The 131,485-nt window shown below is 36.7% G+C and overlaps 2 protein-coding genes and 1 long non-coding RNA gene across 3 annotated transcripts; 2 read left to right on the top strand and 1 right to left on the bottom strand.

The window, feature by feature from the left end:
- Positions 1 to 46,184: 46,184 nt before the first annotated feature.
- On the bottom strand, positions 46,185 to 77,812 carry ndfip2 (Nedd4 family interacting protein 2). The gene is made up of 8 exons (XM_022686651.2): positions 77,554 to 77,812; positions 66,008 to 66,191; positions 64,424 to 64,554; positions 55,452 to 55,539; positions 52,392 to 52,516; positions 52,082 to 52,148; positions 49,215 to 49,320; positions 46,185 to 48,029 (listed from the first exon to the last, which is right to left on the bottom strand). The coding sequence occupies exons 1-7, from the start codon at positions 77,581 to 77,583 to the stop codon at positions 49,217 to 49,219; spliced, it is 729 nt and encodes a 242-aa protein (XP_022542372.1). The 5' UTR covers positions 77,584 to 77,812; the 3' UTR covers positions 46,185 to 48,029; positions 49,215 to 49,216.
- A 1,428-nt stretch (positions 77,813 to 79,240) lies between these two features.
- Positions 79,241 to 88,964, top strand: LOC125785838 (uncharacterized). The gene is made up of 3 exons (XR_007428182.1): positions 79,241 to 79,321; positions 84,760 to 84,951; positions 85,512 to 88,964. It is a non-coding gene; the product is annotated as an uncharacterized LOC125785838 (long non-coding RNA).
- Positions 88,965 to 111,155: 22,191 nt separating this feature from the next.
- Positions 111,156 to 123,244, top strand: LOC125785836 (NACHT, LRR and PYD domains-containing protein 3-like). The gene is made up of 10 exons (XM_049470015.1): positions 111,156 to 111,253; positions 112,328 to 112,929; positions 113,908 to 115,854; positions 117,430 to 117,600; positions 117,829 to 118,002; positions 118,230 to 118,403; positions 118,587 to 118,757; positions 119,068 to 119,232; positions 121,175 to 121,221; positions 121,982 to 123,244. Exons 2-10 carry the CDS (start codon positions 112,403 to 112,405, stop codon positions 122,512 to 122,514), a joined length of 3,909 nt encoding a protein of 1,302 aa, XP_049325972.1. The 5' UTR covers positions 111,156 to 111,253; positions 112,328 to 112,402; the 3' UTR covers positions 122,515 to 123,244.
- The last annotated feature ends 8,241 nt before the right edge of the window (positions 123,245 to 131,485 follow it).

Raw genomic sequence — 131,485 nt, 5'->3', positions numbered from 1 at the left:
GTCATCGTTAGAGGTGAAGAAAAAAGACGTACCTGATAGAGTAGGTGTAGCATTAACTTATAGTGAACTACAGATACAGAGCTTTATTTATACCCATGTTTATGAGTTTGGTATCCCTCAAGGGTGTCCATTAGGGCTGTTTTCATTGTATCGTAACTAGGCCTGTCGCAATAACAATATTTTGTGGACGATCTATCGTTCCAGAAATGATTGCGATAAATTATATTATTGTCATTTTAAGATTATTAAATGCCACTGATGTTATAGTAGTAGAATAGCATAACAAATCTATTGGTACCACTTTTTAAAATAAGGCTCCTTAATAAAGGGGTTATAAATAGTTTATAAAAGCATTTATTAATGGTTATAAATTAAGTTATAAACATTTTGAAAACATTAATAAGCACTTACAACATGTAAATAGAAAGAACAACAGTGACAATAACTTTTTTAACATATCTAATAAAATAATAGAGAAAGTCAGTTCAGTCATTTAATACAGTATGTTATTATAGTTAAATAAATAAAGTTATTAACAGAAATATTAATGGTGACTGATTGAAAAGACAAAGTGAGATAAGCATCTAGTAGTAAGTTTTGAGGTTTAACAGTATAAGCGAATGTGGAATCACTATTTGGTACATGGCAGGCCACTGTTGCCTTTTCTATGTATGTGTTGTAACTGCTTATTAATGGTTTATAAACAAATTAATAATTATTTATATACACCTTTTACTATTTATAAACCCTTTGTAAAGGAGCCTTATTTTACAGTGTTACCAATCAATTATATACTTTTAAAGATAACAGATTTAATTCATCATAATTTGGGAAGTATATGCTTTTTTCTTCACCTACTACAGCATCATATATGTGAACACACATACAAATAAACACAATAGACGATATCACGTTGATCAAATATTATTGATTATTGGTCATGTCAGTTTATTGTACAATAAGTCAATAATGTAATTATTATGACCGGCCTAATCATAGCTCTTCTGCAGCTGAAATATTGAAGCTATTTTTAAGATTATTTTATAGCAGCAGGGATGAACTGTGAATTAATAAAATTAATTGTTCACTGTAAATGAATAGTGAAGTGATCCAGACTAGAAAGGAACACATAAGGAATCATGTAGTAACTTAAAAGTGAAAAAACTTAAACAAACTAAAATTGCGGTTCATTAAGGGAAGCTCTTTCTTCCCTAGGGCGATCCTAATGAGTGCCAGTTTCATCATTACAACATTTTTTATGGTCTTTGCGGTGACTGCACTTGAGGATACTTTGAGGATATTTTTTTCTTTACTTTTTTGAGTAGTTCTTGCTTCTCATAATCTGGATTCGAACATTACTCAAATATTCACTATTCGCTGTATACCTGTAACTCTACCTCTTCACTACTTTACTTTAGCTGATGCTCTCAAACTTTACATTAAGAGACAAGAAATTCAAGTAATTAACTCTTGATGAGTTCAGCACAGCTATATATATATATATACAGCTCTGGAAAAATTTAGAGAGTACGTCAGTTTCTAAATCAGTTTCTCTGATTTTGTTATTTATAGGTTTAAATGTAAAATGAACGTTGTTGTTTTATTCTATAAACATTTCTCCCAAATTCCAAAAAAAAATTGTCATTTAGAGCATCTATCTGCAGAAAAAGAGAAATGGCTGAAATAACAAAAAAAAAAAAGATGCAGAGCTTTTAGACCTCAAATAATGCAAATAAAACAACAAGTTCATATTCATAAAGTTTTAGAAGTTCAGAAATCAATATTTGGTGCAGTAATCCTGGTCACAGTTTTTTCATGCATCTTCTTGGCATCATGTTCTCCTCCACCAGTCTTACACACTGCTTTTGGATAACTTTATGCTGTTTACTCCTGGTGCAAAAATTAATTCAAGCAGTTTAGTTTGGTTTGATGGTTTGTGATCATGCATCTTCCTCTTGATTATATTCCAGAGGTTTCAAAGAAACTTATTATTTATTTTTTTTCAGAGCAGTATATGTATATATATTTAAATATACTGTATATATATAAAACTGCAGGTAGGCTAAAAGCACTGATGCTCAAAGGAACATTCAGAAAACTACTACTACTAACCAAAAATTGTCAGCTGGGGTCTCTAAAGTAATTTGTTGTACAATCTTAAGACACTTGTTGAAGCTCTATGGTATTCTGCTCTATGTGTAGCATCTCTGCAGCAGCTCCTGGTTCTGGGTGAAGTCTTTATTCTGAGCAGAGGGTTTAGACGAGTTCCATCCCGCCTGCCCGTGTGAAGCAGCAGAGCCAGCGGCGTATTTCTGATGTTTTTTTCTCAGGCCTCCCATACCGGCAGGAGATCCTGGCCACCTCCGCTTCCGCAGGAACATCTGGTGCTGGTTTAGCCGCCGGAGCGTGAGGAGCTCTATCTGCAGCTCTGTTGCTGTTGGCAGGCCGCTGTGTGTCGAGCTCGTCTTCCTCCGTGCCGTGGAAAGAGCCCTGAGGGAAACAAAAACCAGATACACTCTGGACACTGCATGACTGATAGGATGCTGCTAATAAGCAGATGTGTTGAACTTAAAGGAGAAATCCGGCGTGAAATGAACTTGGGTTGTAGAGAAACATGAAAACGAGTACGAACTTTTGTCAAATAACTCCAGTATTCCCAAATACAGCGATTTTAGCCTATGCTCCAAAGTGTCTTACAATGCTAGTGATTGGGGCATAGAGTTACATTAATTACATATCATCGCTGTCCAATGAAAAACACTAATCTTCATTTTCTGTCCCTTACACTGTGCCAAAATTTCTTGATGAATGGACCAATAGAAACTCTTCAAAATAACCTGAAATAAACTCTTTTTACATTGACTTAAATTGAAAGTTTACAAGGTTTTTTCTCTCTCCTGTAAAGTTGCTGTTTTGGAGATCAGTGCTTTTCATTGGAGAGTGACGATATGCAAAAAAATGCCTTTTTCTACACGATTAGCAAGCTTAAACTAGCTTCACACTTCATTTCACTTCATTGAATAAATATGATTCATACAATATTATTGTATTAGCAGCAATCGCAACAATATTCTAATAAAAATAATTTATTTTAATCAAATTTTAATCATTAGTAGTGGAGAGAAGAATATGTTTTGTTAAGTTTGTTAAGTTATCCAGCTACTTTCTGATCTCGACAGTAGCAACAACGTTTAATAAACTAACTTTTCTTAAATAAAACCGCAAGCAAATACATCCGTAAACATGTGCATGTGATTAATTAGCATTAGATGTTTACATTAGCATGTTAACACTGACACCGCTATTGCTAACGCTGTGAGAGCAGTTAGTCTGAGTAAAGGTTTGTTTGGAGAACTGAGTCACGGGGCTGTGGGTGATTTATTGGGTCTCTCAGGGCACGGAGTTCCACAGGAAAGAGAAGCTGCTGCCTCTCGCATGTCGGAGCGTGTTCTCTCGCACCGTGACGGGCGGCTAGCTCCAGGGCTTTCAGCAGCAGCAGAAACCCAATCACCGGATCGTGCAGCTCCTTGCTTCGCCCCCGTCATTGTTTTAAGCCGTGAATAGGAGGGTAGGGTGACGGGCGGTGGGTGGTTTCTAGTTGGCCTCGGAAAAAAAGCCTTGTAGAGGGTTAAAGACGTTGGTTTGAACAGTTTACTCTGCATTCAGTTTCGGCCGTGTTTATTCTTCAGGACTCTACAGGACGGCCTCCTTTGGCTCGGATGCCTCCCAGACTACCTGCTTGGCACTCTCATGGGAAGAGTTGGCAGGACGTTGTATGTCCAACTCGTCTACCGTGATGTGGACAGTTCAGTTCCCTAAAAGAATACCAAACAATGGACGCTGGACAATGGACAACGAATGGGACACCACTTATAAGTTTTTCAAATTGTTATCCCATTTTCTCCCCAATTTACACAGCCAATTACCCAACCCACTCATCACGACTGATGCCCCAACATCAGGAGAGTGAAGAAGACTAGCACACGCCTCCTCCGACACATGTGACACGCTTCTTTTTGAACTGCTAACACTCAAAGGAAAGGAAACACGGTTCTGATACATCAGCTAACAGATGCAGCCTTGTGCTGATCCACATCACCCTAGGTGTGATGAGTGGAAAGAGCACCATCTACTGTACCCACCCAGAGAGAGCATGGACAATTGTGCTCTCTCAGGGCTCCGGCAGCTGATGGCTAGCTGCATGACCGGGATTCAAGCCAGCTGGACCACTCGGTCGGTGCCCACAGTTAGCCATGTCTAAGCTTTACTCACATCATGTCATAATACTCAATATTGCCAAAGTACTGTATTTTTTGCACTATATGTTGCACACGATTGTAAGGCGCATTATCGATAACAAATTTTCTTGTCTATTTTCATACATAAGGCACATCAGATTATAAGGCGCACTTTAAGCGACACTAGTAAGGAACAGGGGTGTCGCCATGTTTAACTTCTAATTCAGTAGGTCTTGCCATTGGGTGGCTATACCTGGAAAACTAGGCTATGCTAAGGTAAACTAAGCTAAGCTTAGTAAACAAAACTGTTATTTCAGACAATTCAAACAAGCACTTGATGTTAATCTACACAGATTTCTCTCCTGAAAACTTGTGTTTATTTGTGTGAGTAAAGCGCTTCTGATTATTTAGAGTAAGCTTAGATTTCCAAATTTTACACTAAAGCTAGAGCATTAGCATTGGTGGCTTACTGCTAGTGGGTAATGCCAATGCTGCTCCAGCAGTGCTAGCCGGGGTTAACAGCAGGCTACAGGCCAATAATACTTACCTCTGCACAGCGAAAGAGCTAGTGCTTATCGCACTCCAGCATTATTAGCTAATGCTAATAATGCTGGAGAATTATGGTTTCATATGATGTAAGCCCGCCTTCTACAACTATAAAAGCTTTTTTCAACTTTTCTAGAAAAGGTTTAGGAGTGTGTTTATGAGAATGTTTGGAAATTCCATTACTCATAAAGAACTTCCAGACTACCTGCTCGGCGTTCCCATGCGTAGGGTTTTCCCTGTGTACGCGAGTGCGTGAGCGATGGCACGCACATGCATGTTCACCAGCTGGCGTGCGAGAGCGCCGGAGCACAAAGGAGGAGTAGATTAGCAGTGCAGGGAGTGAAGTGACACCTGGCTGAAAGAGCTTCACCCAAACAAAGAACCGGCTCCAGAGCAATGCAGGAAATATTGATTTCTGCAGCGAGCGACGTGGAACTGGGTCAGCGAGAGGCTGGGAGAGCCAACCTCCATAAACAGAAGGCCTCCTACGCACACACACTCTATCACACACACACACTTTAACACACACTCTCAAACACACACACACACACTCAAGACGCTGGCAATCCGTCATCCGAAGTTATCGCTGACCCGGGTCAAAAGGAAGTTACTCAATTTGGGCCTGCTGTGTTTGGGGCTGTTCCGCTGAAGGATATTTGGGTTTAGGGAGGGTGGGGGGGTGGGATTGATGGGGGAGGGGCCGGCAGGAGTTTGGCAAATGGAGAGGGGGATACTTTTTTTTCAGAAAGAAGACAGATTTAAGACAGAGTTAAACGAGTGAAAATGACCAAATAAATGAGAAAAATATGGAAAATACAGGAGTAAAAGACATTTGAAAAGATGTAGTTGTGTTATTATGCTATTATATTAGCAAGCAAAACATCAAGTGGCTTAAAATAGTAGTAAAAGTACCATATTTTTCACACTATAAGGTGCACTTTAATTTTCTTTAATTTTAAAAAGTCCTGGCAGTAAAGAAACTCCACTGAAGTACAGAGTTATACATGAGTTTCAGTTTAGTTTAGTTCCCCAGCACCAAGTCTGGAGCAGTATTAGCATTAGCTGCTAACGGCGATAAACGCTAGCTTTTTTGGCTGTCCAGAGGTTAGTATTATGAGTCTGTACCCTGCAGCTAACCCTGGCTAGAACTGCTGGAGCAGTATTCGCATTAGCCACTAACCGCAATGCTAAGTTCTAACTCTTTCGCCATTCAGAGGTGAGTATATGAGACTGTAGTCTGCACATTTACCATGTTAAACAAGCATACGTGGGACAAACCGCTAGCTCAGGGTTCCTCAGTGTAGCACTTTCGGGTGGCATTAGCCGCTAAAGCTAATGCTAATGCTTCAGCTATACTCACCCAAATAAACAATTTTCAGGAGAGAAAACTGTGTAGATTAACATCCATTGCTCGTTTGACTTTTCCAACTTGTCTGATTTTTTTTTTTTTTTTAGAATTACAGTTTTGTTTACTTAACTTAGCTTAGCTGTAGCTGCTAAATTTAGAAGGTAAACCTGACGACACCCCTGTTGCTACTACAAGTTCCTAGTATCACATAAAATGCGCATTATAATCTGATGTGCCTTATAAAGTGAAAAATACGGTATGGAAAGTTTATAGGTTATAAATGCTTTACTGAAGCAGAGGAAAATAAGCAAGACAATCCATGCTATACAAACACAGGTGATGAAGAATCAAACAGCTGAAAGAATTATGCATGCAGGAGTAGGAAAAAAAATCTTGATGTTAAATTATTTTCACTACTCCACTTTAAGCCTTTTTTTTAGCTTTTTTTAAGAGACCACTTCAGTTTCTGAATCAGTTTCTCTGATTTTGCTATTTATAGGTTTATGTTTGAGTGAAATGAACATTGTTGTTTCATTCTATAAACTACAGACAAATTTTCCTCCAAATTCCAAATTAAAATGTTGTCATTTAGATCATTTATTTGCAGAAAATGGGAAATGTCTGAAATAACACAAAAAAAGATGCAGAGCTTTCAGACCTCAAATAATCAAGTCTCAAAGTAAACAAGTTTATAATTATAAAGTTTTATGAGTTTGGAAATCAATATTTGGTGGAATTACCCTGGTTTTTAATCACAGCTTTCATGCATCTTGGCATCATGTTCTCCTCCACCAGTCTTACACACTGCTTTTGGCTAAATTCAAGCAGTGGCTTGTGATCATTCATCTTTCTCTTGATTTTATTCCAGAGGTTTTTAATTTGGTAAAATCAAAGAAATTCATCATTTTAAGTGGTCTCTTTATTTTTTTACAGAGCTGTATGTATGCTGTATGCTGTTCATACGAAGCTCAAATATGTTAAATTAGACCTTAGATTAATTTTTTTCATGGAGACTCTAGAGAGAGAGAGAGAGTGTGTTTTAGAAGCCAGCAGTGCTGAATAGAAAGTGTGTGTGTGTGTTATCTGTTAGTGTAGAGTGAGTGAGGGGTTGGGGGGGTTGCTGAGGGGTGGCGGGGGGGTTGTTTGGCTGCGGTGCAGTTGGAAAAGCCCCCAGAGCGTCTCTCTCTTTGTTGGTTTTAGCCGGGCGGTGATGCGGCAGAGCTCCGGGCTCTTTCTCCGTGCTCAGCAGGGCAGAATAGCGGCAGGAAGGAAGGAAGCGGCCCATTCTGTGCCCTCCTATTGTCTGACCACCAGAACCGGGCAATCAAACACCAGCGCCGGGGGGAGGGGAGGGGCCCGCGGGGGGCCAGGGTCCATCCCAGAGTTTTTATCTGCAGTCAGAGGGCCTACACTCTGATTACAGTGATAACCCGAGATTAACAAACCCAAAACCGGAGAACAGTGTGTCTTTGCTATCATAACGTCGGGAAAAGTACACCTTGCGCATCTCAAAACATGCAAAAGACATAATACTACTAATTCTCTTAATTAATCATGGGTGTGGTTATTTACTTTTGAGCATAACATGAAATAAAACAATCTGAGTGTCTCTTGCTCATCATTCTCTTTAAGAGTCAGGTGAGCTCTGTTTTTGGTGGATTGCTATTTTAACGGTGCAGCTACCTGGATGTGTCCAACAAATGCTTCTCTTAAAGCAGAGTAAACTGAGCTGCTGGTTCACGCTGAGAACAGCAATGTTATTTCATTTGGTTTTCTGTTTATTGTTGATGTAAAAGTTGGGTTGTGTTGCCAAGATAGCGATGAACGTCTGACTGTTGCCTGTGTCAGGGTTTAAATCAGTCAGTGGAGCTCCTGTGTTTTCTGTTACCAAGGTAAAAAAGCAAAACTCCAGAAATGTACCTGAACACACCTCATTTCATAACCAGAACACCACGCCCATCAGTGTAGATATATTCAGAAGCACTGCTGCTATTTTAAACGACGCAGGCACAAGGCATGAAAAAATTGACTGTTGGCAGGGTGTAAGGTAGCAATGAGCATTGCAACGTGCCTTGTGCAAAGTGTAAGGGAGTAACGTTGCACTTTTAACATTTCCATAATGTTAGTATTCGATTATCTGGGAACATTGTGTGAGAAAGATTGTAATAATGTATAATAATGTAATGGACCCTTTTTAAAACTTTGCTAAATGTACATATACTGTAACTTTATCTGTTAGCTGGGGGATCTTGTGGCCACGTTGTAGCTTTTCATGTCAAGACTTCCAACTTCCACTGCAAAGATTTCCCACCACTTGTTGCATCTCAGAAAATCTCCATGCACTTATGGAGTTTCTTAAATGGAAGATCTTGGTTCTTTTCAATGGTTTGTCCTCATCTCTTTGAAAATGTCTCGTTTTGAATGCCAGATTCACATTATACAACTTTTTAAGTGGTCAGTTATTGTGCTGTTCACACTACACACCTGGTTGTGCTGTAATCGTGAGTCCTTCAGTTTGACTCACACTACATGACTGATCAGCAACACGGGGTCACAAATTACACGATTTCTCACTGTGGGAAATTACGACTCACCTGGCTGCTCTCCAGAAACACGTTTATCAAAATAACACACCAGAACTAAACACACACGAGAACTAGCGATTTCATATCAGAGAATCTCTATAGAGGAGAATACGCACTTAAAGTGAGTCCAACATGAACGGGTTCATATGAAGCAACTCTTTGGAGGTGGTCTGTGGATTGCCCTTGACTGTTCTCACCATTCTTCTTCTCTGCCTTTCTGATATTTTTCTTGGCCTGCCACTTCTGAACTTAACAAGAACTGTCTCTGTGGTCTTCCATTTCCTTACTATGTTCCTCACAGTGGAAAGTGACAGCTTAAATCTCTGAGACAACTTTTTGTATCCTTCCCCTGAACAACTATGTTGAACAATCTTTGTTTTTAGATCATTTGAGAGTTGTTTTGATGAGCCCATGATGCCACTCTTCAGAGGAGATTCAAATAGGAGAACAACTTGCAATTGGCCACCTTTTCTCATGATTGGATACACCTGGCTATGAAGTTCAAAGCTCAATGAGGTTACCAAACCAATTTTGTGCTTCAGTAAGTATTCAAATCAATAAAATGATAAGGGTGCCCATACTTTTGCACCGGTCAAATTTTGGTTTAATGCATATTTTCTGTTAGTACAATAAACCTCATTTCAATCCTGAAATATTACTGTGTCCATCAGTTATTAGATATATCAAACTGAAATGGCTGTTGCAAACACCCAAATAGTTACAACTAAAATGATTAAGATTAATAGGGGTGCCCAAACTTTCATATGACTGTATTTCCAGGATCAGCTCACCAACCAAGTAGCAGTAATGCTAGTGCTTCACAGTGTAAAAGCTGTTTTCTGTAGATAAACTGGAAAAATATACAGAAATGAAATTTTTAGTAAAATACATTATTCTACTTTCTAAAACTAAAGACATAGTCAGAGCGAGTAGTTCATTATTATTTTTGATTTAAAGTTTTTAGCTTTTAGCTCCATTTACCCCATTCATAGAGGACTCACTCGTAAGCTCCATCTAGAGTTTAACATTTTGTCAGTCATTTACTGATCTAACAAGGGGGACAGAAAGTGGTCAGACTCTCCATAAACAAACAGGCCTGATGTGTTTTGGACCCGTGGATCTTTTTGTCTTTCTCTGTATTTCCAATGGCAGTATGTAGCCACAGTTCCTGACTCCCAGTCACCAACTGGGTCAGATATCTAGCATGCCAAATATTTGATTTAGTGTGACCCTGACATTAGTTTTGGGCTCCTGTAAACAAATACAGTGTAAGTAAATGAGCTTTTTTGAATCTACAGCTGAGATTTCAGCAGAACTGTTGTTTTTATACAGTAAGTCAGTGAGTTATTGTGTGGTTGGAGCCTGAACTTCTAGAGAACTTTAAACTCGGTTCTTAGCGTGTTCTCGACTGCAGGTGTGTGCAGACCTTACTGGAAAAAGAAGCTACAGAATCAAAGAGATACCAGGAACTAACACACATACTGTACACACAGACACACACACACTCATACACACTTTAACACACTACCTCTCACACAGGATCCGGCCATGATCCTTTGTTAGCACCTTAAAAGCTCTTCACACACACACACACACACACACACATACATACACACACACACACACATTAAAAGCTCTTCACACACATACACACACAGGTTTCTGAGAAGCTGGAGTTGTATGTGTTGTTTCCTGTGGAAACTAACCGCAGACACATGCTCACACACACACACACAGACACAGCAGCTCTGAAGTGTAAGAGCTCAGCACTCACACACTCACCAAGTGTCCTGTCAGTTCAGGAGAATGAGCACCTGTTCAGATCACATGATCACATGGCCTTTTATCTGTTTTCACACATAATCCACTTCTACCCATTCACATACTTGCTAGGTGGTTGCTATGGTGTTGTTAGGTGTTGCTTTGGTATATCCAATTAAGTGGTAGTTGCCATTAAGCTGCTACTTGGTTGCTAGGTGTTTATTACGGTATCTAAGTTCAGAAATAATCATCATAGATGATATGGTGTTGTTATGGGGTTTCAATGTGGTTGTTATGGTTTTGCTAAGTGGTAGCTATGAGTTTGTTATGGTATTTACAGTGATTGTTACAATTTCTTGTTACTAAATTGAATGTGAATGCTATGATTGTGTTAAGTGTTGCTATGGTGTTGCTAGTTGGATGCTATGGTGTTGTTAAGTGGTTGCTACTTGTTTGCTATGGTATTGCAGAAGGTTGATATTAAGTTGCTAAGTGGTTACTAGGTGTTTATGACGGTATCTAAGTTGGTTGAAACAGTATTCCTAAGTTGTTGCTGTGGTATCCCAAGTGGGTGCAAGGCAATCGCCATGTTGTTCCTATGGTGTTTATAAGTCATTGCTAGGCAGTAGCTATGGTGTTGCAAGGTCATTGTAGGTTGGTTGCTATAGTGTCATTAAGTGGTTGCTACTTGTTTCCATCGTATGCCAGGTGGTTCTATTATGTTGCTAAGTGGTAGCTAGGAGTATTCTTCTATGGTGTTCCGAGGTGGTTGCTATGGTGTCCCAGAGGTTATTATGGTGTTGCTAAGTTGTTGCTACTTGTTTATTTTGTACCCTAGTTGGTTAAAACAGCATTCATGGGTAGTTGCTATGGTATTCCAAGGGATACTAAGGTATTGCTATGTGGATTCAATGGTATTGCAGTTGGTTCCTTATGGTGTTTATAAGTCATTGCTAGGTGGTAGCTATGGTGTTGCAAGGTGGTTGCTATGGTTCCCATGGTGTTGGTCTTAGATCAGGGGATTAATGTGGAGGACTACATAATTCCATGTGTCCCTTAAAAGTTTTTATATATTTTATATTAAGCTCCAATGTAGAAAACAAATGAAAGAAATAAATAAAGAAAAATATATATAATCTGTTATTTATATCTTATTAATACTGAATGTGACTGTGGGACTCCGTGGAGGAAGAGAAGAAGGACGGCGGGAGTTTCCAGAGGTCAGGACTTTTTAGAAACAGGAAGTGGGTGGAGAATGAAGAGCTAAGTTTGGGGCGGGGTCAGAGGGGTCATGGGGTGGAGGGGGGGGGTTGTGGTGGAGTAATTAAGGAGGAAGTGGAGCAGGTGGGGAGGGGGGTTATGGGATGAAGTGAGGGGTGAGAAAATGTCTAGAAAACTTGTATTAAGGTTATATTAAATTAATTTAGAGTATACGTTGTAGTAAATAAATTAATTTGTTTAATTAAATTTGAATTTTACCATTTTTTTGTGTTTTGAGGTGAAATTTGCTGTTAAAGAATACATTCAAAATAATGACTAATGTTTTTAAGATTTATGTTTATATATATTTTTAACTGTACTTTTAATTCGGAATTTAATCATTTATTAAATTAATTGGAATTTAATTATTTAAATATAATTTTAGAACTTCAGACCCATTAAGTTTCAGATTTAAAATTTTAGCTCTTTTAAGTTTCAGATTAAAAACTTTTAAAGCCATACATTTTCAATTTTTAAATATCTATAAAGATCTATAATTTGCTCAGATTAAAAAAAAGTTCAGGATCAAACATTTTTAGATTTACAAAAGTTCAGATCTATAATTTGTTCAGGTTTTTAAAATTCTTAAATTTTCAGATTTCAGATCCTTAAATTTTAAGATTTAAAATTTCAGATCCTTAAAGTTTTAGATTTTAAAAACTTTCAAATGTAAAATTTTAGATTCATAAAATTTCTGATTTAAAATTATTTTAAGATTTTACATTGTTAGCTCTATAGTTTGTTCAGGTTTGGGCCACAAAGTTGTACAAAATCAGATATCACCTTAAAAATCAGATCCATAAAGTTTTTAGATTAAAAAAATTACCAGTCATAGTTGTAAATTGCTCCTATTGCAGCTGTTTTTATTAGAAAGACTTTTACAGCTTTTACATTTTTTTTAAATGTGTAAATATTTTTTTAATGAAAAAGAAAATGTCTCAATTTTAACATCTGATATGTGATCTATGAGATTTGCAAATTATTTCATTCTGTTTTTATTTAAATAAAAAGGTCATATTATTACTGCAGGTGTGTTACAGCCCATAACATAATGCATTCTATAATTACTGTAATATTATATCAGATAAATATAAGATTATAATTTGACCCTCCTGTTTTTATTTTCAGTTAGCTCTATCAGGAACTATTAATAATTAATATTTGTTTCCTTATTTGCTGGTTGAGTTTTTCTGAGTGAGCAGAAACAAAGCTTCATTCACTCATAACTCCTGAACCTCCGAAAAAGAGCCGCTCACGGAAACTTCCTTAAAACTTTGCAAATGTCTTGCAAATGAACTGGTTCCACAAGTTAACGTTTAATATAGCTCATCAATACATTATACAAACACGATTACACTAGAATAGGAGATATCTGTCCATAAACACCTTAATAAACTAATAAACACAATAAAAACATGTTCTACTCTAGTGTTTATACAGTAAATGCATATTAAGGGTGTTTATGATCTACTATTGCTTATTCTAGTGTATATGAGTGTTTATTAAGTGCATTTATAAACTAATATTTCCTATTTTAGTTAATACTTAGCTATGAATTTTTGGTTAGTAGAATGTTTTTTGAACATCATCATTAACTTTCTTAGAACATTCAATTTGTTCAATTCAAGTTTACTGGATGTCTGAGTAAAGTTTTAAACGTTTAAACGTTCTGATAACGTCTCAGTAAAATTGTCAGGGTTTTAATTTTTAGTTTTGGAAATGTTACTTTTAATGTTTCCATAATGTTAGTAAATAAATAACTTTGTGATGAAAACCATTATTATATTGCACGTTTTTAAAATGATATGGCTTGCAAAAAGTATTTATACCCCTTGAACGTTTTACATTTTGTCATCTTGCAACTACGAATTAAAGTTATTTTATTGAGATTTTAAGTGATAGATCAACACAAATAAGCAGCCAAGAGACCCATGATCACTCTGGATGAGCTGCAGAGATCCACAGCTGTGAATCTGTCCACAGGACAACTATTTTTTTTATTTTTAAGTAAAAGTAAAGAAAATATTTATTAATATTGTGATTTTGAATGTAAACAAACTGATCTGTACAGTTTTTTGAGGTATATTTCATCGCTGTCCAATGAAAAAAAATACTTATCTCCAAAACAGCAACTTTACAGGAATGAGATGAAAACTTGTAAACTTTCAAACTTTCAATGGAAGTCAATGTAAAAAGAGTTTATTTCAGGTCATTTTGAAGAGTTTCTATTGGTCAATTCATCAATAAATGTTGGCACAGTGTAAGGCAGTGGTTCCCAACCTTTTTCTTCAGGGACCCATATTTTTACCATTGTAAGCTTTGGTGACCCAACATAACCCCCCCCACCCCCCCCCCCCCCCCCCCCCAAATGTAAAAGATGTAAGTGTATAATTGGGTTGGGGGGGTTAGAAATGACAAATAAAAACTGACATTTACTATAGATGAATAAAATAAACACGTAAAAAAGGAAAAATTGATACATAAAACATAAGGAATTTTTATCTTATGAAGAAAAAAATAATTAGATCAATAAAATAATACAACTATTTAAAATGAATAAAAAATAATTTATATAAAATAAAAACAAACAAACAAAAAAAAAAGAATAATATCAGTTTCAGTTTCAGTTTCAAATCAGTAAAACAGCTCACCAAAACCTCAACCTGTCCAAATATTGGACAATAATTGATTAACTTTACAGGCCCTCACTCATTTTCATTTATTTAACTAAACTGAGTTTTATATTCTTATATTATTATATTATTATATTCAGCCTCGCGCTGAATTCAGCTCCGCGCTGCCGGAGAGAGCGCCCGCGTGCGCGCCAGAGAGAGAGAGAGAGAGAGAGACAGAGAGAGCGCAGCGCAGCGCGGCGAATTTTGCTTACCCTAGACTATATATAGTATTAAAATTAAACCCCTTAAAATCAAGAGGGCTTCGCGACCCATCGTGGATCTTTGGCGACCCATAGGTTGGGAACCACTGGTGTAAGGGACAGTTTGTCTGTTCAAATTATGTAGTAAACTAAAAATCAACCACCTTCATATGCAAAAACGATCAAGGTCCTACAACCTATGGCCATCTTAACCCCATATTTTGCATTTTTAACCCCATATTTAGCATTTTGTTGTGGTGTCCCACAGGGTTCAGTCTTAAGGCCTGTTAATGTTTCATATTAATTATGGCAGTAATTAATTTATAATGGGGAATTTCTGAATTGTGCGTTCAATGCTAGTCAATGTACAGTGGAGACCCCCAATTTAAAATGTTGGCATTAGCGGCTAATCACAATAGACGCTTTGTCTGATGCAGTGTTGCACCTGCACTGGTTTTTGCAGCTGGTACCTCTGGCAGTAGGAGGTCCGGGCGCAGTGCAGAGCGAGAGGAATCCCAGGCATCTTTCTGTTCACTATGTTTCACACCATTCACGAATTTCTGTCTTCAGGGGGCTGCAGGAGAGCGACGCCCACCGCTGACATCTCCGGCACACATACCTGAGTACGGCTCTGCTAACAGAACACTCGTAGCCTCAGGGGGAACAGGACTATAGCGGCGTTTGTTGGAGGAGCCCTGCCCGCCTCGGGACGTCCCGGTGCAGGGGGGAGGCGGGGGTCACACCTGCGTCCCGTAACCCGAGCCTAGCGCCCCTTCATAGTTGTGTGACAGGCGTCGGAGATCGATTTCCTGGGTGCTGTTCTGACACGGCCTGGGATATGGCAACCCGGCTGCTGGAGGTGCAGTTTAACAAAATATCTAATGTACAGTACAGGCCAAAAGTTTGGACACAGCTTCTTTACATTGTAGATTCTCACTGAAGCATCAAAACTATGAATGAACACATGTGGAGTTTTATGTACTTAACAAAAAATGAGCTGTCCTCCACAGTCACCCGACCTGAACCCAATCCAGATAGTTTGGGGGGAGCTGGAGCACAGATTGAAGAAGGCAAAGGGGCAACAAGTGCTAATAAACACCTCTGGGAACTCCTTCCTTCAAGACTGTTGAAAAACTTTTCATTTCAGGTGGCCACCTCTTGAAGCTCATTGAGAGAACGATGCCAAGAGTGTGCAAAGCAGTAATCAGAGCAAAGGGTGACTATTTTGAAGAAACTAGAATATAAAACCATTTTTTTTTTTGTTATTTCACCTTTTTTGTTAAGTACATAAAACTTCACATGTGTTCATTCATAGTTTTGATGCCTTCAGTGAGAATCTACAATATAAATAGTCATGAAGATAAAGAAAATGCATTGAAAAAGAGAAGGTGTGTCCAAACTTTTGGCCTTTACTGTATATACCAGATTTTTCAATCTATATAATTATATATTATAAGGCGCAGTATCAATCAATGAACATCTATTTTCTGGTCTATTTTCAATCATAAGGTGCACCAGATTAAAAGGCGCATTATGCGACACTAGTAAGAAACAGGGGTGTCGCCATGTTTTCTAAAATATTTCTAAAACAAAGCTGTAATTCTTAAGTTAAACTGAATTCTTAAGAACATTGTAAAAACAGTCAAATATTTTATGAGACAATGTCCCTAGAATATTAAATTCATCACTGTAAGTGAGGTTGAGGTTACGTTCCAGAAACATTATTATAATCCTGTAAAAGATTGGAAATGGACAAATTCACCTTGCATGAGCAGTGATATGAATACAGCTCTGGAAAAAAATGATTAGTTTCTTTGATTTTACCAAATAAAAAAAACTCTGGAATATAATCAGAATTTTTGCACCAGAAGTAAAGACCTAAAGTTATCCAAAAGCAGTGTGTAAGACTGGTGGAGGAGAACATGATGCCAAGGTGCATGAATAAAACTATTGATATTGATTATTTCTGAGCTCCTAATGAACTTGTTTTCTTTGCATTATTTGAGGTGCTCTAAATGACAATATTTTTATTTGGAATTTGGGAGAAATGTTGTTTGTAGTTTATAGAATAAAACAACAAAGTTCATTTTACTCAAACATAAACCTATAAATAGCAAAATCAGAGAAACTGATTCAGAAACTGAAGTGCTCTCTTCATTTTTTCCATTTTGTTAGTGGGCCTAGAAAAACTGTAGCGAACACACACATACACATATAAATAAATATATATACACAGTCATATTTGAGTGATATCCTGTGATGTTATTATATCAAACTAGCAATTTCCTACAGGATTTGGAAGTGCCTTGCAGGGTCTGCAAGTAACTGGGAGGTCCGACCCAGTGATGCCAAAAAACGTCTCTCAAACACACACACGCACACACACACACACACACACACACAAACACATTCCTCTCTGATTTATTTCTAGGCCTAATCACACCCAGATTTCCACACTGAGCGGCTAGTACACAAATCCAGGAACTGTTTCACCCAATCCCCCTGTTTAAAACCCCGCCCCCCCCCACTCAAAACTCCCTGCTAAACACCCAATCATTCCAACCCTTACCCCCCGAATCAGCTAGGCACCAACAACCAATTATATCTCTTTTTAGACGCATTAGAATAGGTCTATGTTCTATACACAAAATCACACAAAGTTCTTTAAACAATCTCACCAGCTCTATTCTTACCAGTTTCAGTCTATTTCAGAATGAGCTGTTTAAGGGCTCTGACACTTTTATGCAAATAAGCTGTTGCTGGCCACACCCCATGTTTACGCTCAGTGTTTGCGTCAAAAATTGTGCATTATTTATACAGTTTAATTACTCAGGAACGCGTCAACACACCAACATGATTCATACAGCTCTGGCTGTATGTTTAGGGTCATCGTCTTGCTGGAAGGTCTTAAGTCTTTTACAGACTCCAACAGGTTTTTTTTCCAGGATTGTACTGTATTTATTTATCTCCATTCATCTTTTCATCATTTCTGACTAGCTTCCAAACTCTGTCTCTGTTGGAGAAAAGCATCCTCACAGCATGATGCTGCCACCACCATGTTTCACAGTGGTGATTCATACATTGTGAGAAACAGGAAACTCTATTGTTTCTAAAAACAGCACTGACCTCACGCTGAACTTAAGTGTTTTTGAGAAATCTACACCTAAAGAATAGGCTTACCTTCATATTTCCATATTGCTTTATTCTTTAATTTTAACACCATTTATTGTCTCAAAACACCATAATCTGAATGTGTACTTTCACACTTTCACTTGCTGGCGCCTATAATATTTACTTCTAGTGCTTCCAAAAAACAAACTAACAAAATATATATATATATATATATATATATATATATATATATATATATATATATATATATATATATATGAGGTATGAAATCAAATAACATAAACCCAGTAAACCCAGTAGTGTCCAATGAAACACCTTAGAAACTGCCAGCCCTTAAACTTAGAACCTAGAGGTGGGAAGAATATCACAGTAATAAACGATGTATTAAAATATCATAAAAAATCTTATACTTTCAACTAACATACACTCTAATCTAACTATTACTGAAAAAAACTCTTGTGTGAATTGATTTGAAGTCTGTACTTTCAAAAATAAAAAACAGGCACTAGGTAAAATTTAGATCAAAACATGATCAATTCCATGAAGATTTACAAATTCTGGAAGCATTTACATCTCAAACCAAGACAGTTTTAAACAGCTCAATGTCTTCTAGTATAAAGAAATATAATAGTATGTGGCTGTTTACTAATATAACTGTGTTATAATAACAGGTAATAGGGAAACTGAGAAAAACAGAGAAAAAACATACCAAAATAGGCTGGGGTTCAAAGGGTTAATAGCAATTGTCATGGACAGTAGGTACAGATCCCTCCCTCAGAAGAAGTCTGCTGAAGATCTAATGGGTGGGGCTCTGGTATAGTAATAGACTCAGTGTATAATGTTTTGATGTAAAAGTATAACCACCACAGGATTAGCATCAGGTAAAAGTACTATTACTAATTGCTGAACATGAAGCAAATGTCTTCAGTCCCTTGAAAATTAAACACTAAAAGGGTTATGGTGTCACTCAGGCGAATCAGAAAGTTCTATAAAATAAGATATTAGTTGAAAAACATCCTCAATAAACACTTTATAACTGACACTGTATAACTCAATGTTTGATCTGTAAATATGAACCAAACTACAGTATATAGCAAAACATCAATAGCAGCCACCAGCTAACCGCCGCTATAGATAACAGTCTGTCGTATAGTGTTAAAAACCACGTTTGAGTTTATTCTGCTGAACTTTCGCTTTAAGGGAGTGACGCAGTGGAAAGTTCTGGGGTTTCAACTTCATGTATCATTGGTGTATACTCAATAATTGGTGTATACTCAATATGAGTGTGTACTCAATAAACACTCATATGCACTAGAATAGAAAATATTAGTCTTTAAACACCTCAATAAACACTCCTATGCACTGGAATAGGAGATATTAGTCTATAAACATACTCAATAAACACAATAAATCATTCTTCTTTATAAAACAGCTGAAGATCCGTCGGGTTGGATGGAGAGCGTGTGTGAACAGCAGTTTTCATGTCTCTCCACAGAAGATCAGTGGGATTTAGGACTGAATCATTCTAACACATGAATATTCTCTGATCTAAATCATTATACCTCCACTGTAGCTCAGGCTAATCAGAAAGTTCTATAAAATAAGATATTAGTTGAAAAACATCCTCAATAAACACTTTATAACTGACACTGTATAACTCAATGTTTGATCTGTAAATATGAACCAAACTACAGTATATAGCAAAACATCAATAGCAGCCACCAGCTAACCGCCGCTATAGATAACAGTCTGTCGTATAGTGTTAAAAACCACGTTTGAGTTTATTCTGCTGAACTTTCGCTTTAAGGGAGTGACGCAGTGGAAAGTTCTGGGGGTTTCAACTTCATGTATCATTGGGGTTTTGGTTCAGCAGAATTTTTTTGATGTTCAGTACAGTTTAAAAAACGCTAATTCATGCTAGTGAACTATCTAATAATGCAGGTTTTTTTTTCCAAAATTAGTTTAGATTTCCAAACATGGATTGGTGTTTTTTACATTTAAAGCAGTATGCACTTCGCCAGCTAGTTTTTGTACCATTACCACACAAGACCAAGCGAAAAAACAGCGTTTACTACATGCTAACTACAGTATATGCTTGGAATAGCGTAGAACAGGCTAACCTGAAATCACTTTAGGTCAAAAAATTTGGTTTTGGTTTTCATTAGTTTTCTTTATTCAACTTCTAGGTTATATAATGTGTGGTGTTTTGTTTTGAGATGTGTGTTTGTGTGTATGTTACGTGAGTTCATATAAACAGCAAAGCCGCCCACTTAAGCAGTCTGTGGCAGTAGATCAGGCGTGGGCAGTGAGTTCCTGTCACTGTGGTAAAAGGTTCAGTGGCTGAGGAGAACTGCAGTGTTAGGTGTCTAGTTTATGGCATGTCTTCATTAGAAAAGTAAAAGCTGGCTTCTATAAACACCCCTATACACTAGAATAGGAGATATTAGTCTTTAAACATACTCAATAAACACTCCTATACACTAACATAGAAGATATTAGTCTGTAAACATGCTTAATAAACACTTCTATACACTAGAATAGGAGATATTAGTATATAAACACCATCAATAAACACTCCTATACACTAGAATAGGAGATATTAGTCTCTAAACACACTTAATAAACACTCCTATACACTAGAATAGGAGATATTAGTCTATAAATACCCTTAATAAACACTCCTTTACACTAGAATAGGAGATATTAGTATATAAACATGCTTAATAAACACTCCTATACACTAAAATAGAAGATATTAGTCTATAAACATACTCAATAAACACTCATATGCACTAGAATAGAAAATATTAGTCTTTAAACACCTCAATAAACACTCTTATGCACTGGAATAGGAGATATTAGTCTATAAACATACTCAATAAACACTCCTATACACTAAAATAGAAGATATTAGTCTATAAACATACTCAATAAACACTCATATGCACTAGAATAGAACATATTAGTCTTTAAACACCTCAATAAACACTCCTATGCACTAGAATATGAGATATTAGTCTGTAAACACCCTCAATAACACTGCTATACACTAGAATAGGAGTTATTAGTCTATAAACACCCTTAATAAACACTCCCAGAATTCGGAACTAACTGTGGTATAATACTTCATAAAAACCCTCAATAAAGACTCTTATACACTAGAATAGGAGATATTAGTCTATAAACATGCTTAATAATCACTCCTATGCACTAGAATAGAAGATATTAGTATATAAACATGCTTAATAAACACTCCTATACACTAGAATAGGAGATATTAGTCTATAAACACCCTTAATAAACACTGCTATACAATAGAATATGATATTATTGAGATTTGAAGTGATTGCATAAGTGTGAAGTGGAAATAAAGTGATACACGGTTTTCAAAATGTGTAACAAATAAAAATCTGAAAAGTGTGACGTGCAAAAGTATTCACTACCCCATATCAATACTTAGTAGAGCCACCATTCGCGGCAATTACAACTGTAAGTGCTTTGGAGTTTGTCTATACCAGCTTTAATCATCTGGAGACTGATATTTTTAAATCATTCTTCTTTATAAAACAGCTGAAGATCCGTCGGGTTGGATGGAGAGCGTCTGTGAACAGCAGTTTTCATGTCTCTCCACAGAAGATCAGTGGGATTTAGGACTGAATCATTCTAACACATGAATATTCTCTGATCTAAATCATTATAGCTCCACTGTAGCTCTGGCTAAATGTTTAGGGTCATCATCTTGCTGGAAGGTCTCTAGTCTTTTACAGCCTCCAACAGGTTCTCTTTATTTACCTCCATCCATCTTCCATCTATCAACTCTGACCAGCTTCCTAAATCTTTCCCTGCTGAAGAAAAGCATCTCTACAGCATGATGCTGCCACCACCGTGTTTCACAGTGGGGATGGTGTGTTCAGGGTGATGAGCAGTGTTACTTTTCCTCCCCATATAGCACTGTGGATCTCTGCAGCTCCTCCAGAGTGACCATGGGCCTCTTGGCTGCTTCTTTGATCAGTGCTCTCATTGCTGGATCTGTCAGTTTGGCTGGATGGTTGGTTCATGTCTTGGTAGGTTTGTAGAAACAGTTGTAGAATATTTTCATTCATTTTTGGATGATGGATTGTGGAACAGAGCTGCTTGGGATGATTAAAGCTTGGAAGATGTTTTTTTTTATAACCTAACCCTGCTTTAAACTTCTTCTCCACAACTTTATCACTGACCTGTCTGGTGAGTTCCTTGGTCTTCATGATGCTGTTTGTTCACTAGTGTTCTCTAACAAACCACTAAGGCCTTCACAGAACAGCTTTTAAGACAGGTTTAAAGGAAGAATGGGATAAAATTAGTTATTTATCAGTTAGTCGTCTTTTACTATTAGCTTTGAGGAGCTTTTCTAGTGGAACTTCAGTCTTCAGTATTCAGTGTTCTCCACACACACACTCAGCCAACTGCGGCTGAGAAAAGGAAGTTCCTGCGGTGAGACGGCTGGGAAACCTCTCGACAACATCCTGTGGTCACCTGGTCGCCGCGGGCCAGAATAAAGGAACTCTTAGAGAGCAGGTCTCGCTCCGAGGGCCGGAGGGGAGCAGTTTAGAGAGCTGAACGGAAACAAGGCTAATAAAGTCCCAGAAGTTATTAAACCTTCAGAGATACTTTCCAACTGGAACGACTGGCAAAACTGCGAGGAGACAAGAACTTCTAGTAGGTCTACACTGCAAAAATCCATTTACAAAATCTATCAATGCGTTATGTAGCAGCACAAATTTTATTTTTAAGTATGTGTTAGGTGACATCGCAGGATTAAACAAGTAAATAAAAAAGTACCTAAATATATAGAAATGTAGCAGCATAAATATTAAAAATAAGTATATGATATAGATTCATAAATGTACATATGCATATATATATATACAGTATGGTGCAAATATTTTAGGCACCTGTGGGAATTTCAGTAAAGAAAAGCTTCTTATCTGGGCAGTAAGTGTTTAATATCTCAGTAAAACACATTACAGCATTACAATAAATACATATACATATATTATATACATATATGAATATATATATATATATATATATTAACAAAAAGCAGAGCTTTTACTGCACTGTTCTCCCTAAAACATCTCCTAATTTGGTGCCTTTGGTGCTTAAAACCTTTGCATAGTACTGTATATACTTCTAAGCTAGCATCATAAATACATATGTAATACATATATACATATATATATAAAGTGACTTGAGGAATTAGAAATTGTTTCATGTAAATATTGTAAGGGTACATAACTAGTGCACAGATGGCAAATGGCTCAGAGTTTCCTTGTGTTAGGAATTCAACCGGGTGGTCCTGAGGAGTAGAAAGTTCAGATTTTTGTGTGAAAATTGTAAAATAATACTGCAGTAAAGTATAGATAACTCATATAATGTGTGTTATGTGTACAAAATATTATGTGACTGAAACCAATGGAGTAAATTTTGTGCCAAAAGTTTTTTGATCTGCAATCAAAATTTTAAAAAGGAAAAATTGTATTTTGCAAATTAAAAAAATATATTTTTTTAAATATACTTGGTTACTCTATTATCCTTTGCAGTTATTTGAAAAATTATTTCAGTTTGGATTTTGTCAGTCTTTGTATTTATTTGCTTGTTTTTGTGAATTTTCTGTGGATTTTATTTTCTTTCTGCTAAAGACTGGCAGGGTGGGCAATGGGGTTCAGGGGACCAGCGCTCAGTCCAAAACCAGCTGACCAATGAAGATTCAAGAGGAACACCTTCTTCTAAGCACCCGTGAAAAGTGTGCCAAACATTAGAAGCAAACCAAAGATTCCAGAAGCAAATTTTTTTAACAGAACCCCAAAAAAAAAACCCACAGAAAATCTAAACTGAAATAATTTTCAAATAACTGCAAAGAATAATAAATTAACTGAGTATATTTAAAAATATATATATTTGCTATATATATTTACAATTTTGAATTTGCAACATACAATTTTTCCTTTTGATTTTTTTTACATTTTAATTGCAGATTTTTTTTTATGTAAAACTTGGCACAAAATTCACTCCATAGAAACCCCAGGATACCGTGTCTGGCTTCTATCAACCTGTCAGCCAAATATAATAATAATAATAATACAGAACCGTTTGGACCACAAATACAGATCTAAACCAACAACCCATTAAAATTCACTTCTATAATCTAAAAATAGCTCCTCCAGCAGGACTTCCAGACTACAACGGTCTGGGCTTAGCCTTCAGGGATCCGCCCCTTCCTTCCTACCGCTGCTGCTGGGTTCAGACCGGACAGACTGGGGCATTCATATATAAACTGTACTCAGCTCTGAGCTCTGAGCTCTTCACCGAGCTAAAGCCCCTCCGACCTTGAGCTGGTATGTGTTGACCCCCTGCAGTTTAAAACGTCCACTTCCTGTTGGGCCCAATGGCTCCATTCAGTGCGGCGAGGACGGGAGTGGCGGCTCAGCTCCAGGTGGAGCCCTGTGTGAAGGAGTGGGTAGGAAAGTGTGGTGGGCTGGTGGTGGAGGTGCAGGGCTGGTGGAGGTGCTAATCATATCAGAGTTCTCGCTGTGGTTAGAAATTTTTATGAATGGAAACAAAACTCCAGGCTAATCGCTAAGTGTTCTGTTATGAGTCAATGCAAATTGATTTTTCACTTTTTAGCAATTGTGGGTCTAAAAATGTGAAAACTGCTAAAAATAAACCCTTGTTGGCTGGAAACAGTTAGTGTTATGCAGAAAGCAGTGCTAATTGGCGTAGCGCTTAAACAGAAGAGTCCTACTCATTAGTTTTCATTCATTGCTATAGCCGCTTTATCTGTTGCCACCATCAGTAATAACGAAAACAATCCTACACTAACGCCGACTAGCCGTGGGTTTGATAACGAGCCACCAGCATATGCAAATTTTGGAATCTACTGCATTTTTCACACTATAAGGTGCACTTAAAATCCTATAATTTTCCCAAAAATCATTGGTGCGCCTTACATATGAATTTTACCAGTCAGGTATTAAGGAGCAGTAAAACCATTTTGCTGAAGTACACAGTTATGAGGGAGTTTAGTGAAGTTGGCCTGTAGCCTGCTGCGAACCCCGGCTAGCACTGCTGGAGCGGCATTAGCATATAGCCTGCACATTTACAGGCAAACCGCTAACTAATATCCCTAATAGCCCCGGCTTACCGGAACACTCAGGGTTCCTCAGTGTAGCACTGCCGGGCAGCATTTACTAGCTCCAACTGCAGTTAGCCGCTAATGCTAATGCTGCTGCACGCAGCCTTAATGGAAATCCTGTTATGGCTCAGAAGTAATAGAGGTCAGTGGTGTAGCAGTTTAGAATGTGTTAAGGGTCAGTGGTGTAACAGTATGGCGTCTGCAATGGGTAACTGCTATAAATGTATTGAACCGCAGTGGCAGTATGGATAGGACCGGGCCATGGTTTCCTCGGGCTGTAGGCTGAGGAGGCCAGGCGGGGGAGGACATGCTGAGGAGGAGGACGGGCTAAGGAGGACAGGCTAAGGAGGACGGGCTGAGGAGGACAGGCTGAGGAGGCCGGGCTGGGGAGGACGGGCTAAGCAGGAGGACGGGCTGAGGAGGACAGGCTGAGGAGGACGGGCTGAGGGGGACAGGCTGAGGAGGCCAGGCTGGGGAGGATGTGCTTAGGAGGAGGACGGGCTGAGGAGGACAGGCTGAGGAGGACGGGCTGAGGAGGAGGAGGACGGGCTGAGGGGGACTGGCTAAGGAGAAGGACAGGCTGAGGAGGACGGGGCCAGGAGGAGGACAGATTGAGGTGAACGGGCTGAGGAGGACAGGCTGAGGAGGCCGGGCTGGGGAGGACGGGCTAAGCAGGAGGACGGGCTGAGGAGGACAGGCTGAGGAGGCCGGGCTGGGGAGGACGGGCTAAGCAGGAGGACGGGCTGAGGAGGACAGGCTGAGGAGGACGGGCTGAGGAGGACAGGCTGATGAGGCCGGGCTGGGGAGGAGGACAGATTGAGGTGAACGGGCTGAGGAGGACAGGCTGATGAGGCCGGGCTGGGGAGGACATGCTGAGGAGGAGGACAGGCTGAGGAGGACAGGATAAGGAGGACAGGCTGAGGAGGCCGGACTGAGGAGGACAGGCTGAGGAGCACAGGCTGAGGAGGACAGGCTGAGGAGGAGGACAGGCTGAGGAGCACAGGCTGAGGAGGATGGGCTGAGGAGGACAGGCTGAGAAGGAGGACAGGCTTAAGGGGACCGGCTAAGGAGGAGGACAGAATGAGGGGGACAGGCTGAGGAGGAGGACGGGTTGAGGAGGACAGGCTGAGGAGGACAGGCTGAGGAGGACAGGCTGAGGGGGACAGAATGAGGGGGACAGGCTGAGGGGGACAGAATGAGGAGGACAGGCTGAGGGGGACAGAATGAGGAGGACAGGCTGAGGGGGACAGGCTGAGGGGGACATGCTCTGAATGTTAGAGAGTGCTATTCACACTGCTGGGTGTAGAGAATACTCAGCACACTGGAGGCTGATGGTATTCAGGCTCTGGATTGGTGGGTTTGGGGTGTAAATGATGGAAAGTGTTTCCAGAAACTCTTTTTTCTCTTTTTTTTCCCCCTTTTTTTCAACACCAGCGCTGACAAAGCAGGCTCTGTTTCTCTCTCTCTCCCTTGCTCTCTCTCTCTCTCACTCTCTCTCTCTCTTTCTCTCTCACTCTCACAGTATTTGATGGTTGTTTTTCTCTTTTTTCAGGCTGCTGGGATGGATGTGATGCTGAGAGAGAGGATAGAGCCAGGTCTGTCTGCCGAGAGAGAGAGAGAGAGAGAGAGAGAGAGAGAGAGAGAGAGAGAGAGAGAGAGAGAGAGAGAGAGAGAGAAAGAGTGTGTAAGAAAGAGAGAGAAAGTGAGAGGGGAAGAGAAAGAAGCAGAGAGAGAAAGAGGCTAAAAGAGAGAGAGGCAGAGAGAGAGAGATAAGTAGAGAAAGAGAGAGGTAGAGAAATGGAAGAGATGTGGAGCGAGAGAGAGAGACTGGTAGAGAAAAGGAGAGTAAGAGAGAAAGAGAAGTGGAGAAATGGAGAGTAAGAGAGAAAGAGAGGTGGAGAAATGGAAAAGGGTTGGTTGAGAGATAGAGAGAGAGAGGGGTGTAGATAAAGGGAGAGAGGTAGAGAATGAGTGAGAAAAAAAGAGACTGAAAGAGAAAGGAAGAGAAAGAGGGAGAGAGAGAGAACGTTGGAGATAAAGGGAGAGAAAGACACGTAAAGAAAGAGAGAGAGAGAGCAGTAGAGAAAAGGGGAGAGAGAGAAAGAGAGAGACACACACTATACAGATTATACATGTTACTCGTTACTTTCACTTATTGATTAATATTATGTATTTTTTGCATTGTTTTAAAAAGTAGAATCTGTTCTATTCTGTTCCATTTCTACACTCTAGAAATTAAACACAATGTCATGCCACTACTTGGCATGTCAATAATTCAATTCAAATTCAATTAAAACAGTTTATTGTTAAGTGCACAGTAAGAAACAAGTTTCTTCGTACAATGAAATTCTTTCTTTGCTCCTGCATAAACATAAAAGTAAAAATATACAATAAAGCAAGAAATAAACTAACTATAAATATTAAATTGGTGTTAAATTTACATCCAGGATGGAGATATGAACATGATAACAGTAATGTGTTTTTGATATTATTAACAAGTAAGTACATGATTATTTACAGCAGTGAAATATGAAAAAAGTGCAAAAAGTTCAGTAGTGCAATTACACAATTTGCCTCTGAGAAATGCCCTTGACATGAAAAAGTGTCAAGAACATTTCTTAGACGCACATGTTCACTTTACTGCAAAATGTTATAATTTCACTACTGAACTTTTTGTAATAAAGTACCTTGAATTGAATTGGATTGAATTAAAAGAGAGAGAGAGAGAAAGAAAGAGAGAGAGAGAGAGAGAGAGAGGGGAGATAACAGTGAGGGTAAGGAGTTGTAATAAATGAAGCTCTGCAGACGTACAGAATGGCACATTGTTAAAGATCACACAAACACACACACACACACACACGCACACACACACACACAAACACACATACACACACACACACACAGTGCCAAACAATCACAGCTTTGTATCCAGCTCTGACAGCAGCTAACTCTCGCTCTCTATCTGTCCCTCAATTCAATTCAATAAGCTTTAATCTTATGATCATATTTATATTTTACAGTTTAGCCCAACCATCCTCATAATACATATTCACTGTAGAACATTAATATAACATACAATTTTATTTTAATTAATATAAAAATCCAAATTGAATAACAAAACAAAGGATATTGTTGCACAGCTGGTACAGTTTCTGCTGTTTATTCGGGCAGAAATGTGACAGAAGGTCAGTGGTGTAACAGTATGGAGTGTATTATGGGTCAGTGGTATTAGAGGTCAGTGGTGTAACAGTATGGAGTGTATTATGGGTCAGTGGTACTAGAGGTCAGTGGTGTAACAGTATGGAGTGTATTATGGGTCAGTGGTATTAGAGGTCAGTGGTGTAACAGTATGGAGCTTGTAATGGGTCAATGGTACTAGAGGTCAGTGGTGTAACAGTATGGAGTGTATTATGGGTCAGTGGTATTAAAGGTCAGTGGTGTAACAGTATAGAGTGTATTATGGGTCAGTGGTACTAGAGGTCAGTGGTGTAACAGTATGGAGTGTATTATGGGTCAGTGGTATTAGAGGTCAGTGGTGTAACAGTATGGAGTGTATTATGGGTCAGTGGTATTAGAGGTCAGTGGTGTAACAGTATGGAGCTTGTAATGGGTCAGTGGTACTAGAGGTCAGTGGTGTAACAGTATGGAGTGTATTATGGGTCAGTGGTATTAGAGGTCAGTGATGTAACAGTATGGAGTGTATTAGGGGTCAGTGGTAATAGAGGTCAGTGGTGTAACAATATGGACCTTGTAATGGGTCAATGGTAATAGAGGTCAGTGGTGTAACAGTATGGAGTGTATTATAGGTCAGTGATACTAGAGGTCAGTGGTGTAACAGTACAGAGTGTATTATGGGTCAGTGGTATTAGAGGTCAGTGGTGTAACAGTATGGAGTGTATTATGGGTCAGTGTTATTAGTGGTCAGTGGTGTAACAGTATGAAGTGTATTATGGGTCAGTGGTACTAGAGGTCAGTGGTGTAACAGTATGGAGTGTATTATGGGTCAGTAGTATTAGAGGTCAGTGGTGTAACACTATGGAGTGTTTTATGGGTCAGTGGTGTAAATGTATGGAGTGTTTTATGGGTCAGTGGTATTAGAGGTCAGTGGTGTAACAGTATGGGGTGTGTTATGGGTCAGTGGTATCAGAGGTCAGTGGTGTAACAGTATGGAGTGTTTTATGGGTCAGTGGTATTAGAGGTCAGTGGTGTAACAGTATGGGGTGTGTTATGGGTCAGTGGTATCAGAGGTCAGTGGTGTAACAGTATGGAGTGTATTATGGGTCAGTGGTACTAGAGGTCAGTGGTGTAACAGTATGGGGTGTATTATGGGTCAGTGGTATTAGAGGTCAGTGGTGTAACAGTATGGAGTGTATTAGGGGTCAATGGTAGTAGAGGTCAGTGGTGTAGCAGTATGGAGTGTATTATGGGTCAGTGGTATAAGAGATCAGTGGTGTAACAGTATGGAGCTTGTAATGGGTCAATGGTATTAGAGGTCAGTGGTGTAACAGTATGGAGTGTATTATGGGTCAATGGTATTAGAGGTCAGTGGTGTAACAGTATGGAGTGTATTATGGGTCAGTGGTATTAGAGGTCAGTGGTGTAACAGTATGGAGTGTATTATGGGTCAGTGGTACTAGAGGTCAGTGGTGTAACAGTATGGACCTTGTAATGGGTCAATGGTAATAGAGGTCAGTGGTGTAACAGTATGGAGTGTATTATGGGTCAGTGGTACTAGAGGTCAGTGGTGTAACAGTACGGAGTGTATTATGGGTCAGTGGTATTAGAGGTCAGTGGTGTAACAGTATGGAGTGTATTATGGGTCAGTGGTACTAGAGGTCAGTGGTGTAACAGTATGGAGTGTATTATGGGTCAGTGGTATTAGAGGTCAGTGGTGTAACAGTATGAAGTGTATTATGGGTCAGTGGTACTAGAGGTCAGTGGTGTAACAGTATGGAGTGTATTATGGGTCAGTGGTATTAGAGGTCAGTGGTGTAACAGTATGGAGTGTATTATGGGTCAGTGGTACTAGAGGTCAGTGGTGTAACAGTACGGAGTGTATTATGGGTCAGTGGTACTAGAGGTCAGTGGTGTAACAGTATGGGGTGTATTATGGGTCAGTGGTATTAGAGGTCAGTGGTGTAACAGTATGGAGTGTATTAGGGGTCAATGGTAGTAGAGGTCAGTGGTGTAGCAGTATGGAGTGTATTATGGGTCAGTGGTATAAGAGATCAGTGGTGTAACAGTATGGAGCTTGTAATGGGTCAATGGTATTAGAGGTCAGTGGTGTAACAGTATGGAGTGTATTATGGGTCAATGGTATTAGAGGTCAGTGGTGTAACAGTATGGAGTGTATTATGGGTCAGTGGTATTAGAGGTCAGTGGTGTAACAGTATGGAGTGTATTATGGGTCAGTGGTACTAGAAGTCAGTGGTGTAACAGTATGGACCTTGTAATGGGTCAATGGTAATAGAGGTCAGTGGTGTAACAGTATGGAGTGTATTATGGGTCAGTGGTACTAGAGGTCAGTGGTGTAACAGTACGGAGTGTATAATGGGTCAGTGGTATTAGAGGTCAGTGGTGTAACAGTATGGAGTGTATTATGGGTCAGTGGTACTAGAGGTCAGTGGTGTAACAGTATGGAGTGTATTATGGGTCAGTGGTATTAGAGGTCAGTGGTGTAACAGTATGAAGTGTATTATGGGTCAGTGGTACTAGAGGTCAGTGGTGTAACAGTATGGAGTGTATTATGGGTCAGTGGTATTAGAGGTCAGTGGTGTAACAGTATGGAGTGTATTATGGGTCAGTGGTACTAGAGGTCAGTGGTGTAACAGTACGGAGTGTATTATGGGTCAGTGGTATTAGAGGTCAGTGGTGTAACAGTATGGAGTGTATTATGGGTCAGTGGTACTAGAGGTCAGTGGTGTAACAGTATGGGGTGTGTTATGGGTCAGTGGTATCAGAGGTTAGTGGTGTAACAGTATGGAGTGTATTAGGGGTCAATGGTACTAGAGGTCAGTGGTGTAACAGTATGGGGTGTATTATGGGTCAGTGGTATGAGAGGTCAGTGGTGTAACAGTATGGGGTGTGTTATGGGTCAGTGGTATCAGAGGTTAGTGGTGTAACAGTATGGAGTGTATTAGGGGTCAATGGTACTAGAGGTCAGTGGTGTAACAGTATGGGGTGTATTATGGGTCAGTGGTATGAGAGGTCAGTGGTGTAACAGTATGGGGTGTGTTATGGGTCAGTGGTACTAGAGGTCAGTGGTGTAACAGTATGGAGTGTATTATGGGTCAGTGGTACTAGAGGTCAGTGGTGTAACAGTATGGGGTGTATTATGGGTCAGTGGTATGAGAGGTCAGTGGTGTAACAGTATGGGGTGTGTTATGGGTCAGTGGTATTAGAGGTCAGTGGTGTAACAGTATGGAGTGTTTTATGGGTCAGTGGTACTAGAGGTCAGTGGTGTAACAGTATGGGGTGTTTTATGGGTCAGTGGTACTAGAGGTCAGTGGTGTAACAGTATGGGGTGTGTTATGGGTCAGTGGTATCAGAGGTTAGTGGTGTAACAGTATGGAGTGTATTAGGGGTCAGTGGTATTAGAGGTCAGTGGTGTAGCAGTGAATTATGGGACAGCCCCTTTCTCTTCATCTTTCTCACTGCTTTTCTCACTGCTGAACTGATGTCCCAAAAGTAAACTATATTTAAATCCTCATTGTTTTACTGTTATCTAAATCTATTCACCCAAAATAAATATAAAGGTAATAAATCTAGTGAAACTCCACACTGTATAAATCTCGCACTGGTTGGTCACGCAACACACTTCATGTATTTCTGTTTCATAATGAAGTCCATTGTAATAACCAGCCTCTTATCAGTCAGATGCAAACCCTGCGCTAGCTGCTAACATTATACGTTATATGCAAAGCGTGAGCTACACGTCGCAGCATGAAACTTTGCATGTTTTCAGTTAAAAAAGGAAGAAAGCTGCCTTTCACGCAGCCCCTCATTTGCATTATGGAAATCAGTGAGACGGAATCAGGCTCGGCAAACGAACGCCGCGCTAGCCTGTAGCATTTGCATGTGTTTGTGTGCGCTAGCCGCCGCTCTGTATAACCACACTGTGTCCTTCACCACCAAAACACGCCACCGTGTTTAACCTCCAGGTATCATCTGGCCTCACCGCAGGCTGGACTGGTTACCTGAGACCAGGTATCTTTAGGACGTTTGTGCTGATTTTTATCTACCTGCTGTAAAATCCAGCTCAAAACCATTTTTTTTTGCTGGTACCTTTTTTTTCGAATAAATGATAATATTCATTTCACTTAATATTTCAGAATCATACTGTCTCTATACTAATTTAAAGAGGTAAAGCCATCATGTCGCTGTAATTAAAATAATTTAATACAAATAAATTTTGTCCACTGTGTCATTGTCCACCCTGTTGCATTGCTTACTATAACAGGGTAAAAAAATATTCTATATGTAGTCTTAAGACCATTTGTTTTTTGTTGGTATTTTTTTTTGGATGGACTAAAGTGGTCTTTGATGGTTAAGGCTGTTGAAAAGCTGAGAATCCAGGCAAAAACATAGCTTATTCACCGGTTGCAGAGTATAATATGGGAATCAGCCTTAGCCAAATGTACCAACACCCCAGTTGCCAAGTATAATATGGGAATTGGCCTGAGTCGCATGTGTCAACACCCGGTTACCTGAGCCTGTTCTGTGTAAGGAGACTTAAGGACGTATCTTCAGGTATCTAGCGCTAAAGAACAAGTGTGTTTCCATTTTTTATCTACCTGCTAAAAAATTCAGCTCAAGATCTTTTTTTTTGGTAGCTTATTTTTGGACGGTCTAAAGTGTTATATGATGGTTAGGGCTGTTGAACAGCTGGACATCCAGGCAAAACACATAGCTTATACTTGTAAACTGATAAATAGCTAGCAATATAAACATGTCCAAGACCTTTTGGGTCATCAGTATCATCACAACTTTCACACTGTTTTATTTTAAAAGGGACTGAAAACACTTAAAGAACTGCATGTTCAGGAATTAATGATATTAATACGTCAGAATCAAGCTTAAGCTGTCCATCCTGTCGCAGTAATCAAAATAATTTAGTAAAATCAACATGTATCCCTGAAACATAACAAGAATAGTCACTATAAATAATTCTACATGTCTGCAATTCAATTTTCACTAATATTGTGCATCCTATCATTGTTCACCCTGTTGCATGGCTTGCTATAACAGGGTGGATGCATGCATCACAGGAAAAAAAAAACTATTAAGCTTAAAAATATAATTTCTATTTAGTCTCAAGTCTTGTTAATATGACAAATGGCCCAAAGAATTAAGAAATCCCACAATCTGAAGCGCTAGTAAAGCTGCTTTGCTTATACACTGCATGTTAACTGCACATCTGGCTAACACATTGGTTCTCACGGTGCACAGATGAGGCCTTCTGTGGAGTGTGTTCCTAAACATGCGTCCAATCCTAGCTCACGACTTGCGTGCTGAGCATGCATTCAATAAACCACACTTCCCACACTCACAAGAGTTTTACAGCTGTGAATTCTCACAGGATAAAACGGAAAATGCTGAAAGTGACGCCTAAAAACTATACAAACAAAACAAACCATGTTTTCCTAAAAGCAAGACAATTTAACAGACACTCAAGAAAAACGTTTGCATGAACACAAAATTAACCATTAATAAGTACTGGTTGTTTAGTTTGGTTAAAATCACTGAGGCTATTTTAGAGAAGAATACCATGGCATATGTCTGTCTCCAGTTTGAATCTAGGCATGATTCTTGCTCATGTGCTTGACTCCGGCACTCCGGTTACAGAGTATAATACAGCGATCGGCCATAGCCGTACTTGCCAACTTGCAATAAAGCCATTCCACTGAAGTATAGAGTTATACAGGAGTTTCAGTTTAGTTCAGTTTAGTTCTCCAGCACCGGGGCTGGAGTAGCATTTGCATTAGCTGCTAACAGCTATTTCCCTGTCCAGAGGTGAGAATTATTAGCCTGTAATCTGCTGCTAACCCTGGCTAGCGCTGCTGGAGCAGCATTAGTATTGCCCACTAACCGCACTAAGAGCTCTTTAGCCATTCAAAGGTGAGTATAATTGGACTGTAGCCTGCTGCTAACCCTGGCTAGCACTGCTGGAGCAGCATTAGAATTAAGGGCTGAATGCACTAAGCGCTAGCTCTTTAGCCACTCAGAGGCGAGTATATTGGACTGTAGCCTTTACTTTAAAAGAAGGTCTTTTTTATATATCTTTTTATAAAATGTGCCTTATGTATGAAAATAGACCAGAAAATAGACATTAACTGATTGTGATAATCCGTAGTGCCTTATAGTGCAAAAAAAAAAAAAGGTAATATGGGAATTGGCTCGAGCCACTTGTGCCAAAACCCCATTTGCAGGGTATAATATAGGCTTTGGCCCAAGGCACTTGTGTCAACTTTCCGGTTGCTGAGTATAATATGAGAATTGTCTCATATGAGCCTCTTGTGCCAACACCCTGGTTGGCGATTATAACCTGGGAATCACTGACATCCATATTTAGGGCCAAAAACAAATTTAAAGATAACATTTACTGGTTCCTAGTTGGGCTCTTTATATATGTTCCTCATGGGCATGCTATCAGGGTGGTAACCATTCAAAATTAACACCATTACTTACCATTTATTATAAATTCACTTCCTATCAAAATCTAGTGTAATTTCACCAAACCAAGTTTATTTATTGCTCTGGTCCAGTGAGAGCTCTTTATCTGGTTTATGAGTGAGACTATTGGTCGTACTGGATGTTGGGTGAGTGCTGAAGGTGCAGTATTTCTCAAACACACGTGAAATCCAGTCCCCTCGCCTGTTGACTCCGCCGATTCCACATCTGAGGCCGCGAGTTTCTACAGGCCAGCAGAACAGAGACCTGAGCAGAACCCGATAATGGACCTGAAGTGTCAACAGGTAAGATCTCAAGTGTGTGTGGGCAGGTACTCGCCAAACTGACCCCAAATATGCAGGCCAGTGTTTATATACAGCGCAACTCGAACTCGAAATAAAAGAAATCTGGGGTTTTCAGGGTTTTTAATTATTTTATATAATTTTATTTAAAATTTTCTCCCATTTTTGTCCCAGTTTAGCTAGGCTGGTTGTCCCACCTATTCAGCTGCTACTCAGCTGTATATCCCCCATTACTAATGACCACCTAGCCACCGGCGCAGCATCACAGTGCACTCGGAAAGAAGCGCAGCGACTTGGTTCTGATACATCAGCTCACAGACACAGCCTGTTGCTGATCCACATCACCCTAGGAGTGATGAGGGGAAAGAGAGAGCGCCATCTACTGTACCCACCCAGAAAGAGCAAGGCCAACTGTGCTCTCTCAGGGCTCCGGCAGCTGATGGCAAGCTGCATGACCAGGATTCAAACAAGCGATCTCAATCATAGTGGCAGAGCTTTAGATTGCTGGACCACTCGGCACCCTCTTTAGGATTTTGTTTAATTAAAAAATTCTGTGAACAAATTTAAATAACTTTTATTAAATGAATGGTGATATCCTCTAGTATTACAATGTGTTTGTCTTAACTTAGAATGTGTTCTGGTTTCAATCCTGACTACTCCAAACTTGACTATGTTATAACTCAAATTTGACTTTTGGTATTAATTCAAACATGACTTTTACAAAAGTCTTGTTAAATTTGACAACTAAAAAATCTTCATCTTAACTCAAACTTGACTACTACAAAGTCTTAACCTTATCTACTAAAAAGTCTTAGTCTCATCTCAAACATAACTACTAAAAAGTCTTGTTGTTATTTGAAACCTCTTTACTCCATAGTCGTGGTCTTAACTCAAACTTTACTTCATCTACAAAGTCTTGGTCACAACTCAAACTTCATTATAACATTTTTGGGGGTTTTCTTCTCACACTTGACTACTACAAAGTCTTAGTCTTGAATAATATAAAGCATTAATAGTTTCTACTACAATGTCTTAAAGTCTTAGTATTAACTCAACTATTACAAACCCACTAAACATTAGACGTCTTATGGACGTGCAGATCATGTCTATATTGCGTCGGTCGGTCCAAGACCAATTCTGTACGTCTACACGACGTACAAACTAGGTCCACTATTTGGACGTCTAACTATGACCCCACTTGGACGTCAATATGCAGTTAAACATTTGAACGTCGGACTAGGTCACTTTTTGGACGTCATGGGGACGTCTAATACAGGTGCAGGAAATTAAGGTTATTTAAGAATATATTTATTTTTAAATATATGTCAACATTGTTGTTATCAATATTGTTAATCACTATGAATATAGATTATTTATGATTAAGCATCATTTATTTCTAATTATTTATTTGAGTATTATATTTTTTATCTATTTAATTAATTAACGAATGTAGGTATTTATTTACGTATGTTTTTATTTTTATTTGGAAATGCAATTTATGTGGAAAATTGTTAAGTTGATTTCAACCAGTCAATGCCACTCTGATTTGCTGAGACCGCACGTCATCATAAACTCCACTCTGATATGCCGAGGCAAAACACGCTCAACATTTTTTGGCTGCTGCAGTAGCTCAGCTCAGCTCAGCTCATTCAGTTCAGCTCGCTCAGCTCAGCTCCGCTCCGGACCGGACTCAGCTGCCACTAAGCTATAAGGTAAGACGATATGTATAAGTTAATGTATTTGTAGTGTTAGTTGTTTTAGCTCTGTGGTCTTAAATCATCTGAACCTGCTGGCGTTGCCTCTCTTCCCAGGCAGTTAGCTAACTAGCTAGCTAGCTAACGAAAGCTAAACAGTGGCCAGTTAAAATGGAATTGGAATTACTTTTGAGAACGACCGTATTGCCAATAATATTTACTGTAACCGAAGCTTTAACGTAGAAGCATTGTCCGGTCATTAAGTCAATGCACTAACCAGAGCTAGGCTGATAAGCCAATCTAAGCTAAATCAAAGAACCGTCTTTGGCTAAATTCGCTAAGCTAGCCTTAAGTTATATAAGTTTGTGGCGCCCACAATTAACCTAGGCAACTGGGGGCAATATCAAGTGCATTTTGAATAGCATGAAGAAGTAAGTTTATGTTAATATTACATAAATAAGGCAATTTAAAATAGTTTGTTGTGGGAAAACATTTATTAAAATAGCTTAATATCATGTGTGAGAATTAAAACGGCACGATAATTCTCGTCAGGTGTTAAATGTGTATTCCCGCCTTTAGCTTATCGTTAGCTTAGCGTTAGCTAAGCCATAGCATGAAGAAGTAAGTTTATGTGAATATTACATAAATAAGGCAATTTAAAATAGTTTGTTGTGGGACAAAAATAAATTAAATAGCTTAATATGATGTGTGAGAATTAAAACAGCACGATAATGCTCGTCAGGTGTTAAATGTGTATTCCCGCCGTTAGCTTAGCGTTAGCTAAGCCATAGTGTGAAGAAGTAAGTTTATGTGAATATTACATAAATAAGGCAATTTAAAATATAGTTTGTTGTGGGAAAAAATATTAAAATAGCTTAATATGATGTGTGAGAATTAAAACGGCAGGATAATTCTCGTCAGGTGTTAAATGTGTATTCCCGCCGTTAGCTTAGCGTTAGCTAAGCCATAGTGTGAAGAAGTAAGTTTATGTGAATATTACATAAATAAGGCAATTTAAAATATAGTTTGTTGTGGGACAAAAATAAATTAAAATAGCTTAATATGATGTGTGAGAATTAAAACGGCACGATAATTCTCGTCAGGTGTTAAATGTGTATTCCCGCCGTTAGCTTAGCGTTAGCTAGCTTAGCTGAGATTTCTAATTTGTCTTTTTCTACTTGTGCAGATGGAGTCATGAAATGTGAAGGGACAGCCACCGGACTTCATACGGATGTGTACTTCGGAGCATCTCAAACATGCACCACAAAGACGTGGAGGACACACCGCTGTCTCTCAGGACCTAGAATCTTAATGAAAGTATAATGATGTTAAGGGAAGGTGTAATGGTGTTAAGGGAAGGTGTTGAGGGAAGGTGTAATAGTGTTGAGGGAAGGTGTAATAGTGTTGAGGGAAGGGGTAATGTTAAAGGTGTAATAGTGTTAAGGGAAGGTATAATATTGTTAAGGGAAGGTGTAATGTAAAGGTGTAATAGTGTTAAGGGAAGGTATAATATTGTTAAGGGAAGGTGTAATCTTAAAGGTGTAATAGGTTTGAGGGAAGGTGTATTGTTAAAGGTGTAATAGTGTTGAGGGAAGGTGTAATGTAAAGGTGTAATAGTGTTGAGGGAAGGTATAATATTGTTAAGGGAAGGTGTAATGTTAAAGGTGTAATAGTGTTGATGGAAGGTATAATGTTAAAGGTGTAATAGTTTAAAGGGAAGGTATAATATTGTTAAGGGAAGGTGTAATGGTGTAATAGTTTTGAGGGAAGGTGTAATAGTGTTGAGGGAAGGTGTAATGTTAAAGGTGTAATAGTTTTAAGGGAAGGTATAATATTGTTAAGGGAAGGTGTAATGTAAAGCTGTAATAGTTTTAAGGGAAGGTAAATGTTTAGTGAAATTGTTATGGTGTGAATCTAAGGTGTATGTTATGTTGATGTAAAATAAAGGCATTAACCCCAAATGAGATTTACTCATTATGTTTATTATTATATTAATGTTTCCCCAAACAGAAAGGGTCAATTTAAAATCAACAGTGGTAAGATGGGGTAATTAATTTATTCCTTGCTTTTACTGGTTCTTTGCAGGTTGACATGTTTTGGAAAAAATGAGAGGGTTGAAATGCAATTTATTTGTAAAGCATATTGTGTATAACTAACGTGCATAACTAGTTCCAGAAGGTTGTGAACCTAATTGTTTGGCTTAGCTTTGTATGCGTTTCCAGTTAACTGCTGAAGCTGGAACAATGGAACAGTTGCCACCGTCTGAAATGGCACTACAGTTATGCAGGGAGCCTCAAAGTAGTTGGTCTATAAAAACGTATACATGTAAATTTCACGTAGAAAAGACGTCCACAACGACTTAATTTAAACTAGAATTAGCCCTTATCCGGAGGTCTGGGGGACGTCAATACTGGACGTGCAGAAGACGTCAGAAAAAAGACGTCGTCTGGCGTCACAGTCTGCACCTTCAGGAGACCAAAATTGGACGTGCAAAAATGACCTAGAAAAGACGTCGTTTCAACGTCTCTTTGTTTAGTGGGAAGCCTTAGTCCTGACTCAGACTTGACTACTAACTAGTAAGTTCCTAATACAAAGTTGTGGTCTTAACTCAAACCTTACTACTACAAAGTCACTAAATTTACTAACTTTACTACTACAGAGTATTGATCTAAACTCAAATGTCAATACCATAAAGTCTTAGTCCTAACTCAAACCTGACTACTAAATGTTTCAACCTACAAAGATTTACAAAGTCTCAGTATTAACTAAACTATTTAAAAGTCTTGGTTTAATTCACACTTTACTACAAATACTGAATCTCAACTCAAATTTGGCTACTACAAAGCATTGATCTAAACTCAAACTTTACTACCTAACTCAAACTTGTTCTAGTCTTTATTTGAGCTTGACTACTAAAAATTATCAACCTTTTCTACTACAATATCTTACAAAGTCTTAGTATTAACTCAACAATTACAAAATCTTGGTTTAACTCAAATTTCACAACACATTTTAGTGTCAACTTAAATTTGACTACTACAGGGTATTGATCTAAATTTACAGACTTGACTACTAACTAGTATTATACTACTGCAAAGTCACTAATTTATTGAAAAGTTAGTCTTAACTTAAACAAAGTGTTTTTAAATCAAGCCCAACCACACACAGTCTGCCTTAGTCTTAACTCAATCTCAAACTCAGATCCATTTTTTAATAAACAACTATTTTTTTAATAAATAGTTTTGGTAACACTGTTGTAACACAGTGTAGATGATACTGTTACTTCAGAAGGGTCCAGGTTTCATTTTCACTTCCTGTTTATTTTTGCGTTGTTATGACAGCAGTATGTGTATGTAGGATATGGGCTGGTGCCAGGCAACCAACAGCAACCTGAAGCTTCAAGGCTGCTCACAACCAAACAAAGAATTCCTGCACCGGAGACGAGACGACCTCTGGGGTCAGAGAGTAAATCCGGCTGTGCTCCAAACCACAAACACCGTAACCTTTCCCTGACCACCACTACTGACTTCTCGCTATCCCAGGATCCGACACTAGAGGGCGCTACACTCAGTAAAAATCACTGGGCTCTTATGGTGCTGCTGTGCATGAACTGTACTTAACACAGAATGCACTTAGAAGCAGTAAATATTATTAATTAGCACTCAGTACTGTAATTGTACTTAATCAGCACTCAGTTTTGTAATTGTAGTTAATCATTACTCAGTAATGTGATGCTACTTAATCAGCACTTAGTACTGTAATACTACTTAATCAGTACTTAGTACTGTAATGCTATTTAAATCAGCACTCAGTACTGTAAAACTAGTTAATCAGTACTAAGTACTGTAATACTAGTTAATTAGTACTCAGTACAGTAATGCTAGTTAATCAGTATTCAGTACTGTAATTGTAGTTAATCAGCACTCAGTACTGTAATGCTAGCTAACCAGCACTCAGTACTGTAATGCTAGCTAATCAGCACTCAGTACAGTAATTGTAGTTAATCAGCACTCAGTACAGTAATTGTAGTTAATCAGTTCTTAGTACTGTAATTGTACTTAATCAGCACTTAGTACTGTAATGTTATCTAATCAGCACTCACTACAGTAATGCTACTTAATCAGCACTTAGTACTGTAATTGTATTTAATCAGCGCTCAGTACTGTAATTGTATTTAATTAGTACTCAGTACTGAAATGCTAACTAACCAGCACTCAGTACTGTAATGCTACTGAACAGCACTTATTACTGTTATTGTAGTTAATTAGCACTCAATACTGTGATGTAGTTAATCTGCACTCAGTACAGTAATTATAATTAATCAGCACTCAGTACAGTAATTATAATTAATCAGCACTCAGTATATTAACACTAGTGAATCAGCACTCAGTACTGTTATGTAGATAATCAGCACTCAGTACTGTAATTATAGTTAATCAGCACTCAGTACTGTAATGTAGTTAATCAGCACTCAGTACAGTAATGCTATTTAATCAGCACTCAGTACTGTAATACTAGTTAATTAGTACTCAGTAGAGTAATGCTATTTAAACAGCACTCAGTACTGTAACTGTAATTAATCAGCACTTAGTACTGTAATTATAGTTAATCAGCACTCAGTATATTAACACTAGTGAATTAGCACTCACTACTGTACTTATAGGTTATCAGCACTCAGTACTGTAATTGTAATTAATCAGCACTCAGTACTGTAATTGTAATTAATCAGCACTCAGTACTGTAATTGTAGTTAATCAGCACTTAGTACTGTAATTATAGTTAATCAGCACTCAGTATATTAACACTAGTGAATTAGCACTCACTACTGTACTTATAGGTTATCAGCACTCAGTACTGTAATTGTAATTAATCAGCACTCAGTACTGTAATTGTAGTTAATCAGCACTTAGTACTGTAATTATAGTTAATCAGCACTCAGTATATTAACACTAGTGAATTAGCACTCACTACTGTACTTATAGGTTATCAGCACTCAGTACTGTAATTGTAGTTAATCAGCACTCAGTACTGTAATTGTAGTTAATCAGCACTTAGTACTGCAAATGTAGTTAATTAGCACTCAATACTGTAATTGTAGTTAAACAGCACTCAATACTGTAATTGTAGATAATCATCACTCAGTACTGTAAAGCTGGTTAATCAGCACTCACTACTGTAATTGTAGTTAATCAGCACTCAGTACTGTAATTGTAGTTAATCAGCACTCAGTACTGTAATTGTAGTTAATCGGCACTCAGTACTGTAATTGTAGTTAATCAGCACTCAGTACTGTAATTGTAGTTAATCGGCACTCAGTACTGTAATTGTAGTTAATCAGCACTCAGTACTGTAATTGTAGTTAATCAGCACTCAGTACTGTAATTGTAGTTAATCAGCACTCAGTACTGTAATTGTAGTTAATCAGCACTCAGTACTGTAACTGTAGTTAATCAGCACTCAGTACTGTAATGCTATTAATCAGCACTTATTACTGTAATTGCAGTTTATTTAGCACTAATCAGTAGCAAAAATACCAATAATTGAAAACAAACGAAAAATCAGCACTCAGTAATAACAACCAGACAATCAAAACACCAGTAATACTTTACAAAAGAAAAGGACATTTTATGAATCAGTTAAAAAAAAAAGTGTGTTGTGTCCATTCACTCCCATTCATTCACTCTCAGTTACAGAATACTGTTTCTGGCGCCCTCTGGTGTTTAACACTGATATTACTGATAGAATAACCAGTACTTCAGATTCTTTTCTAAAGTATCACATTTATTTTTGAGATTTTGTGGGGAAACACTGCACTGACTTTGGATTTAATATAACACAGCGGACTAACACCAGCAGATTTCATTTTCCAGCAGGACTTGGCACATTGCCCACACTGCTAAAAGTATCAATTGGTCTTAGATAATATTCTAATTTTCTGAGACACTGATTTTTGGGTTTTCATTGGCTGTAAGCCAAAATCATAAACATTAAAATAAATAAACACTTAAAATAGATACACACTGTGTGTAATACATCTATATAATAAATGAGCTTCACATTTTGAACCGAATTACTTAAATAAAGTCACTTTTCAATTATATACATTTTTTTTGAGTACTGTATATTTTGTTGCTAGATTACCTGCTGCTAAATTGCACCATTTATACAAGAGACATAGGCCTAATGTTCTGATGTAAATTATCATTTACAGATGTCTTGTTTTTTCTTTTTTGGTTGATTTTAGGATTGCTGAAGGTTCATATTTTGCCGGCTGCAGGAACAATGAACCTGGCTGTCTGGCCACTGTCAGTAACTAGTAGGAGCGCCCTCTTAAGGGGAATTCTGATAACAGTGTTGTACTTTTCTGGATTGACCATCACAGAATTTTAAGGGGCGCTCACACAGTTTGTAGTTGCACTCAGTTCATAAGTTCATATTCAGTCGCTGTCTGGGGGCCCAACGCAGCTTTCTTTTTCCAGCAGGACTTGGCACACTGCCCACACTGTCCGCATGGGGCCCAAAGAAATGTATTGGTTTGCTTGCCTTGTTGTAACGGGCTTGCACACACGCGCACACACACGCGCACACACACACACACACACACACATAGTTATAATAAACATTTAATGAGCGCCCCATTTACATAACCTCTTTCCGGTCAGCATATGCTCCCCCCAACCTGCCCCCTGGGCCCCTTATACCCATTCACATCAACACTCTCTCTCTCACTCTCTCTCTCTTTTGAGTACTGAACTGAACTGCAAAGCCAACACTGTGACACACACCTACACCAGTGTGTGTGTGTGTGTGTGTGTGTGTGTGTGTGTGAGCGAGCATTAGAGAGCCAAGAGCTCTGCTGACAATCGCTATCGTCAGGACTTTTCATACCACCCCCCCAAACCCTGCTCTCGCCTTTGGCTGCCACCCTACTTGGCACAGAGAGTGAACAGTAGGCCCCAAACCCTCCAGCACACTCCGATATATATACACGTGTGTGTGTGTGTGTGTGCAGGTAGTGTGTGGAATGCCATGGAATGCCGTGTTTATGTGTGTGTATATATATATATATATATATATATATATATATATATATATAGAGAGAGAGAGAGAGAGAGAGAGATAGATATGTTAGTGCTGGACGGTATGACCAAAAATGTAAATCACAGTATTTTTCAGGATTCTGATGGTTTTATATCACAGTATTTTAATTATTATTATTTTTATTATTATTTTATTTTTTTTTTTTTTATTATATATTTATTTCATTTTATTTTTATTTTTGTATGACTGGGCTTTTATATAGGTGTGTGACTTACTGTATGGTACTGTTAGGAGTACATATAAAATAACAGCTCATTTATTTAATATAAAGGCTTTAAATTAAGGCTTTGATTAGTATTGGGTTTACTTTGTCCAACAAAATTACACAATATATAAAAAAATCAGACTTCATTACAGAAAAACAGCTGAAGAATATAAATAACAGACCCTAAAATGACACACGTCCACAACTTTAACACGACTTCCTTTACAACACATGTGTCAAACACAAGGCCCGCGGGCCAAATGTGGCCCGCCACGTCTTTTTATGTGGCCCGCGAGAGCTTGTAAAATCTTAGTGTCTATAATAAATAGGTCAAATCTTAGTGTCTATAATAAATAGGTCAGAAGTTCTTTGACCAAAAAATACATTTCCCACAATGCTTGTCGATTGTATTACCCGCAAAGTTACGGCTTACTGCCACTACACGGCAGTGTAGTCATTGATGTGGAAACCCTGCCGGAGGGAAGGTGTAACTTCGCGGGTGGAATTGAGACATGTTTATCCCATAATATCCAGAAAAAGAAAAGTTGATGCAGACGGACGGCTGTGCTTCAAGGCGAAAGACCGGTATGCATTTTGTGTTACTGACCAAAATAAACGCTTTTTAGAAGAGATATAAATTATGTGTAAATATTTATAAGACAATAGCTGATAAAATCTGTTTTAATGAGGTTAATAAACATCACTGTGACATCGCTAGTCGCAGTTTCACCTCAGCAAAGGACGAGGACATGAATCACTTATCTAACCAGCCTTTACTAATTTCTGCCCCCAATAACCCTTTCAATAACCTCCAATAGCCTTTAATAGTCTTCAGTAGCCTTCAACAGTCTAACCTTGCAGCCGTGGTGTGTCCACTAAACTCCGTAGTTATAAACATCCTGAGGTTAGCAGCGCGCTAACTGACCTGTTTATAATGTAATCCGAGCAGTGACTCCGGGATGGCTGCTCTAAACTGCTGCTGTTAGCTGCTTGGGCTGAAATATGAACTGTAGAGAGCTGTATTATCCGGTTAGTGGGGTTATTTTATTTCATACACAGAAGAACTTAAAATTTTAAAAACGCTCCAGACAGGCTCAGCTGAGCCCTGTAGCCCGTGGCCGGGCTGTAGCTCTGACTCAGTAAAGACTGTGGGCTTGTGCTGCTGCAGCTCCCACTAGTGGTTGGATGAGGAAATGCTAAATCTGTCACAGCTCACAATTTTTGATTTTATATTTATTAAGCCTCTTTTCAGTATCAAACGTTTTGATCAAAGTTAGTATAACTTGTATTTTATGTCATTTCTATTCACTTGTATAGTTTCGTTCTTGATTGATGGAGTTTTTGGATTTCATAACAGGATTTATGTTAATAGAGCAACAAGCAAACATTTTTTCCATGCAACTGTAATATTTGATTGAATAAATAATATATTGAGAGTTATTTAACATTAAGGAGTAATTACATTCATTTACATATATTACATTTGGTTACATTTTCTTATATTTATAAGTTACATCTGGCCCTCGGAGGACAGCCAATATGCCAATGTGGCCCTCGGCCAAAATGAGTTTGACACCCCTGCTTTACAAAACTAAATATTTTAAATAGTTCCACACTATAAATGGTCCTAAAATACTCAATGTTTAAGTATTTAAAAGAAATATTTCTCGAAAGCTCTATTGCACAAGTTAGACACAAAATAAATATCAAGATTACAATGTGTCATTGCTGAAGCTGTTAGAGGCAATAAGGTATTTAAGTAGCTGTTTATCAGATTATCATAATTCCCTTCTTTCTATAGTTTATATAGTTTCTGCTCTTGGAGTTGTTTTTACCTTGTATGCAGAGTCTTATAGAGTTTTATCTCTTGTGCTGAATAAATTATTCTGTACTCAGGAGCGATTCTTGGCTCGTCTGGGAGACGAGAAGAACTTTTCTCTAAGCTGTGGATTAATTGCAAAGTTACATGTGTCTCTTTTCTGAGTGAACAATTGCTGTTTGCTGTTGTTTCTATTTTACTCGGATAAAAACACTCATACAGTGAGAAACATACACACCAATCAACCTTATCATTATGACCACATCCTTGTTTCTACAACCAATATCTTCTTATTAATATTTCAGCACAACTTGTTTATATAGTTCACTCTGTAGTTCTGTATCTGTTTTTTTATATTTTATTATTACCCTCTTTTTTTTCACCCTGTTATTCAATACTCGGAACCCACCGGGTAGAAAACCACCACAGAGCAGCTATCATTATTATTATTAAATGTGAATAAATTAATTCAACAGAATTCATTTGGAATTGTATTTATTTATTGGCATTTCGCAAGACAAGATAATTAAACACATCGCACGACATTCCTCTCTGAGGAAAACCAGAGAATACCCAAAAAATCACCATCTCTCACAAAAAATAGGTTTATCTTTTTTTAAATTTCATTTAACTCACGCTTATTGATTAATCATTGCCTTTTTTTATCTTCTCAGGATTCATTTCTGTAATTATTCGTTAAAAGTTCTTCGCAGCCAAAAGTTAACCATGCACTTTTAATAATTAATTACGTTATTTAAACACTGATATTGCTGACGATCGCAGTCGAGTGATCCGATGAAAAAGCGGGTGGCAGTTCAGGCAGATAAGAGCTAAACTAACCTAAATCCCAGTTCACAGCTTGAGCCAAATTCACACCATTTCATCGACGATGAAGAGTATATCTAGAAAAAAATTAAACGAACAAACGATCGACAAAAAAATAGAAACGAAAGAAGGTGCAAAAGGGAAAAAACTAAATCGGAAAAAAAATACTTGCAAATTACTTCTAGTCTAACAGCATAATAGTAACCACTAGGGATGCATTATGACACTATAAATTGGAATTAAATCGGTAGTGGCCAATATTTCAAACCAATATTTGCATTTATTTTATGCCGAAAGAAATGACCAATCAAATGTTAAAGGTGCTACATTAAAATACTTTAGTTTTATCTCTTTTTTTTATTATTTTTTTTTTTATTTATGGGTTTTTTTTTTTTCATTTCAAACCAATTTATTTTATGCTGGAAAAGGACCAATCAATGCTGGACGTGCTGCATTAAAATCCTTTACTTTTAGCTAATTTTTTTTTTTTTTTTTTTTTTAGTTTAAATAGATCTCTATTCTTTTATGTAACCCATTAAATAAAAAGAGGATTTAAAGCTAAAAGAACCAGTTAGCTAAATAAATGTGAATGTTAAATGTTTAATTTTTTTGTTTGCATTTTCAGCTGGTTAAGCATAAAATGTAAGGCATATAAATGTTACATATATTTATTTTAAATTCTCTAGTTATAAATGTGTAATATTGGATATTGGCAGATACTGTATGTACATGTGTAATCGGTGCATCCCAAGTAGCCACCTAATCATGAGACGAAAAATCTAAAAACAACGTAAAGAAGGAACTACGATAAATTTCTATTCTAATGTGCAAAAAAGAGAGATCTATCTAGCGCTTGTAAAATTTTTGATCAGTCATTTTCATGTCAAATCATAAAAAGTCAAAAGCATAAAAACGACGTATCGTAGAAACGACGTATCGTAATACTGCGATGCAATACAAATCACTAAGATCCTGAATTCCGAGCTTTTAACAGCATTAATTTCGGAGACAAAACAAAAAAACAACACAACTGCATACGACGTTTTGGCTGCATACATGATTTTTTTTTTTTGCTCTTATTTCCTTGTTTTTTTATTTTAAGACAAAGTATTTAAGACTAACTGGGATCTTTTGATCAGGACATTAAAACAGGTCCGTCTGATTTTTTCCCGAATCTTTATTTTTCCCAAACTATTTTAAACGTTAAATACGAGAATGCAGCGCAAAGGCGGACGAAATGTTGCGGAAATCAGTAAGTAAGCTACACAGATGAACGGACGTGGAGAGACACTTCTTTTCATTTCTTTTGATCACAAGAGGAGCATTATTCTTTTTTTGGCAGATCAGATTCTCTCTGTTTCTTTCTTTTTGTCCTTTTTTTCCTCCACAGGTCTCCTCCTCTCTTTTTACCCGGGGTGCGATCCAGTCCAGCTCATCTGACGGGATGCAAATCATCAGGGAATTTCACATGACAGAGGAATGTTTGGGAAACGCGATCCTGAGAGAGAAACAGAGAGAGAGAGAATAAAAATTATTGACTATATATTAAAATGATTTGTCTTTGCTTTTTTAAAACAATACATACAGATCTGGAAAAAATAAGAGAGCACTTAAAAATGATGAGCTTCTTTAATTTTACCAAATTAAAAACCTCTGGAATATAATCAAGAGAAAGATAGATCACAAGCCATCAAACCACCAAACTGAACTGCTTGAAATAATTTTGCACCAGGAGTAAAGCAGCATAAAGTTATCCAAAAGCAGTGTGTAAGACTGCTGGAGGAGAAAGAACAGGATGCCAAGATGCATGAAAACTGTGATTAAAAACCACCAGGGTGTTTCCACCAAATATTGATTTCTGAACTCTTAAAACTTTATGAATATGAACTTGTTGTTTTCTTTGTATTATTTGAGGTCTGAAAGTTCTGCATCTTGTTTGTTATTTCAGCCATTTCTCATTTTCTGCAAATAAATGCTTTAAATGACAATATTTTTATTTGGAATTTGGGAGAAATGTTGTCTGTAGTTTATAGAATAAAACAACAATGTTCATTTTACTCAAACATAAACCTATAAATATCAAAGTCAGAGAAACTGATTCAGAAACTGAAGTGCTCTCTTCATTTTTTCCACAGCTGTATAAAAATAATTTTCCACTGCCATAAATGTAAATAAAGGGTCCTATAACAGCAATCTATTCGGTCTATATAAGGGCGTCCCAGTGTGTCTTTGCTCTCGTAATGACGGGAAAAGTACACCTTGCGCGACTTTAACTGTGCAAAAGGCATGTACTAATTCTCTTAATGAATCATGCGTGTGATTAGTTTTGGCCGTAACGTGAAATAAACCAATCAGAGTGTTCACTTGCCTTTAAGAGTCAGGTGAGCTCTGACTTTGGTGGATTGCTATTGTAACAGTGCAGCTACCTGTATGTGTCCAACAAACGCTTCTCTTAAAGCAGAGGAAACTGAGCTGCTGGTTGACGCTGTGAAGGAGCTCGAGCAGATCATTTATTACGGGAACAGCAATGTTATTTTATTTACTATTCTGTTTATTTATTGTTGATGTAAAAGTTGGGTTTGTGCTGCTGTGTGTTCATGTGTGTGTAATAAGTGGGGTGTACTCTCGGCACGCCTGTGTTACCAAGATAGCAATGACCGTCTGTGTGTGTGTGTGTGTTCACCTCTAATAGAGGAAGAAGAAGCGTGTTCTCTGAGAAGCTGCCATGCTCTCGGACATGTTCCGCACCTTCAGGTAATTCACAAAACCTCTGAAGAACAGGAGCAGACCTGTGGAATAGGAACACACACACATCGAGTTGGACAAAATAATAAAAAATGTAATCAATAAAAAAAAAAAAACTGAAACAAATTACCAAAATAAAGGAAACACTTAGGTAGGCATGTCAATAACTTTTTCTATCTGGACAAAAACAAAAAAACTAACAAAAAAACAATAAACTGCTATTCTGTCTCAAAAGTAACTATGTTATTGTAACATTAATCTTAAGACGATTTTAGGCCATCATAATATAAAAGCATAATAATGCATTTAAACTCCTTTAAAGAACAACAGCCTTACAGCAATTAAAAAATAAATAAATACAGTAAAATATAATTAAATAAAACCACTTTAAATGAGGCCTATTTCAATATTAGTATATTTAATACAAACATTAAAAATATAACTGAAATTTGTGATTTTGAAAAATAATTAGTGATATTAAAATACAACTTAAAATAGTTAAACGAAGTCATGTACATAGATTGAGCAGTAAGTTGATCATGTAATTAATGTGGTATAATATAAACAGCACTGATTCTGATACAGTGACTGTGGGTCGGGCTGTAATAAGGAGCAGCAGCAGTAGGGGGCAGCAGAGCACTGCAGAGAGAAAGAGCACAGGGCTGAGGGATTAGTTAATCAGTCAGCATTTTCTTTTCTTTTATGTATTTATAATTAATAGCGTATCAAAAACAAAACTAATTAGCATTTTAAATTGTCCAATATTTAGTTATTCCCTTGAAAGTTCAGCTGGTCAGCCTGTCATTATAATAACATTATCAACTTATTGTACGAAATATAAAAAATAAAAAGATTTATGTTTTATTTATTAGGCTAATTAAATATATGTAAACATATATTCCAACAATGTCTAAATAGTCATAATAATTAGAAGCTTTTTAAACGGGGACAATTTAGTTATTATGCTTTTATATTATAATTATGTGAGTGGTATAAAATGATCTTAAATTGACAAATGATAAAAAAATATATATATAATTTATTGCAATGCATTTTTCTTTATTAATTGTGACATGCATACCAGTAAGTATCTACCAAATTTTCCTAAAATAGAATATTATAGAAAATAAAAAAACAAATTCAAAAACAGCGTAGACATGTGCAGAATTAGCTTTAGCTAAACACAGCCGGCTCTACACACCCTTACCAAGAACTGAATTTGCATTTATAGTATTAGCATTACAAACTTTACCAGGAAAAAGCTATTGTACATCATTACGCCTGTGCTTACCAGGAACTGAGTTAGCGCTAGCACTTAGCACACAGAGAAAAGGTTAACCTTGGGGGAATTCATTCTAATTACAGATGAATACCAAAAACAGAGCAGCTCTGCTTCTCTTATAAAAAGAAGAATGTTCCCTTTTCTGTTTCCCAGTGAGACATACAAGTGAGCAGAATTAGCGCTTAGCGTACTAGCTTTAAATACGCTTACAAATCATTTGTTTAATATCATTCTTACTTCTGTACAACTTTAGTAGCATGTTCCTTACAATCACCAAAAACAACAGTTTCCAGATAATGCTTACCAGTGTAAGAGTTGGGAGTTGGGATTTAGAACAATAAGACCTAATTAAGACTAATTATATAACCAGACCATAGTTTATATTTAGCATATTATTAAACTATGTTTGTCTATGCAGTAGATACAGTAGTACTGAAAATGTCTTTAGCATTTAGCAAACTAGCAATACAAAGATACGTTCTCAGATTTCACCTGGTTGCATTAGCTTTAGCTAAAGAAATACTCAGAATACACTAATATTAGCCAGATATTTACTGCAGCTATGAGCTAATTCTGTCTCTTCTAATGCTCCAAGCTATTCCAACCTATCCCAAACAAGAAATGTGAAATCAAACTAAATCCACCCAACCCAAACTCAACCTAGCCAATCCCATAACATCCTGTACCAAAGAAAAACAACTTGTGTCAAGCACAACCATGCAAACCAAACTAAACCCATTCCAAACAAATTCAAGTCAAGCCAACTTAAAATACCTAGCTCAGTCTAGCCTCAACTCAACTTAACTCACACCAAGCTAACTCAACCCAACCCAAACCAAAGCCAACTCAACCCAAGCCAAGCCAACTCTACTCAACCCACCTCAAGTCAAGTCAAGTCAACTCAACCCAACCCATGCCAAACCAAACTTGACCCATTCCAAATAAATTCAAGCCAAGCCACACCATACCAAGCCAACGCAACTCACCCCATCCCAATTTAACCCAAAGCCAAACTAAAGCCAACTCAACCCAGCACGATTCAAAGCCTAGCTAAATCCAACCTATGCCAAACCAAACTTGACCCATCCCAAATACATTTAAGACAAGCCACACGATACCAAGCCAACTCAACTCAACCCAACCCAATCCAACTCATACCAAACCAAACTTGACCCATCCCAAATAAAATCAAGCCAGGCCACACCATACCAAGTCAACTCAACTGAACCCAACACAACTTAATCAAAAACCAAGCTGAAGTTAACTCAACCCAACTTAGACTCAAAGCCAAACCAATCCAAACTTAACCCAAACTTAACCCATCCTAAACTAAATCAAATCAAACCAAGCCAAGCCAACTCAACTCATCTTAAACCCAAGCCGACTCTAACTAAATCTAACCCACGCCAGCCCTCCCAACGAAACCAGGTAACCGTTTTGTACCAGAACAATCTACAGTTATGAAAATGGCCTTAAAATAAACACTCAAACCACAGTAACGTTCTAGTGTTACACACACTTACCAAGAACAAGGAATATCCACCAGAGCCAGTACTGCCCATTAAAGTATCCAGTAAAGTACTCTGAGAACTGAAACAAACAAAACAGACAGAACATCAGTCTTTTACAATAACAACAAAATGTTTAGATTAGCATTAATGTGCATCACTTAATTAATAAAATCATTAATCAGAATATAAAACCACAGGTTTGCTTTTGTTTACAATTATAGCTGTCACTTTCTACTATTAAATAGTATTTAGTTTACTTCATGTTAATACATTAATTGTTAGCTACATTAGATTACTATAAGCACCATTAGCATGTACTCACCCTCACGATGAGGATCCACTTGATGAGGGAGAGTCCGAAGCCGCAGATAGCGCCGTATCGCCCAGCGATGGTATTGGTCAAACAGAACGACAGACAGAACCCGATCCAGTTAAACAGGAAGGCCACTGAGGTCAAACAGAAAAAATATATTTCATTATATACTCAAGCCTTAAGCCTATTAGCACCAATGCTAAATGTTGGTGTACAAGCTTTTATCACTTGTTAACTACAACAGCCTTTTAGCTCCAGAGCTAATTAGTGGGATACGAGATTTAATAATACATTTTAAGCTCTATAATTTCAAAACTAATAGGTGTTTTATTAGATTGATTACTTGTTAGCCACATAAGCTATATCACTGTTAGCTTCATTGACCTTAAGCTTTAGAGCTAGTCTGTGGGTATACATTTCCATTGCTTTTTAGATACAAGGCTAATTATTGGGATATAAGCTTCCATATCTTGTTACCTTCACTTGCTAATTGATAAGGTATAGGTTTTCATCAATTGTAAGTTCGATCTTTTCTCCAAAGCTAATTGAGGAGGTATAGGTTTTCATCGATTATTAGCTAGATTAGCTTTAAAGCTCCAGAGGTATTGATTAGGTACAGTTTCCATAACTATAAATTAGCCTAGTTGCTCCAGAGCTAATCGTTTTCTGTTATTTGTTAGCTACATTTTCTTAATAGATTTAAAGCAGATGATAGGATACCAGATTCCACTGCTTGTCAAATATATGTCTCGCAGCTCTAGAGCTAATTAGTGAGGTATAGGTTTACATATCTTGTTAGCATCAGAGCTAATTGATAAAGTACAGGTTTCCATTACTTAATTGCTTAATTAGCTTCATAGCTCCAGGGCTAATTGATGAGGTATAGGTTTCCATCACTTGTTAGCTGAATTAGCCTTAAAGCTCCAGAGCTAAATAATGAAATATAGGTTTCCAACACTTGTTAGCTTCATTAGCCTTAAAGCACCATAGCTAATTGAGGAGGTATAGGTTTCATCGATTATTAGCTAGATTAGCCTTAAAGCTTCAGTGCTAATTAATGAGAATTAATGGTTTCCAACACTTGTTAGCTATATTAGCTTAGTAGCTCCAGAGCTAATTGATGAGGTACAGTTTTTCATCAATTATTAGCTAGATAAGCTTTAAAGCTCCAAAGCAAATTAATGAAATATAGGTTCCCCTCACTTTGTAAGCTAAATAAGCCTTAAAGCTCCTGGGGTAATTGATAAGGAATATGTTTCCATCACTTGTTAGCTAAATTAGCCATAAAACTCCAGAGCTAATTGATGAAGTATCAGTTTCCATCACTTGTTAGCTATGTTAGACTTAAAGCTCCAAAGCTAATTAATGAGGTATAGGTTTCCATCACTTGTTAGGTACATTAGCTTAGTAACTCCAGAGCTAATTGATGAGGTAACTTATAGGTTCACATTACTTATTAGCTACATTAGCCTTGTAGCTCCAGAGCTAATTGATGAGGTATAGGTTTACATTACTTATTAATTACATTAGCCTTGTAGCTCCAGAGCTAATTGATGAGGTATAGGTTTACATTACGTATTAGCTACATTAGCCTTGTAGCTTGAGAGCTAATTGATGAGTTATAGGTTCACATTACTTATTAGCTACATTAGCCCTGTCAGCCCTTTCACTCTTTTAGCTACATTAGTGTTGGAGCTCAATAGATAATTGATGGGGTAAATGCTTCCATTACTTTTTAGCTGCATTAGCATCGCTAGCTCCAGCGCTTATTGGTGGGATGTGTAAGCTTTCATTACTTGTTAGCCACATCAGCTCTTTCACTCATTTAGCTACATGAGCTTTGTAGGTTTAGAGCTAACATATGGGATATAAGCGAATATTGATTATTAGCTACATTAGCCTTACAGCTCTGGAGCTAATTGGTGGGAAATAACCTTCCATTGCTTGTTAGATACATTAGCCTTAGAGCTAATGTAGGATACTAGCTCCACAGCTAGACATAAGCGTCTATTGATTATTAGCTACATTAGCTTCAAAGCTTAAGAACTAATTGGTGTAGAATATGATTTTATTACTTGTTAGCTACATTAGCAGTGGAGCTCTGTAACTATTTGGTTGGGCACAGTGTCATAGTACATTTTAGATACATTAGCCTCTAAATAGTTCTAAACTTCAAAGTTATATTATGATTTCCATTACTTGTTAGCAACATTATCTTTTTAGATTTAAAGCTAATGATGGGATATTAGATTTCATTGCTTGTTAAATACATTAGCCTCATAGCTATAGAGCTAACTAGTGAGGTATAGGTTTACATTACTTGTTAGCTCCAGAGCTAATTGGTGGGATATAAGCTTAAGTTACTTGTTAATTGTAAATAAAGTTTTTATTACACATTTCCTAAAACACTTTACAACAAACATAAAAAAAAAATACATTCAGGATTTAAGGGCATAAGCATATTTGTCAGCATATCCATATCCTAATCATATGTGACAAGGTACAAAATCATAAAATAATAAGTGAATATAAAAGTAAATCAAAATAAGTCAAGAGAGGATTGGGCGGCCGAAGGGCTGTGCTATGCTTGTTTTACACCTGTAGTTTTATTTGCTGCCATAGATTTTGCCATGCCGTATTTCTAGTTATGCCTTGCCCCGACATTCCAGCTAACTTATTTTCATTAGAAGCAGTTTCTGTCATTAAATCCAACCATTTCTTTAACTCTGATATCTTAGTTGATTTCCAATGTTTTAAAAATATTCTTTATGCGGTAATTAAACCTGTAATCAAGATTTCCAATTCAACCTTACTTACGTCTCTTACCTAATCTCTATTGCCTAGTAAGCATAACTGTGGGCAGACTGGTAGGATTTAAGTTACTTGTAAGCTACATTAGCCTTGTAGCTCTACAGAACTAAGAGTTAATAATACAGTAATATGCAGGAACACTGTTCCACCACCAGAGGGAGCAGACTGACGTCATTTACCCACTAAAGCAGGTCAGATAGACACACACACACACACACACACACACAGAGAGAGAGAGAGAGAGAGAGATAAACTCACTGAAGAAGGCCAGCATGAAGATACCATCGTTTCCCACTCTCAGCTGATCAGCATCGCTGAAGTCGTCCCGCGGAGGAAAATCCTCCTCCTGATTACAGAGAGAGAGAGAGAGAGAGAGAGAGAGAGAGAGAGACCAATTACTACTTATGAATACTATTATTATTACTTTTATAATTTTGATGTTACATCCTATATATCTTTCACTTCTATTAATTTAATGTTAATGTTCTTTTGTAACTATTTTTACTTACTTCCTTTATTGTTCACTCAATCTTTTAATCTTACTATTATTTTTTCCCTCTAATATGTGTTTATTTATTTATTTATATTAAATATATAATTTTTTCTAATCTCTGCTTTTATTATTAATTGCTTTGACAATAGTGTATATGATTACATTCACGCCGATAAAGCATCACTGAACTGAACTGAACTGAAATGAAAGACAGAGAGAGAGACGGACAAAGAGAGAGATAGAGACACTGAGAGGAGAGAGAGCAAGAGAAAGACAGACAGAGAATAAGAAAGAGAGACAGAGAGAGAGAGAAGGGCGCAGACAGACAGAGAGAGAACAAGAGAGAGCGAGAGAGAGAGAAAAAGAGAGAGAGAAGAACATGGAATAAGGGAGAGAGAGAGAAAGAGAGAGAGAAGTGGGGAGAAGGAGAGAGAGACAGAGAAAGATGGAAAAAAGAGAGAGAGAGACAGACAGAAAGAGAAAATATTTGGGGTAAGTGTGTCACAAAAAGAGAGCAGAGATAAGAAGAGATAAGATGGAAGATCAAAGAGTCTTAACTCGTCCTTCTTCAGTTATATAAGGTGGAAATAAGTTGATTTAGCGACAGCTGAGCGCATCTTCACCAAGTGTGTATCCTATATACAAATATCCTATATCCTATATAAAACAAAAGTGCACCCAGACAGAAATGTTGGATTGAGCTTTGTTTGATTCTCTATAAAAATGCTTTTAGATGCTAGTTCTGGGTAGTATTCCTCTTGGTGAGAGATTGGTGTCTGCTTAGAATGCCTCAATGATGCTTATTGACAGATTCCTCCAGTTGACGGTCCAATAATGCATAATGCCTCTGAGAGAATCTGAGAGAAATAGGATGGATATTTTGACCACCAACTAGGCCTTCTGTGAGCCAGCCACCGTCACTTTTGTTTGCAGTGGTGTCTTGAATGAGAAACAGACTGCTACAGGCTGGAGATGCATCACCTTTAGCAACAAATCCAGGTTCTCGCTGGGTTCCAATATAGAGATGATCTGAGGAGCATCGCATACGACAGTCGGTCACCCCTAGTAGTGATAGGAGGTACATAAGGGAACATGGTAGGTTCCCTCATGGTAGGGCTTCCAACCAGAAGCATTTTTCAGCAGGATAATGCTCAACCACACTTAGCAGTGTGTAAGAGCTACAGGATCTACAGGCCCAGCTGTAGCAACATCTGTGGGTAAATGTGCTGCAGGATCCATATGGAACCTGTAGAACCTCTATATCCAACCATCTCAATCTCATTTTATATCCAGAGTAGGGGTGTGCCATATCCATATCCATATGGATCACTGACTTCTGTTACAAATCTGATAAAATTCTTGAATTTTTTAATATCTAAGTTCTAAGTTTAATATCTAAGGGGTGTGCAATATCATATCAAATGCAATAAATATACATATTCATTTTGTTGCAGTAGTGTATTCTTGGAAAAAAAAAAGTCTAATTCAGTGTTTTGTCATATCACCAAGAGTATCATTATCGCGAAAATACCATGAAATATCGTGATATATCGTATTTTATGGCCATATAGCCCACCCCTAATCCAGGGTATCTAGAGGCTCTAACATGGTTTAAACTAGAGCCTCCTTTCAAATTTCTAAAATATGTTTTTTCCATTCAGATAATGTACTGTATTCTACGCTCCACGCTGGATGTTAAATATCTTCACAGTAAGAACCGGCGTAACCTCTGGAGAAATCCCCGCAGTGCTGCTGCTGCTGCGTGACCTTCACGGTTTCAGACTCTCACACAAACAAATCCATCCAGCAGCCCTCAGAAGAGGCATATGACGGGTCTTTTCCTCGCCCAGCGCCTACTGCGGTTTATACCCGTGAGGATGTGGTGCCTGTCTGACTTCAAAGCCTGGAACTTGTTCTAAAATCAGGGGTGAAATTTTCTGTTACTGATGTAAATCTCCTGAAAACGCTGAGGGTATAGCATCAGCAGAGTACAGAACAGACATAGTGCTTTGCTGTTACGTCTACAGTATTTAAAAGCCGTATTCTAGGAATACCCTAGCATCCACCTGGCATCCTATAACATACCTGACAATACCCGTGCAACCACCTAACACCACCGAACCACCATATGAAACACTACCTAATAGTATCTTAGAAATCAACTACTGTACCTTGCAACAATCTACCTACAGTAAAACACCAAAACAACTCGTTAGCAAACTATGAAAGATTTAGCTACAATCTGAAACACCATAGCAACTACACATGAACACTCTAGCAACCACCATATAGAACACCACCTATTAGACACCAATCCTAGAAACATCACAGCAAAACTTAATGTACTAACTAAACTCCATTTCTGGAACAACATCAATTTTTAAGTTATTTTAAGTATTTAAAGTGCAGTAAAATGTTCTCAATTTTATTTATTTTTCTATTATTTGATTTTTCAGAGAATAGTAAAAACAATACTGCTGACATTCCAGCACACCTGATCTTTATCTGCAGACCAAACCACGCCCCCTGAAAAAAAATAACTCTACGTAACACCACTGAACAATAAACAAACAATTGCCCAGAAATGCCCAATCAGCCATCTGAAATACCACAGCAAACTAGAAACGACTTAGCGACACCTTAGCAACTTCCAAATACACCATAGTTCTAAAACCAAAAACAATCATTGGTTCAGGAATACCCTAGCAACCATTTGGAATACCACGTCTAGTTGTGTCCTGGAAACTGGCTAGCAATACCCTAGCATCTATCTGAAATACCAAAGCACCTAAACAGCCACACCCTAGAAACCACCTATAAGTATTAGGGCTGGACCCGAATATTCGGGTATTCGGATATTCGTTTGTTGAGTAGGTATTCGGTTTTTAATTTTGGTATTCGGATATTCGTTTTTTTTCTCCTTTCCAGAGTTCCACCTCACTCTAACCACTTCTGTTCTCGCGGGTCCCGTCAGAATATCTTGCGCGCGGGACAGAAGTGAACTGTTATTGGCTGGAGCGGGAGTTTAATCCAGACGGTGCGGGAGCAAATTAATAAATAGTTAAGAAAACTGTAATAATTGTAAAAAAAAACCTAAAGAAAACTCTCAACGCGCAGGATGGACCGACACACACACGCACACACCGATGGTGTTTGGACTGGGGTAAGGAACGGGACCGCACTATTCAGCGCTGCTGTTTTAATAAATATATAAGTAAATTTGAAGCATTAAATGTAGTTTATTTAATTTATATTAGGAACGTGGGGCGGGAGCGGCAGAAATGTGTATGTGGCGGGCGGGCGCGGGATTAAAAGAAGCAATTTTTTTGCGGCGCGGTAACGAGACAGAAACGCGGGAGCGTGGAAGAGTGGGTTTAAAAATCAGTCTCGCGCAGACCTCTATTATACATGATAAAAAAAATGCAGGCTCTTCGAAACTGATTTATATAATAAAACGTAAGGGGTAATGTGGCAACAGTAGGGGCTAAATCGGTTACAAAAGCCTGGCCTACAAAAATGATGTCTGAACGAATTTCCTCTTATCTAATATAATTTAAAATGGTTTAAAAATATAAAATAATTTCTAAGCAAACGAAATATTTAATATTGAGCTTATAGCCCAAGTGCAAAAATACAAAATCAGTAATACGGCTATGCCCTGCACAATGCTTAAACCGAAATAGACCAAGTACAATAACGTCATTAACAATGACTTTCCTCTACTCTAATATAATTTAACATGGTTTAAAAATATAAAATAATTTCTAAACAAACTAAATATTTAATATTGAGCTTATAGCCCAAGTGCAAAAATACAAAATCAGTAATATGCCCTGCACAGTCCTTTAACCGAAATAGACCAAGTACAGTTTACAATGACTGTCCTCTAATATAATTAACAATGTTTAAGAATATAAAATACTTCCTGAACAAACATTTTTTTTGTTTTTGTTTTTAAGCAAATAACCTAAGTGTGAAAACACAAACAGCAATTTACTGGGCTGGCTTGCGCAGCGGAGAAACCGTGCAGCAGCAGCCTCCTAGCCTGCTTACGCAGCGGATAAGCCGCGGTGTAGGGCAGCAGAAATTCCGGGATGAAAACACAAAGAAATCTGGGCTAAAAACACAGAAAAAATATGGGGTGAAAACACAAAAATCCGGGATAAAAACACCAAAAATCCGGGGTGAATATGTCTCGTCGGTCAGAGCAAATTGAACATTTTTCAGTGGATTAAAGGGGCCGTGATTTGCTTTTTTTTTTTTTTTTTTTTTACCTCTTTTTTAAAAAACGAATATTCGAATATTCCCTTCGAATCAGTGCCGAATATCCGGAGCTCAAAAAACGCTATTCGGGCCAGCCCTAATAAGTATCATAGCAACCACCTGAAAACAGCCTAGCAAGATCTTAACAGCTAGCAAACAACTGGTAAGCAGTGTCTCAACTGCAATAAAAATGACAATAGCAGCCAACCATCTTAAAAAAAAAAAACTATGGCAACCACCCTTCTGTATCCCAGAAACCACCCAACAACCACCTAGCAACTGTAAAGCAACACCCTAGCAACAAGTCCAACACCCCAGTGACCACCTGTTAGCATCCTAGTAATAAAGTAGCAACTGCCTTGGATTTACTGTAGTAAATAGATAGTTGCAACTGCAAAGCAAGACCTAAAACACCACAACGACCACCAGTTTGTCTCCTAGCAACAATCGAGCAACCACCATGTACATTATAGTTCAGGAACAGAAACCAAACTACGTAAAATACCTCAACAACTGCAGATGAACACCCTATCAACAGTCATATAAAACACTAGAGCTAATAATATCCTAGAAACCAACTAGCTTGCAACCAAATACCTAAAACACCAGCTCAACCACTTATCTGTCTCCTAGCAACAACCTTGCAGTCACCTAAAAAGTGTCTAGCAACACCCTAGCATCTATCATATACACCATAGTTATGGAACTAGGTTACAACTAAACAACTATCTGAATACCATAGCAACTGCACATTAACATCCTAGCAACCACCATATAGAACACCCCCTATTAGACACCCAACCTAGAAACAGCACAGCAAATCTAAATAGACTCTATTTCTGAAATCAAATTCAAGTTTAAAGTTATTTTAAGTAGTTAAAGGAAGTGGAAAGGAATGTTCCTTTTTTGATCTGGTTCTTCAGAGAACTGTGAAAATAGCACTGCTGATTTCTCAGCACTTCTGATCTGTATCTGCAGACCAAACCACGCCCCCTTAAAAACCTCCACTCATTCAGGAAACAGGAGATGACTGGTACTGTGTTATCAGTTAAACCAGACATCCTCTACAGACGTAACACTTATTCTAATTATTATGATCATATTTTCTATGGTCACCATTTAATCACCCAAGTCAGTATCAATATAACATGTATTTTGTGTGGCAGCATAGTTAAGAAGTTTATATTTTATAGAATCACTGTGTAACAATACATTTTTAACATTTACTCTAAATTAACCCATTTTTATTACACATATAGAGGAACCAAACTGAACTGCTTGAATCTTTGCACCAGGAGTAAAGCAGCATAAAGTTATCCAAAAGCAGTGTGTAAGGCTGGTGTTTAACAGGTTAACTCTTAAAACGTTATGAATATCAACTTGTTTTCTTTGCATTATTTGAGGTCTGAAAGCTCTGCATCTTTTTTGTTATTTCAGCCATTTTTCAATTTCTGTAAATAAATGCTCTAAATGACAATATTTTTATTAGGAATTTGGGAGAAATGTTGTTCGTAGTTTATAGAATAAAACAACAATGTTCATTTTACTCAAACATAAACCTATAAATAGCAAAATCAGAGAAACTGATTCAGAAACTGAAGTGCTCTCTTATTTTTTTTCAGGGCTTTATTATACCTGTTTTCACACAAGTTAAAATATTCTTTACACAAATCCTCACCAGCTCTATTCTTACCAGTTTTAGTCCCTTTAAGAATGAGCCAATAAAAGGGCTCTATTACTTTTATTCAAATAAGCTGTTGCTGGCCACACTACCTGTATATGCTGAGCGTTTATCATGTGTTTATTAGCTTGTGCTAAATGATGAACCACAAAGCTAGTTAAAAGCTAGTTTAAACTTTACTGTAATAGACGCACAAAACTCACCACAGACAGTAGGTACAGATGCCTCCCTCAGACAAAGTCTGCTGGCTAATCCTGCTGTGTACTGTCTGAGGTTCTCAACCAGTAGACCGAAATGTAAAAAAAAAAGTTTCTTCAACTGATGTACTGGGCGGGGCGTGGGTGGTTGACGGATGATGGGTGGAGCCAGAGTGGTTCTATGCAGAATTCCTTAGTGTGATGTCACAACAGAGGAGGAGCCAAACAGCTCTTAGAAGCATGTATACCGGATACCAAACTCTTTCAACTGATTTACAGAAAATGGATGGATTTTTTTTTGTGTTTGGAGTGTTTATAGGGGCAGTCGAGACCCAAGTGGAAATAATAAAAGCAGGCAAAAAGTGAGTTTTGCATAATATGTCCTATCTAAAAGTACTTTTTATATATTTTATACAGTTTACTGATTACTTTACTAGGTAATTTAAAGAAAACTTTAACGAAATTCGCTACATTTTTACACACATTTTTAAAGCACGTTTTCTTACATTTTTAAATATCTTCTTTCCATCATTCCTTTAGCTATTTTAATGAATATATTAGGCTATAAACTCGTGTCTGAGATGACTGATGACTGTCTACCCAGTCATCTTGGGATAACCCCACCCATTTATAAAAGTTCATAACGTTCACTCTGTTTTATTTTTTAAATGGACTGAGGACTGCTAAATAAATAATATTAATTTCACATAATATTTCACAATCATATTGTCTCCATGCAGAGTTAAAGAGGTAAATCTGAATTTGCCGACAGTGTGTGTGTGCAGTGTGTTGGTATCAGAATGTGTTAAATTAATTTTAGAGCAGCTCTAAAGCTCTGAGCGTCAGGCCCACGGCCTGGTTTTCACAGCGGAAACAGCACAGCGTACACAGCCCTGTCTTTATTCCTCACACTGCTCACGCTGCTCACACTGACAGATCTGCACTTCAGCAGCAGGTCAGCAGAGTAACAGCAGTGATGATCACAGTCATGTGTTCTCATAAACACCAGCAGCATTCAGAAACAGCCTGCTGACTGTAACAGCTTTATTAATGAACATAAAGCCCATTTAATACAATATTAATACCCTGATTATAGCCATTATAATTACTGCCACAAAACCATCTTACTACAATCTATAATTTATGCAATGCAATGTTTCCACAAAGCAACAGTATATGTGCAATATTTACCATGCTAAGAAATTTCACCACAATATTAAATGACCAAAATATGATGTTACCATGCCGCAACACTATCCTAATACAACATCTCCCTGGCATAGCGTCACCATAATACCATTACACAACATTACCCTGACACAACACGACCATTACATTTACAAAGATAAATTACAACCATTTAATATTACCATGATAATGGTACATTATCATGACAACATTACCATGTCGCAACATTACCATGTCGCAACATTACCATGTGGCAACATTACCATGTGGCAACATTACCATGTGGCAACATTACCATGCCGCAACATTACCAAGACGCAACATTACCAAAGGTGCAACAATACCAAAGGTGCAACAATACCAAAGGTGCAACAATACCATGTTGCAACATTACCAAGGTGCAACATTACCATGTCACAACATTACCATGTCACAACATTACCATGTCACAACATTACCAAGGTGCAACATTGCCATGTCGCAACATTACCAAGGTGCTACATTACCAAAGGTGCAACAATACCAAAGGTGCAACATTACCATGTCGCAACATTACCATGTCGCAACATTACCATGTCGCAACATTACCATGTCGCAACACTACCCTGGCGCAACACTACCCTGGCGCAACACTACCCTGGCGCAACACTACCCTGGCGCAACACTACCCTGGCGCAACACTACCCTGGCGCAACACTACCCTGGCGCAACACTACCCTGGCGCAACACTACCCTGGCGCAACATTAACCTGATACAACACTACCACATACTTACTATGTTAAATTACTACAGTATAATACCATGATAATGCACTGAAGCATGCTGTTGCAACATTATCCTGATGCAACATTACCACTATACTTACTATGATAAATTACTACAATATATTATTAGCATGATAATGTACTACCTTGATGCAATATTACCCTGGCACAATATTACCAAGACACAACATTAACACGACACATTATCATGACAACATTATCATAATACAACATTACAACATTATCTTGACACATTGTCACAACACAAAATTACCATCATACATTATCATGACAAAATTATCATCATTATCAACATTAACATTATCATCACACAACATTACCATGATACCATATTTAAATAACATAACATTATCATGAGAGTATATTGCCCTGACACAGCATTTCCATGATACTGTATTCACATGACTCTGACACAAAAATTACCAGAATTAAACATTACTATTTTTTTATAGACTGCATCACTGCTTAAAGCTGAACTAACACTCCACAGATAGAAACAGAGCTGCGGCTGCTGCTGCTGCTGCTGAAGAAGCTGTCTGTATCTGGGTCTGACTGCAGGCCTTGGTGTGGCCTGTGGGTTTCTATACATATCCCCTGTGTGTGTATTGTGTGTGTGTGTTACCCGTGGTATGACGTCCACAGCGGAGGCTGCTAGCTCTGCAGCTTTGGCTTTCTCTGCCTCATCGTAGGTGGGTAGCGACGTGGCCACGCTGTAGGGGGGCGGGACGGGGAAGTCCCCAGGAAAGGCGCGCTCTGTTTGGGGACACGAACACCAAAACGTTACCAGACATACAGAAAACCCAGAAAGAGGCTCCATTAAACTATACAAAAACAACCTATAGATTGTACTTAATAAATTTAAGGGTAACAAATTGCGCTCATTTTTGTTGGGATGTAGCTCGATATGATATGACTCATTGATTAAACCTTTGAATAAACAGATTCAGGTAGAGTTTCCATAACAAATTTTATAAAATCGTCATCGTGATGTGCGCATGCGCAATAGTCACATCGCAGGACGTATGTCACTTAAGGCAATAAAATCAAACATGTCTTGTTGCAATGTTTTGATTCTTGACACAAGAAGTAGATACACAGTGCTGTCTCTGTGTCTGTGTGAGTGACAGGCTGCTGCTGCCTGAGAAGCGCATGGCCTCGATCCACATGGTTGGGCACGTGCTTGTAAACGTGATCACGTGTGGAAAGCTGTGCACCTCAGCCCAGCACAGTTTGCAGTGCAGATATTTCCAGCTGAATTCACACTTTTAATCCCAGAAAAACAAACGCTCTTCTTATATACCTTTTAAAAGCCATTTAAATGCCTGACTAAGGACAGATTACTGTTGTTTTGCTGTTTTCCTTTTTTTTTCCTTTTTGAGAGCTTGGCTCTTGAACGGTCCGGACGAGAGATAGCGCGCGGGTGGGGCTGTTGATGTCATGCTTCCTGCATTGATTAATTTTGCGATATATATATCGTATATATCGTTTATACATCTTTGAAAAAAGAACATTTGCAATGTAATTTTTTTCCAGTATCGTGCAGCCCTATTTTTTAAAGATCTGATAAATTCACATTAATCAATCTGATCCCTTTAAATGTATCTATCAGTCTATCAGTCATTAGGATTTCTATTTAAACCTCCACCTTCTCAGTCTGTGCAGAGCCAAACCTGTACGTGATGTAGGTCAGAGTGTTCCTCAGAGAAATGCTGACCTTCTATTAAAAAAAGACCTGAATCTGATATAAATGACTGGCTGATAAAAGAAACTGGCTGCCTAATCTCATCCTAAGAGCTGTCTGAGGATGGAGCTTATTAAAATGTCTGGTACACAGATATGATGATGTACCCTTAGATGCAAAAGCTCTAGAAATTAAGAAATAAAACATATTAACTTTTAAGGGAAGTCAGTGTTCATTTGTGATTGAGCCACCACTGCCCTAAATCTAGAAAAATCAGTGGTTATGGTTCTGGACCATCGTTGAGAAGGTTGTGGGTTTGATACCCAGGTTTGGTGGACAGCCAATGAATAGATCTCCCCAGATCTCAGATTACATTACATTTGGCAGACGCTTTTTTCCAAAGCGACTTATAATAGACAATAATGTGAAGTGAGAATCACGAATACATCAAAGACCAACTCTCGAACCCCAAAAGCATGGAAGATGAAACACCATATGAATATTACTGTTGAAAGCTGTACAAACCTGGGGCGGCTGTGGCTCCTAATGCCACACTGGCGTAAGGAGGGGGTGGAGCCTCTGCATCTGTTGGCACGGAGACCGGACTGCTGGTGGCGCCCGCAGCAGCAGCGGTGGTGGCGTCGGCCTGGGCGGAGGTGGACGGCTCGCTGGTGGGGGATGATTCTGAGGGGTCGTCCTCATTGTGCAACTGAAAAACAAGAACCATGAGTCAGATAAAAGGAGTTCCTCAGGGACGGGTCCTAGGACCAGTTTTAATGTCTCACTTTACACCTAAATCAACAATGGAAATCAAACAATAACTAACAGATCAGTGGAAATGGGATTGATCAATGGGCTGTGACCAAAATACACTCTATTTAGGTTTTAGGGCACTATTAATTATGTTGGCCATTTTTGCGTAAAACATATAAATGGAATTGGAACTTAAAACTCACACAATGCATCATCATTTATCTTAAACATTGTAGAATTCTAGATTCTAGAGTCAAATGTGTCCCAAACTGCATTGGGAGTCTACTACGCAACCGACAGTGCAACAAACTGGAGGCGATGGCGAACCACCAGGGTTGCCAGATTGCTTCATTGGCATCCAGGTAAAACGTGTCTAAAAATCTACAAAAATGCAACAAAAGAAAACAGCTCAAAAACAATTCATTCTAAACTGACCTTAAAATAAACTGCTGAACTTTTAAATATGTACATATATTTTAATGAAATTACATAATCCTATGCAATCAGAACAATAATAAAAAGTAAAAATAAACTAGCAATAAATTAAAAGAAATGAAAGAGATAGCTACATATAGCTCTGAAAAAAAAATCCAGATTCAGTTTCTGAATCAGTTTCTCTGATTTTGCTATTTATAGGTTTATGTTTGAGTAAAATGAACATTGTTGTTTTATTCTATAAACTACAAACAACATTTCTTCCAAATTCCAAATAAAAATATTCTAATTTAGAGCATTTATTTGCAGAAAATGGAAAAATGGCTGAAATAACAAAAAAGATACAGAGCTTTTAGACCTCAAATAACACAAAGAAAACAAGTTCATATTCATAAAGTTTTAAGAGTTCAGAAATCAGTATTTGGTGGAATAAACCTGTTTTTTAACCACAGTTTTTTTCATGCATCTTGGCATCATGTTCTCCTCCACCAGTCTTACACACTGCTTTTGGATAACTTTATGCTGCTTTACTCCTGATGCAAAAATTCAAGCAGTTCAGTTTGGTTTGATGGCTTGTGATCATCCATCTTCCTTTTGATTATATTCCAGAGGTTTATAATTTGGTAAAATCAAAGAAACACATAATTTTTTAATGTTTTTCCAGAGCTGTATATCCAGATTTCCACTAAGGCTGGGTGCAGCAGCATTAGCATTAGCAGCTAACCTCTAGCTGCAGTTAGAACTAGTAAATGCTGTCTGACAGCGCTACACTGAGGAACCTGAAGCAGGCCAATAATACTCACCTCTGAACGGCGAATGTGCAAGCGCTTAGTGTGGTTAGCGGCTAATGCTAATACTGCTCCAGTCTCAGTGCTAGAGAAACTTCTCTGAAACTCCTGTATAACTCTGTACTTCAGTGGAGTGGCTTTACTGCTCCTTAATACCTGACTGGTAGAATTCATACATAAGGATGATTTTTTTGAAAATTAAAGAATTTTAAGTGCACCTTATAGTGTGAAAAATATTGATATTAATAGTAAAAACACTGAGGAATCCAAACTTCGTGATCCACAGCTCCCACCAGCACTGTGGATCTTCTGTGCTGAGCTCTGACATTTCGTCTCAGCGATGGCGCTACAGGTCACTGCCAGAGTCTCTGCCAACAAAGTCTGTAAACATCATAGTTCACACAGTAACTAGAGAGGCAGCGTAACGCGAGACATAAGACCGGGACATGTGCTCATCCCTCCCTCTGCACCTGTCGGACCTTCAGACAGCAGGACCACGTTGGGCTGAAGCATCCGCAGGATATACAACCTTAAACTCGCAGAGAGTGCCATGCTGTAGTAACTTTAAATGACAAAAATAAATTATTTAACCTTGTTTATTACCTTTTTACTTCATTATTTTAATTCATTGCTCATATATATGGCTCGTCTTGGGTTGGGTAATATAATAAAACATTGTATCACAATATTTTAAAGACAATTTCATGATACACCACCGTATCATACATTAACACTTTAATTTTGATTGATTAATCACATAAAAAATAACAGCTATAATGCAGGCCAATGCCATGCTGGTGTACTGACCTTCATAACTAACGACCACAGTAATGTACGATTACACCGCAATCCCTGCTACTGGGTAGGGGTGGGCGATAAAAAAATGGCCCTAAAAAAAATATTGCAATGACAAATTTCTGAATAAAATAAAAAATTAGAAAAAAAGAATACACTACTGCAACAAAATGAAAATTATAGGGGTGTGACAAGATCTCGTGGCACGTTAACTAAGAGCTCCATTAAAGCTCTTAGTTAAACTCAGTAACTTCACAAATGAGTAACTCATTAAAATAGCAATACGCCAAAGTCAGAGCTCACCTGACTCATAAAGGGAATGATAAAGTGACATGCTGATTAGTTTATTTCATGTTATGCCCAAAATTAACCACACCCACAATTAATTAAGAGAATTAGTGCATGACATTTGCATGTTTCAAGCCATGCAAGCCTGTCGTTATGATAGCAAAGACACACTGACATGCCTAAAATCAATACTGCCCCCCCTACCACTACTTTCACTGATAAGACTTTAAGATGCTACAAATGAACAGTATTTATCAAGAATATTTAGACATTTAGAGAGAAAATGTCCTAAATATATAAGACCTAAACAGATCATTGTTACAGGCGTATATTGAAAGTATATTTAAAATGGTTCTTGTCTAAGCCTTTGTTTTATTTTCTCCAACAGCTAAACAGAGGTAAACTCTTCTGTAGAAATACTAGAACACACAGGAAACAAAAGAAAAAAAAAGAGAAAAGAGGAAAAAAAAAGAGAAAAAATTAACCTCCCTCCCCCTCTAACTCCACATTTACCACCACCAGCCCTAAGCCTCAACCCGCCACCACACAGCAAATACCGAAGTCCAGTGGTGAAACCTGTAAATGCTATTGTTCACACAGCGAGAGTCTCAGAGGACAACGAAGACAACAGCAGGAAGATACGCCTCCCATTAAAGGGACGAGTAAAGAGAGAGGGACAGAGTAAAGGCCCGTTATATAAACATACAACAACTGATCACGTCTAAACCACCAGCCACGCAAGGCTTACGATTCCGGGGGAAGTGAGATTTAGCACAAACTCCTAATCCTCTGCCTGAGCTGAATCGCCTCTTTAACACTGCAGATCCGAACGGAGGGAAAGCATTATGACTGCTTATCCACATGGACACAATTTTAATATACAACAACAGTTAAGACTTACTTGTTAGATTAAAATAAAATTTGATGAAAAGAGATATTTTTATTTGCCACATTGCTTACCCTTCATTTTGGCACACCTACCTCGTTTGGTCGGGACTTTTAGACTTTTCAGTTTGGTCCAAACTTTTGTAATAATTACGCTATTGACTTATTGTTATGTTAGTGTGATAAAATTATCTGGAATGTGGATCTACTGAACCATGGCCTGGTTCCTCTGCAGTGTGAAAACTCTTTGTTTCGGGTGGTTCAGACTTGATTCAGACCAATTACAGGAGGTTGAGTCAGGCTGTCATCACTTAAAGAAGAAAAAGAAGAGGTGTTGTGCTGAAATCCGACTCCCCTTGGTTGTCAGGCACGTCACGCAGCAGTATGAGTACAACTATTATGGTGCTGGTGATTAGGGATGTCCCTGATCCAATCATGTGATTGGAAATGGGGCCAATCAATGCAAAGTGGAAAGATCCGGATCACAGATTTATCAAAAATGTAAATGTTATGTTGTTACTTCACAAGTTCAATATAGACTAAAATATTCACATTTTAATAGCAACAAATCTACCCTAAGATATTTTAATGCAGTAAAAAGCTTAGTCTAAATCTAGTCTGTCAGGTCAAATGAACCACATTTAAAAAAGGTAAATACCAGCATTAAGAAAATGAATGATCGTAAATAAGCAATAATACACTTGAGGTGCGTGCTATAACGTGCAATATTACACGTTATAGCCCGAACCTCGAGTGTATTATTGTGATTATACCAGTTCCATTATCACTGTTTATTGAAAGATTTTGAGTTAAAGAGGTGGAGAAAATACGATCTGACTCCGCCAGTTAAAATAGTTTCATTGCTGCTCTGTTTGTAGCTGCGCTGTTTGGTTTGTAAGCGCTGCATCGTTGCTAGGTTACCTGTATGTGGTGGAGTAATACATGGAGAGCTTTGGTTGCAGTGCATTACCGGCTGATAACGGCACTCATAGAACACTTCTTAGCCAATCACATTGCAGGGTGGGAACTAATTGTGATATAATTATATTTAATCATTCATTTATTTAAGAACATATGCATATTAAAATGGAAATAATTTATACAGATATTTGGTACTATATTTTGTGATAAAAATTAAAAATTAATTTATAAATAAAAACTTGTCTCGATATCAGCAGGTACTCACAATCAAATGACTCGGAGGCAAAAATTGGGACATCCCTAAATCTAACTGTAGATTAACCCTTATTTATTTATCTACAAAACAATAGGTGAGGTGTAACGTATAAACAGACTCCGCCCATTTATATGATGATGGTGGCTAAAGTGGCTAAATCAGTAAAACTGCATTGTGTGCTTTTAATATTTATAGTATTTGGTCTGTTATGTGAATTATTGTTTATAGGAGGAATTATTGTTTATTATCATTATAATTATTGATAATTTTGCAGTTAATATTGTTGTTGATTATTATAAATTGGTGGGTGTATATGTATGTAATCGTGAGTGTGATTGCTGAAAAAACTGCCTATATTGTAATCCCTGACCGTATTAAGGTGTGGGTGCTTGATAAGTCTGACATTTAGGAAAAATCCACCTGCATGGGTTTTATCAGTTTTCTCAGAAACAGCTGCTGACTAATAAACTCCAGAGTTTGTCATGCAAACACTGACTGAGCATCTCGACAGCGAGACAACAGGAACTCAAACCTGGATTTTGTTTCCGCTGGAAGTTCAGGGAACAGTTAATAAAATGTATTAGCCACGTACAGTCACACCTACCGAGGATTACAAAGTCCAGCACTGGAAACTGGATCCAAAGTCCAGAATTGAAGACCTTTGCTCTAGAAGCTTGTGGGCTGATTGCACATTAGCTCAAAACGGTGAGGCTGAGGAAAAGCCTAATAAAAACAGTATTACCAGCTATAATAAATCCTGTATGAGTCAGAAACCACATTAGCAAGTCTGATAAAGATTACTGAACACCTCCATGAGGTTTGAGAAAAGTTATAATTATATTTAGACTAGGTCTGAAAGTGTTGTTCACATCACCTTTTACACCTGCTATTTTGGCTATTTTAATCAGGACTAAACTAAAAGGCCTAAAATCCTGGACCAAACAATATGGGTATAAAAGCATCCCAGTATACCACCTTCTATACAGCTGTCTTTAACATGTTCAGATTTGGGCCATTTTTATATTTGGTACTGAAATCTGATACATATCCAATACAAGGCAATGCAACTTAGTCTGAACAGCTAAATAGGAATTTGTGTAACTTTTATATTTAGGAAAAGGAAAAAAAATGGATAACAGCAGTGAGGAAGGGGTTCGGTAGTGGGATAGTGAGGTAACAGTCCACATAAATATTATACTGAAGTGTCTCTTCAAACTAAATTAGAAAGATTGTACTCAAAGGTACAAATACAATTTTTTTTTTTATAAAACACCCTTAAAAGGTTAAATATTAGTCTTTCCTAACAGCAGAAAGTACAGATCTGTACTGTTTAACCTGCAACTAAAAGTACAATTGGTATTCTGTATTACTGTAGTAATAAACTATATATATATATATATATATATTAGGGGTGTCACGATCTCGATATTTTATCGAAATCGAATCGAAATGAGGTCACGATCTCGAGTATCGAAGTCAAAAAGAGGATCGACGATCCCTCCCGCGCGCGCTACGCAAATAGCGCAGCGCGCTACGCAAATGGCGCGGCACCAACACAGCGCATCCTATTCATTTAAATAGAGATAGCCACTGCATGAGCGCAGTCGGCGGGAGTGTGATCACTGTTTTTATCTGTCCAACGGGGGAGGGGGGGCGGGGGTTGGGCGCGCAGGTTTTGTATCTGTATCTAACGGAGGGGTGGGTGCGCGCAGGTGAGAGCGTGTGAACTCGCTGAAATGCGTGTGTCAGTGTGACTTGAGAACACTGACTATAGATCACAGTGAGGTGGATTAAAAATCTTAAACTTATAATTGACTACACCTGTTGCTTTCCATTGAATTAAAAAAACATCTTTCTCTCAGATAAAGTAAACACAAGCGTGTTTCTGACTAAAATAAAAGCTTTTCAGGAGAGATATAAGTTATGTGTAAATATTTATAAGACAATACCCACATCACTTATCTAACCAGCCTGTACTGATTTCTGCCCCCCAATAATGCTTTCAATAACCTCTTGTAACCCCTGGGAGCCAGGGGTTACACTCTAATAGCCTTTAATAGTCTTCAGTAGCCTTTAAAAGACTTACCTGGCGTCCGTGGTGTGTCCACTAAACTCCGTAGTTATAAACATCCTGAGGTTAGCAGCGCGCTAACTGACCTGTTTATAATGTAATCCGAGCAGTGCCTCCGTGTCGGCTGTTCTAACCTGCTGCTGTTAGCTGCTTGGGCTGAAAGATGAACTGTAGTGAGCTGTATTATCCGGTCAGTGGGGTTAAAACCTTTATTTGTTTACAGAAACAGTAAAAACGGACTGGCTGAGCTCTGTAGCCCGTGGCTGGGCTGTACTGAAGTAGTGACTGAGTGAAGAGAGCGGGGCTTGTGCTGCTGCTGCTAGTGGTTGGATGAAGAACTGCAGCTTCATGTAATGAGCAGTTTCACCAGCCATCCACACACAGCTCTGATAAACTGCTTGTTTTAATAGTGCACACTGTTGCTACCAAAAAAAGTCACTAGATGGCATTACCATATATATCTTAATAAATAATAATAATAATATTTATAATAATAATAATAAATATATTATTTAAATTTTATGAGGCATAAAATAATAACAAGTAAAAAAAACAAGAAAATCGAGAATCGAATCGAATCGTGACCCTCAAATCGAAAATGAAATCGAATCGAGGATTTAGAGAATCGTGACACCCCTAATATATATATATATATATATATATATATATATATATATATATATATATATATATATATATATATATATATATATATAAATGAAAGCCAGATCATCAAGTTCTTGCCACATATTCAGTTAATGATAATGTTTATAATCTTTATCATCTTTACTGGTTCAAAAAAAGTTTTTTGTACCTCAATATAAGGTACAGCAGCAGCGACAAGCTTTCTTCTAATTTAAAGTTTGAGGTAAAATTTAATTATAAACAATTTTAGTGTAAAACTTAACTGTAGCAAATAAATTCTTTCAATTTAACTTTTTTTTATTTCTGCATCTTGTATTAGATTGATTGATAGAAGATTTTGTCCTGAAATTCTAATCTGGAAAGGCAGAAATGAAACATGAAAAATGTTTTATTACTGGATGAAGTTCTTTTTATTTTTCAAAGTACTAAGTGGAAAACCTAAATAATGAATGATAAACCTAAATAATGAATTTAAAAAATGGCAGAACAATAAAAATAAAAAGCTTACCAATTGAAGTTTAAACAACATTTAGCTTTACATTTGAAACTGCTACAGGTAGACGTCTGGCTGACCCACACGGAAACAGCAGCTTTAGCCTTTAGCTCAGATTAACATGATTAAGGACAGACTCAGTTTCAGCAGAGAAGAGAAGAATTAGAAACGACAGGAGAAGAACTGCAGTAATAAAGTTATTGAAAACTAAATTGGAATACTAAACATGAGGGGGTACTCAAACGTTTGACTGGTAAAATATATTTATTAAATTTGTCAATTTTAGAAACTTAGATTAGTTATTTTTGTATTAATCTCTATATATATGAAGTTAATTGTTAAGTATATAAAGTTATTTTACTGAAGAACTCTGGGCTACAGAATATATTGGGTTAAAATATCGGATTTTAACCCTTTAAAGGAAACAAACAATTAAAAGCTAAGCTAAAATTCACACTCAGTTGACCGTTATTGATCTGAGAACAGTAAAGCATTCACACATCAACTTCCACCGGTAAAAATAGCTCAGTAATTACTTAACACAGCCCTTTAATTTTCAACACGCTAAAGACAAGAGTCCTAATGAGAGCAGGGCCAGGGTCAGTGGAGTCGAACGCAGCTCTGGTGTTTGAGGTCTGCTTATCCAGCCAGAAGGATACGAGTGTGCTGTTTCAGATCAAACAAAATATTATCATTATACTTAAAATATATATATATATTGTGATAATAGTGGTAAACTGTTTTATTTATAAATTCTATTTTTATAACAAAAACAAAGTAATGCAACAACAAGAATCTACCATTATATAACTATATAATTCAGTTTTGGGTGGATTGTTTTGTTAAATTATTATGTTAAACATTATGAGGTAGACACCTCATTTAAAGCACGACTTAAGCCGAATCCGGATGGGATTCATTTTTCAGGTGTATATCATACATTGCACATCACCATTTCTCTAAAACAAATTGAAATTATGAGATTTTTAAAACATATCGCCCAGTTCTACTGCAGGCACCGAAAAAGCGAAGCAAGACAATTCAGCATGATTCATAACTTCATAACAACAAGCAGACAGAAGAACAGCCTACAGGCAGGATCCTATGAAGCAGCAATGCAGTTATGAAATACTAAGAAATGCAAAAACCACAGCCGTCTAAAATGGAAAGCCCTTTTCTGAGATGACACATACAGAGAGGCTTTTTTTTGCCGGCGTTGCGTGGCAACCGTCTACCACGCAGCAGAAAATATGAAAAGGATAAGTGACTAAGAGCTCATCAACTTCGAGGAAAAAAGGGAAAAAGTCTTAAAACCGACTCTGACGACTGCCTCAACAGGCCTCTTCAGTTCAGTCCTCATATTCTGGAATTAAAAGCTGAAATAAAGCGAACGGGAGCGTGTTGTGTCTGTTGAGGATTGTTGTGTCTCGTTTGGGACGAATGCGGCAGCTGGCCTGATTAGACTCGGTCTCAAGACAGCCTGTGTGACTAGCAGAGGAATCCAGGGTCAAACTAAATGCAGCTCGCATCTTTTATCCTGAGATGCTACATTAAACATTCTCCCCAAAAACGATAAAAACAGTTCAACTTCAGCAGGGAAAGCTGCTTTTAAGCCTGGCAGCAGAACAGAGTACAAATCAGTGGTCTGGGTTCACTTAAAGGGCACAAGTGTGGATGCTATCCGCTCCCTGTGCTGCGTGTGGGGTCGTGTAATTGGTTCATTCTGTAACATTTTTATTCCACTTATCACATTACTTCCCTTTCGATCAGAATATAATAAAGCACATTGTGATAGAACTGGAGCGAGGGTACTGTAAAAATAAAGTGCACTGTGATCTAACTAGCTAACTAGCCCCAGCTATCTCAAGCTATCCCTTTAGAAAGTTTGTCCAATGTTGTCATAACATCTGACCCCTCCTATTTACACACACACACACACACACACACACAACATAGACAGATTACCCAAACACAACACAACATAACCTATAGAGGCCTATACTTGCCTATATTGGATATACAAACACCTTTACACAACTTATACTGTTGCTACTCTATTACAGTACTATACTATACAACTATTCGAACGCGGGCTCACATCAATCACTATATAGTGTATTACTGTTATTAATAACATGTGTTATGTTATATAACATCAAAGAAAACTTATATCTATAACACTGTATAGCACAAGTCTGTGTTGTCAAAAATGTGGCTATACGATACGTATCAGGATACAAGAGTTACATTTCAAAGCAAATTTTCATATAAAATTTTATAAAAACCTAAATAAAAGAAAGTTTATATTGGATATAGTATTGTGAAACAAAATATAGTGATTTGATACAATATCAATATTTTCTTACACCCCTTCACACACCATTTTATATATAATAATTTTGACTAGCATTATTCCCTTACACTCGCTATACTACACCATACAGGCCATAATATCTCTACACATACCAAAGATACTGTATATGAATATATAGATACATTATATAATCACAGCCCAACAACTAGCTACCTACTCATATAACCATAACACACATAATTTATATCAGAGCTGTAATCAGAATGTATCTTTACAGTATGTGCTTAGACAACAGTCATAGTTTTATATGTATAAAACTTTAAAAACCTGAAATCACAACAGTAAAATCTTACAACCGGGTACAACGCTACTATCTAGTGGATGGAGCTAAAAAACAACAACAAATGAACCACTTCTGACACCAATCCAATCATTAAAATAGTATACTGTGTGTTTGATAATTGATACAACACACTATCACTATATATAAAAAATAATATTATTGCATTATATAATGACATTAATATTCACTGACTCTAATACAGGGCCTGATATTGCCCCACATACCAAACCTAATATATATGAGTATATATACCAATTAATATATACTAATTTATAGTATGTGACTAAATTTAGACATTATAAAATAGTGTTAACTGCCCAAACACACCCATACACACCCATACACACCAACAACATACTACCTAACTACCTCTGCCTATAACCTAAACACACACAATTCATATTAGAGCTGATCAAAAAGTATTCACTGTGTCTGCTTAGAAACAATATCATAGTATCATATTTATCCAATCAGAATAGTGGGATCATACAACAGGGTGAAATACTGTCGCCTAGAGGCCGACAACATTAAATGAACCACTTCTGACACCAATCTTTACATCTGAACTGATCACAGAAAATCTACAATGTTGTGAAACTTAATATAACATATAAAAAAAACAAAAATATTTTGTAACACCCCTTCACATTAGTGTTATATATATATATATATATATATATATATATTAATTATACTAACTAGCATTTTTTATTTACACACACCAGTTCTCAACATAAATATGATGTACTATACAATACAGGCCTTAATATCTCCCTACATACAACACCTACTGTATATAAATATATATATTCACAGCTATATACACTATATATGACTATATTTAGACATTATATAGTAGTGTTAACTGCCCATACACACACACACACACACACACACACACACACACGGCCCAACAACATACTCGCTAACCCTGTAACATAACACACATAATTCATATCAGAGCTGTAATCAAAATGTATTCACTGTGTGCCCTCATATTTAACACACATAAATAAACCGCTTTTAAATCCGTATTAATGCGGATTAATGTGAAATATCTGTAATATTATGAACGGAATCTCACCACTTGGTATCGGCTGGCCGCCTGCTCCATGTCCCTCCAGCAGAATCCGGAGATAAATAAATAAGTAAATAAATAAATAAACACGGAGGAGATCAAAGAAAAGATCAAAGAGCAGCGTGTTTACAGCGCGAGCCTCTGTACTGTGTTCACACCGGTTACAGAGAACGGTTTTAGGAAACGGATCCCGCACGGATCCCCCATTTACACCCAATCCACATCCAGATGTACAGTTCTGAGTGTGTGTGTGTGTGTGTGTGTGTGTGTGTGTGTTTTCAGAGTGAATGCAGCAACGGTCGCAACAGCACCGGAAATACATTTTCAAAATAAAAGTCCTTAAAATGGAGCGTCTCATTCGAACAGTGACTAATACGAACAAAAATGTACCAGTCAAAAGTGGACACACCTTTAATTCAGTGTTTTGTTTTGTTTTTCATTATTTTAAAATGTTCTGTTTTGTAGATTAATACTAAACTCATCCATACTATGAAGAAAAACATATAGAATTATTTAGTAAACAAAAAAGTGTTAAACACACCAGAATTTGTTTTATATTTTAGATTCTTCAAAGTAGCACCTCTTGCTTAGATGATCAGTTTTCAACATCTCTGCTGGATTTTCTCAGTCAGCTTTATGAGGTAGAGTCGCCTGGAACTCAGGCTTTCAGTTAACAGCTGTGCTGAACTCATCAAGAGTTAATTACTTGAATTTCTTGTCTCTTAATAAAGTGTTTGAGAGCATCAGTTGTAGAGTAGTGAAGAAGTAGAGTTACAGGTATACAGTGAATAGTGAATATTTGTTCTAATCCAGGTTATGGAGAAGCAAAAACTACTCAACTAAATAAAGAAAAGAAAAACTAGCCCTGTATGTACTCCTCAGTTGGTCTCTATTATTTACTAATTTTAACCCAGTATAAATATCTTGGGTTAAATATAAAATTACAACTGCATATCTAGCGGCATCTTGTCTAATTTTACTGTAGCTTTGCTGTGTCCCTACACAGCAAAGATATATAAATGTCAATAACATAAACGTTTATTTTGAGTGTATTTTTCTTTGTGATATATGTGGAAAGTACTAGGCCGTGTAAATAAAGGTTACTGTTCTTCTCATTGTTGGAAATGGTAAAAATATATAAAAACGATGCCTGTAAATCTCTGATCTGTTGATTTTATGCTCTAGTCAGTAACTAGATGCTGGAGCCCCCTTGAGGGGAATTCAGATAACCACAACCACAAATTGAACCATTTGAACCCCAGCATGTTTTGGTGTGTTTTTTCTCCGTTTTTGTCAGTTCCCCTCTTCACTTATTATCAGGGCTGAACTGGTAATCTGGCGTACCGGGCATTTTCCCGGTGGGCGGATAGTCCTCAGGCAGGGGCGGATCTAGCCATTTTGGGGCCCTCATTCTTGAAACACACACATAAACCAAATAACTAGAGATGGAACGATCGATCGGCAGTGTATCTGTATCGGCTGATTTTCAGCCAAAATACGGTATCAGTGATCAGCAGATATTCTTCTGATTTTAGCCGATCTGATTCAGGAGTTTAGGGTTAAGCAGTTTATCAGAGCTGTGTGTGGATGAAACTGGTGAAACCGGTGAAACTACTCGCTCACAGGAAGCTGCAGTTCCTCATCCAACCACTAGTCGGAGCTGCAGCAGCACAAGCTCCGCTGTCTTTACTCAGTCACAGAGCAACAGCCCAGCCACGGACCTTGTACTCTTAGCTGAACCTTGCAAAGGCAACGGTGGAGCAACATCTGGACCGTAAATATTATAATTGTCTGCAGATATATACTGATGGATCAAAGGATCCTATTGTGGGTACCACGGCAGCAGCAGTTTTTATACCAGAGTTTCAAGTTTTCATTAAAAAACGATTGTCTGATAATCTGTCTGTATTCTCCTCCGAGCTTGTTGCCATTCTGCTGGCACTAAAGTGGGTTGAAGATGTCTGTCCAATGAGGCTGGTGGTTTGTTCGGATTCTTTGTCTACCCTACAGAGCATTCAGTTTGGACAGTCTGCTTGTAGACAAGATCTAATTTTAGAGATTTTCAGGCATTGTTTAGGCTACATATGCAGAGGATCACAGTTTGCTTCCTTTGGGTTCCAGCACACGTAGGAGTAGAAGGAAATGAAACGGTGGATGTGGCTGCTAGACAGTGTCTGAAACGATCAAGGGTTGACATTGTCATCCCGCTTAGTAAATCGGAGATGCGGGTGATTATCAGACAATATGTGAGACAGTTATGGCAGACTGAGTGGGAGCAAGATCATAAGGGGAGGCATCTTTTTGCTATACAGGCAAGGGTTGGTTCGAGTGGCAGTGGAGGGTACGGTCGGAGACAGGAAACTGTTCTCACCAGGCTCAGAGTGGGACATAATTTGTTAAATTCCTCTCTGCACATGATACTAAAGCACACCACGGGGCTTTGTCGTAATTGTCACCAGAGGGAAACTGTTGAACATGTATTACTTTCTTGTGGAACATATACTGCACACAGGGACATAATGTTTAGCGCACTAAAGAACAAGGGTCACACTGATTTTTCTATGAAAGGGTTACTTTCTTATGGGTCAGGAATGGGGGTTGTACACAAGCAAGTTTTTCTTTTTTTGAAAACTATTGGAATGTTTGATATCATATAATTTATTTTTATTTATTTATTTTGCTTAGTTATTTTGATGATTATTATTAGTTATAACATTTTTCTTTCACTATTGTTGCATAATTAACTTGCCCGAAATCACACTTCACACTCCAGCTCAGTAGGTGGCGGTAATGCACCTTTAGTTGGTCTGCCATCCGCCATTAGCCTGAAAGAAGAAGAAGAAGAAGCCCAGCCACGGGCTACAGGGCTCAGCTTTTCTTAAATTCATCTGTGTATAAAATAAAGGTTTTAACCCCACTAACTGGATAATACAGCTCTCTACACTTCATCTTTCAGCCCAAGCAGCTAACAGCAGCAGTTTAGAGCAGCGTCACGGAGGCACTGCTCGGATTACATTAAAAACAGGTCAGTTAGCGCGCTGCTAACCTCATGATGTTTATAACTACGGAGTTTAGTGGACACACCACGGCTGCAAGGTTAGACTGTTGAAGGCTACTGAAGACTATTAAAGGCTATTGGAGGTTAGTGAAAGGGTTATTGGGGGCAGAAATCAGTACAGGCTGGTTATTTAAGTGATTCATGTCTTCGTCCTTGGCTGCAGTGAAACTGCGACTACTGCTGTCGCAGTGATGTTAATTAACGTCATTAAAACAGATTTTGTCAGGTATTGTCTTATACATATTTACACATAACTTATATCTCTCCTAAAAAGTGTTTCTTTTGGTCAGTAACACTCGTGTTTATTTACTAGCAGCGTAAATTACCAGTGTTTGCTTAGTGGCGAAAGCTTTTTAACTGTACCTCGGAGTTCACTGACAGTAGCTTCGCCCAAAAAATCGTTTTTTTTTTTTAAATGAGAATCGATTCAGAATCGTTCAATGTTAGATTCGTGATTCGAGCTCGAATCGATTTTTTCCTGCACCCCTAATGTGTGTAGAATTAAAGATTAAAATAATGATAAACTACATTAGAGCGAGTGTGTCTTTCTTCATGAATATTTACGTGAATCATATAGTCATACAGTTCTGAGTGATTTTATTGGCTGCCACAAGCGTGTGACTGACAGTGGCCCCGCCCACCAGTCGTTTCCACCAATGACTGTGGACAGGCAATTACAGGCAGTGTCTCCACAGTTCATTCCTCTGGGAAAGAGTGAGGGAGGGGTGAGTATAGAGAGATTTTGGTGATGTAGTTTAAGAAAAAGTAAAATTAAGGTGTATCAGGTGATCAGGAGAGAAGATCTACAGAGGTTCGGATTATCTCGGTAAATTCAGAATTAAGGAGAATGTAGAAGATGGACCTGCAGATTAAAGTAAGATGTTGTGAGTGTTCCTCAGACACAGAACTGTTCTTTCAGCTCAGCTCAGGGTCGGATTACACCTGAAGAACCTGGATCAGATATGGAGAGGGTCAGGTGGAGAAGAGTGTATTTGTGTAAACAGAGTGTAAATATACTGTAATGTGACAAATTACAGCTCAAATAGGAATATATATATATACGTATATATATATATATACGTAGTGCTGGACGATATGGCCAAAATTTATATCACGATATATTCCTTAAATTTCGGTCGATACGATATAGTTTCGATATCGATAAATACTTTGAAGGCCTCAGAAAAAGAATCCCTGCAATCTCTGCAGCTTGCACTGCAAATTTAAATTATTATTTAACTGTGTATTTGCACTTTTTGTATCAATCTATCTAATGGAAATCTGTACCTACTACTGTATGAAAATGTTTTTTAAGTCTTTGAAACCTCCTTTCACAAAAACTTTAATACTTTAGAAATAAAAGTAGTCAAAATAAATCAATGCTCAATTTTATTTGCATATAGCAAAATAATAACATGACATCCCTGTCAAACATAAGCCTATATAACTATTACCAATAAAAATAACTTTAAATGACAACAGAGGCAGAGCTTCTTATTCATTGTAAACAAATTTAACAGATTAAAACAAAAGTGTTTTAACTAGGATATATAATACAAGAAGCCTTTATATACATAAAAGCAACAAGATTTTCCCGTCAAATAAACAAACCTATAGGATTTTTCAACTATAAATAACTTCGTGACAACATAATCTATTAAAGTGCTTCAGCCAGAATACAAGAGGTATTCAACATGATATCCACGTCAAATAAACAAACCTAAAGGATTCATAAACTTTAAATAACTTTTCAACATAATCTATTAAAGTGCTTCAGTCAGTATAAGGAAAATATTGTATGTAGTGAAGATGCTTGAGGTGGTGGAACAGATTAGATGTATTAACGTTACGCTGCTTGTCGGCTCCACTCACCGGCACAATTTGCAGCAAAGCGGCAAGCGAGCGGACCCGCGGCTGGGCGAGCGGAGGCGCGGCTGAGCGAGCGGACCCGCGGATGAGCGAGCGGAGGCGCGGCTGGGCCAGCGGAGCCGCGGACGAGCGAGCGGACGCGCGAATGGGCGAGCGAAACAGCGGCTGACCGAACCGAGTCTACCCTAGCCTTGGATCCGCTCGTCCCGGCTCCGTTTCGAGACATTTTAGATGCGTAGCGGAGCGGACCTGAACCTAACCTAGCCTAGCCTAGCCTAGCCATTTTAACCTAGCCTAGCCTAGCCTATCTGGCTACGTGCCTGTGTGATTGCGTCATCACGCACTGAGGTAGCACAGCTATGGGGGCTGAATGTGTTTGGCTCTGCGGCGAGCTGACGCCAGTAAAAAACGCCTGTCCGTGACAGATTCTGTACATAATACATATCGATATACCACAAAAGTGATATCACCGTTATTGAAACATTTCTTATCGCGATAAATACCGATATCGAATTATTGTCCAGGCCTATATATACCTATATATATATATATATACGTATATATATATATATATATATATATATACGTATATATATATATATATATATATACGTATATATATATATATATATATATATATATACGTATATATATACAAATATATGCAGGGGTGATAGCGTTCCGGCATAGTGTTGCTCTGTGGAAAAAAATAAAAGTAAATAAATAAGCGCCGCACGACAGTAGGTGAACTCCGTGGTACAGTTAAAAAGCTCCGCGCGAGAGTAGGTGAACTACTATAAATTATTGTTATTTTGGTTTAATGAGTGTGCAGGGCATAGCATTTTTTTGTGTTTTTGGACAGGCTATTTGCTAAATATTAAAATGTTTGTTTGTTAAAATATTTTATATTCTGAAACCATGTTAAATTATATTACATTAGAGGAAGTTCATTCAGACATAATTTTTGTGGATCATATTTCACATTGTTGGTGTTTTAATCTTTTGGAAATCTGTTCTTAATAAAATCTTCTTCAACATCATTCTGAACAGATTTTGCTAATTTAAACACCCCCCCCCCCCCCCCCCCCAAAAAAAAAAAAAAATTCTACTTTAACACTCTACTTAATAAAAAAAAATCAGTTTTAATTGGGTCGTCGGGCTCGGGCAGAACATGCATATTCATTCCTCATGTTAACAAAAAAAAACACTGCATTTTAAAATTATTTTTATGGTGTTCCAGTTCTTGTATTCTTCCTCTTAGTGCTTCCTTCTCATTTGCATTTCTAACTGCATACGCTGGTATTTGTTTTTTACAGTCGAACATGGCCAGTTTCCAAACCAAGATGGAAATGATCTGTGTTTTCGTGAATAATACTATAGACATACGGCAAAAAATAAATAAAAATAAAAAAATTATTTGAAATATGACAATAAGGTCATACACAGACTATTTAATGTTTAAATAATGTGTCAACATTTATGCCTACGTGTAGTATGTTGTGCCCCCATGTTGAGTTCTCCTTCACCATCTGAAGAGTCTTTGTGAGATCATGTGCTGCAGAAAGCAATATAATATATGTAATTTAATTATTGATCATGTTTCAGATCAGCTTTATTTTCACATCACATGAGTACAGGTTAACAGGTGAGTAAAAGAGTATATCGTTGCTGTCCAATGAAAAACACTTATCTCCAAAACAGCAACTTTACAGGAGAGAGAAAAAACCTTGTCAACTTTCAATTGAAGTCAATGTAAAAAAGAGCTTATCTCAGGTCATTTTGAAGAGTTTCTATTGGTCCGTTCATCAAGAAATTTTGGCACAGTGTAAGGGAAAGTTTGTATGTTCAAATTATGTAGTAAACTAAAAATCGACAAAAATGGAGATAAGTGTTTTTCATAGGACAGCGACGATATACACAGTTGCAAGAAAATTATGTGAACCCTTTGGGATTACTTGTATTTCTGCATACATCGGCATTTAAATGTGTTCTGATCTTCAGCTAAGTCACAACAATAGACAAACACAGTCTGCTTAAACTAATACCACACAAAAATGTACATGTTTGCATGGTTTTATTGAAGACATGTTATTTAAAAAAAGGAGATAAACTTTGTGATTTGCTAATCACTGTCAAACCAGATGTGCGACCATGCTGAATTTATTGCCATTGATAAATAAATGTTGTAACGTAATATTTATCTGCTTGAGACTGCTTTATTTATGATGACTCTGCAGTTTTCTTATCTGTTTATAAAGCATGTTTTTATTTGATCTCATTTACAGACTGCAGAAACCCACAGCCGAACCTCCAGAACCCAGCTGTGCGTCTATGAAGAGTAACAACTCAATGATTCAACCTTTCACCTTCAGTAATAAAGGAGAACCTCCAGAACCCAGCTATGTGTCTATGAAGAGTAACAACTCAATTATTCAACCGCTTCCCTTCAGTAATAAAGGAGAACCTCCAGCATCCAGGTTTGTGTTTAGGAAGAGTGGCAACTCGTGTTTGACACGTCTTGTGGTAATTTATACCTAGTTTATTATGACAACCTACACATATCATGCTTCCAATTAATCGATCAACCATGAAAACTCATAACATGATAACAATAAAAATAAGATTATTAATTAAAATTAAAATAAAAAATTTAATAATTATATTTCAATCAAAAAACATAAAAGAAAAAAGGACATGGGAGTTAATTCAATTCAAATTGACAGTATAATAGGGAGTTACAAAACCTTAAAAGTTAATGGCCTAAGTCCTACTTTTTCTTTACTACTTTAACTTTAATTTTTTACTTTACGTGCATTTTTTACACCAATAGAAATATTTAGGAGTTTAAGAGAAAAGCAGGGAAATGTTTGATCCAGTAACAGATGAGAATAATACATTTTATTGATGTATTCTATGAATTTAAAATATAAATTAATTCATTTGTAAACTTTATAGAGTGTGACACTGGAACATTAACACGCTCTGAAAAACTTTTCTTCATATATTTGATATTTAGACATTTCATCTTTCTTAACAGGGGTAGGAGTGGTCTGGTCCAGGATCAGTCCAGGTGTGGAGTGTGTGAGCAGCTTCTGACAGATCCAGTCTCGATCACCTGTGGACACTGTGTTTCTGCAGACGGTGTATCAGCAGCTTCTGGAACAGAACTGCTCTGTCAGGAGACTTTATCTGTCCCTGTTTCAGAAAGAGATTTAGAACACGTCCTTCTCTACATCAACACATAGAGGAGTCTATAAATCAGGAACTAGTGGATGATGTTCTGCAGAGAGTCTAACAGAAACACAAAACCAGCATGAAGAACAGATACGAGAACTTATATGAAGTAATCAAAACACCAGAGAATAGAACCCTCCTGAACAGGATTTACACTCAGCTCTACATCATAGGGAGAGAGTGAAGGAGTGAATGAAGAACATGAGGTTCTACTACCGAACTGTTCTTTTAATAATTTTATTTTCTAATTTTTCCCATTTTCTCCCCAATTTACACGGCCAATTACCCAACCCATTCATTAGGACTCCCCCTATTACTAGTGATACCTCAACACACCAGGAGGGTGAAGACTAACACATGCTTCCTCCGATACATGTGAAGTCAGCCACCGCTTCTTTTCGAGCTGCTGCCGATGCAGCATTGCCGAGCAGCCAGCGCGCTTGGAGGAAAGCACAGCGGCTCGACTCTGGTACATCAGCTCACAGACGCCCTGTGCTGCAGACATCCCCATAGGAGTGATGTGGGGAAAGAGCGCCATCTACCCACCCAGAGGGAGCAGGGCCAATTTTGCTCCCTCTAACGCCGGCAGCTTGATGGCAAAGCTGCATGAGCGGGGGTTCGAACCGGCGACCTCCTGCTCATAGTGGCATAGACCACTGGACCACTCGGCGCCCGATCCGAACTGTTCTGACTAAAGGAATTGCTGGAATTGGGAAAACTGTCTCTGTGCAGAAGTTCATTCTGGACTGGGCTGAAGGAAAATCCAATCAGGATGTAGATTTTATGTTTGTGTTCCCACTCCGAGAGCTGAACCTGATTAAAGAAGATCAGTACAGTCTTCATACACTTCTGTGTGCCTTTCACCCTGATCTCAAAGATCTGGAGTCTAAGATCTATGATACATGCAGAGTTGTGTTCATCTTTGATGGACTGGATGAAAGCAGAATTCCACTGAACTTTGAGGAGTGTGAGAAAGTGTCTGACATAACCATGACATCATCAGTTGATGTGTTGATTACAAACCTTCTTAAAGGAGAGCTGCTGCCTTCTGCTCACATCTGGATACCTCCCAACCAGCAGCAGCCAATCGTATTCCTTCTTGGTACATCAGCCGTGTGACAGAAATTCAGGGGTTTAATGATCCACAGAAGGAGGAGTACTTCAGGAAGAAGATTAGTGACCAAGACCAAGCCCAGAAAATCATCTCCCACATTAAGACAGCGAGGAGCCTCCACATCATGTGCCACATTACCATCTTCTGCTGGATCTCAGCCACTATGCTTCAGCAAATCCTGACACAGAGTGATACAGAAATCCCTAAAACTCTGACTGAAATGTACTGCCACTTCCTAAACACAGACCAGCATAAGAATGAGAAGTATGGAGAAATCTGTGATAGGGATCCAGAGGAACTGCTGGAATCCAACAGAACTGTGCTTCTGAAACTGGCTAAACTGGCTTTTAATCAGTTGATGAAGGGGAATGTGATGTTCAAGGAAGAGGACCTGAGAGAGAGCGGTATTGATCTCACAGACGCCTCAGTGTATTCTGGGATCTGCTCTGAGATCTGTATGTGTTTACTATTTATGTATCCCTTTCTAATGAATTCTACATTCATGGACTTCCAAGTTGCAACCATTGCTGCTGCTGATGTGCAAATGTACACATAGTGTATGTAGTCTCAGTAGAGAAGCGCTGGCAATAGATTAGGACTCTTAAGAAACAGATATGCTGGAACCTACTGGCACCATGTCTAATGCCAAGCCTGGGATAGAGTAATATAACACTGGGATGACTAAAATGTCAGGAGCTTGTGAAAATCACCCTATTAGAGTAATTAGTTATTATTATGTATTTTACCTAAATATGCATAACTATTAACGTTAAACTGCAAACCGAATTCTAAAAAAGTTGTCACTGTGCAGATGTAAATAATATAACTACATTAGAATGCAGAGATTTGCAAATCTCATATCAGATGTTAAACAAAAACATTTTTTAATGAAAAAAATTATTCATTTAGATCCTGAAACAGTTTTGATAAATGATGTGGAAAAGCAAAATTCTGAGTTTATTTTAGTTATTTAGTTTATTATTTCAGATGTTTAGGCTTAAGGATGCTCACAATTCCTTTGGCTGTAGCAACAGCACGAGAACAAGAGAAAGCACATTTACATAAAATCTTAAATTAAAGCTTCATCAATCCCAGTGACAGTGCAGAGAATCTACTGCTCTGGCTTTACTGATAATGCCGTAATTATGAGAAAGTATCTTTTTATTATGTCGTTCAAACGACATACTATGTCTTAATTATAAAAACATCTCGTAATTATGAGAAGTTCTTTGTGTCTACCACCGCACTACAGCATTTCTCAGACTTAATGCCGCACTTAATTGAATTAATAAAATTCTATTTTACACTTGGCTTAATTCACAAGGAAATCTAAGTGTCACTGAGCGGCATTGATGGCATTTTCATAAGCATTTAAACACTGCAAATGATTCTGAATCTCAGCGTTTAAACAGCCTTAAAAAATAAACCAGACCTCTCTGTAAAAATCCTAAAGTCAGGCAGACTCATACGCCGCTGATTCATAAGCTCACACTGCACTGACACGCTGCGATATAGGAGTTCACACTGCAGGACAAACACAGCCCGTAGCCAGAGCTCTTTCTGTGTATATGCGCTCGGTTCAGCAGAAACAGGGCAGTTTTCTTAAGTCCTGAAACAAAATGACAGATTATGAACTGTAACATTAAAGCATGAGTAAGCAGCAGTAGAGCTTAGATCCAGCCCAAAAAATCCAGCCAGACCTGGCCCGACTGGACGAGCTCCATAAACTGTTTTTGTGAGCCCCAGCCCAGTTTGAACAATTTTTTTTTTTTAGTGTGGAACATTAAACCTGAGCTTTTTAAAAACATTTTGTTTGAATGAGCGAAATCTGTTCAGAAGATGTTAATTAACATTGCAACACTAGAACCTGCTATAGACCTGTTGTTTAATAAAAATTAGTGGTGTCAGTCAATTAAAAAATGTAATCTGATTTATCACAACAAAATTCTGTGATTAACTGCATTTGTTTTCCTTCAGACATAAATTATTATAGTGGATATTTAAATGTAAATAAATGAATGAATGTAAGAAATGTATATTAGTGTTGTCAATTAAAATAATGGTATACACTTGTATGTTTGAGAGGAGATAAAATCAACATAAGGTGCTGGAATAAAGAATGCATGATAAATTGGACTGTAAAATTGATTTATGAATTCGAACTTAATTTAAATATTTAAAAAATATCAGAGATGAGGAGCAGTGCAGTGCGGGCGTGTGTGTGTGTGTGTGTGTGTGTGTGTGTGTGTGTGTGCTCACTGCAGTTCCAGAGCTGTGTGATTACAACATTCTAACTTGTGCAACCTTTTTTGAAAAACATTTTGATTTGTTACTGCTGTATTGTGTATATCACGCCATAGCTTTATATAAAATAAAAAATAACAATAAAAAACAGAGCCCGACCGACCCGCCTGAGGAAAGTGCTGGGAAATCTCGGGCGACCGGGTGTTCTGCTGAAATCCGTCCCCCGCAGCCGGCCCAAGTTTGGGTTATAAATAGCTAACTGATTGTAATCACAGCAGCCTGTTATTCAGAGCGTTTTACAGCATTGTGCTTTAAATGTGGCTTTTCACTAATAAAAGCCACCTTTACCTGCAGTATGCATTGAAGATGGAAAGGAAATTTGAATAAGACGCTTTAAGTTTGCCTCCTGCTCCGTTATTTTATTTTCCCATTTTTGTTTGGAGCATCAAATTAAAAACACAAAATACAAAGCCTTATTTGTTTTTTGAAATTATATTCAAAATACATTTTTTTTAATGTAATATCAAATGAATATATATAATTTAATATATGTTTGCCTTCGTTTCTCATCACCATGGTCACATATATTAAAATATAAAATATATGAAATAACGTAATAAATATCGTCGGATTGAGTGTAGTTTAAACACCAAAGCAATGGTATTAAAATATACTATTATCACTGTTTTTACTAAAATGTTTTATTGTTTGGGCAAAATGCGCTGCACCTTGTCTCTCGCAGCTCGGAACTGAGTTAAAAAAATCTATTCTTAAATATATTCTTAAACATTTTTATTATATTAGAGAGTAATCAGTCATTGTAAATTATGTAATTGTTCTTGGTCTATTTCGGTTTAATAAGTGTACAGTACAAAGCCTGATGTGTAGTTTTTTTTTTGTGTTTTGCTATAGGCTATATATTTAAAAAAAATAGTTTGTATATTATATTTTTAGACATTGTTAATTATATTAGAGTAGATGGGAAGGTCAGTTCTTAATAAACATTTTTATTAAATAACAGGTCTATAGCAGGTTCTTTAGTGTTGCAAATGTTAATTAACATCCTTCTGAACGGATAGCGCTCATTCAAACAGTCTGCCTGGCTTTAGGATTTATACAGAGAGGTCTGGTTTATTTTTTACGGCTGTTTAAACGCCAAGACTCAAAATCCTTCGCACTGTTTAAATGCTTATTAAAATGCCATCAATGCCGCTCAGTGACACTAAGATTTCCTTGTGAATTAAGCCAAGTGTAAAATAGAATTTTATTAATTCAATTAACTGTGACATTAAGTCGGAGAAATGCTGTAGTGCTGTGATAGACACACATAAAACTTCTCATAATTACGAGATATTTATTTCATAGTTACGGCATAATGTGTCGTTTTAACGGTTGATAAAAATTAGTAGATTTTATTACATATTTTTATGTTTTTATCAGGGACAAAATTTTGCAAAGCCCAGTTTAGCCAGAAATAAAGGAACTTAGCACATCTAACAACAAAGCAAACATTTGGAGCACTTGGGGCTTTTATTTTAACTGGAGAGCAAGTTCCCTGACAGAGTCAGAGGGCTGAACTGCTTGGAGAAGGAGGGGATACGTAAATTCTGTCCGTTTTGCATATGAATGGCCTGAGGAATTACGTTAGCACCTAGCGCTGCCACACACTATACAACGTTTTTGGTCGGCGTTTTTTCAGCATTACGAATGCTTTATGCGCTGTCAGACCCAGGCGAATTCTGACCTATTTGGCTTGCCATATACACACACATGCGCACACAGACACCCTGCGTTCGTGACGAGTCGCTTGTGTCTCCCCGATTTTGTCCCTTGTGGGCGTGACAAGCTCAACGTTCACGTGTATCATGATCCAGCCTCCGACAAGACAAAAGGCACAAAACAGGAACGAAAAAAAGGTTTAATAAATGTTTCTAGTAAATATGTATTTGTTAACTAAATTAAGATTACTAAAATGATTAATAATAAATATAATTATAAAAATAATATAAGAAGACTTTTGATATATTTTATATATATAAGCTATACCATCCAGTAAATTTGATTCCCGCTTGAGAAATATACATGTATACATGAAACATATGGTATAAACATGAGGAATCCCTTGGCCACTTTAATTTTACAGCTATAACTCTACATAACTCTATAACGCTTGACTCTTGGTTGTTTCTGTGATTTACCTGCCATTCCCGCAGATCGATGTCCACCCCATTCAACAGAATGCACAGCAAAAGGAACCAAAAGTTCAGAGAGCAGAAGCCTGAGGACCTCGGACCGCCTTGTATGTGATTGGTCCAAAGATTGGGTTAGAATGTCGCTTCACTGCGTCATAAATCATTTGCATAAAGTTGAGATAATTTCAACTTCTTGTTGCTTTGCCGCTTTGTCGCTTGTCGGCTCTCACTTGTCACCTCTCACATGTCGCAGCGACAAATCGCACCCTGCCATAGGAAATGAATGGTGGCCTGTCGCGTTGTCGCTTTCCAGTGTGAATGAAGGGGCACACGCACGCAGAAACATACAGGACGTATAAGGAGTGGGACATCCCGTCAGACAACAGCAGAATAAAGAGGTGTTTAATATAGTGTGTGTGGGCGTGCACGTGTGTGTGCTCAGCGGAGACAACGTAGATTATCTTTGGTGGTTTCTGAGCCCCTAAGAAGGACTGATGACGTCCCTGGTAATGAGTAACGAAGTAGGACGTTAAAATGTATCGGAGTAAAAGTATTAAACTCAGGGAAAATATGTAGTGAATTAAAAGTGGAAGTTTCATCGGCTCTTAAATAAATATTTGGTGTATTTTATATATATATATATTTTAGTCTTTGTCAGTTTATGGTGGAAAGACTTTAATGTGCTTATTTTATACCTAGTAATTTATAGACTGGTATATCTAAAATTGTCAATTGTAGAGATAGCATGAACAGATTTATTTAGTCTCTTTTTAGTGGTGTGTTAGTGAATTAACCATATTACCAATGAAAGAAACACTAGGTTAATATATATTTTTTTGTTTTTAAAAACATTTATCATGGAGTTGCTGAAAACATTAAATCCATTAAAGGCAGTGGAAATTATCCAGTATCTGTTGATTTACTAAGTAACATTTGTAATGTTAAGCCTGCAGAACGCAAAAATATGAACAAGTAATGTAATTTGTCCATAAATCTTATTAGATCATTAATGTGGAGTTTTCCTCCATTGTTTTAACTGTACTATGTTTACTCTTTCTTTGCAGACTAGCTGACTGTAATCTCACAGTGAAACACTGTGAAACTCTCTGGTCTGCTCTGAAATCAGAAAACTCCTCCCTGATAGAGCTGGACCTCAGTAACAATGACCTGCAGGATTCAGGAGTGGAGCTGCTCTCTGCTGGACTGAAGAGTTTACACTGTAAACTGCAGAATCCCAGGTGAGCTTCCAATTGGGGGTGTGCCATATAATATCATGCACAATACCATGCTACAAACCTAAATATTTTGTTACTTGCTGTGATTTTTTAGTACCGTTGTGGTACCGTGGCTCAATCTTTATTGAGTTATTGAATTTAAAGCATTATTTGAAATAAATGAAAATTCGCATAAAATCAACCATACAGTGAAAGAACCGTTGTGGTACCGTGGCCCAATCTTGAGTTATTGAATTTAAAGCATTATTTGCAATGGATAAAAATTCATATAAAATCAACCATACAGTGAAAGTTGCCTAAAGTCGCACATGTGATTCCAATCTTGAGTAATTTAATTTTAAGCATTATTTAATATACATAAAAATTCGTAAAAAATCAACGATAACGTGTATGTTGCCGAAAGTCGCACACATGATAGCTTAAGACAGTCTCTTTCAAACGATGGCAGAACCGTTGTGGTAGTATGTGCCAATCTTGAGTTATTGAATTTTAAGCATTATTTAATATAAATAAAAATTCGTAAAAAATCAACGATGACGTGTATGTTGCCGAAAGTCGCACACATGATAGCTTAAGACAGTCTCTTTCAAAGGATGGCAGAATGGTTGTGGTAGTATGTGCCAATCTTGAGTTATTGAATTTTAAGCATTATTTAATATAAATAAAAATTCGTAAAAAATCAACGATAGCGTGTACGTTCCCGAAAGTCACTCACATGATAGCTTAAGACAGTCTCTTTCAAACGATGGCAGAACCGTTGTGGTCATATGTGCCAATCTTGAGTTATTGAATTTTAAGCATTATTTAATATAAATAAAAAATCATAAAAAATCAACGATAACGTGTACGTTGCCGAAAGTCGCACACATGATAGCTTAAGACAGTCTCTTTCAAACGATGGCAGAACCGTCGTGGTAATATGTGCCAATCTTGAGTTATTGAATTTTAAAAATTCGTAAAAAATCAACGATAACGTGTACGTAGCCGAAATACGCACACATGATAGGATAAGACAGTCTCTTTCAAACGATGGCAGAACCGGTGTGGTAGTATGTGCCAATCTTGAGTTATTGAATTTTAAGCATTATTTAATATAAATAAAAATTCGTACAAAAATCAACGATAACGTGTACGTAGCCGAAAGACGCACACATGATAGGATAAGACAGTCTCTTTCAAACGATGGCAAAACCGTTGTGGTAGTATGTGCCAATCTTGAGTTATTGAATTTTAAGCATTATTTAATATAAAAAAAATCATAAAAAATCAACGATAGCATGTACGTTCCCGAAAGTCACTCACATGATAGCTTAAGACAGTCTCTTTCAAACGATGGCAGAACCGTTGTGGTATAATGTGCCAATCTTGAGTTATTGAATTTTAAGCATTATTTAATATAAATAAAAATTCATAAAAAATCAACGATAACGTGTACGTTGCCGAAAGTCGCACACATGATAGCTTAAGACAGTCTCTTTCAAACGATGGCAGAACCGTTGTGGTATTATTTGCCAATCTTGAGTTATTGAATTTTAAGCATTATTTAATATAAATAAAAATTCATAAAAAATCAACGATAATGTGTACGTTGCCGAAAGTCGCACACATGATAGGTTAAGAAAGTCTCTTTCAAACGATGGCAGAAGCGTTGTGGTAGTATGTGCCAATCTTGAGTTATTGAATTTTAAGCATTATTTAATATAAATAAAAATTCGTAAAAAATCAACGCTAATGTGTACGTTGCCGAAAGTCGCACACATGATAGCTTAAGACAGTCTCTTTCAAACGATGGCAGAACCGTTGTGGTATTATTTGCCAATCTTGCGTTATTGAATTTTAAGCATTATTTAATATAAATAAAAATTCATAAAAAATCAACGCTAATGTGTACGTTGCCGAAAGTCGCACACATGATAGGTTAAGACCGTCTCTTTCAAACGATGGCAGAACCGTTGTGGTAGTATGTGCCAATCTTGAGTTATTGAATTTTAAGCATTATTTAATATAAATAAAAATTCGTAAAAAATCAATGATAACGTGTACGTTGCCGAAAGTCGCACACATGATAGCTTAAGACAGTCTCTTTCAAACGATGGCAGAACTGTTGTGGTAATATGTCCCAATCTTGAGTTATTGAATTTTAAGCATTGTTTAATATAAATAAAAATTCATAAAAAATCAACGATAATGTGTATGTTGCCGAAAGTCGCACACATGATAGGTTAAGAAAGTCTCTTTCAAACGATGGCAGAACCGTTGTGGTAGTATGTGCCTATCTTGAGTTATTGAATTTTAAGCATTATTTAATATAAATAAAAATTCATAAAAAAATCAACGTTAATGTGTACGTTGCCGAAAGTCGCACACATGATAGCTTAAGACAGTCTCTTTCAAACGATGGCAGAACCGTTGTGGTAGTATTTGCCAATCTTGAGTTATTGAATTTTAAGCATTATTTAATATAAATAAAAATTCATAAAAAATCTACGATAATGTGTACGTTGCTGAAAGTCGCACACATGATAGGTTAAGACAGTCTCTTTCAAACGATGGCAGAACTGTTGTGGTAGTATGTGCCAAACTTGAGTTATTGAATTTTAAGCATTATTTAATATAAATAAAAATTCATAAAAAATCAACGATAACGTGTACGTTGCCGAAAGTCGCACACATGATAGCTTAAGACAGTCTCTTTCAAACGATGGCAGAACCGTTGTGGTATTATTTGCCAATCTTGAGTTATTGAATTTTAAGCATTATTTAATATAAATAAAAATTCGTAAAAGATCAACGATAACGTGTACGTTGCCGAAAGTCGCACACATGATAGCTTAAGACAGTCTCTTTCAAACGATGGCAGAACCGTTGTGGTATTATTTGCCAATCTTGAGTTATTGAATTTTAAGCATTATTTAATATAAATAAAAATTCGTAAAAAATCAACGATAACGTGTACGTTGCCAAAAGTCGCACACATGATAGCTTAAGACAGACTCTTTCAAACGATGGCAGAAACGTTGTGGTAGTATGTGCCAAACTTGAGTTATTGAATTTTAAGCATTATTTAATATAAATAAAAATTCATAAAAAATCAACGATAACGTGTACGTTGCTGAAAGTCGCACACATGATAGGTTAAGACCGTCTCTTTCAAACGATGGCAGAACCGTTGTGGTAGTATGTGCCAATCTTGAGTTATTGAATTTTAAGCATTATTTAATATAAATAAAAATTCGTAAAAAATCAACGATAACGTGTACGTTGCCGAAAGTCGCACACATGATAGCTTAAGACAGTCTCTTTCAAACGATGGCAGAACCGTTGTGGTATTATTTGCCAATCTTGAGTTATTGAATTTTAAGCATTATTTAATATAAATAAAAATTCGTAAAAAATCAACGATAACGTGTACGTTGCCGAAAGTCGCACACATGATAGCTTAAGACAGTCTCTTTCAAACGCTGGCAGAACCGTTGTGGTAGTATGTGCCAATCTTGAGTTATTGAATTTTAAGCATTATTTAATATAAATAAAAATTCGTAAAAAATCAACGATAACGTGTACGTTGCCGAAAGTCGCACACATGATAGGTTAAGACCGTCGATGGCAGAACCGTTGTGGTATTATTTGCCAATCTTGAGTTATTGAATTTTAAGCATTATTTAATATAAATAAAAATTCGTAAAAAATCAACGATAACGTGTACGTTGCCGAAAGTCGCACACATGATAGCTTAAGACAGTCTCTTTCAAACGATGGCAGAACCGTTGTGGTATTATTTGCCAATCTTGAGTTATTGAATTTTAAGCATTATTTAATATAAATAAAAATTCGTAAAAAATCAACGATAACGTGTACGTTGCCGAAAGTCGCACACATGATAGCTTAAGACAGACTCTTTCAAACGATGGCAGAAACGTTGTGGTAGTATGTGCCAAACTTGAGTTATTGAATTTTAAGCATTATTTAATATAAATAAAAATTCATAAAAAATCAACGATAACGTGTACGTTGCCGAAAGTCGCACACATGATAGCTTAAGACAGTCTCTTTCAAACGATGGCAGAACCGTTGTGGTATTATTTGCCAATCTTGAGTTATTGAATTTTAAGCATTATTTAATATAAATAAAAATTCGTAAAAAATCAACGATAACGTGTACGTTGCCGAAAGTCGCACACATGATAGCTTAAGACAGTCTCTTTCAAACGCTGGCAGAACCGTTGTGGTAGTATGTGCCAATCTTGAGTTATTGAATTTTAAGCATTATTTAATATAAATAAAAATTCGTAAAAAATCAACGATAACGTGTACGTTGCCGAAAGTCGCACACATGATAGGTTAAGACCGTCGATGGCAGAACCGTTGTGGTAGTATGTGCCAATCTTGAGTTATTGAATTTTAAGCATTATTTAATATAAATAAAAATTCATAAAAAATCAACGATAATGTGTACGTTGCTGAAAGTCGCACACATGATAGGTTAAGACAGTCTCTTTCAAACGATGGCAGAACTGTTGTGGTAATATGTCCCAATCTTGAGTTATTGAATTTTAAGCATTATTTAATATAAATAAAAATTCATAAAAAATCAAAGATAACGTGTACGTTGCCGAAAGTCGCACACATGATAGGTTAAGACCGTCTCTTTCAAACGATGGCAGAACCGTTGTGGTAGTATGTGCCAATCTTGAGTTATTGAATTTTAAGCATTATTTAATATAAATAAAAATTCATAAAAAATCAATGATAACGTGTACGTTGCCGAAAGTCGCACACATGATAGCTTAAGACAGTCTCTTTCAAAGGATGGCAGAACCGTTGTGGTAGTATGTACCAATCTTGAGTTATTGAATTTTAAGCATTATTTAATATAAATAAAAATTCGTAAAAAATCAACGATAATGTGTACGTTGCCGAAAGTCGCACACATGATAGCTTAAGACAGTCTCTTTCAAACGATGGCAGAACCGTTGTGGTAGTATGTGCCAATCTTGAGTTATTGAATTTTAAGCATTATTTAATATAAATAAAAATTCATAAAAAATCAACGATAACGTGTACGTTGCTGAAAGTCGCACACATGATAGGTTACGACAGTCTCTTTCAAACGATGGCAGAACTGTTGTGGTAGTATGTCCCAATCTTGAGTTATTGAATTTTATGCATTATTTAATATAAATAAAAATTCATAAAACATCAACGCTAATGTGTACGTTGCCGAAAGTCGCACACATGATAGGTTAAGACCGTCTCTTTCAAACGATGGCAGAACCGTTGTGGTATTATTTGCCAATCTTGAGTTATTGAATTTTAAGCATTATTTAATATAAATAAAAATTCATAAAAAATCAACGATAATGTGTACGTTGCCGAAAGTCGCACACATGATAGGTTAAGAAAGTCTCTTTCAAACGATGGCAGAAGCGTTGTGGTAGTATGTGCCAATCTTGAGTTATTGAATTTTAAGCATTATTTAATATAAATAAAAATTCGTAAAAAATCAACGCTAATGTGTACGTTGCCGAAAGTCGCACACATGATAGCTTAAGACAGTCTCTTTCAAACGATGGCAGAACCGTTGTGGTATTATTTGCCAATCTTGCGTTATTGAATTTTAAGCATTATTTAATATAAATAAAAATTCATAAAAAATCAACGCTAATGTGTACGTTGCCGAAAGTCGCACACATGATAGGTTAAGACCGTCTCTTTCAAACGATGGCAGAACCGTTGTGGTAGTATGTGCCAATCTTGAGTTATTGAATTTTAAGCATTATTTAATATAAATAAAAATTCGTAAAAAATCAACGATAACGTGTACGTTGCCGAAAGTCGCACACATGATAGCTTAAGACAGTCTCTTTCAAACGATGGCAGAACTGTTGTGGTAATATGTCCCAATCTTGAGTTATTGAATTTTAAGCATTATTTAATATAAATAAAAATTCATAAAAAATCAACGATAATGTGTACGTTGCCGAAAGTCGCACACATGATAGGTTAAGAAAGTCTCTTTCAAACGATGGCAGAACCGTTGTGGTAGTATGTGCCTATCTTGAGTTATTGAATTTTAAGCATTATTTAATATAAATAAAAATTCGTAAAAAATCAACGATAACGTGTACGTTGCCGAAAGTCGCACACATGATAGATTAACACAGTCTCTTTCAAACGATGGCAGATCCGTTGTGGTAGTATGTGCCAATCTTGACTTATTGAATTTTAAGCATTATTTAATATAAATAAAAATTCATAAAAAATCAACGATAACGTGTACGTTGCCGAAAGTTGCACACATGATAGGTTAAGACAGTCTCTTTCAAACGATGGCAGAACCGTTGTGGTATTATGTGCCAATCTTGAGTTATTGAATTTTAAGCATTATTTAATATAAATAAAAATTCGTAAAAAATCAATGATAGCGTGTACGTTGCCGAAAGTCGCACATATGATAGGTTAAGACAGTCTCTTTCAAACGATGGCAGAACCGTTGTGGTAGTATGTGCCAATCTTGAGTTATTGAATTTTAAGCATTATTTAATATAAATAAAAATTCATAAAAAATCAACGATAACGTGTACGTTGCCGAAAGTCGCACACATGATAGATTAACACAGTCTCTTTCAAACGATGGCAGATCCGTTGTGGTAGTATGTGCCAATCTTGAGTTATTGAATTTTAAGCATTATTTTATATAAATAAAAATTAATAAAAAATCAACGATAATGTGTACGTTGCCGAAAGTTGCACACATGATAGCTTAAGACAGTCTCTTTCAAACGATGGCAGAACCGTTGTGGTATTATGTGCCAATCTTGAGTTATTGAATTTTAAGCATTATTTAATATAAATAAAAATTCATAAAAAATCAACGATAGCGTGTACGTTGCCGAAAGTCGCACACATGATAGGTTAAGACAGTCTCTTTCAAACGATGGCAGAACCGTTGTGGTAGTATGTGCCAATCTTGAGTTATTGAATTTTAAGCATTATTTAATATAAATAAAAATTCATAAAAAATCAACGATAATGTGTACGTTGCCGAAAGTCGCACACATGATAGATTAACACAGTCTCTTTCAAACGATGGCAGATCCGTTGTGGTAGTATGTGCCAATCTTGAGTTATTGAATTTTAAGCATTATTTTATATAAATAAAAATTAATAAAAAATCAACGATAATGTGTACGTTGCCGAAAGTCGCACATATGATAGGTTAAGACAGTCTCTTTCAAACGATGGCAGAACCGTTGTGGTATTATGTGCCAATCTTGAGTTATTGAATTTTAAGCATTATTTAATATAAATAAAAATTCATAAAAAATCAATGATAGCGTGTACGTTGCCGAAAGTCGCACACATGATAGAATAACACAGTCTCTTTCAAACGATGGCAGAACCGTTGTGGTAATATGTGCCAATCCTGACTTATTGAATTTTAAGCATTATTTAATATGAATAAAAATTCGTAAAAAATCAACGATAACGTGTACGTTGCCGAAAGTCGCACACATGATAGCTTAAGACAGTCTCTTTCAAACGATGGCAGAACTGTTGTGGTACTATGTACCAATCTTGAGTTATTGAATTTTAAGCATTATTTTATATAAATAAAAATTCATAAAAAATCAACGATAATGTGTACGTTGCCGAAAGTCGCACACATGATAGCTTAAGACAGTCTCTTTCAAACGATGTCAGAACCGTTGTGGTAGTATGTGCCAATCTTGACTTATTGAATTTTAAGCATTATTTAATATAAATAAAAATTCGTAAAAAATCAACGATAACGTGTACGTTGCCGAAAGTCGCACACATGATAGCTTAAGACAGTCTCTTTCAAACGATGGCAGAACTGTTGTGGTAATATGTCCCAATCTTGAGTTATTGAATTTTAAGCATTATTTAATATAAATAAAAATTCATAAAAAATCAACGATAATGTGTACGTTGCCGAAAGTCGCACACATGATAGGTTAAGAAAGTCTCTTTCAAACGATGGCAGAACCGTTGTGGTAGTATGTGCCTATCTTGAGTTATTGAATTTTAAGCATTATTTAATATAAATAAAAATTCGTAAAAAATCAACGATAACGTGTACGTTGCCGAAAGTCGCACACATGATAGATTAACACAGTCTCTTTCAAACGATGGCAGATCCGTTGTGGTAGTATGTGCCAATCTTGACTTATTGAATTTTAAGCATTATTTAATATAAATAAAAATTCATAAAAAATCAACGATAACGTGTACGTTGCCGAAAGTTGCACACATGATAGGTTAAGACAGTCTCTTTCAAACGATGGCAGAACCGTTGTGGTATTATGTGCCAATCTTGAGTTATTGAATTTTAAGCATTATTTAATATAAATAAAAATTCGTAAAAAATCAATGATAGCGTGTACGTTGCCGAAAGTCGCACATATGATAGGTTAAGACAGTCTCTTTCAAACGATGGCAGAACCGTTGTGGTAGTATTTGCCAATCTTGAGTTATTGAATTTTAAGCATTATTTAATATAAATAAAAATTCATAAAAAATCAACGATAACGTGTACGTTGCCGAAAGTCGCACACATGATAGATTAACACAGTCTCTTTCAAACGATGGCAGATCCGTTGTGGTAGTATGTGCCAATCTTGAGTTATTGAATTTTAAGCATTATTTTATATAAATAAAAATTAATAAAAAATCAACGATAATGTGTACGTTGCCGAAAGTCGCACACATGATAGAATAACACAGTCTCTTTCAAACGATGGCAGATCCGTTGTGGTAGTATGTGCCAATCTTGAGTTATTGAATTTTAAGCATTATTTTATATAAATAAAAATTAATAAAAAATCAACGATAATGTGTACGTTGCCGAAAGTTGCACACATGATAGCTTAAGACAGTCTCTTTCAAACGATGGCAGAACCGTTGTGGTATTATGTGCCAATCTTGAGTTATTGAATTTTAAGCATTATTTAATATAAATAAAAATTCATAAAAAATCAACGATAGCGTGTACGTTGCCGAAAGTCGCACACATGATAGGTTAAGACAGTCTCTTTCAAACGATGGCAGAACCGTTGTGGTAGTATGTGCCAATCTTGAGTTATTGAATTTTAAGCATTATTTAATATAAATAAAAATTCATAAAAAATCAACGATAATGTGTACGTTGCCGAAAGTCGCACACATGATAGATTAACACAGTCTCTTTCAAACGATGGCAGATCCGTTGTGGTAGTATGTGCCAATCTTGAGTTATTGAATTTTAAGCATTATTTTATATAAATAAAAATTAATAAAAAATCAACGATAATGTGTACGTTGCCGAAAGTCGCACATATGATAGGTTAAGACAGTCTCTTTCAAACGATGGCAGAACCGTTGTGGTATTATGTGCCAATCTTGAGTTATTGAATTTTAAGCATTATTTAATATAAATAAAAATTCATAAAAAATCAATGATAGCGTGTACGTTGCCGAAAGTCGCACACATGATAGAATAACACAGTCTCTTTCAAACGATGGCAGAACCGTTGTGGTAATATGTGCCAATCCTGACTTATTGAATTTTAAGCATTATTTAATATGAATAAAAATTCGTAAAAAATCAACGATAACGTGTACGTTGCCGAAAGTCGCACACATGATAGCTTAAGACAGTCTCTTTCAAACGATGGCAGAACTGTTGTGGTACTATGTACCAATCTTGAGTTATTGAATTTTAAGCATTATTTTATATAAATAAAAATTCATAAAAAATCAACGATAATGTGTACGTTGCCGAAAGTCGCACACATGATAGCTTAAGACAGTCTCTTTCAAACGATGTCAGAACCGTTGTGGTAGTATGTGCCAATCTTGACTTATTGAATTTTAAGCATTATTTTATATAAATAAAAATTCATAAAAAATCAACGATAATGTGTACGTTGCCGAAAGTCGCAGACTATTTAATATAAATAAAAATTCATAAAAAATCAACGATAATGTGATAGCTTAATACAGTCTCTTTCAAACGATGGCAGAACCGTTGTGGTAGTATGTGCCAATCTTGACTTATTGAATTTTAAGCATTATTTAATATAAATAAAAATTCGTAAAAAATCAACGATAATGTGTACGTTGCCGAAAGTCGCACACATGATAGATTAACACAGTCTCTTTCAAACGATGGCAGATCCGTTGTGGTAGTATGTGCCAATCTTGAGTTATTGAATTTTAAGCATTATTTTATATAAATAAAAATTAATAAAAAATCAACGATAATGTGTACGTTGCCGAAAGTCGCACACATGATAGCTTAAGACAGTCTCTTTCAAACGATGGCAGAACCGTTGTGGTATTATGTGCCAATCTTGAGTTATTGAATTTTAAGCATTATTTAATATAAATAAAAATTCATAAAAAATCAATGATAGCGTGTACGTTGCCGAAAGTCGCACATATGATAGGTTAAGACAGTCTCTTTCAAACGATGGCAGAACCGTTGTGGTAGTATGTGCCAATCTTGAGTTATTGAATTTTAAGCATTATTTTATATAAATAAAAATTCATAAAAAATCAACGATAATGTGTACGTTGCCGAAAGTCGCACACATGATAGAATAACACAGTCTCTTTCAAACGATGGCAGAACCGTTGTGGTAATATGTGCCAATCCTGACTTATTGAATTTTAAGCATTATTTAATATGAATAAAAATTCGTAAAAAATCAACGATAACGTGTACGTTGCCGAAAGTCGCACACATGATAGCTTAAGACAGTCTCTTTCAAACGATGGCAGAACTGTTGTGGTAGTATGTACCAATCTTGAGTTATTGAATTTTAAGCATTATTTTATATAAATAAAAATTCATAAAAAATCAACGATAATGTGTACGTTGCCGAAAGTCGCACACATGATAGCTTAAGACAGTCTCTTTCAAACGATGTCAGAACCGTTGTGGTAGTATGTGCCAATCTTGACTTATTGAATTTTAAGCATTATTTTATATAAATAAAAATTCATAAAAAATCAACGATAATGTGTACGTTGCCGAAAGTCGCAGACTATTTAATATAAATAAAAATTCATAAAAAATCAACGATAATGTGATAGCTTAATACAGTCTCTTTCAAACGATGGCAGAACCGTTGTGGTAGTATGTGCCAATCTTGACTTATTGAATTTTAAGCATTATTTAATATAAATAAAAATTCGTAAAAAATCAACGATAATGTGTACGTTGCCGAAAGTCGCACACATGATAGGTTAAGACAGTCTCTTTCAAACGATGGCAGAACCGTTGTGGTAGTATGTGCCAATCTTGAGTTATTGAATTTTAAGCATTATTTAATATAAATAAAAATTCATAAAAAATCAACGATAATGTGTACGTTGCCGAAAGTCGCACACATGATAGATTAACACAGTCTCTTTCAAACGATGGCAGATCCGTTGTGGTAGTATGTGCCAATCTTGAGTTATTGAATTTTAAGCATTATTTTATATAAATAAAAATTAATAAAAAATCAACGATAATGTGTACGTTGCCGAAAGTCGCACACATGATAGCTTAAGACAGTCTCTTTCAAACGATGGCAGAACCGTTGTGGTATTATGTGCCAATCTTGAGTTATTGAATTTTAAGCATTATTTAATATAAATAAAAATTCATAAAAAATCAATGATAGCGTGTACGTTGCCGAAAGTCGCACACATGATAGGTTAAGACAGTCTCTTTCAAACGATGGCAGAACCGTTGTGGTAGTATGTGCCAATCTTGAGTTATTGAATTTTAAGCATTATTTTATATAAATAAAAATTCATAAAAAATCAACGATAATGTGTACGTTGCCGAAAGTCGCACACATGATAGAATAACACAGTCTCTTTCAAACGATGGCAGAACCGTTGTGGTAATATGTGCCAATCCTGACTTATTGAATTTTAAGCATTATTTAATATGAATAAAAATTCGTAAAAAATCAACGATAACGTGTACGTTGCCGAAAGTCGCACACATGATAGCTTAAGACAGTCTCTTTCAAACGATGGCAGAACCGTTGTGGTAGTATGTACCAATCTTGAGTTATTGAATTTTAAGCATTATTTTATATAAATAAAAATTCATAAAAAATCAACGATAATGTGTACGTTGCCGAAAGTCGCACACATGATAGCTTAAGACAGTCTCTTTCAAACGATGTCAGAACCGTTGTGGTAGTATGTGCCAATCTTGACTTATTGAATTTTAAGCATTATTTTATATAAATAAAAATTCATAAAAAATCAACGATAATGTGTACGTTGCCGAAAGTCGCACACATGATAGCTTAAGACAGACTCTTTTAAACGATGGCAGAAACGTTGTGGTAGTATGTGCCAATCTTGAGTTATTGAATTTTAAGCATTATTTAATATAAATAAAAATTCATAAAAAATCAATGATAACGTGTACGTTGCCGAAAGTCGCACACATGATAGGTTAAGACAGTCTCTTTCAAACGATGGCAGAAACGTTGTGGTAGTATGTGCCAATCTTGACTTATTGAATTTTAAGCATTATTTAATATAAATAAAAATTCGTAAAAAATCAACGATAACGTGTACGTTGCCGAAATTCGCACACATGATATTGAATATCTCAATTCTTCATACAGGCGCTACAGGCATACATCTGGTCGAATCTCTCACATTACGGTGATTATTGGTGGTAAAAAACTTTCGTCTCAGTTTACGCCCCTGTGGTATTTGAAATTTGATTCTCCGTTAATCATTGGCGCAGATATGAATGCCGTTCCTAGTAATTTGCTAGATCGCTCCAACGTTAATTACTCTGATATACAAATTAAATCCACCTCCGCTCTAAACTAATTAATCTCCGACTTTGACCGATGCCTGGCGTGCTCTTGATTCATCTTCTACAGAATATACTTTTTTCTCTGCCAGACATAAATCATTTTCCGGAATTGATGTTCTTCTGACATCCTCCTCCTTGCTACAACTGACACATTCAGCTGATATTGTTCCTCTCTCGTTGTCGGATCATCATCCTAACATTGCAAAAATAACATTTCACAAACTGTCACAGCGCGCACCCAGATGGCGTTTTAACACCGCATTGTTACAAAATACAACATTTATATCTGATTTTTGTTCCTCATTACAGGAATTTCTGGATTTTAATTATGGCTCTGTTCAGAATGTTCAATTTCTATGGGGAGCGATTAACGGTTTTGTTAGAAGCTATTCTGTTTCTTTTGCTTCTCACTTAAATAAAACAAAATTGTCTACAATTAATCTTCTTGAACACAAAGTATCTACCCTGTCCCATTCTTTACAACATAATTTTAATAAATCAGTTGCATCTAAATTAGAATTGGGTAAAAAAGAGCTTAATTCAATTCTTAAACGACACTCTGAATTTTTAATTCATAGAACTAGACAATATTACTATTTTCACAGTAGCCGACCAAGCCACTTACTTGCTCTTAAACTACGCAGTAGTGAAAGTTTTTCGGACATCCAGGTTCTGCAGTCTCCCCAGGGTGAATTAATCACAGACTCTTCCCAAATTAATCTTATATTCCAACAGTTCTATAAAGAATTATACCATTCTCAACCAGGTTCAAATAATGATGACCACACTTCATTTCTTAGGGATTTAAATTTGCCTTCTTTATCTACAGTGGAAGCGGAAACTTTGGGCCAACCACTTACATTGGACGAATTAAAAACTGCATTACAAGCCATGAAAAAATCAAAAGCTCCGGGCCTTGACGGAATTCCTCCAGAATTTTACCTAAACTTTTTCCCCCAAATTGGTCCGTTCCTATTAGACATGTTTAATAAGTCAATTGAATCAGGTTCTTTTCATAGAGATGCAAACACAGCTGTAATTTCCCTCCTCCTTAAACCGGGAAAAGATCCGACTTTACCTACCAGTTATCGTGCTGACATTAAACTTTTTGCAAAAATACTGGCTGGTCGACTGGAAACCTATATATCTAAATTAATACACTGCGACCAGACTGGTTTCATTAAATCTCGTTTCTCTTCGGATGACGTACGACGATTACTTCACGTGTTAGATCATACACCTGACACTGTAACACCATGTGCCATTGTCTCACTCGATGCAGAGCAGGCGTTTGATCATTTGGATTGGATTTTTTTATGGACTGTACTTGAAATAATGGGTCTTGGTCACAAATTTATAAACATGATCAAAGTTCTGTACTCCAACCTTTCTGCCGTTGTCATAACTGGTGCAAACTGTTCATCATTTTTTCCAATATTACGAGGTTCTAGGCAGGGTTGCCCCCTCTCCTGTTTGCCCTATCCCTTGAACCGCTTGCTCAAGCAATACGCCTCTCTAGTGCTTACTCTCCTATTAGAATTCTTAATACACAGCATCACATTTCCCTGTATGCAGATGATATTCTGCTTTTTGTTAACGATGTCCCTCAAACTCTCCCTCACTTATTAACTATCCTGGATACATATGGCAGTCATTCCGGCTACAAAGTAAATAAGACCAAGTCTGAGGAACCTGAATCTTTCATCACCAATCCCTGTAGTGGAACATTTTAAATACCTTGGCATAGAAATTTACACATCTCTCAACAAGACTGTAAAATCTTATTTCAACTATATATTGGGACAAGTTAGCAATGATTTAAAAAAAATGGATTAAGATGATTGACACATTACAAACACGCATTTCTGTAATTAAAATGAATATTTGCCTAGATTTAATTTCATTACCTCAATGATCCCTCTATCCCCTCCAACTAATTTCTGGAAAAAAATCTTTTGTTTCATTTTATTTGTGGAAAGGTAAACGTCCTAGATATAAATATTCAAACCTACAACATTGCAAAACTGATGGTGGCCTTTCACTTCCGAATTTTAAGTTATACTACTACTCTTTTGTCCTTCGAGCTTTAAGTGTTTGGCTTAATCCCGACGCAAAGACTTCATGGCGCCCTGTAGAAGAATGTATAGTCGCTCCCCATAGACTACAAGATTTCATTTATTCCAATATTTCACTTAAGCACTGTAAAATGAGATATGGACCAATAATCAGCAATTTACTTTCGGTGTGGAGGGACGTAGAAAAAGGTTGACATTATTGATTATGCTGGTCTCCGGACATTCCAGGACTTACAATCCTTCTACAATTTACCTGGTTATTCCTTTTTTCTTTATTTACGTTTGCGCTCTGCCATGAAAACGTACGGGGTTCCCTGGAATTCACAATTATCTCTTCATCCTCTACATAGATTTTACTGTGGCATTATGGAAACGAGAGGCTAGGTATCAGCCATCTACACTACTTTACTCCAAGCTACATATAAACCATTAGGGATTCTGACAATTTGGGAAAAAGAACTTAAACTTCCTGATGATCAAATTGATTGGCAAACAGTTTGGACCAACATTATCTCTTCCTCAAAAAATCCAAATCATCAGTTAATCCATTATAACTTTGTGTTTAAATATTATTTAACACCCTTTAAACGTTATTCCATGCATCTTATCCCTTCTCCTTTATGTACATTTTGTCCTTATGGTGCATACAGTACCTTTTTGCACATGTTCTGGGAGTGTCCCAAGGTGTATAGATTTTGGTCTAAGGTATCTTCTACTCTTTCAGAAATTTTGGGGACTACAATTCCAATGTCACCTCAACTTTTTCTTCTGAACGACGACTCCTGTTGTGATTTGAACAGTACAGAAAAGAAAATTTGGATGGCTGGCACAACCGCATCCAAAAAATGATTAGCTTTGTGTTGGCAACCCCCTCATTCCCTGAGTTGGAGAAAATGGATTCTTTTCAGTATTGACGTTATCTACCTGGAACTTTCTACCGCCTGCATTCATGGCGCTAAGGAAAAGACACTACTGGCTTGGGAAAATGCTGCTTAGATGTTTATGGCATTGCTCTGAACTTTTAGTTCTATTTCTGAATACTATCACATTGTTTTTGATTAACTGGCCATTGGGGTGGGGTGCCTTGGGGAGTGGGGAGGGAGTTTGAGGGGGGCATACACAATCATCCTCATCTTTTTTGTTCTTCAATATTGTAATGTACATGATTGCTTGTAATGCGGATAAAAATAAATAAATAAATAATTCTCCACAAAAAAAAAAACAGATGACTACATCACAGACTATTTCCTGGAGCCTGGATCCGGCCTGAGGTAAGTGATGGGAAATCTCGGGTCGGGTCCGGGCAGAGAAATAAAAGTCAAAGTATCCTGCTATTTAAAAGAATGGAAAATTAATAACAATAATAATATAGTTCTGCATACTGGAGTTTAGATTGTCTGCCCCAACCCGAGCCCGAACGTGAAGACTGACTGAATTCTCACCGCTTTCCTGGCGCGGTGTCTGGTTCGGCTGAAGAAAATGGTCTGTGACGTGACGTAGAACTATGTTCAATGTAACAAATCACACTGTGATTTTTGTGCTGATCTAAAAGTTACAGTTCACCCGCACATTTAAAGCTCTGCAGGTGGATTAATGGGTGCGCGGCTTCTTCTGCTGCCTACGGGCTACATGACGTGCAGTCCCTCAGTCTGCCAGTCAGACTACAGCGTCAGCATATAAATTGTGTGCATTTTCCTACAGGACAAACCATTCAAACATGCGGATAAGCTCTCCACACCCGATTAAAAAAATCACACAGTGTCTGTCTGGCTTAAAATAGTTAGATACAGCTATTAAATGAATAAATCAACAATCATTGAAAAGACCGGTGAAATGTTCTGTATGCTAAATTACAAAGAAGGCAGCAACAAGCTAATAAGCTAACAACGACATTTAATAAATACAGAAAATATATATAAAATAGGAAAATAACCAACTAAACTAAGCTCAAAATGCTAAAAGAAATGTAATCTAACGAATTATAAAAGTACAAAACGAAATAATGAACCCACAGGTACAAAAAGTAATATAAAAAAAAAGAAGATAAAGCTTTACCAGCGCTATGAGACGCAGCACTTATAGAACAGAAACAGTCTCACGGTTCTAGTGAAATAATTAAAATGTAAAAATACACAACAGAGCGCCATACCACATAAAATCGGTCCAAGATCCCACATTTCAAAGTTTCCTATAGAAAACCATGTCTTGCGCCTGTGACTCATACGCCCCAACACCCCCCCAAAACCCCACCGGTAATACCGTATACCGCCATATAATCTGACGACGGTATGAAAAACTTCAATACTGCCCAACCCTAGTTACAGGCATCAAATTCAAAATGAGTGTATATTTGCAACACTAAAATTCTTGTCTTTGTAGTATATTCAATTGAATATGAGTTTAAAAGGATTTGCAAATTGTATTCTGTTTCTGTTTTCTTTTTTTTTCCTTTTTTTTTACAATATGTAAACTTTATAAATTAAACATAAATTTATTATAAATCTTTGTTTTATGTCTTTCTTTGAGCTTCCAGACAAACAGTTTTTCATTAACACTAATTCAGTAAACAGAATACTCTATTTGAACCAATGGTGAGTTCCTTATTAGTGTTTCCTATAATAATATATAATAATCATATTGATGTACTGATGTACAAAGTGGGTATTTACATTAATTTTTTGTACAAATAGCTTGTAGCAGGAATAACATTGTAGGTTCCTGAACCTCCTAGTTCTTAGAAAACAAATTCACCAACAGTAAAAAACAAAGTACCTTCAGTTACAAGCAGTTTGCTTACTCTGGACTATTCAGCCCAATGTTGGGCACCGGACCAAGTTTGGTGGCAGGATCTCAGCCAGCTTCAAGAACAGTCAGAAACCAGAGTAGGCCCAGTCCTGGTCCTACGTTCAAAAAGACACTGAGCCGAGTTCGGTAACCGAATCTCAGCCAGCTTTGAGGAGTCCGAAACCGAATAAGGCCCAGACCTGGTCCTACATTCAAAAAGACACTGAGCTTTATTACTTTTATTTTCTTGTCTAGAAACATTTCCAATTGTAAACACAAGTAAAAATAAATTAAACACAAATGGTAAAAAATCAAACAAACGCAACTAAATAAAACACATACATAAATGAATAAAATGTAATTACTTTCAACTTAGTATTTCTTGTATCAAAACTGTATTAATAAATAAATATAGGCATAAACATTGCCCTTATGTTTACCTGTTAACAGAACCCTAGCCCTCTACAGTTTATACAGATCTGTACTGAGATTCCAGGTAATATATATATATATATATATATATATATATATATATATATATATATATATATATATATATATACACACCTGAGATTTTTAAAAAATTAACGAAAAGATTTTCATATTAATTAAAATCTTTTTTTATATATATTTTTTTATTATTTGGTTATGAAAGAGTTGGGAAAACATTACAATTATCTTATTATACTAGACATATTATATAAATAATACAGTATTATTATATAACTTTAACCCTGTTCAGAACAGCTCAGAGCAGAACAGTTGTGAATGCTGGTCTTTCTTTTTCTAGTGAAACAGATTTTACAGCGAGTGCAGTAATATTTAGAGAGGAGCTGCTCTGGGAACAGGAGTATTTATAGCTAAATGGGAGGTAGTTTAGGCTCATAAATATGCAAGTATGTGTGATATAATTGGTTGCCCCCAGCAGATGACTGACAGTGTTTCCATCCATCCACAGTCTGTTGGCTCTTGAGAAAGGTGACGAAGAAACTGAAAGTAAGGTGTGGCTCCTCCGTTCAAGCAGGAGAGAAGATCTACAGCGGTTTGGATTCACTGGGTAAGTTCATAACTAACAAGAACATAGAATATTAACATGCAGCTTAAAGTAAAGACATCTTCTAAATGTTCCTTAGAGCTGTTCTTTCAGCTGAGCTCAGTGTCGGATTACACCTGAGGAAAAGGCCTCAAAATGGAGATCTGGAACACACCTGTACAGGTGATACTAAAAGGTACATTGTGTAATCAGAGCCGAGTTGAACTGAAATGCTGAATGGAATGCTGAATGGAATGGATGGTCTACTTATATACTATAAGGAGCTTCAAAATTTGCACAGTACTGTTTATTTGTATTAATATGTAAATTATATTAGTAATATTATAATATATTGTACTAATATATAAATCCTTGTATGTCAATGTTCTTGTCAATAATATGCATTTATTTTCAACAGAATTAATAACATAAAGTCTGGTGGACAGGGTCAGAGAACAGTTTGTTTGTACTCATTAAAGCCCATTTGTATTCAATATATTGTACATATTTATTTATTTAAAAATAATTGCAATAAATTAAATGTTTGTCACCATAAAATCTTTTTATGCCAATATTACTTTAATAATGATAAAACAGTATCATAATAATTATATTATATTATATCATATTATATTGTATTATATAATTTTATTATATTATATGAAAATTATAATAATCAAAACTAAAACCACAGTGTTTATAAGATGACATACTAGCTCATTGCCATGTTGCATGTTATTGAGCTTGGGTAATAATGACATCAAAAAAATACATATCATTACATGTATTGTATGATAAGCTGATAGGGTATTTACTGTGAGCTTTAGTATTTGTGTAAACATGTTGTAAACTGAACTTTAAGTATAATATTAACAGGTCATCTCATGATGCGATATTTTCACAATACATTACCCACAATAACAATATGACGTTACTTTGATTCTGAGACAATGTTCTACAATACTTCATGGCATCTGTTTTATTGAACTGTATAAAATACTTCTAAATAAGCAAATATGAGGATTTATTGATGTAAGATTGACAGAATATGACAAATAAATATTCTTCACCACAGGTTTCCTATGTTTATTTGTTTAGCACCACCACATGGAGAAATGAACTGGAGAAGAATGCCCAGAGCCCAGCTGTGTGTCTACAAAAAGAAAAAACTCAATGTCTCACCCTCCTGAATTCAGTAATGGAAGAGAATCTCCAGAACCCAGCTGTGTGTCTGTGAAGAGTGGCATCTCAATGTCTCACCCTCCTGAATTCAGTACTGGAAGAGAATCTCCAGAACCCAGCTGTGTGTCTGTGAAGAGTGGCATCTCAATGTCTCACCCTCCTGAATTCAGTACTGGAACAGAATCTCCAGAACCCAGCTGTGTGTCTGTGAAGAGTGGCATCTCAATGTCTCACCCTCCTGAATTCAGTACTGGAAGAGAATCTCCAGAACCCAGCTGTGTGTCTGTGAAGAGTGGCATCTCAATGTCTCACCCTCCTGAATTCAGTACTGGAACAGAATCTCCAGAACCCAGCTGTGTGTCTGTGAAGAGTGGCATCTCAATGTCTCACCCTCCTGAATTCAGTACTGGAAGAGAATCTCCAGAACCCAGCTGTGTGTCTGTGAAGAGTGGCATCTCAATGTCTCACCCTCCTGAATTCAGTGCTGAAGATTGTCCAGAGCCCAGCTGGGTTTATTGGTTAGTAATGCTGGCAAATTTATGATGCGTTTCATTTTAAGTTGCATTTTAAGTTGATAATTTATTTACCCTTAGCTATCCTTCCTATTGCTATTCAGGCTGTCCAGATCAGTTTCTGGCAGTTCATAACATTAAATATGAATTGCCTGTATTTTACATTAGTAACTCATTTTTAGAAGTTTGAATATGTATTATAAAAAAAAAACATATTAAAACATTTTATATTATAATTTCAGTTAAGAATTCACAGAAAAAAAGGAAAATTAAAAACAAGTATGTGCATATCTTCCAATCTTAATATTCCTTGTTTAAAAGGAAGCTGTGATATTTAACTTAAAAGTATGTTTATTTTAATAAAGGAATGTACTCAATGCATTTCTATTAAATAAATTGAATAAAAATATATCATGCAAAAACTGAATGCATACATATGTACCCCTTTTTAACATACCTCACCAAATTCAACACATGTCTGGCTGTAATATTCTCATAGTGTGTCTCAAATGACTGTTGTATAAGACACCTGTCTGGAAGATCCAGTCACTGATTTATTCAGTATCACTCCTGCAGATACAACATGAAGAATTAAAAAAACACTACACATAGCCCTGAGCAAAGCTTATCTATGAGTGAGATGATGGATAAAAAAACATCCCTGAACATAATCTGAAGTTCAGTTAAATCCATCATTAAAAAATGGAATGCAGCTGTTAGCACAATCTGAGTATTGTGCAAGAAGGAGACTGGTGAGGAAGGCCACCATTATCCATATGACTAATAAATCCTACCACCAGCATGCTTTACAACTAAAAACACTTTAATTCCCTATTTATCCCCTACACTGCTTTAGAGAGACAGGTCATTCTGTGAACATTCTAAAGACTGGACTTGTGAAAACCACAAAATTTGTGAGTGTATTTAAGTCTGATTATGTATTTTCTTGTTGTATTCACCTTCATATTATGTCTATCCTAACAGGGGGAGGAGTGACCTGCTTCAAGATCCCTGTTGCAGAAATAAATCTAAAACATGTCTTGCTCTACATCCACACATGGAGAAGTCACTAAACATTGTTCTGCAGAGAGTTTTACAGAATCACAAAATCAGCATGAAGCACAGATACGAGAGCTTATATGAGGGAATCAAAACACCAAAGAATAAAACCCTCCTGAACAGGATTTATACCCAGCTCTACATTATAGAGGGAGAGAGTGAAGGAGTGAATGAAGAACATGAGGTTTTACACTTGGAGAAAAAATCCAGCAGATACTTACAGGACACTCCAATCAACTGCTTAGATATCTTTAAATCTGTAAAATGTTCTGAAGGAGAAACTGAAGACGAGATCATTAGAGCTGGGGTGGATAGGGGTCTCAGACACAGCAAAAGTAGTGTAGAAGATAAAGAGATCCGAACTGTGCTGACTAAAGGAATTGCTGGAATTGGGAAAACTGTCTCTGTGCAGAAGTTTATTTTGGAATGGGCTGAAGGAAAAGCCAATCAGGACGTAGATTTCATGTTTGTGTTCCCATTCAGAGAAATGAACCTAATTAAGGATGATCAGTACAGTCTTCATAAACTTCTGTGTGCCTTCCATCCTGATCTCAAAGATCTGGACCCTAAGATCTATGATACGTGCAAAGTTGTGTTCATCTTTGATGGACTGGATGAAAGCAGAATTCCACTAAACTTTGAAGAGTGTGAGAAAGTGTCTGATGTATCCATGGCGTCATCAGTTGGTGTCTTGATAACAAACCTTCTTAAAGGAGAGCTGCTGCAGTCTGCTCATATCTGGATCACCTCCCGTCCAGCAGCTGCCAATCAGATTCCTTATCGGTACATCAGTCGTGTGACAGAAATTCAGGGGTTTAATGATCCACAAAAGGAGGAGTACTTTAGGAAGAGGATCAGTGACCAAGACCAAGCCCAGAAAATCATCTCCCACATTAGAACAGTGAGCAAGCTCCACATCATGTGCAACATTCCCGTCTTCTGCTGGATCTCAGCCACTGTGCTTCAGCGAATCCTGAGACAGAGTGATACAGAAATCCCTAAAACTCTGACTGAAATGTACTGCCACTTCTTGATCACTCAGACCATCATGAAGAATGAGAAGTATGAGGGAAGCTGTGATAGGGATACGGTAGAATTGCTGGAATCCAACAGAACTGTGCTTCTGAAACTGGCTAAATTGGCTTTTAATCAGCTGATGAAGGGGAACGTGATGTTCTATGAAGAGGACCTGAGAGAGAGCGGTATTAATCTCACAGAGGCCACACTGTATTCTGGGATCTTCAGGGAGGAATGTGTGCTTTATCAGAGGAAGGTCTACAGCTTTGTTCATCTGAGCTTTCAGGAGTTTCTGGCTGCTCTCTATGTGTTTCACTGCTACTTAATCAAGAACATGGAGTTACTGATGGTTTTTATTCCATGGGACAGTAGATGGCCTGAAAATGTTTCACTGGATGTGCTCCTGATGGAAGTGGTGAATAAAGTCTCAAAGAGTCAGAATGGACACCTTGACCTGTTCCTCCGTTTCCTGCTGGGCATTTCACTGGAGTCCAGTCAGAAGATCCTACAAGGGCTCCTGATCCACACAGAGAGCAGCTCAGAGAGCATCAAGAAAACAGTGCAGCACATCAAAGAGAAAATGGAAGATAAAGATCTTCCTAATGACAGATCTGTTAGCCTATGCCTCTGTCTGACTGAAATGAATGACCAGCCTTTTTTCAGAAAGATTCGGAAGTTCTCAAGATCAGAGAAACCCTCAGAATATAACATGTCTGGTGCAGAGTGTTCAGCTCTGTGCTGCATGCTGCAGATGTCAGAGGAGGTGAAGGATGAATTAGATCTGAAGAAATACAGCAATTCATGTAAGGCTTATGTAAAACTGCTTCCAGCTGTGAAGAACTGCAGAAAGGCTCTGTGAGTATCAACATTTATTGTTCTGTAGGAAAAAGTACTTTAGGTCACACCAATGATGTCACTCAAAAGCTTTATATGAAATCATAAGCTAAATAAGAATGTAAAAGTTCTACGGTTACAGAACATAGTCCTTCTGTTTCTCTGCATACGTTATCATCCTCCTTTCACCGTGTTGTTCAATTGTTAGGACCCCACAGAGCAGCTGTTATTATTTATTTATTTTATTTTATTTTATAGATTTTTTTTGGTGGTGTGTCATTCTCAGCACTGCAGTAACACTGATAGGCATAGTGGTGGTGTATAAGGTGTTTGTGTATTGTGCTGGTTTGTGTGGATCAAACAAAAAACTCCACTCACTCAGATGTAAAGTCAAAATGGAAGCTCATTTGTTGCTACACAATTAGTGTTGGTCATCTACTAGTTCTTCATTTGTAGAGGTTTAACAGGTCACAGATAATCCGTGATTTGTGTGTATTACAAGGTATGGTATGCATTTTAAATATAAATATTACTTCATTATTAAGGGGAAATTGTTAGGTATTTAAAGTTTTAATGATCTAAATTTTGAAAAGACAAAGAATTTTGCCTATTGACTTGTTTCAATCACAGGTATGGAAGCATTTAGGCTTCTCTGGCGTTGTTTACTGACGATGGAGAAAGGGACAAAACCTCTGTAGTACATGTGGGCACTGTGGTATGAGGTGTTTAAAAACTCCATCAGCACTGCTGTATCTGATACACTCGTAGCAGCACAACACACACTATCACACCACCACCATGCCAATCAGTGCCACTGAAATGCTGAAAAACAACAACCACCAAATAATAGCTGCTCTGTGGTGGTCTATACTGTGGGGTCCTGACCATTGAAGAACAGAGTGAAAAGAGGATAATAAAGTCATTTTGATACTAAAGGAAAACAAAGGAATTATAGTCTGCAATAATCTAACTGCATAGAATGCCCTGCATTATTTATAACAGTGGGTGTAGAAACAATAATGCAGGTAATATTATGCCTGATTTTTGTATGATATACTTATTTTATAGATTTATACAGAAAATATACATGTATAGAATATACAAAATATACATTTATATAGAAATATACAAACAAGTAAAGTAATGTCATCTATGTTGTTTAGATTTCATGCAGTAACACCAGTGACACAACACCTGGGGACCACAACCTTTCTTATATTTTAAATAATGTTTATGTAGTAAATGATTTATTGTCATATGCATCTTTCGAAGTCATTTAACACATTAGCATCCTTTCTAACTGTAGAAAAAATACACATAAGCCGTACAAATAGCATATCAGTATTTATTAATACAGTATTTACTTAGCTTAGCAACCCTGCTCACAAGTCAGCACATATTTCGCTAGTGGAGAACTCATAAATATTATATATGTTTTTTATTGAAACAGCTTGCCATATGGCTATTTATTTGCCATGCCTACGTACCTTATTTATAGGCTTAGCAGAACGCTTAATACACACAGCCCCAAATATTTGGTAAGGCTTGACTAATGAACTGTTTTAACTTAACTCTGCTGTTTTCTTTTTTCTTCAGATTAGAAGAGTGTAATCTCACCATGAACCACTGTGAAACTCTCAGCTCTGTTCTGAAATCAGAAAACTCCCTTATAGAGCTGAACCTCAGTAACAATTACCTGCAAGATTCAGGAGTGGAGCTTCTCTCTGCTGGACTTAAGAGTTCACACTGTAAACTGGAGACACTCAGGCTAGTATTTCTCTTAATTTATTGCTGGGAAGATAAACATTTAATTTAATTTAAAAATCTAAACAAATTGAAGATTTAGTCATTCAATTGATATATATATATATATATATATATATATATATATATATATATATATATATATATATATATACTAGTTAATATAGTTAACATATATACTAGTATATACTAGTTATTGTAATATTTGTGATATTAACTTTTCCTTTGTAGACTTGCTTCATGTAATCTTGGGATAAAGACATGTGAAATTCTGGGATCAGTTTTAAACCTGGAAAACTCCACCCTGACACATTTGGACCTTAGTAACAATGACCTGCAGGATTCAGGAGGGGAGCTGCTCTCAGCTGGACTAAAGAGTTCAAACTGTAAACTGCAGGTCCTCAGGTCAGTGTTTGTACTTATTCATTACTGAATGGATGAAAAGGATGTGATGTAACAATAAACTGTAAAACTAATATTTTGTTGCATTGTATTTTATTACATTTTTATATGTGTCAGTATTTTTACTGTAACCATCGGGCAAGCAAGTGATATTATAAGCAAACATTTGTACAATTAAGACAAACAAAAACTATCATTTTTAATCCTTCTCTTTCTTTTTCTCTTTGCAGCCTAGCTTCATGTAATCTTGGGATAAAAACATGTGAAATTCTGGGATCAGTTTTAGACCTGGCAAACACCTCCCTGATACAGCTGGACCTTAGTAACAATGACCTGCAGGATTCAAGAGTGGAGCTGCTCTCAGCTGGACTAAAGAGTTCACACTGTAAACTGCAGATTCTCAAGTCAGTGTTTCTGTGAATTAATTCTTGCACGCAAACTGCATGATAAAAAATGTAATTCTTTGTGGTGTTAAAATTACTGCATATCATACTATGTATACATTTACTGTTTTAAATGTTATTTGCCCCTGAAAATCTTTTTTTGATTGCATTTTAATATATATCTTAATTGTTTTTTCTTTGCAGACTAGCTTTGTGTAATCTTGGTGTAAGGATATGTGAAATTCTGGGATCAGTTTTAACCCTGGAAAACTCCCTGATAGAGGTGGACCTCAGTAACAATGACCTGCAGGATTCAGGAGTGGGGTTGCTCTCTGCTGGACTGATAAATTCACACTGTAAACTGCAGACACTCAGGTGTTTCAGAGTTTATTTTTTTTAATAATTATTAAACAATAATAGAACCTTGTTAAAACATGCTACATACAGCTCATCCTACTGCTAACTTCCATTTTGATTTGTTTTCTGTACTTTTAAGTGCTATTATATAATGGCATACAAATGCTTAGCTGTGTTTCACATTGAATTCAATAGAGGATTAGTAATGATAATATAATAATAAGATATTACAAAGAAAAGAGTGACATAGATGACATACAGATGAAAAACTGTCGCTTTGGTTTGGAGATGGCAAACAAAAACTTAAATACAAATTCTTTCTCTACAGGTTATCTGGTTGCATGGTCACAGATAAAGGCTGTTCTTATCTGGCTGCAGCACTCAGTTTAAACCCCTCTCATCTAAAGGAACTGGATCTGACCTACAATCACCCAGGAGAGTCAGGAGTAAAGCTGCTGTCTGCTAGACTAGAGGATTCACAACACACACTCAGGTATGGATAACTGTCTTTGGAGTTGTGTATGTGTAAATGAAACACTGAATATTTAGATTTTCTAAAAATTAAGCATCTGCAGAGAAATTACATTTTACTTTAAATGCATCACATAGTGGGGATTAGAGATTATTTCACTACATTTCACTTTGTATTACAAGATGCATATCATGACAATTATGGAGCACTTTTGATAGTAGTGGAAAATGGTTCAATTTATCAATTTATTAAAAATCTTTATTTAGTATTTTTCCTTTTAAATATAAATGAAAAGAAAATGTAAATTAAATCTAATTTTAATTAAAATAGGAATGTTATTGAAACATTTGCAAAAAATCAAATGCTTTATCACACTATAATATCATAACTCTTAGTTGTTTTTCTCCTGCTGCCAATTTTAGTTAAATTCTCAGTACCAGTGGGATATGGATTACATATTTAAACTTTTTATAGATTACAGTGGTAAGAACTACCATATTATATCTTAATTATCACCAAAATTGCAGGTGATTATAAAAACACATTGAAAACTCATGTTAAATGCTATACAGCTGTGGCTAGAGGAAGGCGGAGTCAGCTTGCCAATTTGTCATAGGAGACCCTTTCCGACTGTTAAGAAGGTGCTTTGAACAGCTCAAAAAACACTCAGCTCTCATCTGCATCAGAGAGAGAGAGAACACTGATGTCCTTGCTATATAAACAGAGAGCCATCACAGAAGCTTACACTGAGGATTCAGATTTTAAAAAGTGTAAATAAAACATTTTTGGGTTAAAATGCACCATCATTTTCTGTGTGTGCTTCTGAGCACCGTCCTGGCCTCCAGCTATGGAACACAGTCATCTCTCAATAAACAGTCAGGAGACTTGGGTCATACAAGTTCAAAATAGGTCATTTTATGAGCGTTTCTGCACAAAGCTCATCAACAATGAACTATAAAAGCAATTCAAAGCCTGTAACACACCCCATAACTTAGATTAACTCAGGTGTGTCTCATCCACTCGTTCCAGAACATGCCATAAGTCATCATTGTCATGCCATAAATATATGGGTGGCTGACTTGACGTGTTTTTTTTTTTTTGGTCCAGTGTGTCAAATATATATAAATAATAGAAGAATATGTCAAATACTGTGATGATATTGTTCAAAAAGTGCTGTTTTATATAATTTTACAGAGCATTCATGGGATTAACATTTAATTTTTTTACAATTTTCAGTCAAACCAGAAAAAGCTCATATGGCGTCCCAATCACATTTCACAAAGTTAGATTTTGAATAATAACAAGCAAACTAATTTATTTTCTGTTTAATCAATCATATATTAATAACCCAGATGTCTACTTGTGAGTCTGCTTGGGTAAAAATTCGTGCATAATATTTTGAAGCCACATTTTGTCCCAAAATGTCATATGGTTTTTAAATGGGCAATTGTTTGGAGACCTTTGGGGAGGAAGAACAACACCTCAGAAGGAGACTGAAAGTTACAGGGTGTGTTATCGCTCTTTATGATTTCAAGAAAATCAAGTATATCTAGCACTCCTGCTTCAATTCCATTTTGCACTGTCACATGGTGTGACACATTTTACACCAAAATGCCCAAATAAAATTATTTTTTTTGTTAATATTACCTCTAAAACTATATTGTCATATTGTAGTTAGCATGGTTTTATGATGCTAGCATAAAGCCACATTGCTTAGTCATGCTAAGTACATGAAACGTCATACGGTGTGACACAGTGTCATACGGTGTGACAGGGTTTTCTCACACCATATGACTATTTTGTCACACTATATGATATGAACTGATAGAATATAACCTACCCTTTTTTAGAATTTTAATATTTAATATTTCAACCAACCATATATATAGTATGTGTTAAATACAGCTTTTAACAATAAGACATCTCTCTAACTCTCTGTATGTGTTTGTGTGTTTTTTTTTAGAGTGGAACATGAAGGGAAAATCAGAATCAAACCAGGACTAAATAAATGTAAGTTGGCTGCAATTCCTAAAATTATGAGGATTGTTTCACTGTCCAAATATTTTTGGGCTTAACTATACAGTGGTGGCAGAAATGTTGGCACCCCTGAAATTTATAAAAGAAAATTATTGCAGACCCATGACCCAAACCCAGCTTTCTGACACTAAGCCGTACATTATCACCCAGTCAAGGCAGCCAGTGCCAGAGGCAGCAAAACAGCCCCAAAACATTGTTGAAGCCATATTTGACTGTATGTGCTTGCTTTTTTTGCTTTATAGGCCTCATTTGATTTTTTTTATAAACAGTAGAATGATATAATTTACCAAAAAACTCTATCTTGATCTTATGTGTCCACAAGATGTTTTGCCAGGAAGATTTTGACTTACTTGCATACATTTTGGCAAACTGCAGTCTATCTTTGTCTATGTCTCTGTGTTAGCAGGGGGGGGCTCCTGGGTCTCCTGCCATAGCATTTTATTTTATTCAAACGTCGACGAACAGTTCACACTGATACTGATGCACCCCTAGCCTGCAGAACAGTTTGAGTTTCTTTGGAACTATTACCTACAGTGCTGTGGGTTGTAAATGTCTGGATTATGTTGTGCACTGTGGACAAAAGGAACATCAAACTCTCTGGAGATGGATTGCAACCTTGAGATTGTTTATATTTTTCCACAATTTTGGTTCTCAGGCAATAAACATGTGTATAAATATACATATATTTTTTTTTAAATGCAGACTATATCTCTGTCAATCTTTTTGTGTTCAGATGGCTGTGATCTCACACTGGACCCAAACACAGCATACATTCGTCTGTCTCTGAGTGAGGGGAACAGGAAGGCAGTGTGGGGAGAGGAGCAGCCGTATCCTGATCATCCAGAGAGGTTTGATGTGTGCTGGCAGGCTCTGAGTAGAGAGAGTGTTACTGGACGCTGTTACTGGGAGGCTGAGTGGAGCGGGAGAGGAGCTGCTGTAGCTCTGAGTTGTAAAACCATCAGCAGGAAAGGAGGAGGACCGGACTGTCGGTTTGGACAGAATGAAAACTCCTGGAGGCTGAGCTGCTCTAATAACAGATACTCTGTTTATCACAATAATAACAGAACTGATCTCACCTGTCCTCCCTCCGGCTGTAGGAGAGTAGGAGTGTATGTGGACTGTCCAGCCGGCACTCTGTCCTTCTACAGAGTCTCCCCTGATACACACACACTCACACACTTACACACATTCAACACCACGTTCACTGAGAGCGTCTACGCAGGGTTTTATGTTTCAGATGTTGGCTCCTCAGTGCGTGTGATATAGGATAGCCATCTTTGGGTGTGTGTTCACTGTACAATTCACTGAACCTGAATGGAGGTCCATATGTTTTTTATGATAATTACATGTGTACTTGTGTGTCCTCCATTGTTACTCACGCTCGCCTTGACACTTGGGTCATTTATGGGACACATTTTAGAATGTGTAGAACATTGTGTAAATTTAAAAGAATGTTTAAAGATAAGATGATAAGCACTTGTAAATATGAGGAACGATCTATTAATGATGGGAGGCTTCAATATGTTGATTAACATTTTGACATTCTTCTGTATTATTTATGTGTATGGTTTGACTTTATAATATTTAAAAAGGGTCTATGATCAGGAGATCGCTGGTTCGAAACCTGTTTGTGAAGCTTGCCATCGGCTAAAGAGATGGCACTCTTTCCCCTCATCACTCCTAGAGTGATGTGGATCAGCACAAGGCTGCATCTGTGAGCTGATGTATCAGAACCAAGTTGCTGTGCTTTTCTCTGAGCGTTAGTTAGTGCTGTGATGCTACTCGGCAATGCAGCATCAGCAGCAGTTCAAAAAGAGGTGGAGTCTGACTTCACTAGTGTCAGAGGAGGCGTGTGCTAGTCTTCACTTTCCTGGTGTTGGGGCATCACTTGTGATAGTGGGAGTCCTAATGAGTGGGTTGGGTAATTGGCTGTGTGAATTGGGGAGAAAATGGGGGAAAAAATAGAAAGAAAGTAAGATTAACAAAGGGTAGTTAAAAAAAGTAAAAGCTTCAGACTGCACCTTTTCGGTCATTACCAGTTCTGATACTAGAAAATTTTGATTACTGATAATCATTATTATCTTTTTTTTTCTTTTGTTTCTTTTCTTCTTTTTTGTGTGAAATCATGTGTGCAGTTAATGTTTTTCATTTCTGTTATTATTGCACTTTGCATAAAATAAACCGAAACATACTAAAGTAAAAAAAAAACCTCACTGACATTAACTAGTAGAAGTAAATTGCTGGAAACATATTGTACACATATTTTGTATTTTTAACCAGGTTTACAGTTTATCAATAATACAATTTTGGATATAAATGTACTTTGGTTTAATTTATGCATGGGAACATTTTAAATGTACACGGATTGGTTATTAGAGGCCTACAGATTCTTGGTTTCTCAAAAGTTAGAGGAAAACAACAACTTTCCCAGTACTGTTCTATTTCTGCAATAATTGAAAGTTGGCAAGTTTGTATTAAGAGCTGTTTCATTTATTCTTTAAGGTAAATGTTTTTTTTTAGATGTGAGAAAATGAATCCATGTTTTATACCTGTTCCTATGATCTCTAGCGTTAAACATAAATGTAAAATGTACAGTTTGTGTAAGTGTGGTGTACCGTATGTGTAAGGTAGATGTGTTTTTGTATGTGAAAAACTAATCTTACTTTTCTCAAGTTTCTTATACCTTTGTAGAGTTAGAGGAGGGTGTGGGAGTGTCAGGATGGCAGGTAGCACAACACAGCACCAGGGTAATACACCTTATTTTATTTTGCCTACACTCCTGTGTAAAATATACTGAAGGTGTATTTAGCTATAATTGTAATCATTTAGAAATAAGAACTCAGGTGAGCAAGCTTTTTTTTGGGGGGTGTTCGAGAGTATCCAGTGTATGATCCCTTTTTTACTTCATAATATAAAACTATGGTACCAACGTTATATCTGTTTATATGAAAATGCAGCACATAGTGTCACATTTGTGTAACTGTTTGTTGTTATTGTGCTCATGTTAATCCATAGTCTGCACCTGTTCTTAGGTAAGAGAATCAGGAAAGAGGAAAAGAAGGTTATTTTGTTCGACTGTTTAACTGTTTTCTTTTTGTGTGAGTGTAAATACTTATGTGATGCTTTTCATGTTTTGATTTCTTCTATTTGTAGTTATTTTGTGTTTTCACTACCCAGACATCAATACAATTCAGCAGTTTGACCAATCAAAGGAGACAATGTGCTCACATGGTTTATTGGTGTGTATTTTGGTGCATTTATGTTTATGCCTGTGTGAAACCAAACAAAACAGAGGGAGAATACGCTTTAAGTAAACAACGACAACAAACCTGAGTCTGATTTAACCCAAATAAAACATGCAGGTGTGAAACCATCTATAAATATTAAGTGAATTCACTTGGTTTGTGGGGGAAATTGATCTATGTCTTATTGGATAGAGTTTCTGTCAGAACCTTTAGGACGAGCAGGTGTTTTGTTGAGTTTTATATATATATATATATATATATATATATATATATATATATATATATATATATATATATTTAAAAAAAATAGTTATACAAATGGGTACAGTGATAAATCGAAACAGGAAACAAGCAGTAACAGCAGCAAATAAACAATGTCAAGGACAAGTGAATAAAGAAAAGAAGAAAAAAACAACAAAAAAAGCCAGAGGAATTGCCAAAACAATCTAAAAAAACAAAAACAAAAAGAAACATTCCACAGTTATCCCATCTTTTGAAAAGATTGCAAAAATAATGATCAGCCACAATAATTTCTCAAATTATCTTTTCTACTTATTTATTTATTTTATGTTTAGTATTATTTAAATACTACGTTCTCCTTCAGTTGTTCACCGACGTGTGTTTCAGAACTTTCGAATCGGACAGTTCTTCGTGCCTGACACTCTGGCTGAAACTCCACCCTCTTTGACTTGGTCTGCCTAACAACAGAGCGATCTATATTCTGATTGGCTCAACGAGAGTACATTATAATATACAGCCGATGGATTGGCAAGCGTGAAAAATACCATGTGTGGCGTGTGAGCGTGTGAACTCGTTGAGGTGCGTGTTTCACACGCTCAAAGCGTGAGGCTTGAGAACACTGTGCATTGATAATTATCATATTCTAAAATTTAAAAATAGATCTAAGGAACATGACAATTTTTCTGCCAGTGCTTTTGGGAAAGTAGTGAATATTTAAATGGATGTCAGCTTCAGGTCAAACACTGTTTTTTTATTTGTCACTGTTCTCATGGTATATCACTAGTATATCAGTGTCATTACAGTGGCAATGCATGACTAATGGTTAATGTAAACCTTATAATAAATGTAAACAGGGTGCACCTATACTATTGTTATACTAGCTAAAATGTACAGATTGGTTAGTCCTAATAAACTGTATAATAAAAGTACAAAAGTACAGATTCAGTATGACTAAAGAAAAAAATAAGGATTCACAGGATCAATTAAAACTGGTAAAGCTCTCCTCTATTGCAAATTACTGTGGCAATAACCACAGTAATTCTGTATCTGTATCATATCTGTAATTTGAAGAGGTGGAAAGTAACAAATTGCATTTACATTTATATTACTGTTACTGTAATTGAGTAGATTTTCTGAGTAATTTGTAATTTTTAAAGTAGTTTTAAAATAGGTAATGTACTTTTACTCAAGTACATTTTGACACAAGTAATTTACTTCACTACATTGGAAAACTCCCTGTTACAGAGTAAAAAAATAGCTGGGAAAAAAACAATTGTCTGAATAAAAAACAAATGGCGCGGATGCACTGGCGCACGGATGCTGGCATGTGGAATAACAAGGAATTAATGCATGCTCTGCCCTGCCGGACAGAGCTGTCAGCTTTCAAAACTTCCACATCAAACCTGCGAAAGCATGTGGTGGTAAGTTATATGTTTATTCCGAATTCACTGGTTAGCTGTAGATTTACTTTATAAAGACCAGTAATCTTCGTTTATATGCAGCTACACAGATTATACAATCTCCTGTATTTAGTAAAATATCCAGCACAATAATCCCTTTATTACAAATTGTACAACCTAAGCAATTCTTTAACAGAATTCTGATTTCAGGGTTTTCTGAAAAGCAGTGAAGGTTAATGGAGACGAAAGGCTAACAAGTTAACGGAGCTGCGCTACTTTACGTGCTTAGCCTGCGTCCACAAACTGAGTTTACCTTTCTGAAAGTATTGGTGGTGAGAGGAATGCCTGATAATACATATCAAGCACAGCACTAATCAGGCACCCATCCACTCCTTCCCCATTTACCCTCCTGTCACTTCCTCCCAAACACAGGCGCTTGAGAACGCTCCCCATAGAGAAAGCGACCAGGCATGTTTTTTTTCCATCGTGGTGCACCTGCAGGACAGGTGCTATATTTACAATATAACGGATCATAACAAGGAACTAAGTAAATGGTGAATCATAAAACTAATAAATTATAGAAGAGGGGTTGCCAACATATATATTACATATATAGCTAGCTATTTATAGGATAGCTAACTATTTACTTGTATAGTTTAAAAAACAAATATTTTATATTTTAATTTATTTTTCTATATGTTTGTGTGTACATGTTTGTTTCTGCATTATATGTATATGAAAATGAAACAAATTAAGGATTAAATCTGAACTAAAGTTTGTCACTGGCGACATCTGCTGGCCAGTGTAAGTCCATCCGTCAAACCCACAACACTTAAAATTCAATGATGTTGATGCTGTTTGTGTGAAAATAATTATTCTTCACAATATTAATAAATGCAATATGTGTAAGTTAATGTGTTGTTGTTATTATACTTGTACACAGTACAATAAAAGTCTCTGTATATCCCGGTTTAGAAAGCAGACGGTTCCAATCCTAAGCCCAAAGCTCTAACCAACACCAGGCAAACATGGCACCATTAATTTTATTCATGAATTCTATTCTGCAGTAAATGTGGCACAGCATGTTCTGTTGTAGTTTTACCCTAAAGTGACTCTTTTACAATATTAATATCAGAGATACAGCGTCAAAATACACAAACACTGCAACAGTTGGTTCATGTTTTACTATAATATTAATGTCCAATGCTAGCACATTTAGCTCAAAATTATTATAAAATTATTATAAAATTATCTTAACTCAAAATTATAGTGCAAATAAGAAATGATTACAGATAAGAAAAGATTAAAGTGTACAATTAGATATCTAGAAATTCTACCATTTTACCAGATTGTTTTTCTATAACAAAACAAATTAGAATAATAATTTATATATTTCAATTCTAAACAACAATGACATTATTATTTGTATTATTATTAGTATTATTTTTATCATTATTACACTATAATAATTAATAGTCTGAATAACAGTGTAGAAACCTAAAATAACAATTTCTTATGAAACTAATAGCCAATACCATCTTTAACTGGCCTTTAACTGGATTTTTAACTGGACTAGTAAAACTGTGACAATAAATAAAAAAAAAACATCTCATCAATTAACTAAAATACACCGAATTAGGTGGGTATTACAGACTAATTAGAGGTTAAACAGCTTTATCTAATTAACTGATCTTAAACTAGGCTAATTAAACGCTTATTTTTGCGTTTTAAAATTTTTTTTTTATCAATTTTAGTGAGGGTCCTTAGGTACTTCCCTAAATTAGGAACTGGCCAAAGTATCAAAGGAGCCTAGTTATCATTAGATTTTATTCACATTTTTACCCTCACTGGATAAAATAAAATTAACACAATGCTGTTTATCAGCTGCAGGTTTGAGATGAGCAGTTCAGAAGGACATTTTTTCTCCAGCAGTGACCGGCTCAACATTTGGATTTGCTGAACAGACTCTGTACAGTCATGTATGAATCTTTAGTGCTCTATAAGGACACTTAATCTTTTTATTAACTTCAGAGAAAAATGGGGAACTGTGATAATACAAACATCTAGATAAAAGCAGTTTAAAAACAGTATATTACTTATTGTGTATTGTTGTTTGCAGTTAATATCCATGCAATATTTTGCATTGAATACTTTTAAAGATTGTTGCTATGTTATTTTTATGTTACATTATTACAAATAAATATGGTTATACCAAAAATACCCTGAAATATTGTGATATTATTTTAGGGCTGTGTCACCCACCCCTACCAGCTACAGTACAAATTATATAATTACTCCCTCCACCATGCTTCACAGCTGGCAGTTTGGTGTTTCTGTGCTTTGCCTTGTTTCCCCCTGCATGGTACTGTTCTTTTGTGCATAAGTTAGTTCCAGTTTTGTTTCTTCTGTCCATAGAACATCTTTCTGAACACATTTTGGAAAATTCAGATTTTATGTACATGCAGGTCTTAAGCAATGCTTTTGTTGCATGTCTCAACATCATGTTTGTGGTTGGGGGGGAGATGCTGACCACAGAACTGAGACACCCTTAGTTGAAACAAAGTCATAATACCCTTGCTTCTGCAAAAGTATAAAATTTCTAACCACATCTGTGTGCAGGCTAAAATCTTAAATCTTAAAATCTTAAATCAGACAAATTAACAAAAGTGGTGCTCATATGTGTGTGTTTGTATTTATTGTGTTCTCTATGAATGCGAATTATGCTACAACAAATGAAGCTTGTGTACAAGAGACCAGAATGTATGTGGAATTAAAAAAATAATAATGATATAAAAAATACATTTGAGCATGTTTGGGAAGCAGTACTTGTTCATGAATATTTCAATGTATCTTACAATTCTGTGTGATTTTATTGGCTGCCACCAGCAAGTGACTGACAGCGGCCCCGCCCTTCAGTCGTCTCCACCAATGATTGTAAATTATAAACAGCCAGTGATATTCACTGTTCATTCCTCTCGGACAAAGGGAAGTATATGAGAAGGTGTACGTAAGCTGAAATTGAAAGTAAGGTGTATCATGTGATCAGGAGAGAAGATCTACAGAGGTTCGGATTATCTCGGTAAATTCAGAACTAAGGAGAATGTAGAGGATGATCCTGCAGATTAAAGTAAGAAGATGTTGTGAGTGTTCCTCAGATACAGAACTGTTCTTTCAGCTCAGCTCAGGGTCGGATTACACATGAAGAACCTGGAGTAAACAGATGTGTAAATACAGAGTAATTCTACAAATTATATATATATATATATATATATATATATATATATATATATATATATATATATATATATATATATATATATATATGCTGTTTTATTATTATGATCGTGTAGTTTGTAATATGGGAGTTTCCGGAACTGTGTCGCTACAGGTGTATTTCTGTAAGGGCGTGTTCATGTTCACATGTGCAGTAGCGCTGTTTGACCAGCAGAGGGACAGAAACTCACCTGAAATTTTGTTGTTATTTAAGCGGGTCCTTTTTTTTTTTTAAACAAACCTGAAAGTAACTCTGCTTCTTTATATTCAGTGTTTTAAAAATAATTCGTAATTCTATGTCCTCATTTCCAGTATTACTAAATGATGCAGAGGTGATACATTATTTCCATGTTTAGTAATAGTGATATTAATTAAATTACACTTTTCGGATTATAATATCTGGTCTCTTCACAGGGAACAGCATCTCTGGTGTCCATCTGAAGCTCCTTCACGATGGAGTCTCATCTTTCCAGATCTGGAGAAGAACCTCCTGTCCCGCAGTGAGTAACTGAACATAAGTTACTTAACATGAGCTCCAATGAGTCTTGTTCCTTTAATATATTGTGATCACCCTGCACTGTTTGATCACTGTTTTATTGTGTGACTTGTGTAAAATTGTTATTAAAATAAATAACTTTTCAGCTCTTTCCTCCCATCATTAATTAATTCAAGTTAGTGATGGGAGATCATTTGAATTAATTCAAAATTAAAACGTATTACTGTTGTAAAGCAGTTTTCTAACTAGTATCATGGAGGTTGTAGATCTGATCAGTAGAGAGGCTTGTGCTTCTGTTCGAAACCTTTAAAGAACTATTATATATGCCAATGTTTTACATATTTTATACTTTTTCTAAACTGGAATATAAGGAGGTAATTTTGCACCATGGTCAAAATAAAATCTGCTCATAAGTTTAAAGGAAATTACACTTTTTTTATATTATATTCATAGAAATATTATTCAGACTCCCTTGAAAATAAATGACAAAGAAACAATATTTTTAATATTTGCTCGTTTTAAATGCTGCTGTTTGTTAGTGTTTTAACACAATCAAGAATTGTTTATACATTTGAAGAATATCAAGATTTAATTTTTACAGCATCGTCCAGACCTAATGCACTTGTCCAAAGTGACATACAAACACAGAATAACCAACATAATTCTAAATAATTCTTATTACAGCAATAGGAAAAGGCTTTTTTTATTTTGTGTGTGTGTGTGTGTCAGATGTTTATGCCAGATGATTTAGGTGTTCAGATTAAATATATATATATATTTATCAGACTAACCTTTATCCAGATTCATTTACTTTGTTTCTCGTAGAAAAATAAATGATATTTTTTTCACAATATCCTATATCAGTTTGTACATGAGTTTCTCTGATCTATTTCTTTTTAATTGAGAAGTAGTAACCACACACTATAGATAACCAAACTCAAAAATATCCTAATGTAGTTATTCTGTTTTTTATTACAGAACCAAAATCAAAATCAAAATCTGTCCTGTCAGTTCTGTCAGAAGTTTTTTTAAGCAATCTTTATTTAACATTCTACACATCTCTTTACCAGGTTGTGTAATCCTCAAGAATCTCCAGAAGCCAGCTGTGTGTGTATGAAGAGCAGCAGCTCAATATTTAATCCTCCTTGCCTCAATACCAAAGCAGAATCTTCAGAACCCAGCTATGTGTCTATGAAGAGCAACAACTCAATGTTTAATCCTCCTTACTTCAGTACTGATGGAACTGGTGTCAGTCCTAGGTGAGACACAAACTGACTTCTTTTTACAGCAGATAAAAGAGATAGAGCACTGTGTTAACTGGTAACACAATGATAATGATGTGGGGTTGTGGAGGGTCCTCTGTAATTTAATTCCCGTCCAGACTGACCATGTACCTTTTTCTCAGACGTTCTCTGAAAAAATGACAGGCTGAATTACCTACTGTTTTTCGCTAAACCCTGTGTTTCTACAGTAAAGTTAGTCCCATGTGGATCCACATGTTTGAGTTTCATCAGTTTGGATGCAGGAGTTTTATCACTGAGTAGAAGCGTGAAATATTTTGCACAGATGTCCCCCTGAGAAAA

The sequence above is a fragment of the Astyanax mexicanus genome, chromosome 21 (genome assembly GCF_023375975.1).
Source record: "Astyanax mexicanus isolate ESR-SI-001 chromosome 21, AstMex3_surface, whole genome shotgun sequence".
Taxonomy (NCBI): domain Eukaryota; kingdom Metazoa; phylum Chordata; class Actinopteri; order Characiformes; family Acestrorhamphidae; genus Astyanax; species Astyanax mexicanus.
This window is presented reverse-complemented; position numbering and strand designations above follow the sequence as displayed.

Bases quoted from the DNA above. Each gene is read 5' to 3' on its own strand.
- ndfip2 (XM_022686651.2), bottom strand. From the start codon at position 77,583: ATGGAGCAGGCGGCCAGCCGATACCAAGTG. The intron at 66,192-77,553 runs GTGAGATTCCGT...CTTGTTTTTCAG, and splicing joins CGGCCAGCCGATACCAAGTG to TTGCACAATGAGGACGACCC. The intron at 52,517-55,451 runs GTGAGTTTATCT...GTTTGACCTCAG, and splicing joins CTTCATGCTGGCCTTCTTCA to TGGCCTTCCTGTTTAACTGG.
- LOC125785836 (XM_049470015.1), top strand. From the start codon at position 112,403: ATGTCTCACCCTCCTGAATTCAGTAATGGAAGAGAATCTCCAGAACCC. The intron at 117,601-117,828 runs GCTAGTATTTCT...TTTCCTTTGTAG, and splicing joins TGTAAACTGGAGACACTCAG to ACTTGCTTCATGTAATCTTG. The intron at 118,404-118,586 runs GTCAGTGTTTCT...TTTTCTTTGCAG, and splicing joins TGTAAACTGCAGATTCTCAA to ACTAGCTTTGTGTAATCTTG.